This window comes from Carassius auratus, chromosome 28 (genome assembly GCF_003368295.1).
Source record: "Carassius auratus strain Wakin chromosome 28, ASM336829v1, whole genome shotgun sequence".
In the NCBI taxonomy this organism is placed as follows: domain Eukaryota; kingdom Metazoa; phylum Chordata; class Actinopteri; order Cypriniformes; family Cyprinidae; genus Carassius; species Carassius auratus.
This window is the reverse complement of record NC_039270.1, coordinates 13,296,504-13,432,452: the sequence shown is the minus strand read 5'-3', so window position 1 is coordinate 13,432,452 and position 135,949 is coordinate 13,296,504. Positions and strand designations below refer to the sequence as shown.

General features: G+C 37.7%; 1 protein-coding gene and 1 long non-coding RNA gene across 2 annotated transcripts; one reads left to right on the top strand and one right to left on the bottom strand.

Moving 5' to 3' along the window:
- Positions 1-75,193: 75,193 nt before the first annotated feature.
- Positions 75,194-82,829, bottom strand: LOC113047633 (uncharacterized). The gene is made up of 3 exons (XR_003276328.1): positions 82,454-82,829; positions 81,544-81,565; positions 75,194-75,577 (listed from the first exon to the last, which is right to left on the bottom strand). It is a non-coding gene; the product is annotated as an uncharacterized LOC113047633 (long non-coding RNA).
- Positions 82,830-87,113: 4,284 nt separating this feature from the next.
- LOC113046848 (neurexophilin-1) lies at positions 87,114-121,871 on the top strand. The gene is made up of 2 exons (XM_026207904.1): positions 87,114-87,631; positions 117,167-121,871. Exons 1-2 carry the CDS (start codon positions 87,578-87,580, stop codon positions 117,959-117,961), a joined length of 849 nt encoding a protein of 282 aa, XP_026063689.1. The 5' UTR covers positions 87,114-87,577; the 3' UTR covers positions 117,962-121,871.
- Positions 121,872-135,949: the final 14,078 nt, after the last annotated feature.

The following is a 135,949-nucleotide window of genomic DNA, read 5'->3' as shown; positions in this document are numbered from 1 at the left end:
CTTTATTCTGTATGTTCACTTAATCCAACCCCACTCCTAAACTTAACAATGATCTTCCTATTAATAAACAGCAAATTAGGAGTTTATTGAGGGAAAACTCTTAGTCAGTAGTGAATATGTGTTCCCATATCTAAAGTGTTACCAAATGTCTAAAGTGGACTACAGAAATAAAGTGTAACCATAGGTAATTTTACACAGATTTGTCAATGATTATCTTTTATTTCTCTGTCAGTCCAGTTACAACTATGAGCTCTGTGAGATCTTAGCTCTAACAATTCATTGTTCTATTGTAAAGAGGAAGGCTTTTCAGCTCACAGTACAAATCTAGGCTCTGTGATGTCATAAGAGCACCATCAATTATTTGCCATTCATGTAACTGTGGAATATATGACATCATAGACCATAATTTTTAGAGGACTTTTAATTCATATGCACTTCTGAATCAAATAAGAAAAAAAAAAGAAAAACATTATCTTATTAATGATTAAATAATAATAATAATAATAATAATAATAATAATAATAATAATAATAATAATAATAATAATAATAATTTATTCTTCTTATTATTTATTTGTTGATTCTGATCAGACAATTGAAGCCTTGGTGCCCAACAAGTCTGCTTCATTGTTTGTTTTAACAACCTTTTTTAAGTTGTAAAGATGACACTATGTTTTCATGATGTACTCTTGAACTCTTTTTTTCCTATCCAAACTGGTATATAAGAAGTTCTTTGGGACGGGGGAAAGACATTCAGCTCACCACACCCATTAAAGGGGTCATATGACGTTGCTAAAAAGAACATTATTTTGTGTATTTGGTGTAATGAAATGTGTTTAATGCGTAAAAAAAGAGTACAAAAAAAAAGTAAAAAAAGTAAAAAAAAAATCTTTATAATGTACATTATTGTTGCTCCTCTATGCCCCCCGCCTTTCTCAAACGTGTTGATTTTTACATAGTTCATCATTCTGAAAGGCGAGGTGTGTGCTGATTGGCCAACTATCCAGTGCTTTGTGATTGGCTGAATTCCTCAAGCATGTGACTTAAATTTTACGCCCCTTAACATACTGTGTGTCCTGGCGCCATAAGACAAAAACAATAAAACCAATTACAAACTTGCAATTTGTAAAATCCACTTTATAGAAACAGACACCGGCATTGTAGCCTACTCTCACAGGAAACAGTCCCCATTGTCCACAAAATGCGATGCACACATCTGAATATATGGGTTGAACTGTTCTGGAAACTCTGCTTTATAACAAGGTTCAGTAGAAGTGCATCAGATACTTGAAATCGCGTCATATGACCCCTTTAACATCTACAAATCAATATCTTCCATCACACACACATATGTAGACCCCACACCACATACCACCTGCTGCCCCTCAAGAGAAATGAGGCAGGACCACCAACGGCAGAAAGGAGAGAGGAATATGAGACACAATTAGGACAGAATGACAAAAGGAGAAAAATGGACGGACACTCAAATATAAATACTGTAGGAAGTGCTTTACTATTCCACAGTAACACACTCATGCTTAATATCAGCAGAGTCACATACAGACACAAAACCCTGCTTGCTAACACTGTCTTTTTCTTTTTTTGTCTGTCTTTTGACCACACACACACACACACACACACACACACACAGCGGGTTATTACTCTGTCATTGTCTCAATCAGAGCATTCTACTGGCACACTTTAAACAGAGACTGCCATAACATGATTCCACCATCTGTTCATGTGGAGACAACACCCAGCAAATGATGAGCGCACACAAACACATACTGTCCATCTGATTCTCTTCCTGCCTGAACAGACACTGAGGGACTTGGTAAACACTTTACTGTTATAACAGTGCATGAATAGTCATCGAATAATAAATAAATTAACACCAGTTTTATATGAACTAATGTTGAGTTAATGCATGTACTAATCTTGAAAAAAATTACACTGTAAAAAATTAACTTTCTCATTTTCCAGAGTCTCAAATACCAAAAAATGCTATTTTCTTGAAACTACACAAAAATCCTTGTCAGACCAACAAAATTAGCCCAAATGTTGCCCCAAACACAGTTGTCTGAACAATTTCATATTGTTGAAAAGTTAAGGATTTGTGAGTTCCCAAGCATGCATTGCAGCGTGAATAAATTATGCAGTTACTGTTATAGCATCATTGTTTTGCTGTTTGCTGACTTAATTTCAACTTTTTTTTATTATTGTTTTATCATTATTATTTGTTAGTTCTTTCCTGTACTGTGATGTAAAGAGCTCATCTTTTTAACATGTGTTGGTTGTCACTGTTCTTGAGGTTTGTGTGTCTGGTATTGAGGCCTAGAGTATGTTGATCTGGTCAAGTCTATTTTCTGGCTATAAAAGTCTTTAAGTCTTACAAACAAAGGAAATGTTGTCTTCTTATTGGATTATCATATCCTTACACCTTTGTCATTTAAAAATGATCGTACATTTTTATAATGTGGTGATTTCTTAAACATATTTTTTTTATTAGTTTCCATAAAACAGAAAAAAAATGAATTACCTCAACGTCAGTAATTGTTGTTTCAGCTGCTGTGACAATAATTTTTCTATTAGTAAAATATATGGTAATCTGAAATTAAAAATAGTAAACTTTTACAGACTTGAAAGTTCCAGTAACTTGAATTAAAAAAACTTAGCTGTCAGAACTTGAAAAGCTGACGGAACTTAATAATTGTAGTTCTTCAAAACTTAAAAAATGAAGTTGATATCTTCAAATCAAAAATTCTGTGCAGTCAGTTGCCTTGAAAATTTGAGTTGAACTTTTTCTTTTTGACAGTGTATGTGTTCATGTCTAAAAACTTCCCACAAAGTGTTAATACATTAACTAACATTGATCGGTACATGCCTTAACTCATCATTAGTTCATATTAAAATAATCTTTAATTTAGGAAGGAGTACATGATTATTCACATACTGTTATCGTAAAGTATTACTTGAAAGAGTTTGTTCAAAAATAGACTACTAGATCTATAGTACAAACATCATTTAGGATCAATAAAGATAAATACATATAGATATATTTATAGTTTTTTTTTCTAACTCAAACAGTAAGACACTAGCAACACAAGGTCATGCAGGTTTGATTCACTTCAGATAAAAATGCCTGCCAAATCAATAAATGTAAATCCAGATATACAGAACAGTAGGTCTTTCTTTTTAAAATTAAATAAGAAATTTGTAAAGGTGCATTTAATTGATTAAAACTGAGAGTAAAGACATTCATATTGTTAATATAGAACTATAAAGTAATGCTGTTTTTAAAACTTTATATTAATCAACAAATCCTGTAAAAAGTATTACTGTTTCTACAGTTTCTTGATCAGCAAATCAGTACATTAGTATAAATTCTGAAGAATCAAGTAACATTTAAGTCTGGAGTAATGATCACAGGAATAAATTACATTTTAAAGGTCAGGTTTTTCATGTTTTTTGAAGCTTTGATTGTGTTTACAGTTTGCAATGTCATAAAAACCGGATGATGACTTCCTTGTTCTATAAAGTACCTCCTTCAGAAATACATAACGAGTTCTGATTGAGCCAGCGGTTCCTGTGTTGTGATTTGACAGCAGCTGAGTGCGTGCGGCCCTGTGATTGGGCAAGTTTTGGACTAGAAGCAAGTGGCAGGATTTGTTTTGAAAACCTGGCAATCCTGATCTGAACTCACGTGCTGAAGATGTACTTCTAATCACAGAACGCTTTTACTGACGAGATGCGCATGAAAATCGCATTCAATTTTTTGCACAGCCAGATGGTAGGGCTGTTAACAAAGCTAAACAGCGTCTCCCTTTGTAAACAATGTCTTCTCCAGACCAAGAGGGAACTGCTCCATCTTTCAAGAACAATCTTTGTGCGAATACGGCATTAAACTGATTGAGATTGAGGAAGCTGTCCTCAGCAAAATGTGCTGCACATAGTTTTACATGTGGATTATAATTTTCAGGAACTGAGTTAAACATAAATTGTAACCATTGTAACCGATTTCTGTTAAATAAAATATTGAACTTTGAGCTTTAGAATTTTACAGGTATTATTTATACTCTAACAACAACATTACACACTAACTAAAGTTTAAAACAAAATACAATATTTTATTTATTTATATTAAAATATATAAAAATAAAAATTATTTTAATTTGTAATAATACAGTATTTCTCAAAATCTTACCGTCTTACTGTATTTTATTCAAATATATGCAGCCTTGGCGAACATAAAATCTGATCAGACTATTGTAAGCAAACACACATGAATCTTCCTGGATCAGTTTGTTATACAACAAAAACTGTATGAGTACAGTGTATATATGTGTGTGTGTGTGTGTGTGTGTGTGTGTGTGTGTGTACTGCAGTATTGCTGTTGGTTATTGGCTACATGCCACATGAATACCAAACCACTATCAGCTTGAGAGTGAGTCACCATCCTGGTCCCCTGTATGTGTTTGTGTGTGAGAGACTAACAGCAGATGGAGAAAAACTGCAGAGGCATTTCTTCCCAATTCTTGATAAGGTCTGGCTTTTGCAGACCTTTTCTGCATTGCACTCAATGTGTATGGGCAGTCTTGCATAAACTGTTTTGTCCGGATCGAGTTAATCTAGGCACTGCAGACATAATCAATATTTATATGAGATATGCAAATTGATTATTCATGTAATAATACCCTGAACCTAATCACTGCAGCTGTGTGAGGTTCAATGAAATAAGATGGAAGAAAATGGAAGGATGCAAATAATCTATTCTTAAGCTTTATTTGTTTGTTTGATTTTAAAGGGTTTAGAAATTCCATTCACTTCCATTTTGATGAATAGCTTTGGCTGGAGAAATGGAACAACAGATGTTGAATTCACAGCCTCAATCAGGGACAGACACTCACGCTCACACTCACACTAGTACACTTGCACACATATATACAGTATGTGCGCGCACACACACACACACACACACACACGAAACAAAACAAACAGATAGACGGATACCAACCCAGGCATATTGAAAAAAAAAAAAAAAACAGGCCTATGTTGCAAGATTTCTCTTTAAAAGTGAAATGTGCACTAAAAGTTTGTGTGTTAAATTTTATTTGAAACAGATGAATGTCAATCTGGCAAGGATTATTATGCTGGTTGTTGTACAAATTGTGGCAGTTTGTAAATGAAATGTCCTGTGTGGCACTAAGATTGTAGGCTCTATTGTATTTACAATTATTTTTAACCTAAATCCTAAATCTAACCAATAGTGTTAAAAGCAAACATGATATAAAAATGCATTTGCTGAAAAAGCCATACCAGCAAGTCTTTAAACTCTTTTATTAGGATTTGTATATTACAGTACATTTATTTACATTTACATTTATTAATCGTGGCAAATATACACAAAGACTTTTTACAAATTAGTACAAGCTAGACAGGGAGGCATTAAAGAAAGAGAAAGGAAAGTTTCTGGATGGGTGTGGGAAGATCATTCCACCAGCCAGGAACAGTGAATGAAAATTTTCTGGAAAGTAATTTTGTGCCTCTCTGTGATGGTAACATAAGGCGTCGCTCACATGTAGATCTCAGGCTTCTGGGGGGGGGGGGATGTAGATACGTAAAAGTGAATGGAAGTAAGAGGGTGCTGTGTACCCAAGTACTCTGCATTATAAGTGCAGTGCTGTATCAGGTGGGCTACCAAGCAAGTTTACTATATTGTGAAAACTGTACATATGTTTATTTGATGCATACTGTATTGCAAAATTTATCAATGTACAAATCATGCACTATAGTAAAAGTGTTTTTTAGGTCATACAGTTACATAGAATTTTTCCACTGTGCAAAATTAAGTCGACATTCTATAATTGATAATCTGCCAATATAGACATAATTAATGTCAAAAGGAATGAAAGATGTTGACATTTTACTGCCATTAGTTGTAATTTCATATGGAAATGGCAATTAATTTTATTTATTGTGCAGGAAGGCTACATTTTGAAGTTTTGAAAAAATTTGGGTAGAGGCAGCTTTTTCCAATTAGACAGGTATGTAATCTTAAAACTATCATTGTAGCATAGTGCAGATTCATCAAAATTATATTTAGAAAATTAAATTTGCATTTCCTGAAAGAAAAAATGTATAGCACTTGCAATCCTGCAAAATAATAGCATTAAAACTTCTTGGGAAAGTGATCAAAAAAGGAGCTGAAAGCAGAAAAATCTGAGCTGACGTTAGTGGACAAAGTAGATTACATCATCCTTACACACTATGAATACCTAATGATGTAAAAGTGTAAGTAACTGAGAGATTTTAATCTTGGGTAAAATCTTTTAATCTTGAGTATAAAATCAAAAAATACACAGGACAGTTGTAAAAGTAACAGCAGTTTTAGTAAGAATTTTTTTTTGTCCTTTTCGTTTAAAATTGTTTTGGAAACGTGGTTTCTCTCTAATCGATCACAAAATCCTCTCAGTATCTTCTGAGTGCTGGTGTTTTTTGGAGATGAGTGCTCATATCACATGCAGAGCACAGGGAACACAACCACAAACGCAGCTGAAATTAAAATAATGGCGTACTTATGATGATGCACCTTCATTTAAATGTCTGCATTATTTATAGATGACATAAAAAAAAGAAACATGAACAATAAACACAGAGTACCCGTCTGATTCGGCCTCCTTAGAGTGAGGCCACGACCCTGTGAGTGCCATCGAAGTCTATTAAGTGCTTTCTAATTGTCCTGGGCTCAGCGTGTATTGTTTTATGAATAGTTAAAAAGGTGCTCCCTTAGGTCCTTGAGCTCTCACAGAAGACAAAAACATCTCCTTCACTGCGTATGACACAGGGCTCATACAAGATCCGTGACATTTACAAGTGCTATTAAACAAATTTCAAACTCCACGAGCCAGCATATGGAGCCCAAATTGGTGGCACTTCTGATGAGCCACAAGGACAGCTGAATATCAATAGGATGTTTGGAATAAAGTGCATTAGATAATTAAATAAATACCAAGTTCAGATTCAGGAAGAATCATGATTGTGTGTTACAGTTTCAAGCAAGTATTCAACAGGAAATTATTATGTACAGCAAGGGGGAAATAGGAAAATATGACAGGCCATGGCTCCAACACAACAATATGGCTCCAACATGTTATTCCTTGTTTTTTTTAAAGTTTTTTTCTAAATTCAAACCAAAGTCTAACAGTTGTCATCTCTGCCTTTTCTTGACCCTTTTCTTTTCTTTTTTTCCTACCACAAAGGTACAGTTCTGACATGGGTCTTCTGAACTCCTGGCAGGTCACATAATTTTGCAACCTAGGCAGTAATTTACTATAAGTTGTCGCTCATTTCCAATCACTTCACCTGCCTCGCTCCATTCCCATAGCTCTTGGCCCCGCCCCACTCGTCACATAGGGTTAATTTTGTTAATGCATTAGGTGTCATGCAACTACGAAAATTACTTCTACTGATGCTGTAGATTAATGTTAATTTCTATAGTAATATATTTTTTTTTTCAAGTCGTATAAATTAACATTAACATTATTATGAACAAACATGAAATAAACATTAACCTAGATTATGCAATGGTATGAAAATAGTGAACTATTAGTTCATGATACCTAATGCAGTGACTAATGTTAAAAAATAAAACATAAAGTGTTAACTGCAACTCAGAATGCATTATGATAATGGAACACTATAGTTTAAATGAAACATCATAGACCATGGTCTGTCCTAGTAGCCATCATGGAGACTCTAACAAGCAGCCCTGCCCTCTGTCATCAGCTCAGTCTACTGCTAATTAAAGCCACATATGGTTAGTGCAGAAGTCTGCCTATAGCCGAAAATCACACTCCAACCACAACAAGCTTCGAAAAGTTATGTACAGCAGCAATTTCACAAGATGTTGTCTCATTAACAAGTTGTGTTATAAAAGAAATGTAAAGGCAGTTTAGCTTAGGTTAACCTTAATGTTGAACCCCAAGTGAGTCTACTCTTTATTTTGACATTTTAAAACATTCCGAGTCAATACAAGCATAATAATTTAACAATTTGAGTGTGCATTCAATCTAAACATTATTTCACAGATGAGATAAAATGAGCGTTTCTTATAGTGGTGGGAATGTTGATAAACTCCAACCTGGCAACATATCTGCCACTTCAAGATAAAAAGAAAACATCTTGTGCTCTTTTGACTTTCAGCAAAAAGTCTGGTCAACATTATTGCTTATTCTGGCAAAGAACTGCCAGCTTTATCCAAAGCGACTGAATACTATGCATTTTTTTTCATTCTCTAAGTCATGAACCCATGACATTGACATTGCTATTACTATGCTATGCTTATCATCTGAGCGAAAGTGACCAAACACTTTCTGTGCCATTTTACGTGCTGATATTTCATTATTGTTGAAAAAGGTGTTTTTCCCAGTGCATGAATGAGAAGGTAAGAGGTCAAAAGTTAGACAATATAACTATACATGGCTGTCTGTTGTACTCTGAGATTGTGCATACAATCTGCACACCACATGTGCAGTGCGTGTATAAGAAGGAAAAAATAGTAAAACTATAAGAAAAGACAGGTGGCAGGAATATGGTGGGAAAAGAATATCTTGGAAACAATAAGTCCTATTTGAACACTGTAGACAAAAACCAAAGTGAACTTGTAATCTTGGGTATAAAGGTCCCTGAAACCAGGGGGGCTGACTGATTGCCTGATTGGCATTGTACATTTCTGTATAAAATAATATTCCCTTTAAAATGTAATCTTGTCAAACCAAAAACTGAAACTCAAAAACACTGTTTAGAATGTAAAAAAAAAAAAAAAAAAAAAAAATAGTAAATTGGAACACATAAAATATTTGTATCATGCACTTATTGTGTACATACATGTTTTAACATTGTAGTTATATATTTAAAAAAATACCTGCATGTAATTACAACTGTAATTAGATTTATAAATAATCTGTTGATCCATTCCTTACAACTTTACCCTAACCCTTAAATCTACCACCAAACCTGTCCTAACCTTACCCGTAACCCACCTCAACAGCAGCATAATTGTTTTGCAATACAATAAGAACACAATTGCACTTACAGTATAAGACCACCTAATATAAAGTGGGTTTATTAAAAATGCTGAAATTTAAATTCATATATTTTATTTGGACAAAGTCTGTAACCACTGCACATCAAGTAGGATAAACCTGAATGCAAGCAGGATAATAATAATAATAATAGTAGTAGTAGTAATAATAATAATAATAATAATAATAATAATAATAATAATAATAATAATAATAATAATAATAACATTATGGGATAACATATACTGACAGGAGGGTTGAAATAGATGTATTCAGGACAGGGAACCAGGAGACCTGTCTAACAGAACTACAAGTGAGGAGAAGATTAAAAACGTCCTGCAGTGTTTGTCACATTAATTCACTGATGAGGTCATCAATCAGCGCCAGTCTGGGAGGAGGTCTGACAGCTAGCACTACACAGCAAAGTGTGGGAATGAATTAAAACTTCTCTGTATTACTGCATCTGCTACTTCTGACTTTCTGTGTTTGGTTGCCATATTTCTGCTTTCCTTCACTTTGATTATATCTCTCTATCTCTGTATATTATGTTTCTCTCCTGACTCCGTTCACTGATTTTTAAAACCACTTCCTTGTTCTCTCTCTCTCTCTCCCTCCCCTTCTCTGTCTGACTTATGTGAGAGACGTTTCCTCTTTGGCTTACTATCCTTACATCTGTCTGAGAGAGTTACAGGTCTCATCTATTTTCAGCTGCTGTTATGCTAACATGTTACTGGAGCTTAGCGCGTCCACCCCTGAGCGCCCAGGGCTGCTCCTACAACACAGGCCCGTGAAACTAAAGAGCCCCAGCTGGACATAACTTCAGCCTACCCTTCTATGCGATAAATGCAACTGTCAACCAAACCCACACATTTATGAACTACATTAACAAAGCGTGAAAGTTAATGAACTGTTAATATGTTAACAAGGCTCGACAGGGCGTTCTAAGCTCTCTATACAGTTACAAGTAGCCCATGTACTGCAGTAAAATGTGCTTATCTCTGTCTTTCAAAAGACTCTGTTCTGAAACCTAGTAAGCTGCCTTGTGTTCTGCTGCCTATATTATGGCCCTATGATTTCTGAGATGTGGAAAACACGGAATCCAGTTATAAAAATGGAATGTACTGCATATTGTGGAATGTCATGAAATCTGACAAATTCTGGATGGGTAAATCAAAAAGTACGTCAGCACACTTAAATCAAAACATGATATGGACTAGTGTCTGTGTATATTAAGCAGCAAAAATACTATTTAAATATAAATCCTGTTTTTCTGTGAAAGAATTTGGAAATTGGAAAAAACAAAACGTGTTTCATAGCCCTAGTATATAGACAGCTGTCATTTCATTCCTCAAAATGAAGCTCTTATATAATTTGGAACATTCTCAACTCATTCTCATTCAGTCCTTGTTACAGTGTAATTATACATTTAAGTACTGGGTAATATTAATTAAAGTGCCTCATTATGCCATTTTTAAGGTTGCTAATATTATTTCATGAGTTTCCTAAAACAGGTTTACATGCATTAATGGCCATAAAAACACATTAGTTAAAAAAAAAAAAGATTTAATTTTACCTCATTTCTAAATTATTTGTAAACGAAGCAGTTCAAAGAATCGGTCTCTCTAAACCCCTCCTTTCTGTGAACCCTCACTGCTGTGATTGGTCAGATGGTGCAGTCCTTTGTGATTGGTCCAGAGCTGTAGAGAGCTTGGCTCTCGATTGGTCTACTGAGACAGCGCGTGTCGGAAATGAAACGTCCATTGCCAAGATGGAATGACAGTCCTGGAGACTTATCAATACATAGAAAAGATAGAATCAATTGTACCTTACCGATTCGAGCCGGAGTCTGGAATTGAGAATGCTAAACAGGCTTAATCACAAAAATAGTACATGTGAATTGTCTGAAAGACATTTTTGGAATATTGAGTGAGTTTTAATTAAGCCTTATTCAGACTGTCGGTCCAAATCGGATTTTTTAGCATATCTGATTGGAATCCAATCATATTTAGCAAGTGTGAATATCCAAAAATCACATGAAATCTAATTTTTACAATGCCACATTCAAATGTGGTTTAATTTAAAACACTGGGCATCAAACACTTACCGACATTGCAAATATTCACAAAGGAAAAACTGGCCATCAACATGAATGAGGATTACACACTACAAACTCATGCAGAGCTCCTTGTTGCTAGAAGACACGTGACCAATGAAAACAATATGTGTTCTGAATCGGCTGAAATTAGCAAACATGTTTGATCTCCTCCAACTGGATGGAATTAAAGTCTAAAGCTGAAATATCTGAGTCTGTGACCTTCATACACAACAATTGCAGTTATGGTTTGAAAAACCCTTAGAATGCCTACAAATACAGCTCACAATGTTTTGGAACAGAGTCAACATTTGCTTTGGCAAATGCAGTGCTACATAGAATTCAATTGCACAGAAGTGAATTACAGTAGCAAGTATATACTACATGCGTGTACTGTATACAATATGTGTTTGCAATAGAAACTATAATCAAATTGAAAACATGAAATATTTTACATGACTGGTCAAAGATTAGAATACTTGTTTTCCTTCGAGATTATATCTTATATATTCAGCGTCACAGCTTGTCAAGCGTGACCAAACCATTCCGTTTCACCTTAATATATTTGTGTTTATATATTTGTCAGTGAAAACCGTAGAATAAGACATCTGCCAAAGCCACTAAGCTGCAAGATAAGCATCTCTTCACCTCAGGTCATCCTTCCACCCAAACCTCACTGTAATCTTCATACTGTATTGTGCTAACTAATCATTACCTACAGCTTGCTCATAAACATTTAGGTAATTTACCTGCCGTCCCTTCTGCAAGCTGACGATAACAAGAGCTGGACATTATTCAGTTATTACAGAGAGGAAGACGAGAAATAGAGGGAAGGAGAGATGGAGAGCTCTTATGTGTGCAAACTGTCTGCTGCTTAAAGATACTTAAAGATTTTTAAATATATTTTCTGTTGCATTGTTGCATACACATCTAATGGTATTTCCTCTATAATTGTGATTTTTATAATATTGCAGTTTTTCTCAGTTGCTTTCACTCTATTATCCATATTAGCCAAGCATTTGTACAAGTACAAAAACTGAAACAACCTTTTTTAACATACAAATTCAGCATGTTATGACATATGCTCATGAGTCATAAATAAAATAAGGTGATGTTAAATAAGTGTAGCTGAGGAGGGTTGAAAAGAGCTGAAGGTGGAAGACAAAGAGATAGAGGTGATAGAAGTCGAAAGGAAGCAGTGACTGAGGTGGAAAAAGAAGAGATGGATGAGTAAAAGATGCCAGAATTGTCAAGTCTTTTACAGGAATTTTATAAAGTTTGCTATAGTATGTTTATGTTCTGCATAAACGGTTATAGTTTTGACTAATGATTCAAGTTTTAAGAAATGTGTCTTAGCAACTGAGAAAACACAGGGGAAAGATACAAAATATCACTATAATTTGATAATTAACTTTCTTGCACAATGTTTTCCCTAGGTTTTTATGAAAATATCCTTCTTAAAAGTCTAAATTTAGTCTTCTTATAAAAGAAAACATGCAAAAACCACAACCTGTGATGCAGATCACTGCATATTATGAGAAGACAGAGGCATGGAGAGAAACATTTGACACATGAGTGACGTTTGTGTGTTTATAAGGGGAAAAAAGGCTGAAAGAGTAAAAGCTTCCCCTGTACAGTAGACGAGTTTGTCTCTGTGTTGAATTACTGAGAATCAGAACCAGGTTCCTGAAAGAAATACCCTCACTTTAGCACTAATAACAAACTCTTAAATCCAGACACACACGCACACAAAATGCTGTTAACACTCCACACATCACTGTCACTCACAAGCACACGTTTTACAACATATACCAAACCTCATTATAATACCACTGCATACACGCACACAGCACTACGGTAATAGGCATAACAACAAAGCGATTTTGATTTATGCTGCTTTCCAATAAATGATGCCCATATAAAAACCACAATCATCACAAATGTATGTGAGTAATGCGAGAGTCTGTGTGTATTTGCGGCACAATCGGCGTCTCCAGAGTTTTAAAAGTAAAGCTAACCTGAGTCTTTCCAAACCAAGAAAATGAGCCACATTCCCATTAAAGACCACAAGGCAATCAGGAGCGAATACCCAGATGACCTCTTCATCTCTCAGATGAGTACAACAGTGAAAAAGAAATCAGAAACTTTGTCATTTAGATCTTTCAATACAAGATTGAAGCTCAAAGTGCTGTGCAAGTGAAAAGATGTTTAAACTAATTAATTTAAATGCAAAAAGTAACTCAAGAGTTCATTGAAAAATAAGAAGATGAATGATATTTACATTTTCCAGTTTGAAAGCTGACATGAAAAGGTATTAAAATAAAATATACATTAAAAACAGTAAATTGAGCTTGACTGTGTAATAAAACACAGCAATGAGTTTTGTATAGTGGGTCAGTGCTGACAGCTCCCAAGCTTTTGGGGGTTTTTCAGCATGTCTGCTGCATATATTCTGTTTAACTATGTCGGTTTTAAATGTGTTCTTCATAAAACATTCCACTGCCTCAAATACAGCCTGCCGGTGACTTTTCAGATACCAATGAAGTCTAACATCATTTAAACATATTCTGAGGCAGAGCTTTCTCTGATTTTACCAGATAGTGAATATGAATGTTGCTCCAGGAAACTGTCATATCAACCAATGCAATTTTAGGGTTAGACTTAGTGCTGCAGTTGTGGCCTGTCATTTCCATTTGATTCCAAGGGCTCTTAACGGTTAGGGAACGGTAATATTGGACTCGAGGAGTAGGGAGCTTGGAGGACATGAGTGCAACTCCGAAAAAAGGAGTACATGTGAAAGGAACGGAACCAGGAAATAAACAAAACAAAAACACAAACATTGTGCCATTACAGGGGTGCACCTGATGCTCCAATAGATGACTAAATATTTATTCCATTGAAAAAGGGGGACACCACAGCACACCGTGTACCAAACTAAATGAGAGGAGAGACTTGCCTCAGTGCCGACACATTTCAACTAGGAAACAAGGAAAAACCTGTCACCCAGAAAACATCATTTGATAGGCCGAAACAGTAGATGCAGCAGATGTAATTGCTCAGAGAATCAAATGCTTCAGTCTACTGTAATATTCTACAGAGCGGCTGGAGAGAGGCCAGTTTCATGAACTTAGCCTTTATGTTAAGACTGTGTCTTAAGAACTAGTCTGACCAACTAGCAGTTAGCCAAGGGGAAATCAGTCTTATTTTTATGGATTCAACATAAAAAAAAAAGAAAAAAAAAAGAAAGAAGACCAGACAGTTCACCTAAAAGTTAAAGTTCTGTCATTAATTAATCACCCCCTCATGTTGTTCCCAACCCATCAGACCTTCATTCCTCTTTGGAACACAAATTAGGATATTTTTGATGAAATCCAAGAGCTTTCTGATCCTGCATAGACAGCAATGAAGCTACCACATTCAAGGCCAAGAAAGGTAGTAAGGAAATCGATAAAATAGTCAATTTAACATTCAACCATAATTTTAATTTTATGTGAACTTTTGTCCACAAAGAAAACAAAAATAACTTTATTCAACAATTTCTACTCCTCTGTGTCAGTTGATGCACATTCAGGAAAGTAAACACACACTAAATTTATTCATGTGGATTTATAACATTACGGTTGAAGCACTGATGTCACATAAACTATTTTAATAATGTCCTTACTACCTTTCTGTACCTTAAGTTACATGCTTGTGACGAGTGGGGCGGGGCCGAGGGATGTGGGAACGATGTCCATCAGAGGAGATGGAAGGATATAAAACTGGAATGAAGACAGTGAAGGATGAGAGAGGACCAGGCCTGGGCTTTATTTTATGTTTGCTTTTTATTTGTGCGCATCAGTCGTCCGTGAGGGGCTGATGCGCTGTTTTGTGTTTATTTTTGTAATTAAAGGTTCATTTTGATTGTCCGCCGGTTCCCGGCTCCTTGTTCCGGGTAATTAGAAAGTTTTTATTATTACAATCCTGTCTACGCAAGGCCAGAAAACTTCCGGATTTCATCAAAAATATCTTAATTTGTTTAAACGACATAAGGGTTAGTAAATAACGACAGAATGTTGTTTAGGGTAAACTATCCCTTTAAAGAAAAAATGACTAGCTTGGAAGAACTAATCTAATCCTTTTATGCAGCTGGTCTCTGTTCTCATTTAAGCCATATTTTAAGATCAGAGGCCAGTTGCATAAACACAGCCACTATGTTAAGACTGTGTCTTAAGAACTAGACTGACCAACAAGCAGATAGGAAATCAGTCTTACTTTTCAGATTCAAAATTAGCCCAGTTTACCTTTTAATGGTACTGACTTTAAAAGTTAAGACCAGTCTTGAAGAAAAAATTAGATGAGTAACTTTTTAAGACTTATCGAACCTGCTCATGCAACTGGCACCTGGTTTTCTGTAGTGCTGAACTCAAGGAGCAGGAGCCTGAGTGGATCTTAATCCAAATGCAAGACTCCCCAACATACTTACATCCAGACAAGGCCAGCCAAGCAACAAGCAAACAAGAGGATTTGAAATACACAAGGATGAAGGGTTTAACAAACTGATTAATGAGACACACATGGAAAAATAACACAAGAGCAACAGGAATCTACAAAGAGGAAATGATACCTCCGTAATATAAAACATATCATCATTAAAATAAATAAACAAAAGTACTTCAAAACAGAACAATAACCTTAAAGCACCTCACACAAAGACAAAAGCGTAACATTAAGACTATTTGCTCTCTCTTAATTTAATTGCTGCTGCTCAACAGATTTCAAACTTATTTGAAAAGCATTGCATTGTGCCTCATGTGTGCACACTAGCCCTAACACACACACACACACGTATATATATATATATACTGTATTTAGGCCATACTGCTGTGGTTTGTTGAGTCCATGCTCTACGTTTTACTCTTCTTCAACGCTAAGCTTCAAAGCTTACTTCCTGTAAACAGCTGTCCAACTCAATTGCATAAGACAATCATCAGATGTGCAGTAAATATTTACAATGCGTTGCCCTAGCATTGACCTCAAGAGACAAGAGTAAACGGATCAACAGTAAACGAATTGACAACAAAGCAGGGCATCGATTCATTTGTCCAATCAGAGAGCCTGCATTGACTGTTTCTAGTCCGAAGTGGCTTGTGTAATTGCAGAGCCTAATAGACTATTGGAGGCTGTTTCTCATAATGTCAGCTCCCTCAATACAGTTTTTAATTGAATCAAGGGAAATGATCCCTTCTTCAAGGAACATAATATGTCCTTATTGCCTAACTACATTTTAGCCAAGAAACAACAAACTTTGAAGGTATAACTCTTAATATAAACCTTAAAGAGGATGGAAATTTCCCTGTTTAAAAGGATATGTTGTGGTCTGATGATAGAGAATAAAGAGCCCATGTTTCTGAAATTACTCTAATTAGGACATGAAAGACAAAACAGATCCAAGACCTGTAGTGCTACTCTGAGAGGCGTTGTACACACAGTGGAAATCAATACTGCAGTCACTGCGGGCTAAAATTAAACTCTGCGCAGATGTTGCATATTGTACAGTATGTGTAGGTCACAGTCACCTCACAAGAAACAACATACTTATTTCAGCACTGACCGATATCTTTATTTTATGTAAAATTAAGGCAAACACAATATTTTATAACATGATCTGGATTCAAGTCATTTTAGCTGAATAATCACAAAACAATTTCCTCTCGTTCCCCCCCACCACCAAACAAATAGTTTTTTAGACTAGCATCATAACCAGACTTAACCAATAATCCTGGAACTTAGAACTAATAACATGATAATGATATTCATCAACAAACAAGCAAACAAACAATTAAAACAAGGATAAAAAAAAAAAAAAAAAAAAAATTAAAGGCCAAAAAGAAAAGATAATTTTTAAGTGTACAGGTACAGAAGTCAGACTGTAACAAAAAACCATCCTACTGTATAGGTAATTTGGGCAAGCACCTAATTATGACCTATATTTACTTTTTAAAGTTAATTACCCTCTAGTAGGCGTTAAAATAATCATTATCAATCAAAATGTGTGTTTATTTAAATGCAATATGTGGACGTTTTGCCACGGTCCAACACGATCTCATGAAAATTTGCACATATTTTACTAAGGGGCTAATTCTTACGAATTTGTACTACACCTAACCCCGCCCCTAAACCTACTCTCATAGAAATCATGCAGAATTGTGATTTACAGTGCATATGGTCTCATGATCACATGATTGCATATTGTTGTATAACGCAATGCTCTACTAACTGAGCTACACGAATCCCAAATTATTTATATTTATTGTAGATAAATGAGTACAAAACATTGATATGAAAGTGTCCTGTTGCCAATAGGGGCGCAATTGTAGTATACATTTTGATTCATATTTCAGGGATTTTGACAAACGACCTACATATAACATTCTATTAAATAAAGTGAAAAAGGTCATTGTTTTTTTTTTTTTTTTTTTTTTTTTACTTTAAACTGATGCCATAATGTTACATAATTCAATAAATATTAATCCATTTTGAAATCCATTTATGTAATTTATGCTTTATATGCTTTTATCATTCATATGCTTCCACATAGAATGATGGGAAATGTACACACACACAAAAACACACACACACACACACACACACACACACACACACACACACACACACACACACACAAATTGTGTCTATCATAATTCTTAAATGGACATGCCCACAACCTAAAATGGCAAGGTTTAAAAAAAAAAAAAAAAAAAAAAATCTTTCTTCATGGTAATTTTAACTAGGTGGCATTCATGTGCACTCAACTTGAAACATGGCTAAAACCGCTAATGCTAAAACTGGAGCAGCCTGAACTACAAGCTACTTGTAATATACAACTATTTATTTTTACAAACAGAACAATACTTATATGGTACTAAAACAACAAGGTTCTCAATAAAGGTAACAGCATTAGATCTGAATGTACAGTGTTGCCTGGAAATTTGTGAACCCTTCAGACTTTTCTGAAATTCAGAATAAATATTACCCAAAAGATCATCAGATTTTACTGAAAGTCCTGAAAGTTGACAAACAGAATACAATCAAATGAGACAAAAATATATTAGGTATACACTTTAGAATAGGGAACACAAATCACTATTAACTACGACTTTTCCCTCAATAAGCTCCAAATTTGCTGCTTATTAATAGTAAGGTAGTTGTTAAGTTTAGGTATGGGGTCGGATTAAGGGATCTTAAATATGGTCATGCAGAAAAAGGCATTAATATGTGGTTTATAAATACTAATAAACAGCCAACAACCTAGTCATATGCATGCTAATAAGTAACTAGTTAATAGTGAATAGGTCCTTAAAATCAAGTGTTAACGTATATTGACTTTTATTTATTGAGAAAAATGATCCAGTGTTACAAAAGTACGTGAATCTCTAGGATTTTAATTTGAAGGGGAAATTAGAGTCCATCTGTCCAGAGGTGTTTTTCAATCAATGGGAAGACTATTAGGTGTCAGTTCCTGCCCTGTTTTATTTAAACAACAGGGATCTATCAAAGTCTGCCCAGGTTTGTGGAAGTGTAGCATGGCATGTTGTGGCCGGAAAAGGTTACAGAACCATTTTTAAAGAGTTTGGACTTCAAGACCATTATTAACCTCCCCAGGAGTGGTTGATCAACAAAAATCACTCTAAAAGTAAGACAAGTAATAATCTGTGAGATGGCAAAGGGCCCCAGGATAACTAAAGGCCTTACTCACGTTGGCTAATGTTAAGGTTTATGAGCCCATCATCAGGAGAACACTGAACAACCATGGTGTGCATGACACAGTCGCAAAAAGAAAGCCAATCCTCTCCAAAAAAAAAAAAAAAACATAGCTCCCTGCTTGATGAAGATCAAGTGGACAAGCCAGAGGAATACTGGAGAAATGTTTGTGGATGAGAACAAAATAGAGCTTTTTGGTTTAAATGGGCAGCTTATGTTTGGAGAATGAAAAACACTGCATTCCAGCATAAGAATATCTTCCCATCTGTGAAACATGGTGGTGGTAGTATCATGGTTTGGGCCTGGTTTGCTGCATCTGGTCCAGGACGGCTTGCCATCATTGATGGAACAATGAATTCTGAATTATACCAGCAAATTCTGAAGGATTATGTCAGGACATCTGTCCAGTAACTGAGTCTCAAGAGAAAGTGGGTCATGCAGATCCCAAGCACACAAGTCATTCTAGCAAAAATTAGCTAAAGAAGAACAAAGTCCAGACCCTAATCCTATTGAAACGTTGTTGAAAGACCTGAAGCAAATTCATAGGAGAAAACCCAAAATCATCACAGAGTTGAAACAGTTCTGTACTGAGGAATGGGCTAAAACTCCTACAAGATTTTGTGCAGGACTGATTAGTAGTTACAAGAAATATTTAGCTTTGGCTATTTTTGCAAAAGGGTGTCAGACCAAATATTGAAAGCAAAGATTCACATATTTTTGCCACTGACAAATATCTAACATGGAATAAGTTTTCTTAATAAATAAATCACAAAGTATATATATATATATATATATATATATATATATATATATAAAAAATGGCAAAGTAGTCTATATATTTTTTTTTCTTTGTCACTTGATTGATTGGATTTTTTTCTTCAACTTTCAGTACTTGTGTGAAAATCTGATGATCATTTTTTCAAATTTATTTTGAAATATAGAATATTCTGAATGGGGTTCACAGACTTTTCGAGCAGGGCTGTATACAGTACATTCACTCTAAAACAAACAACAACAACAACAACAACAAAAAAACATAGTGATGAACAGTAGCATTAACTGAAACAACACTGATGTAATAAATATTCCACAGTGACTGTGCGTGTATCAGTCAAATGAAGTGGTGAAGAGTTATTTTGAATTGCTTGATTCACAGGAAATGTCCAAATGGATTGATTCACTAAAATGAATGCTACATATGAGAGGGCATTATACAAGAGAATATTTGATTAATGCCTCAGTATGTTTGACTGTATAAAGCTGTTCAAAAAAGCACTTCCCAACACTAGACTGTTTGCTGTCAGCTCAGCTGTTTCCTGGGTTGACCCCAACACTAAAACGAAACATGACACACACTTTTTGCAAAACAGTAACTTATTAACAGTACTGTAACACTTTACTCTACATAATGGCAGCTGCGTGTCAAATAACCAGTTCAACCTTTAGCCTCACTTTATCTTTTGCTGACCAGCCTGAGAGTTATTTTGAAGTCCTGTCCTGTGGTCTGTTCTGAAATCCCACACCTCACAGAGAGCACATCACACTCTTATTCTCTTGCTCAGCTCTTTCGTACACCAAATAAAGGAGTAGTCCTCCGTCTATAACTTAATGCACCAGATGGGCCTTGATGGATCAAAAAAAAACAAAAAAAAACAAACAAAGCATAAAGCTTTGCCTGGTTGTCCAGATAAGTGCCTGACCTAATTATCACGCACAGAGGCCTCCATCTAAGGCCACAGGAGCACTTAAACGTATTCCAGGCTGAATTATTAAAATATGTATACAGAAATATGCATTACGCATAGTATATGATATATAGCCATCAGCTAAAAGCTGTGCAATGTCTTTGAGAAGGACTGATTTTGCTGTAGTATTTCTCCTAATGCAGGCAAACACATATCCTCTATATCTCTGTAAGTGTGTATGTGTGTGTTTTTTTCTTTAATAATGTCAGTGCTTTTTCTAATCCCTTTTCCCTTCCAAATCCTAAACTACAGACTAATCTGTTGCAAATGACTGTAGAGGTGGGTAGAATTACAAATTGCTTTGCATGTCAAAAGACAAATTAAGGTTGCATATATACTTTTGCAAATAAATTGAAATTATAAACAGCAGAGAAAAACACTGCACCCAGAATCAGGATGCATATTCAAAGATTTTTTTATAAATACAAATAAAATCATAATTTGACAGTCCAATCTTCCAAAGAAACCATTCAAAACCGCAAATGATATTACTTACGGGTAATTTTTCAGACTTTAAACAGACTAGGGTCAAATTAAGCACAGCTCAAACAACATGACAACACAAGTGAGTCTCTATTCTGTAAACAAATTTAAAGGAATAGCTCACCCCAAGATCAAAGATCTGTCATCATTTATTCACTCTCATGTTCAAAACCTGTATGAATTTCTTTATTCTGTCAAACACAAAATAAGATATTATTGTTGGTAACCAAACTGTTGCTGGTAGCCATTGATTTCCATAGCATTTTTAATTGTTCATGAGCCAACTGAGCATGTACCATTGGGATGAACGGGAATACTAACAGACAGCTTTCTCTTGGTATTATACTGTAGACCTCCTCGATTTTAAACACATCCTCCAAAATGGTCAACAATGAGGTTTAAATCCTAACCTTACCAATTAAAGTTACGGCTACACAAATGAGCTAAGATTGGTGCCAAAGGGCACCAAATGGCCATCTACTGCAGCAACAACCATAATTTCATTAAGGCCACTTTATCGTCCCCTCCATCTGTTCTCTCTCTAACCCGAAACAACACAGAGCTCAGGGCAAGGGGAAATGTCAAAGCTTTTATTCACCAGCTTATAGTGTGTGTGTGTGTGTGTGTGTCCATCCTTCTTGCCCAGCAAAGAGTCCTATGGCACATCAGTCTCCTAAAGAGACAGTGGCTCTCTTCAATGAAAATGCCCTGTAATTTGTAAGGTCATGAGCGAGGGAGAGAAAGACACAAAGCTGAGAAAGAATGAACAGAAGAAGAGCGTGATTAGAGGGAAGGAGTTTGACGTCATAGCACAAGACTGAAAGCTCATAGGTATTTGATGAGCCCACATTGGAAAGAGTGAGAAAAGAGAGCAAGAGAAATATGAGGTGGAAGGCTGATAGCGTAGGGGGAAAACACAGTTAAAAAGACAGAGAACACACATACGCATACACTCCTCCTTATTCCCTATGGCCCAGTGTAAATCTAACAGAGGTTTTTACAGCCCCCAATCCTGTGGGTGATGTCGGCTCTTAAAAAGACTGATGATTTTGTGTAATATTCCTCTTAGAGCAGGACAGGGCTATTATGACCAGCATTTCACACATAATCAATGCAGACAGGAGGATGTATAGTGCTAAGTGTAGCCAATAAACACACCAGTTTCTCTCTTTCTGCTGCTGTCCATCACAAGACTTTTGCCCCTTCTTTAAAGGCCTGAGTGAAAATGTCTTTCCACAAATTCCCAGTGATAAAAAAAACTCTGAAACACATTAATTGTAAACTTGGGACCTGAACACCAGGCCCAAATGGATCCTGCAGACATTGTTTGATGAAAGGTTTTGCAGAAATAGATTTAAACATGGTAAATGAATCTGAGAGCACAATGTTTTTATTAGCAGCTGAAAAAACAATCAAATTAGTCAAAATATTACACACAAGTCAAGGCTCAATAATGACAATATTACTTTTCTTTGATTGTGTATATGTACACTTTTCCTTTTACTCCAAAAAAAATGATGTTTTATATCGTTGTTGCAAATTCCATTGGTTTGTGACAAAAGAGAATGTAGAAGTTTTTGAAGCAAACTAATCAGTAACTAGGGGTGGAACGATACATGTGTTCATACCAAACCGTCACGGTTACGGACATCTCAGTTCGGTTACAACGCATACAGGCAATTCACCTCCAATCCAGAGGGGGCGCCCACAGCAATGCAACCCTTTTGATAACGGACACCAGTAGAAGAACAGCAAAAGCCATGAGTTGCACACTTGAAAGCAAAGCCCACTAGAGATTGATCATGTGCTGATTCTGAATACGTCTCTCATGGACTAAGTAGGAGTAGGATTATACTACAATCCCGATTCCAAAAAAGTTGGGACTCTGTACAAATTGTGAATAACTACAGAATGCAATGATATGGAAGTTTCAAATTTCAATATTTTATTCAGAATACAACAAAGATGGCATATCAAATGTTTAAACTGAGAAAATATATAATTTTAAGGGAAAAATAAGTTGATTTTAAATTTCATGGCATCAACACATTTAAAAAAATTTGGGACAAGGCCATGTTTACCACTGTCTGTCATCCCCTCTTCTTTTTATAACAGTCTGCAAACGTCTGGGGACTGAGGAAACAAGTTGCTCAAGTTTAGGAATAGGAATGTTGTCCCATTCTTGTCTAATACAGCCTTCTAGTTGCTCAACTGTCTGAGGTCTTCTTTGTCACATCTTCCTCTTTATGATGGCCAAATATTTTCTATGGGGGAAAGATCTGGACTGCCATGATGTTGTAATTGATAAATTATGTGGTCTGGCATTGTCATGTTGGAAAATGCAAGGTCTTCACTGAAAGAGATGACATCTGGATGGGAGCACATGTTGTTCTAGAACTTGGATATACCTTTCAGCATTGATGGTGCCTTTCCAGATGTGTAAGCTGCCCATGCCACACGCACTCATGCAACCCCATACCATCAGAGATGCAGGCTTCTGAACTGAGCGCTGATAACAACTTGAGTTGTCCTTGTCCTCTTTCGTCCGGATGACATGGCATCCCAGTTTTCAAAAAAGAACTTCAAATTTTGATTCGTCTGACAACAGATCAGTTTTCCACTTGGCCACAGTCAATTTTAAATGAGGCTTGTCCCAGAGAAAACACCTGCGCTTCTGGATCATGTTTAGATATGGCTTCTTTTTTGACCAATAGAGTTTTAGCTGGCAACGGTGAATCACTTCAGCTCTTTCCTTATACCATCAGAATCAACTTTAAACACTTATTGTCTTATTAATAATGCATCACTGTATACAAGTCTGCTTTTATTTGTGTTTATTTGTGTCTTCAAATATATTTCAAGAATGTAATGGAAAAAAAATTATATTTAATAAGAAATATGAAAATTTTTAGTTCATACAATTAAATAATAAAACACTTAAAAAAAATTGGTTACACTTTATTTCAAGGTGTCCTTTTTACAGTGTAATTCAAGTACTGAGTAATATTAATTAACTAGATGTACTTACTATATGGTTAGGGTTTGGCTTAGGGTTGCTTGCATGTAATTATGCATAATTAATTGTTTTTATAATAGTAAGTACATGAAACATATGTAACAAGAACACCTTCAAATGAAGTGTAACCAAAAATCCTTATCGTTAAACCTATCAGGAGATTTATAAAACTTTATAAATGATGTGCTTTCCAATCCTGTGGCCTTGCCTTTGACCTAAAACAGTACAGAATTTAGAAATGACTTCTCTGGTTTATTTCTGTGTGCTATAGAAATATGCAGCTTTGATCACCAGGCTGTAAGTTTTACCTTCAGCTGGTCTGGTTCTGAGAGGAGAGGTTTACCTTCATCTTGTTAGCTTTCAGGAAGTTAGTTGTTTGGTCGTGGTTTGAGAAGGATTCATCTGGTTAGGATTACAGCGTATAGCCGAGGGGAAACAAACTTAGATCCAGTTTGATGTGAGTGTGAATATGGCATGCAGCTTGAGCTGAAGAAGACAGGATGAGAAACCTGACCAACATAAAGAGGGACACTCAACACATCTGCAAATCTGCAGTCCCATCTCATAATTTATAGATTACAAACACACACTCTACACCTGCCACCCTACAAAAAGATCAAGGGCGTCTTCATTGTTCAGAGAGGAAGACCAAGACTGAAGGGCAGAGGTTAAAGACAGATGGTGCATGAGTTCCTCTCCAATCTGTGCACACTCTAGTCACACCTGTTATTCACATACACTCACACCCAAACACACAAAGAAAAATGTCACAGTTATCAAAGACTTCAGTCATGAGGCAACAGGTGCAAGGGCTTGACCCCTGATAGACACACACTCACACACACACAAATACTTGATGTCATTAAACAATTTGCAATTTGCAGTTATGTCAATGTGCATAAACAATAAGGTAAAATAAACTATATGCTAAACTGTACATGTAAATACAAATAAAAGGAAACAACTCCCTTAGCTTTGATTATATTCTAAATACATCACAGCTTGAGTGCCTAATTGCTTTTATAAAATGATTACTGCACAGTTTTGGACTTAAATGTTTTTAGTTTCATTAAAACATTAATTGAAGCAAATTCATTAAGTGGCATTAAACTATTTTGTATGGATACTCTATGGATGACACCAATTTTACATCATGTGGCATTATTCAAGTGTCATCACCCCACTAATGTTCACCGGCCAGATGTCATTCTGATTAGTGACCGGACAGTCCAGGGCTTAATTTCATGTCAGTCAGGCAGCTATTCAAACCAATCTTTCAGCAGTTTCTGGAAGATTTTTTTCTTATTCATTTTCACCGAGGGAATTTCAAAAACTTTTATAATATAAATATAAAATAAATTGACTTAAACATCAGCTCTGAGATCAATCATGCATTTGAACCAAAGGAAAAAAAAAAGTACAAAAAAAGTATTTGAAAATAGAATAATACATGAAATACTCATTCCATAAATTGTAATAGAATCAGTAAACATCACTGATTTATGATATAGTACTTCAAGATCAATCTAGTTAATGTGAGCTAATATTACAAAGCTAGAGTGCAAAAAAACAAAACAAAGCTAACAACAGTTTGAAAAAGATTGTATTAAACAGTGTTGGGGAGTAACTAGTTACATGTAACGGCGTTACGTAATTTAATTACAAAATTAATGTAACTGTAATTAGTTATAGTTATACTAAGAAAAAATGAGTAATTAAATTACAGTAACTTATGAATTTTTTAACGATTACAAAGGGGATTACATTTGAATATTTACACACATCCACATACAGATTTAACTGATTTCTTTCCCAAATTGCACTGACTATTCTAAGACATACGCCCTAATAATTTCCGGGATGCGGAAACACAGTCTGGTTCGTAGAATCCAGTCAGAAAAATGGAATGCCTAACGCGGACGGAATATGCCACATTTTGGATGACTAAATCAAAAGTAGGTCAGTACACTTGAATCAAAACATGACATGGACTGGTGTCTGTGAATATCAAGCCCCCAAAATGCAATATATGACTCCTGCACGTTCTGCGTGTCAGTTGAAATCAGGCGCGGACTGGACACCGGGAGAACCGGGACAATTCCCGGTGGCCTGCCAGCTTCCTCAGTCTTCCTCAACTTGTCCCAATATTTTAATATCATTATTGTATAATTGCCTGCCGAATGTACTAAAGCGATCATTTGCGAATCCGCCATTTGATAATTAAATCTCTAATAAATCTGTTAGTCGTGACTCGCGCGCTCTCCGCGCCTCCGCCAAACGGTTTGGATCAGACTCCAAGTAATCAATGCGAAAGAGAGATAAAAGAGTGGAATGTGGAAGCGCACAGCTGGAGCAGAGAAGCAGAACTACTGTTCAGGGTTTCAGGTCAGTTTAATCTGTAAAGATGCTTTTTTGACACAACCCTTGCGAAAATTAACATTTTATTATTTTACTATAAATCCAGTGAAAATGGTTACTATTGTTTAACTGTGGTAACCCAAAATTTAAAATTATTTTACAAATTTATTTATTTAAAAATAAATACGAATCCATTTGCAAAACAAAAAACCATACAAGGTTATTGTACTTTTATATAGGCTAATAAAAGCATGGTAAATTTTTGTAAGGGAAAAACATGACTCGTGTATGTATTAGGATTTTTCTATAAATATATTGTAGTATTGTAGAGTATTGTATTGTAAAGTACAGTTTTGTTCAATCTTGAGTATTAAGATGGATAAGAGGGCAAAATAATGAGACTGAAGAGAAAAACGGAAGTGAAGGTGCCGTTCAGGAGAGAACTTTTAATTATTTGACATGTCCCCATATTAAAAATGTAAACCTTTTTTAATGTCAGGTCCATGTTTGTATGAGTTTGAATTTTCCATTCTGATTAATTTTTTTCCAGTCTGCCCCTCCTGTAAATTAATGGCAAAGACATGCAGTTTCATTTACTACACATAGGCCTACTGAAGCTCGCAGTGTTTTCAACCTCTGCCGTCTCAATATATGAGTACACGAGCACATACACATAATTTCTAGAACTGCTCTGTCACTTCATGCATTACTTATTTTTAGAAAACTATCATCATATCATATATAAAGAGACAGCAGTTTAAAAAAAAAAACACCAATGTTTCAGGAGTTTATTAAACAGCATATGACACATGCTTATTAGATAACTGTATTTGAGTTGATATATATGCTTTTATTTATTATAATGTTCACAAATTTAGAAAAGTAATCAAAAAGTACTCAAAAGTAATTAGTTACATTACTTTAATAAAGTAATTGAAAAAGTTACACTACTATTACATTTTAAACAGTGTAACTTGTAATCTGTAACCTATTACATTTCCAAAGTAACCTTCCCAACAATGGTATTAAACTACCTCAGGATTGAGGTAGCTTAGCACATCACAGCAATACACCACTGCACAACATTGAAGGTCATTGTAAGTCTGTCTTACACTAAAATCAATTTTAAAAGGGACATGTGAAACTCTGCCACTGCAGTCTGTTCAGTTGCGAGTGATGTCCAACAAAAGAGTTCCTGGGCTAAAGCATGTCCCGATTGGCAAGCATTAAATTCAAATAGACTACACAAAAAAGCATGGTTTCTGCGTTTAACACGTGAAACTGTGGCAGCTGAACCATTATGTCCCATAAAAACGGTCTCCTCCTCTCCATCTACCCCAAAAACTGGCTGGACTGTAAATGTTTACAGCTCTCTGGAATGCCATGTCTGGACAGGAATTTTAAATAACTTATTAGGGAACGCTTAATGAAACCTGAGAGATGTGTTTAGTCTATGAGAGCTGCGCTAACGCCTTTCAGTGAGCCAGCAGGTGCGTCTTCTCATCACAACACAGAGACACCTCAGTCAGAATAGTCATTCAAATCAAGATATTCAAAATGCTGCACCAAAATTTCCATTTTGTTCTTACATTCTGCCAAGGTAAAAAAAAAATTAAAGCATGTTTTGAGCTCTTGAGCTCAAGATCGTAAATCAGAAATATAATTAACTACAATGGCCATGAGGCCCTGGGGTCATTATATTTGAGTGCATCTGAGGTCTGCCCTGCTTTCATTCAATTTACAGCAATAAAGTACAGGGAGGGGTCTTTAATCAGCTAACTGCTTGATGAAGTATATGTGTGTGTGTGTGTGTGTGTGTGTGTGTGTGTGTGTGTGTGTGTGTGTGTGTGTGTGTGTGTGTGTGTGTGTGTGTGTGTGTGTGTCAGGATGTGTCAAGGGATATTACAAATGCTCAAGCTTTCTTATTTCACCTTTACTATATATATGTATATCAGAAAAGTACTTCTTTAGTGTCCATAGCTCCATTATTATTCAGATCACCACTGTATTCTCTATGGATATCATATACAGGTAAATAGGCTGTATTTAAAAATCATGCTCACCAATGTCAACGTTCAAAAAAGTAAGTCACACTCATAAATCTTGTGTATTTATACTTATAAAGACGGTGTGTGTGTACTTTTTTCCAAACCATATTTTGGAGACAAATTTGTACTGTGTTAGATCCGACAAAACCTCCCATAACCTCCTTTTAGGGACAATATAATTTGTAAAATAAAAAACTATATATTATTATTTTTTATGCAGAAAGTTGTATTTTAGGGTTGAATTAAAGTATTTCTAACCAGCTCTATATGCAAACTAATAAGGCATTTGAAAACAAGCAGTTTATGTCATGTTCAAGAATATCTGATGATGGTTTAAACCACATTTGTTATATCCATATTGGCAAATGGGGAACATATCTAAAACTACTTGTATACACATAAGCCATGTTTTTTTTTTCTGGTTTGCTTTATCAATATGTTAAACCATCTGAAAATGAGAGCCATAAATCACAGCTCTCATTTCTCCCCCCTCCACAAACTCCGGGAAGCCTCTGCCGAGCAGCGTGTGCTGCCACTTTGCCAACTGCTAACAGCATTAGCGGTGGAAAAAAACAAACGCTGGATACGATCGTAACTACATTAAAGAAAACTCAATCCACCTCCTAAAGGCACTCAAAGGCACTCGCTGTTACATACTCGGTGGTTATCAACTATGAGCGAGCAGTGGGGAGGAGTGGGAAGTGTGTGAGATGGGTTTACATGGTGACTAGCTGGGCAATCTTAGCATTTGACATGAGTGATGAGGAGAAGGAGGGAGTCCAGGTCGCTTTTCATAATGAGGGTGAAATTTATGGCAACACTTAAAGGGATGGGATCAATAGGCCCTCCATACTTCGGCAGAAACACGAGCAATGTGGAAGAAAGGAGCAGAGGAAAGGAAGGGAGAGAAAAGAAAAGAGATGTCTGCACATCAGGGTCAATACAAGTCAGGGCAGATCAGGTTGCAGGACTGTCTGAATGCCCCGTTGCCTCCGAGAGAGAAAAGAAGAGGGGTACAAGAGAAGCTGCATCAGGTCAATAACTGCAGCTTGCTATTATATCACGGCTTAGATCCATTACTGAGACTAAATATATACGTTTTGTGCCTCTGCCAGATGTCTTTGTTACATGTGCGGCAGATCCAGTAGCTGCGATGCCAACTCTCTGCTCTGTGAGAGCCATTCTCTGTCCTTCAGCCTGAGGAGGACATCAGGAAATGAGACACAACTGTAAGGTTTCACAGAAACAAAGTCTAGGCCTCTGAAGGGAAAGATGACACCAAATGTGTAGGATCATTAAAGAGAGAGTTCACCCAGAAATGAAAATTATGTCATTATATATTCACTGTCACATCACTACGAATGTTGTCATGTCGTATGGCTTGTGTGCTTCTGTAAAACACAAAAGGTGAGCTATTAAAGAATCTCCTGGCCACTTTTCTTCAATATAACAAAAGTGTATGAGAACTTAGGCCATCAAGCACCAAAAATGACCACAAAGCACCTTAGAAATACACCCGTAAGGCCTCAGAACACTTGGAATAATAGGCCAAAAATTCTCCATATTTACTTTGAATGCTCCCGACTCATTTCAATGCGAATGCACTGACAAGAAATACCCAATTCAAAATTTCCTTTTTGCATTCCTTGGAAGGAAGAAATCCATAAGGGTTTGGAAAAACACAAGGTTGATAACTTGAATTTGAGTTTTTAGATCAACTATCCCTTTAAGAATAAATGTGATTTTCCTTCTCATTTATTTAACAAACATGGTTTCTTCTCTTTTTTCAGCCTTTAGCTAGTTTTATCACAATTAGTTACACAGTTCAAAGACTTCAGGTTACACGGTTCCAGGGGCATTTTGCAAAGGATCTTAGAAAACATTTGCATTGGAAATTAATCAAGAATATAAGAAACAAAAAGAAAAAGAGAGAGAAATATTATGATATATGCAATGAAATATTCTGTGAAAAAGTTTTCTAAAGTAACACTGTGAAATAATAAAATACTATGGAATATGCTGTGGTTTGTCTGTTCATATTCTTCCGAATGCTATCCCTGCATCTATGGATATATTCATGGTGAGAACCAGAACACAAAGTTAATACCTATGGCTCCTGGCAATATATTGAGGTCTTATGAAGTAAAACATTCAGTCTATGCAAGAAACTACAACAGCATCCTTGATATTCTCAAAAAACGGCCAGCCGCTGACTTGCATTATATAAATCACTATGGAAAAAGTCCCCCCATCTTAAACAGCCTGAATGTGAATAAATTAAAATCAAATTTTCATTTTTGGATGAAATAACCCTTTAATCCTGGGAAAACAAACTGATCATATAAATGGAAAATTAATGGACCCCCCCCCCAATACAAATCCAAATCTGATTCCAAAAATTAGACTCCAAATCTCTAATGTCACCCACACACCACTGCTTTATACATATTACAACTAAATCCAACCTTAGCGATGACCAGTTATTCACCATACACAGATAAGAGTTCAGACCACCCTGAGCAGTACAGTATGCTCTTAGAATGGACAAAGAGATGTAGTTTATATTGACCCAGACAAACCATAATTTAGAATAATTCTCTATTTTCTCAAAAGAATAAAATAGCTTTTTAAATCCATAATTAGTTTTTCTGATTGCTTAATAGGTCTGATCTGAAGCCAGCCGAGCCTGAAGGGAAAGAGATGCATAGAAAGAGACAGATAGAGAGAAACAAAGCAGGAGAGCGAGAGGACGAGAGACATTAATGGAACAAATCTAATTTTTCTCCACGAAAGGGAGTGTCCCTCAGGCGAAAATGCCAATCACATGAGCCTTTCACTTTTTCATTTGTTTGAATGCTGCCTCCATTTGATATTTAAACTAAAAGGCCCCTATATAGTTGCCCCTATCAAGCCCTGCACTGTCCACTAATGCAGTCTAAAGAGAGCGAAGTCTCCGCAAAATGAAATGTTGAATGACATTCCGCCTCCGGCGTGCATGACTCAGTCGTGACAGAGATATCTGGGGTTTGACAGCTTGTAGTCACTCTAATAATAGTCCATCTCCACCCCTCCATTTTACTCATCAGGACCGCAGTGGCCTTCAAGAGCGAATCGGACTCTGGCAGCAGAATAGCCCTCGTTGTGATAAATTGTTTGAGCTTCTCTGATTAAACATGTATAGTGTGTTGGCTGTGACTCTCATCTGAAGTATACAGAAGCGCTGTTGTACTGTTGTGCTCAAAGGGGTCACGTTATGAGGAATCGAACTGTTCTTCATCTTTTGCGATAAGGCAGTTATTGTACTATGAAAACACATTGTAACTTCTAGAACACAAAACATCTTCCCATTTACTGAACACTGAATTAATAACCATTGTGTGTACGATGTGCAACAGGAGTTAAATAAAATGTCAGTCTGTCAAACCTTGCACCGCTCTTGGCGTTTTCTTCTGAAGGATCCCTACATTTGAAATGAGCAGATGAATAAATTGTTTTAAATGAACATTTCAGCAAGAATTGTTTTATGAATCAAACATTGCAATCTGTAATCGAAAGATGTTTAAACCTTTAAAACCCTAAAAAGAAATCTGAATCTGAAAAAAAAAACCACTCATAATTATTGTTTTTACTTCTGGCATCTTTTTCATTTGTGTCTATTTTTTTTTTAACTATTTTACTCACAATGCTATGCTTGTGGTGAAATACATTAATAATAATAAATTAATAATAATAATAATGGCATGAAATAATGTGACACAATGGCCAAATAATTTTATGTTTTTACACCTTTTTTAATATTTCAAACCTAGGCTGCTTCAGGGGATTATTCATACAAGTATTGCACTTTTCACATGCCAAACAAGAAAAAAAAAAAAGAAAAAAAAAAAGGAATAAATGTTGAAATGCAGATGTTAAACTACAAAGAGACCAAACCTTCACACTACAGGTCACTGCTATTCATTTCCTTTGAGTAAAAGCAATAAAACCCCTAATTTAATCCCATTTCCATTGCTCTGTTAACATAGCACTAAGTCTGTGCACATGTAATGTCAACCACACGCCACCCGCGTGAAATATACTGATCTCATGATGATATAAAGTCCCAGCAGGGAATGTGGTGTTGGATACGAGCTCAAATCTCTAAAAACTCCCCCATATGCAACACCTCTGTCTGTTGTAATTACAGGAAACCATTTGAGAAGATCAAGGTGAATAAACTCATTATGGTGGGAAAACTGTGCTCCAGATCACCCACAGTACCATGATGTTGACTTTATTCAAATGTCACCAGCATTTTGAATGGAAACTATTTGGCATCAACCACAAATGAATATGTATTCAAGGAGGCACATGGTGGAGTGTTTTCCCAGGCACTTTTCATGACAACTTGCAGCTCAACTCAAACTCAAAGGATGGCCAGACAGTGTTTATTTCCTGTTCGTTGGTGAGTAAGAAGACACCAATTCAGCTGGATCCAATTGTAAAGGAAAAATGTAAGCACAAATTAAACCCTGTTCTATGGATTATCATTAATTTACATTGTTTCCCCAGAGAGAATTGTCATTAATAGGTATTGTCTGATAAATTATGCAGTCTGAGAACTTGAGTTTAGAGAAATACTAGGACTAAGTTTGGGAGACTTTAGTTTTTTAGTTGCACTGAACTTCCCTCAGACTCACTGAGAGGTCAGTGTTACTTTGGCCCTCTGGATGGATGTAAAGCTCCTTCCTCAAGGACACAATAGCAATAGTTTTAGCAGAATTGTACTGGCTGACATGCATGAATCCAGAGCTAATAACTGAAGTGACAACCCTCAAGAATGTGTCCCAATTTGTTAACAGAGAGGAGACCCTTCAACCAAACAGGGACACATGATCCACACACTATTCTGCCGGTATGTGTGCCTCCTCAACATCTATCAAATATAAGCTCTTCACTTTTCTCCTTTGGTCCATCTATCAAAATTTCTCTCGCTCCTTCTATCTGCAGTGGTGTCCTTTTCCAGTCTGACTGACTGATGAACTATGGGGACGGTAGTGGGTCAAGGAGACAAAGAACATAAGCACAAATCAGATTTGTTGTTGATCAATAGTAATTGGATTTCTTTTCATTGCATTTTGGTCATAAGGGTGAATAGTTAAAGACACGCTAGCAACACCTTCTGGAATATAAGTGCCGGAGAGCAAATGAGAAAGAGGAAGAAATGTGTCATATTGCATCATATTAGGCATTCTATATGTTAATAAAATGTATATTTTATTAATAGCTGCTCTATGTATATGTTCATGTACGCGCACATTAGGGCTGTTTCTTTTAGTTCGAAAATCGATTGCACAATCGATCGGACCAACCAAAAAAAGTTTCGAAAATGAAAATAGGGAATCGATTTTAACCAAATATGTACACTATTAATTTTAAAAGAATTTAACAATAAAAAATATAGATGTAACAAAACTCACAAACAAGCAGAAAAAGAAAATAAAGAATTCTGAAAGTGCAGTATGCGTTGCGCAAGCTAGACAGAAAATAGCAGCAATTTTACGCGCCTATAAGACCCAGTGATGTCAAAAGCGACCTCTTATGCTGCATTCACACCAAACGCGAATAGAGCGTCTGGCGTGAATGATTTCATGAAGTCAATGTAAAGACGCGTGTCTGGAGGTCTTGTGGCGTAGTAGAGGGGCGAATTCGCCTCATTCGCGCATCTAGTTACAGGAGATTCTGAGTTATGAAAAGGACCATTGGAAGCTGAGAGCGACCGGCTTTTGTGGTGGAAAATTGGCAGTAATACCCCCAGCTTGTGCAGCTGTACCTGAGTGTCCCTGGGACATCAGTGCGGTTGAAGTGCGTCCTCTCAACAGCTGGACATATAGTGAATAAAAAACGCTCAGCTCTGGACCCCGAAAATGTTGATCGACTTGTTTTCCTTTCCAATAAATTTGTAATGGCCCTAGCCTTTTTGCGCATTTCATTATGCCTGCCTAGTGCCGCCTAACCTAAGTGTCGGTCACGTTCAATAAAAAAACACACATTGCCTGTTCTCAAGTCCATTTAAAGTTTCATTTTTTGAACAGTTGTTTGAAATGGATTCAATCGTTATTTAAAATAATCTTGGAGATTTTTGAATTGCCTAAATCATAAATGTAGCCATGTTGAAGCCTGCAGGGATGTTTTTCTTTTGTTATGGCAGCCGTCCCCTCTGCATATATATTTTTTCGAGAATGTTGCACTCCTGTTGCTGTTTGTTATTCTGCACGAAACTTCATGGCAATAAATAAGAAATATTGCTGACTTGTGCGATTCCAGCGCTCTTTACGTTCGTCCGTTATTTGAAGTTGAAAAAGGAAACGTCTTTTTTTTAGACATGGAAAATCAATTTTACAATCGATTCAATGAACACTTATGTCTTAAAAATGTAAACATTTTTCAGAAAAAGTGACAGCCCTAGCGCACATACACACACACACACACACACACACGACTGTTTTCTATTTATCAAAAAGTTTGATTTACACTGAAGACTGGAGAATTGATGATGAAATAACAGCTTTGTCACCACAGGAATAAATGACAGTGTAAAATATATTAAAATAGAAAAAATATTAACATTTAACAAAAAATTCACATTACTGTTTTACTGTCCAATAGATGCAGCCTTGGTGAGCATTAAGAGACTTCTTTAGAGGTGCCATAGAATACAAAAATCACTTTTATTAGGTGTTTGAACACAGTTGTGTGGCCGCAGTGTGTAAACAACCAGCCTATAATGGTAAAAATCCACCCACTCATTGTTTTATAAACCTAATAAATCATACATTTTCTCTCTGCACGAGCAGTTCCAAATTTCTCACTAGTATGACGTCATAGTGGGGAAAGTCCCACCCACTTACACTGTCTGTGTTATTAGCATATGTGACCCGTCACGGAAACCAGTGACACAAGTCGGCAGCACAACATTCGAGCAAAATAAGAAAGAAGCGTTTTTTTTATAAAATTGGTGATTTTCTTTTTTTTTTGCAGAATCTGTTAGTTGAGATCACAAAGAAGCCTCTCCGTGTTTGAGATAGCAGTATTGGTATATTTAAAAGCATACATTTTGAGGTTGAAATCAGCTAGTTTGTCGCAGATTCTAGCACGCAGTAGGGGCGTTTCATTGTCTGTCTGTATTTCCATACTGGATAAGCCGGCTTTTGTTTCTTTTGTTATTGCACCCGCCCTCCGAGGGACGCGTGGCTACTTATTATGCAGCGCTCTGGCCGACTCTAGCCGATATCAAAATTCAATGAAGATGTACACCGCAAAGATAATCGCAGACGAGCTGAACCATGGCCGTTACACCGAAAATGCTTTGAAGTACTTCTTCGACAAGCCGGATGCTTATGAACAAGCGCTCACTGATTCTGAAGACGATCTGAGCAACGATGAAAGCGGCATAATAAGACTGTATAATATCCCTAATCTACAACTGAGCGAAGATGATGACGAGGAAGAATGTATTGGACTGGCGTCAGACGAGCTGGACCTTAAGATATCAGAGGCTATATCGATAGTAACATTTGATGGGGATAAAGAAAGAGAAATGGGGAAAATCCGTAACATTTAGAGGCAAACAGACGCACAGTGCAAACTTCGGATATGCAAGAATACTTTTGTTTCTTATGGGGTGAGTTTTCATAAACATCAAAGTTTGTCGTTTTGTGTTCATTCTAAGAACACGTACACGTTATCTCATGTTTAGTCCATGTTTAGACCTTCCCATATCTACCTATTGTTATTAGCTAGCTCATAGCTCATCGGTTATCACAGAATCCTGTTGAAAAAGTCCTAATGCTACACAATGAAATCAATTCACCAAGTTTTATGTAGAAAACCGGCAAATAACAAATAAAATTAGCATCAATATGTACTTTTTGTTTACATAAACATTAAAATAATAACATAAAAAATGATGGCCACATTTTAAAGATTAAAGATTGTTTTATAAAAAGATAAAACTAACATATTTCAGCCTCTAAATCATTTTTATAAAAGTCAAAAAAGATAAATTACTGACATTTACAATGCACATTCTCCTTTATTATTAATAGTATGTGGTCCGATTTTTCCCGTTGTGTCTGTCGTTGCTATGCAGGGGGTATGGCTTATCTAAATGAGATGTAAATGAGCCCCATTGTCACTGGCAGCAGTGAGAACTGCACAATCTTTAAAGGCTATTTTCTGCTTTTTGAGGTTTTTTGAGTGCCTACCTTCAAATGGCCACAACTTCTCCAAATATTATCCGATTTCCATGTGTTACACATCGTTGGAAAGCTTGGAGACTACACTTTCAGAATCTGTGAATAACTCAAAATGTCCCAGAACCGACTTGTGTCCCTACTTTCCGTGATTGGTCACATATGGTGGTCGCCATTACTGTTCTCTTGCTGTAGCTGCTGGAGGTACAATGTTAGCACCAAAGAGCCATTAAAAGGGTTGTGTGTTGGGATGCACGAGCATAGGAGTCTCTATGGTTAAATTTCATTTACAAAGGAAATGTCCCAGAAAAAAAACTGAAAAGTCCTCCACGTTTGTGCTAACATTTTACGCCGGGTCAAATGAGGGTTAGTTCAGCGCTGGAGTTGTGCAAAGATTGCTTCTGAAAGAGGGATCATACCACGTTTGTGCGCAAACGTCCAGACTCCAGACAAAGTAAGCATCACGCCTCACATTTTGTTTTTCAAAAGAGCTTTTTGGCTCTCTATAAAGCTAATGTTGCTAAAGCTACCATTGTCTACCATTTTTTTTGTCTGTGTGTTGTCTTTGTGTACTGGAAGCTTATATTACTAAAACAAATTCCTTGTATGCGCAAGCATACTCGGCAATAAAACTCTTTCTGATTCTGATTTCCAACATTGCGACGTAACAAATTAGCCCCGTACTGTACTGAACCAAATAGATATATTAGGGCTGGGCAATGATTAATTGCATCCTGCTGGGCAATGATTAAACAGCATAATAAGCAACGGGGTTGCAAATTTAGATAAATTTGAAAATATTATAAATGAGACAATGAGACACCAAACTGTATTATATTTATGGAAAGTACCTTCAGAAGCTAGAATGATCTAAACCATGCATGTTTCAGATGAGAAGAGAATGTGTTTTCCCAACTTAAAAGACACAGATCACCTCTACCTCATTTCTCATCATCACAGGGGGATCATAACATTCCCTCAAAACCACACGGCTCTCTGCAGTCTGTGAAGATGTGATGACAGCCGTAACCCATCAGTGGCCACAAGACTGAGATTACTGCAAGAGGGCTCCCTTTTGAAAGTCCATTAGGATGAGTTACGGTGCTTTCTGGAATGAGGCCATTAAAGAAATGGATCGGAATTTCTAAATCCAAATCTTTGTTCATAATATCTATTCAAAGAAAAGTTTCATTTGTGGCACAGAAAAAGACTACTTTTCTAGATTTTTTTACATTCACAGTATGCTAAACAAACAACAAGCATTTATATATTTTTCACAATTAACCTTTTTATTACTAAAACTTTTCCAAAGTTTTAAATAAAACAAGACTAACTGGAGTAAGTTTTACAAGAAAATACTATTGTCTTCCTACTTATTTATACTTATTTCCCCTTATTTGTAATTAATTGTGAAATTTACTAACAATTTCTGAGTGAAAATTCTTTCAGCATTTTAAAAAATTCAGTGTAGCCTTTATGACAACTAGCCCTAATCTGAGACAAATCTGCAACAATTTGAGAGCTAAGGAAGGCTTTGCTAGCCAAATAACAAGTCAACAGTCCCAATTTAGTCAGGAAGAATAAGAGATTTCATCTTACCTCAATCAATGTGCAAAGTTGATTGCATAAGGATGAAATTAAACAGAACTGTAATTTGGCCTTTAGGGTCATTAAGGACTCTGTGCTGTGTGTTGGTAAGCACAATCTGGACCTCAGAGGTACATTTTCCCACCAGTGGAGGCTTGTTCTTTACTGTAAAATCAAACGTGGTTTTGACATTCTGTGAAATTGTACCTGGCACTTCAGGGAATATGGCTCCAACACTGAGTCTAATAGGAGCCAATACAGCTGATATGTTATTATACGGCCAGAGGCAAATACCCCTCCACAAGCAGGCAGGATATTTTTGTAGTGTGTGAATAGGTGAAAAAGAACTTACAAGGTTTAACCCTATAAAAACAAAGAGGTTTTAAGTTACATGTGTATTCTGTAACGTCAGCACTTCTCTGGTAAAATCATTAGTAGGTGTTTGTGAGAGATGCCAGCCATAAAGGTACAGTAAAAGAGAGGGAGAGAAAGATGCAGAGGTAATAAATCTACATATGAGGAACTGATTCACTTCTTTAACCTCATTTATTTTTTTCCAGACATAAACAAATGATATTTTAATTCTGACCATGTTTTTTGCTCTAAAAAATAAATACAATCTTTAGAGGACTAACATAGTTTGGGTTCAGACTCAGGTTGCAGGGGATTTGTAAAATTGGCTTCAACATTAAGAGTCATGTATAGAATTATGGATAACCACATGCTATGTTTTGTTGACCATATACATTTATTTTTATGCCACGCAAGCTTAAACATTTGGTTATGAATTCATAACTGTTCTACAATTGCATTATAACAAAAACAACAGCAACAACAACAACAAAAAATAATTGTTAAATAAATAACAAAATTAAGGAACAACAACAACAATACAATTAGGAAATAACATTATTCAAAGAAAACATAACTTTAAAATAATAAAAAATTAAACAGATTATTGAAAAACTTTAAAGTGAACTGAAACTAAATTAATAACTTTTATAATACACAATTCAAAATCTGAACTACTACTTGACTAGTCAGGGCAGCAGAAAAATCCCTTTTGCTGAGTCCTACCTGAAAGTGAATATTATGTTAAGATTCAGTGTCTTCACTCTCCTGCTAGAATTGATTTGAAAAGAGCTTGAAGTATTAAGACACATCCATTTGGCAGAATTACATAAACTCACTGCTGATCTCTTTGTATGAAATGGTACATTCCTTCTTCTCCTTCCATCTGCATGATTCACCAAACATAATACAGATGATTAGTGTTACATCACAGCATATGTGTGTTTTTTTTTCAACTTCACTGCATGTTTTTTCTCTTTAAAATTACATTTTTAAGAGAATGAATAAAGTTCAGATGTTTTCCCAGTTGTATCCATGGTGTTAAATTGATAGCACTCTTCTATTTTATTTCATTGCATTTCTTGCCTTGCTCTCTCAAGCTGAAATAAAGGCCCTTCTGGTCACCAGCACATGTGTTGATGCTGGCACAAAAAAAAAAAAAAAAAAAAAAAACTGCCTAAACAACATAAAGAGAATCAAAACTGATGCTAGTCTATGCTGGTGGACCTTGCTGAAATCTTGTGACGCTCAATCGTTCAAAGACTGAAAATGATCTCATCTTAATGGCAAACAGGAACAGGTGCTCTGAAAGTGTAGATCAAATAAACACCTTTGTGTAGGGTTTGGATAATTGCTAACTAAGTTGTTGCAGCACTCTGTGGCCTTGTGTGATCCATCTTACAGTAGTGGCATCATTTGCTTGTTTTAATCAAGAATCTATATTCAACAAACAAGGTCTTCCCGAGATCTAATCTCATCACAGATGTTGCTAGAGAAAATAGCCCGAAGGGTGGCCTAATTTAGCAATAATTTGTTTAGCTGACCCTACAACTGGCTGATTGATGTCTAGATTGATAGACTCGGGAGCTAATTATTTGATTGTTGGGGGCGGGACATTTAGGCGTAACACAAACAAACCACTTCCAGTCTGATCCTTCTCAGAAGGAGCCATCCAAATCAAATTCAGGTGAAGAGTCACTGCTTCCTGCTTCCAGCCAAAGACTCACTTTCTGAGCGGATATGCATTTGCTAACCATCCAAAACCGACCTCGCTGACCTCTCTACTAAAAGAGTAAACGGACACCCTCTGTTTTATTTTTTTATTTTTTGAGGGATTCTGGGTGGACGGATAGAAAGAGAATGAACAAGTGGGAAAGAGAGGAAGAATACCATATGCCAAAAACCCTGGATTATGTTGGACTACTGCGTACTTCCTTGAGACAGGAGAGCACTAAGTGTCTAACCGTCTAAGAGAAGATTAAAACCAGACAAGGCACTTCAGGGGTTTCTGAGAGCAGTACTCCTACCGGTTTCAGAGGGACAGACGGTTCAGTGATGCTCTTTCCAATCATACACGCATCATTAGGACTGCGGGATACAGTATCAACATATCCACATTTCCCTTTCAAATCATACGGAAGTGGTTTTATGCTCTCATGCCTCCCAGGAATGGCAAGGGTAAAAGGCCAAGTAAAAAAAATAAAATAAATAGACAGACATATAGAATTGTTTTTGTAAGCCTAGCCCCAGAACAATATTTAAATCCCAGCTGACAGACATGTAAGTGTTCCAGTGGAGACCGTATTTTCTTTAAAATTAAATATCCACAAGACTGTATTTTTACAGAAACCATAACTTGAAATATGTGGGCTGACATATGTAGTTTTTTAAACTCAACTTTTATCAGTGGGATTTAAAACAGTAATATAAATTCATCTATTGACATCCATTTATACTAATGTGTGAGTATAATAATAATAATAAAAATAATAATAATAATTAAAACACATAAACATGTTGTTTCCTAAATTAAATGAATGAGTTTCATTGTTTTATAAGCATATATATATATATATATATATATATATATATATATATATATATATATATATATATATATATATATATATATATATATATATATATATATATTAGGGGTGTAACGGTTCACAAAATTCACGGTTCGGTTCGGTTCAATACACTGATGTCACGGTTCGGTTCGGTACGGTTCGGTACGTTTTAGATACAGCAAAAAGAAAAAATTGGCAGATAAATTTCCTTGATTTTTTTTAAAATGTTTTATTTATTAAAACTAACAAAGTATGTGTTTTTTTTTACATTGAACAATGATGGAGCTATTCTTTACCCATCTTCTATGGTGTTTTCTTAGCAGCATACTGTATAAAACAAAAATAGCTCCTTATAAATTTTTTTTAAAAAATTAAATGTAATATTGTTGTAGTGGTTATGAACAAATACAAAGATGTAACTCTTTTTATATGGAACTCTATAACTCTTTATATTTAGTGTGTTTTTACTCAATTGGTTCTCTATTTGGGCTTATGTTTTTTGGAACAAAGCAGGAATTACGGTCTGTCTGAAATGGGCTCGTGAAGGAATATTGTAATGGGGCTCAATTACATTAAGCATGTTCTTAAAACCTGCGTTTTCCACTACAGAGTAAGGTCTCATATCCGCGGCTATAACGTAAATGCACCATTCGCTGCGGTGATGTCCGTATACGGAGACCGGGACGTCACCTGTAGGAGAAAAAAAAGCAATCCGTCCCCTCAGTTTATAAACCGTACTCACGAATTCATAAACTGTTCACTCGATTTAACAAATCGTGCCCACGGATTAACAAACCGTGCCCACGAATTTCCAATCCGTGCACTTAGATTTTGTAAACCGTACCCTCGGTTTTTGAATCCGTACCCACGAATTCATAATCCGTGCGCACGCTTTCGCAATCCGTTCCCTCGGATTTGTAAACCGTACTCACGGATTCATGCAGCAAACTCCTACGTGTTAACATACAGTTTTATTGAATATTATTATGTGGAATAGGTTTACAGCAAAGTGTCTTAAGTGATTCTCTATCAAGTGTAGTACGAGGTGGAATACAAAGATTTAATAAGAAAGATGCGCATTAAAATCTTGTTCAATTGCTGATAATCTATAATAGCACTTGATTATTATTGTGCAATAAACCTGGCATTGTGACTGACTCTGGAGTAATTTTTTCCTCTTTTGTAAGTTATTTTGGATAAAAGATTCTTATGCATAACCTGTTTAATAATATATAATAATGATACAAATAAAAATAAAGTTATTTTTTATAATTTTAATTTGTAGGCTAAATAAATGAGTACAAGACAGTAAAAATATTTGTCATAAAATAATTTGTGAATTGCTTTATTTTTAAATAACCTTTGGACAGTTTTGGAAATGCTTGTGTACAATTCTTTCTTAACATGAAGACTTATTTTTGTGATTTTATTATACTAAGCTCCACCCACCTCACCCCACCTGCCGGAGTTAGATGCATGTTTCACTGTTAAGTGTAAAATGCGTGTCAGTTTTCAAATCCGAGGGAACGGATTGCGAAAGCGTGCGCACGGATTATGAATTCGTGGGTACGGATTCAAAAACCGAGGGTACGGTTTACACAATCTAAACGCACGGACTGGGAATTCGTGGGCACGGTTTGTTAATCCTGGGTACGATTTGTTAAACCGAGTGAACAGTTTATTAATTCATGAGCACGGTTTATAAACTGAGGGGACGGATTGCAAAACCGTCGCCACGGATTGATGTTTTTTCTCTCCTACAGGTGACGTGCGGGGCTCCGTACCGAGCCTTCAGCGCGTACTGAGTGAGCGAGCGCCTGCTGAGTAGCCTAACATAAACATATAAGTTGGTGTTTTTTTTTCTTCGGGGGTGTCAGGGGCATTGCCTGTTACGTCGTTTGGGTTATTGGGCTACCTTGTTGAACGCATAACATTATATTTCACACACCTTTTTTATTTTCCAAATTTAATTAATTAGTCCAACCGTTCGGTACATAATGCGTACCGCGTACCGAACCGAAAGCCTCGTACCGAACGGTTCAATACGAATACGCGTATCGTTACACCCCTAATATATATATATATATATATATATATATATATATATATATATATATATATATATATATATATATATATATATATATATATATATATATATAATCTTAATCTATAGATTTGTGTTTGTTTTCAAAACATAATATAAATATCAGAGATAAATTTTCAATTTGATATTTGGGTCATATTCTCGCTATTAACAAACCATTAACTATGGGTTTTGCTAAATAAACTCCTAATATGCTGATTATGAATAGTTAGTAAGGTAGTTGTTAAGTTTAGGTATTGGGCAGGATTAGGGATGTAGAATATGCTCATGCTGAATTTGTGCTTTATGCGTGCTAATAAACTAAACAGCCAATATGTTAATAATAGGCATGCTAATAAACAACTTAATAGTGAGAATCGGTCCCTATAATTTTTATAATGGTTCCAAAATAGCTTTACACAAAATAGTCTCATACAACCAGTGCACAATCTAACTGAATGTAAAACTGCCTGGAAAACTACAACAAACTATTTTTGAACATATGTTCCAAGGAAGGAGAGACTATTACATGCATAATGTCAAAATACACTTTGTAAAATTTGATGTTTTGTAATTTTGTAAATGTTAATCTCAAATTTTCCAAAGACTTCCTAAAACCCCTTTTGGTCCTCAGGGTCCATAGACCCCAGTTTGAAAATCTCTGATGTAAAGTCTCTACATTAAATTAAACAACCTCCACTTTGACACCGATTTATGTCTGCTGTCTCCTTACAAATGCTTTTAAAGATTTCATGCTTCAGAGAGTTGAGCAACACAATTTAAATGAAACGGAGGATTGTAAGTGTTTGCACTGACTTTACAAGACCACATGGTGATGAAAAAGCTCATCAGCGCAGAGGTTGTAAGAACATGTCAAACATGTCCTCACCAATCACATGACATGAGTCCAACAACCGTAAGGGAAAGCAACACAGTGGAGATACGGTTACTTGATTGGTTTAGCGGAGGTATGTCAAATCATTTCCTGCATGTCTTTGTGTTTATGTGCACATGTTCATGGGATGCCCAAATAAGAGTTATCGATGTGTTAGAGCACCAGTCCAGAGCCAAAGTAAAGTAACGTTAATTTCTTACCTTACTCAATCAAAAGAAGCTATTAGCAGACCAGATGTGTGTATCTTCATTTACTCAACTCTACTCAACGTACTCTTTCAATCACAATTATTCAATTATCACTCACTGGGTCACCTAATTTGGCTCACCTCACCTTATGCCACTTCCTGTGACCTCAAAGTCGTCTCCATCTGTTATTGGCTGGTGTGTGAAATCAGCTTTGTTCTGCACTTGGGTTTGGCTGCCTAAATGATCCAAATGGAGCATGTCTGATTGGGTTAGAGCAGCTAAGAGGAAACCATATGTACTGAATTTACCCAAAAGCACAACAGAGACAGAGCTTCCAAAGAGAACCTGTAATTAAGACCAACTGAGGTGTTTCCAAAGCAAGCTCAGCCATTCATGTGAAACAACTGTCATCAAAGCTTACATTTAATGTGGCAGTAAATTCACTGGGGCAGTTTCTAGAAGGTGAAACTTACAGTGACTGAACAAACATATCCAGCCTGATTCATCAATATTTCAGTATTTGTAGACTTAATTTTGTGTGTCTGCTAAAAGTCAACACTGAACAGTGCACTAGCATTTAGATGACCTAAAAGCTAACAGACGAGGAATATAAGCCACAAAACTCAAGTATTGATTACATAGGGTCTTTTGGGCCCCCCAACACTTGAAATATGCCAATGATACAGTGACACACACGCACGCACGCACGCACGCACGCACATACACATACACACACACATGTTTGTTTCTGTGAAAAGTGGGGACATCCCATAGGCGTAATGGTTTTTATAATGTACAAACTGTATATTCTGTGGCCCTACACCAACCCTACCCCTAACCCTAACCCTGACAGGAAACTTTGTGCATTTTTACTTTCTCAAAAAAAAAAAAAAAAAAACCTCATTCTGTATGATTTATAAGCGTTTTGAAAAATGGGGACATGGGATATGTCCTCATAAGTCACCCTCTCCTTGTAATACCTCTGTCATACCCATGTCATTATACAGAGATGTGTCCTGATATGTCACAAAAACAAGATCACACACACACACACACACACACACACCCAAACAACTCTTTTTCTATACTTCCTTCAAGATACACAAGAGTATATGGTAAATCTAAATCTTGAAACTCTAACTAACAATAATAAAATGAGAACTAATCATTTGAAAGCACATATTTGAAATAAAACTAATAGTATACTGTGTAATTGTTTTTTTCATTTCAATTTTCTTTATAATCATGTCTAACAAAAATGCGTTAAACATAACCATAGTGTAGATTTTAAAGATCCGGCATTAATCCATACATCGGGTCATGTGTGTGTTTAGTCCATCTGTCTAGGTGTGGCTCTTCATCAGCCTTTAAATTCCTTCTCAAGCATCTGTGAACATTTATGTCCACGAATCATGACATTTATAGCTACCCCCTCATGGCAGGCCACCTCGGTTTAAACTATCCAGTATAACTCAAGACAACGACCACACTCAGGCCAATATAAAACAACTACATAAATAATAGTAATAATAATAAAAAAAAAATAATAATAAAGCAGCACTTGTTTTCTGTTAGTTTTCTGATAGTAACTGAAACTGTTTATTGTTGGAGTGCACACCGCGTCCCAGTAAGACAAATGACTGTTTACGCATTGCTCTTCCAAGCGCTACAATATGAACTACAGGCCACACACTATGAAGCCGCTCTGTTTGCTGTGGGAGCTCTGGGATTACTATCTTTCCTCATATAACTTCTCATAGCCTCTCAATCTGTGTGACTGGGAAAAAAATCGAGTCTTTTGGGACACTTGGGTAAAGACTAGTCACAGGAGTTTACAGAGTTCACGGCACAGAATCTTAGTTAATGACAGACTGATGTGAGAAATAAGATTTAAAGCTGAAAACATGAATTACACCAAGTAGCAACATGCTCAAAATATTTATAAAAATTATCATTTATTTACTTGCATATGAACTGAGGAAGTAAAGGAGAGAGGAGAGAAGACCCCCGGACTCCAGACCACAGGACCATTAGGTGCTTGAGAGACTTCAGGAACATTAACACAAATCTGATATTTCATAGCTACATACAGTTGAGTAAAAGAACAGCGGGAGAGAGTGAAAGAGAATTTATTCTAAATTGCTCCTGTAATAGAGATAGATTGAAAGAAACAGATCAATAGATCTAAATAACCAGCTGCTCTTAGTGTCTGGAGTCTCTTCTTCAACACACACACACACAAACACACACACACACACACACACTGATATCTCTCATCATAAACTTGTCTCAAAACACTCAGCACAGTACGGGTCATGCATATTGCGGAATGTGTGTGAATGCCGGGGGGGTCTGGAAGTATTACAGGAAGTCCCCCCCACCCCCAATCCCATTAATCACTCATTGGCACCCACACCCTAACCTGCAGCCTGCCAGTTGAGAGGATGGACCGGTGTTCTCTTAAAAGCCTCTTATTAAAAATCCACTTTTATGAAATTACCGCCCGGACTACAGTGATGGGAGCAGCTATGAACTTACACTGACAAACCTCAGTGTGTGTGTGTGTGTGTGTGTGTGAAAGCCATTAGGGCCTCCATCGCAGGCACCCCGGCCTCAGAGCGCAGGGAGGGAGATAATGGCCAGGTGTGGTCACCCAAAGTGTGGTTAGTGTCCACCACAGCACAGTCATCAGTGTAGAGTTGCTCTCTGCTGGATACCCGCTCTCATGGACCTGTGACTCACTGGAAATGAATATATGGGAGATCTTGATACATTACAAGCCTTCGCCCCTCTTTTTTTATGAGAGTTAATTTATTTTATGAGAAAAAAATTCATTGTGCTGTGCTCTCCTCACCTCCCTTTCAGTGACTGTACCACACAGTTGGCCACTACTGTGTTTGTTGGTCTCTGCCAGGATTCTCAACTAGCTTAACCAGCAGGACTTGCTTGTTAAATCTGTTTCAACAGAAAGTCCATGCTGATAAAATGAATAGTGCAAGCATTTATTTTAAATAACACACTGCTTTAAAACACTAGGGTCTCTATCTTAAGTTTTTCATTTTCGTCTCAGTATGTGCAAATAATCATAAAGTGATAATTAGGTATTAGGTTTAGTATAGGGACCAATTCTCATTATTAATTTGCTTATTGGTATGCCTATAGTTAATGTTTTGTTAATAGCGAGAATTGGACCTTAAAATAAAGTGTGATCAATAAAATAAATAAATAATATGCTTGATTTCAATTTTGCTATATTTTGTTATATCCTGATGTGATATTACAATGACACTCATTTTAAAAACAGAGATGCAACAATTTTACAATTCGAACCAAAAGAATGTAGGCTGAAAATGATTTTGATGAAAAATGGATATTCATTTTATGATTTGTTAAAGATTACATTTCAGTGTGATTCAATAATAATAATAAAAATCGTTTTAAAGATTACATTTAAAATAATATTTGTCGACAACAACAAAGATAATCTAATCTATTTAAAAACGATCATATTGACTGCTACCAATTAACAACAACAGGAACAACAAAAACTTAAATAACAAATACATTATGCATCCCTAATTAAAAAATATATATATATTTTAACATGTATTTCAAAACACATTGGGTCTAAAGACTTTAAACTGCACCTATGTACTTACTGGATTGTCTTGAGACAATCAATAACTCTTAAATAACAAACACGTGTGCCTATAGCACCCTTGGATCTCTATATCTCGCTGTTAACACTCTCGTTCCCAGCATCTCAAGAGTGAATGACTGTAAACATCTGTGTCACCTTACGAGAGTGTGAAGAACAAGAAACAGGAACGCTTGATTCCTCACGCCGCGCTCATTAATACTGATAAGAAGAGCCCTCCTTACCGCTTATTAAGAGTGTGAGACTCAACACAACTTCCTCTGTCACTCTGTTTACATCACTCCCACTCAACATGCCATTAAATTATCATTAGATTCAGCCTGTGCTGGCAATTACTGGCAGAATTATAGTGGTGTTTTTGTGTTTGTGCAAAGACATCTGCCCTAACTCACAAACAATTAAACAAACAAATAAACATCTGTCTCCTTCTCTCAGACAAGCATATCTGTACTCAAACATGTGTTTCTTTCTGACACATCTGTGTGATATTTTTTCACAGAAAGGACAAACACACATGGTTATATCATCCCAAAAACTTCCTGCATGTCATCTTTGTTTCAGGCATGCACAACATTACACAAACATTTATATAAAGGGTTAGAGTTAGATATATATATAGTACAACCATGTCAAAAAAAAAAAAAAAGAAGATCATCCAGGTAACAACACAGTATTTAGTATCAAACTTAAGTAAAATTTTGCATGAGGTAATTTTTATAAATTTGACTTTTATTTTCTTTTGTGTACTATATGTAAGCGTCTTTTATGTGAAATATCTTATTCAGGTAAGTACATTAAAAACAATATGCATTTTGTATGATCCTGATTCCCTCTTATTTTTGTAAAATAATTAACATTTATGTATGTAAAGTTTTAATACACTACACTGTTCAAAAGTTTTTATTTTTATGCAAAGGTCTCTTATGCTCACCAATGATGCATTTATTTGATCACAAAATACTGTTAAAACAGTAACATCATGACATAAGTACAATTTAAAATACATTTTCTATTTGAATATTTATTAAGTATATATATATATAGTATATATATATATATATATAGTATATATATATACTATATATATATATATATATATATATATATATATATATAGTATATATATATACTATATATATATATATATATAGTATATATATATATAGTATATATATCGCTTTATATAGAACAAATCTTATATTTAAACAATCATTTTATATACAGTGTAAATCAACCATCCCCAAATGTGCCCAAGTAAATGTTTTTGTCAAATATATCTAAGTTTTACACTCTTTGTTGTACTTTTTTGGGGTTTAACAGCCACCATCCACTTTCATTGAAAGTACAAGAGCAACCTTTATGTTCTTCAGGGCAACTCATATAGATTAAGTACTGGATAATTGCACTGAAAAAACAACAACAAAAAAACACCTTATACATGTCTATTATGTGTGAACTATCCCTTTAAGTGCACACGAGCTGTAAGATTCATAATGAGTTACAGAAATCACACAAGGACACGCGCACACATACAGCAGCTAATGCACACTGATGTTGCATTACGGCTGTTATTATGGAAAAGCAGCTGAGCCTGGGTGAGCTCACACCGCTGTTGCCGTCGGTAACTGGCCGTATGCCTGTGTCTCTGTCATGTGGTGATGAAGAGGAACCGGTGCCCACTGTCACAGGATGCCAGCAGCAATATATGACTCACCCCATATTCTGAGACTGGCTCTGTGCCAGCAGCCACCCACCCCTCAATAAGCAAGCATCCTCTAGACATAGAGGAGATGTGAGTCAGAGAGAGAGAGAGAGATGGACTTGTATTGTACCAAATAAGCAAGATGAGAACAGAGCTATGAGAGGAGAGAGAGAGAGAGAGAGAGAAAAACTGAGCATGAAAAGTAGAAAGTGTAAAGCCACATGAGAAATAAGATAAATCAGGGGGGGGGGGGGGGGATGAAAGAATAGCAGAGAAGGAGAGAAAAGGAGGAGGAGGAGGAGAGGCAGGTTTAATAACAGAGTGCTGTCTTCAGTCCCTCAAGGTCAGATTCGTCCTTTAAGGCAGGATCTGATCTCATTTAGTGTTTTTTAATCTCCACCAAGGAATGGGAGATTTTTTTTGTTGCTGTTGCTGACAGGTGTTTCCCCCAGCTATGCCAATTGTTTCAAGCACATCAGAGAAAAGATGAACAGATCAACACTTGAAGAGGAAGAGAGAGATTATGAGAAGGCATGAATATTGAACTTCTGCAAGGCTTTGAGACAAAAGGGTGTCCTCTGACCAAAAAATCACACTAAACCTGCTACAAAAAAAGATCTCACACTTTCCCGTCAAACTCATGTGCAGAAAGACAAGCTGTGTGGTATTTTTCATTACGGATGTGTGGTTTGATGTATAAATATGTAGCTCAATGCACGACAGAGGTGACATATGGATCCATTCACAATTTGCATTGTTTTTACACCATTGTGTACTAATTATTGCACCAATCCACTTAATTTTGTGGAATGGGCAAAAAAAACCTTAACAAGATGATATTGTCACCTTATGTGGTTTTATTAACAAAGTTGGGGAGGAGCACGATCAGATAATCATCCAATTTGGCACAAGTGCATCTCTTTTATCTAATCATCTTAACTAGCACACAAGCGTATACATATCCAGTCTTCCTACCTCCTGTCCCATGACAGTTTTTCGGCATCCCTCCTCCACCCCAACTCCTCACTTCTAATCTATTTATCCCAAATTAGGTATAGGGGGAGTTGGGTTCGGGCTATGCTGCGGGCCTGGACCCCTCCCCCAGGACAGCACGCCAAAATATGCCTACTATTGGCCTTCAGATTAGATGTAAGGGTGAACTCGTGAAACGCTGCCGGAAGGAACATGGAGCTGAGGACAAACAAAATAGTCTTTATTAATCCAACACAGGAGTAAATCCAACAGGGAGGAAGACACATATGGAACTGGTAGACCCGACCAAACTGAACTGAAAGGACCAGGGTTTTTAAAGGCAGGATAATGGGGAAACACAGGTGTATGGAATGAAACCATTAAAATTATTAAGAATAAATTATCTTTTTTACTACAACCACAGGCTGATCGCCTCCATGCCACGCGGCATTGAAGCATTAATTCGTGCAAAATGCATAATTAAACCTGCTTTGGAGATCTTGAACATTTCTGTTTTGTAAATGTTTTTTTTTTCTTTGTTTGTTTTTTTATCTTTGAGAAAATATTCACATTTTTTGAGATACTGATTTTTTTTATTTTCCTAAGCTGTAAGTCATAACCATGAGAAAAAAAACTGAAATATTTCAGTTTGTGTGAATGTCTAATATAAGAATTTTTGCTCGTTTTTATTTTTTTTTTATTAAATAACAAAAATTGATCCTGATATTAAAATTTTCTAAGAGTCACCTGTACACTAACGTTCAAAAGTTTGGGGTCAGTAAGGTGTTTTAATGTTTCAGAAAGAAGTCTCTTTATGCTCACTAAGATTGGATTAATTTGAAGAAAGATACGGAAATATGTGAAATGTTATTACAGTATAAAACTATACTGTACACTTTATTCCTGTGATGGTAAAGCTGAATTTTCAGCAGCTATTATAGTCTTCAGTGTCACATCCTTCAGAAATCATTCTAATATACTGATATTGTGCTCTAGAAACATTTCTTAATATTATCGGTGTTAAAACAGTAGTTCTGCTTCATATTTTGCGGAATCTGATACATTTATTTTCCAGAATTCATTGACATTTTAAAAGAAAAGCATTTATTTTACATGTTTTATAACAATGGAAACATCTTCACTCTCAAATTTGATCAATTCAGTGCATCCTAGCTGAATTTAAATATTTATTTAAAGTTATAGTTGGCATTTTAATACTTTTCCTTATAGTAAAATATTGCTATAATATTTTGTTATTAATAATTTCTTCCTTTCAATTTATGATGAAAAACTGTTAAAAAGGGGAAGTTCCCAGTGAAGCCCCTCTATTTTTTTCTCTGCACACACACACAAACACAAACACAAAGTTCTGTCATAAAACTCTTGATGGCGCAGGCCGCTAGGTTCTAAATCAATCTGATATAATCATGTGATTATTCACATGGCACAGACGATTGGTTCTTCTCGCATCATCAGCCAGTGAGCTTGCTATTCAAATACTTAGCAAGAACTTTGAACTATTTCAGTTTCAGCATTCTTCAGAAGCCCTCCACCCTCCACTTTCAAAAAACAAATGAAGATATTTTTGTTGAAAATGTTTTATGTGACGTCGGTGATTCAACCATAATTTTATAAAGCTACGAGAAAACTTTTTCTGTAAAAATACCTAAAATATCTTTATTTAACATTTTGGAGAGTCTCAGGATGCATTCATTAAGTTAAAACTTGTGAGAAATAGCTCTAGTTCATAATGCATGATCCTATTGTAGCATTTATCTCCACAAAAAAACTGTGTCCCATAGTGTGTGTTATGATCTTTTTTTATGCTTGATAATTGATTAGTCCTATGACAACACCTAGTTAGCTGCCTCACTTCCTAGTTAGCATCTTAACCATCACATGAAAAATAGGTTAAATAGTTTATAGTCTATACACATTTAATCATACAATAATTCAAAAAATCAAATGAATAGTATCAAATTAATTATAAGTTTATTTAAAATCAACACTTTCTTCACCTCACCCATCATCTTGGATTCATCTTTTCAGTGAGTTCATTACAGTGCATTATGGGATTGTCTTTCCACGAAGGATACATGTGATCCTTATGTAACAATGCATTCAAATGCTGCTTCCCTAAGCAGCCCACTAGGTTTTGGATCAGAGCGGTTGATTTCCCTCTTCAACCCAGGTCTCGGCCTCTCTTCCACCTTCACTAAAAAATAAACCAACACTAAATCACCGAACTGCTCTTTCTTTTTCTGCAACCTCACACAACAGGGAGCTCACCGTATTCAGCCAGAATGTCTTTGATGACGAGGCCCTGATGCTAAATGAAGGCCCTGTTTTTTATTGTGAAATTACAGTAAACGTGAATCATACAAATTACAGACAATTGGCAGCACAGAAGAGTACTGTGACAAAAAAAGACACAAAGGCAAGGACACAGTAGAGGAAATTACTGCATTAGGAAAAAAGCATGTCTGTATTCTGCATAAATTAGCAACATTTCCTTTCTAAACGCAGATAATCAATTACAGTAGGAGAAAATACAACCACTGTCATCATGCAAACGAATAATGACCGATCCACATCGAGCTGCTGGTTAACTTTATACTATCATACTGCACGTGATCTTCATCTGTGTCTGAAATGGCTTCATCCACATTAGGATCTGGGAGATTCCTGGGTATTGAGATGTCAGCCTAGTAGTCTGGGCCATACCGACAGGATCTTACTAAAGTTAAACCAAACTAATCCTATACTTCAGCGCATTAGGAGTTGTGAAAGTCTGTCTGCGTGGTTTGATGATTTATATAATAAAGGGGAAGGAAAAGGAAAGAGTGTTAAAAACATAGAAAGCACAGAGAAGAGAGAGAGAGAGAGAGAGAAACCAGGGAAAAGGTTTTCGCAGCCAGACTTTTGGGATCAATCCACTTCAGCCTCATATCCCTAAAGCTGAACCCCAAACATATGGAACCAATCAACAGCTGAAAATCATATCACCGCAACTCTCTCTCTCTCTCTGTCTGTCTGTATTTAATAAAATCATAACATGAGGGTCAGGTGTGATTGGCTCTCCTTTCAATCTCACTAGGCTGCAGAGGGAGCGTGGGTTATGCTAAGCGGCCAGTAAGAATACAGATTCAGCACAGAGGTCAGCCAATTGTGTCGCAGCATTCTTGGGTCAGTTACCTTGTACAGGGAAGGTCAGGAAACATGGTGTCAAACTCTTAAGGCACCAAACCATTAAAAGTGAATAAAAAAACAGAATAGCAAAAAGCCTTTTAGAAAGTGAAGGAAAGGCTACATCATAAAACTATGGACATTTATGAGTAATTTTATTAGCCTTTTCAGAAGAGAGAGCTCACATGCGTTCTAATGGAAATGTTCTATTGCTATACAACGAGTGAAATCCTTCAAACAAGATAACATCCAGAACTCAATTAAACTACATAAACATTTGTTCTAGTTCAGGGATCCACTGAAGACTTTAAGGTCCAGTAAGAGGTCAGGGGATTTTCAGTGTGGTCTTAACTAGAATTAATGTTTTTGTAGCTTCATTTGAGCTTAACTGGATTTAATTTACTATGAGGCCTCACTCAAGTAGTTCTTTCTTTCCCTTTGGATGCTTGACACTGAATAGTGTGTGCGTATGTTTTATTATTATTGCACTGAGAAAGAGAGTATGAATATCCTGCATGTTGGGTGGTTTGTAATTTTTCTCTCTTACATGTACATGTGCGAACATATGTAGATATGCACCCACACAGATGTGTGGGCTAACTTCCTGAGTGACACAACCTTTTTACACTTCTTTTTGTCTTAAAAACATGTTAATGGGGACAACGAGCTGGAGAATTCTCACAGTTCCCTGTTAGATCAAGACTTTGTTACTGAAAACAGACTGATCAGGTTGTTTTTGGCTCTGCTGGTTTCCAAAAAAACAAAAGAAAAAAAAGAAAAGAAAACACCCAAATTTGGCCCCAAATGGCCACCCTCTGTTTTTCTTTGTCTTTTTCTCTTTTATTTCCAAATATCAACCCGGCAGTGTAGGTGTCATTTTAGCACTGGACATGTCTCCCATCCCACTTACAATGTAAAAAACTTTGCCTGTGATTCAAAGATAATCATTTCCAACCATATGAGGTTACATTTCCAAACACTGTGAGAATAAAACAGGAGAACCGTATGTTTTACCAAAACTTGAACACCAAAAGTAAGTCAGAAAACTTCCATAATCACAAAGTGGTTTGCAGTATGTTATTTGTATAAACTGACTTATTTCAAGGATCTTTCATGCTCAATTTCAGTTTCATTCACATTTGAGAAGTCTGGCTGTATTTGCATGTATGGAAGGTGTATAAATGAAATATATATTTTTTACATAATTGCCAGAACATTTGAGTGTCCTGGATTTTGTGTTACACTGTTATATTTATAAATGTATCATGGTTTACACAAAAATATTAAGCAACACAGCTGTTTTCAACATTGATAAATAAGCGACAGGAGAACACGTCATTCACTTCTTCTTCTGAAGCTTGTGTCCGAAGCATGGCAGGGAGCTAGAGGACGCAGTGATTCGTTCCCTACTCAAGGAACCATGGTTACATTCGTAACCTGAGACGTTCCCTTTCAAGGGAACTTAGAACTGCGTCCTCCAGGGGTCGCTATGGGGAACAGCATACCCACGCCGCCATGCTGAGGGGAGTGCAGGCCAGAATCATGGCGAACACTAAGTACCAACTCTACCATTTCCATGGGAGTTGCCCTTGGGACGTTGGACGGCTGTCTGTGACATACCCCTTACAGCCAAAGGACTAGGCTACATACCCAACTTACTTGTTAGGGCCTCGGCCCGGGGGAGAGCTGAAGGCTTAGAATCAAGGAAGATTCTATATACTATTCTATATACTAAGTCTTGCCTGTCACACAGGGGCTACTGCTTGCTCTTGCATAAGTTTGCTGAAGGATCTGTCTCAAAAGATCCCTAGTAGCAACACCCTGTATAGATACATAGGTGGAGGGGCGCCCAAGATGAACGGGGCTTTTACCAACTCAAGAAAGGGCTACAAGCAACCGCACGAAGCCCTCACTATATAGGATTTTAGAAAGAATGCTTATCAAAGTGTGGATTTCAGAAAGTGCTTCACATGCACACTTACCACAACATGGATTTTAAATACTGTTCTAAGGAGGGGGCTCTCGTGGCACTCTGATAGAACAGCTCATTGATGGAATGGTGCATCTCAAAACAATGTGTTTGAGAGTCATCAACTCGATCTGTGGAAATAATGCTGGAGCACTCTGGGGAAAGAACAGAGAACTCAATCTCACATTAGAGGAGAACTCCGAATTCAGAAAAAGAGTGGCGCACTCATAAGTGTCCCTTCTTGGAAAAGGGGAGCTCTGCTAAACTACCACGATAGCCCAAATAGCCCCTCAGAGAAGCGATGCTTGAAGTGTAGAGAAGCAATGCTTGAAGTGTATAAATAAATACACACTGGCTGAGTGGAGCCCAAGGAACCAAGGTCTAAACATCTCAAGAAAGGAAATGGAGCTGAGCGCGTAACCCTTACCATGAAGGATGTCAGAAAGTATGCAGAGTCTTGCGTGCACAATTACCACTTATGTGGTTTTCAGAAAGTACACAGAGCTTAGCGTGTGTACCTAAAGGTTCCTTAGCATCACAGAGGTGCTTAATCGCACAGGAGAGGCAAGCTCAAATTTACAATCCTCTGGTAAGGGGAGCATTACCTAAGATCCCATATACATGAAGACTTGCCACCTCCACTTCGCGCTTGATGTGACAGCAACAACCAAGGGGCCAGGATGCCCCTCAGGGTGACCTGGCCGGACATCCATGAAATTCCTTCTAGTGCCGTGCCAGGCCTGATGATCAAGGAGGCTCCCGCAAAAACCTGTGATCTCGGCTGCCTAATACCGGATACATGAAGCCAGAATCAGGGCTATCAAACCGACTGGACATAATGCCGACGAGTGTTTAGTAAACACTGTAACTGACCACTGCAAAGGAAACTCACAGAGGTTATTAGTACACACATAACCACACCAGGTCCTTCAGCAGATCAGCCTGATAAGCCTGAAGCTCTGCCATTGTGTGCAATAAAGCCACAGCCTGACCTGCTGCTGCATATGCCTTGCCATTTAAGCGGGATGTATCTTGGAGGGGCTTAGATGGCAAGGAGGGAGATTTAAGAGAGGACGCTAGCCAGCATCTCTTCTACAAGGGGCATCCTCTCATAGCCGCTTTTCTGGGTAGAACCCAGCAGAGCACTAACTTCAGTATCAGAAAGTTAAAGATAAAACATCCTCCTCCTGAAGTTCACTCTCGTCTGCCGCCGACAAATGTGAAGGGAAAGTCCCTCTCTAAACTCCTCAGCAAGATCCACCTGTGATCCTGACAAGCTCACTCTCCTCTGTGCATCAGCAGCGGCGGGACCTGCACCACAGGAAGCAGATGGCTGCCCCTCTTTCCTTGAAAAGAGAGACAAACGAGAGCGGAACTTTTTCATAGAAAAACGCTCAAAATTCAGATTGCCCCTTCAAGGACATCGCGTGCATGCTCTTCGCCCAAACAAACGATGTAAAGACTGTGTGTGTCATTGGGTGTCAAATAACGCTCACACGGATGCACACACTGTCTAAATGCCTTGCTAGTGGTTGCCATGATGAACAGAGAAAGATCGCTCTTACCATGTTCATTCAGATGCATGCTTCAAACAAACTCGTCAGTGAAGACGAAGAAGAGAATGATGTGTTCTCCTGGCACCTATTTATCCATAGTCGCGCCGGTAGTGATGTCAGGGGCTGTTGCCGGCCAACTCGTTGGTGTTTTTTCAATGTATGCTTCAGATACGGGTCACAACGAGGTGTTCCCCATAGTGACCCCTAGAGGTAACAGTTCGAAGTTCCCTTGAAAGGCAACTGTAAAATAAATTCAGCCCTGTTAAGCATAAGAGACTTCTTTCAAAACAAAAAAAAAAAAACACTTTTGAAACATATGAAGCGGATGCTATAAGCAGTGTTTGGAAGTAACTAGTTACATATAACAGGGTTATAGTAGTCACTCCGCCCAAGTAAGGTTAGCTGTGCTCCTACGCCTAGTGAGAATATAGTTCCCAGTATTTATACAATTAAAAATGGTCTCTGACTCATATAGCCTTGTTATCTGTACACGCTGTGACTATACAGATCACAACATGTAAATAGGAAAATGTTTGCATTATTTTGTCACTTATTGGGATTACTATGCTAACATTATCCATTTACATCCAGTCTTTGTGCTAAGCTAGGCTAGCGGTGGGTGCATCAAATAACACTTACAGAACGCACAGAAATGAAAAAGGTATGTATGGACTTATCTAACTCTGGGGGATACTGTGAATAAGCTAAAGTCCCAAAAAGTCGGAGTGTTCCTTTAATTACAAAATAAAAGTAACTGCAATCTGTTACAGTTACAGTATTTTCAATAAATGTGTAAAAAATGAGTTACTTATGAAAACAAAGTGGGTTACATCTAAAAATTTCTTAAATTAATATTTACTATTTCTTGTTAAACTTCAAAATATGTATTTAACCTTAACTTAATGATCTCAGTAAAAGAAAAAAGTTGCTAAAGTCTGATTTTATGGTGACTGTGCTTAGGAATTAAATGATTTTAATCCTAATTCAAGATTTTTAAAGTCTGACAGTGATCAGTGTTGAGTACTACTGTAATGTTAACCCTTCGTGCTTTAAATTTTGGAACAGTTGAAAACATTTTATTGAAATTTAGAAAAATAATCAAACGTAATCAGTTACATTAAGAAAGTAATTGAAATAAAAAATTACCTTTTAAATAGGGCAACTTGTTATCTGTAACTTATTACATCATTACATGACTGACTATGGTCCAAACACTGACACCCGCACCAAATCTGCTGGTGCTATGTATCCACTCTAATACTCTCTCAGTCTCTCTAAACACATATGCTTCCTCCTATATTAACGTATCCAACTCTTTTAGTCTTTTCCCCTGGGAAAGACAGATTAGTGTGGGTTGATGGGCAACGGTGGTCTCAATATCATGTGTCAATGCTGTTCAGATCAAACAGGGAACTACTGATGATCTCTGTCCTGCTCTAGGGTGCCTTTTCCCCTTCACAAAGAATCCTGGGCCTCTAGAGACCTCAAGCATCAGTGAGGGGGCTGACAGGACTCCTCAGCCCGATAGCACAGAGGCACAGGGAACAGAGGTACACTCTCAGAAATAAAGGTAGAACAGCTGTCACTGGGGCGGTACCTTTTCAAATGGTACATATTTGTACCTAAATGGTCCATTTTGGTACCTTAAAAGTACATATTAGTATTTAAATTGGACTTAATAGAACCGAATAGGTACAAAAGTGTACCTTTAGAAAAGGTACCGCCCAAGAGCCAGCTGTTGTACCTTTATTTCTGAGAGTGTAGGGTGATGACGAGGATGAAGATGTAAGGAACAAAATTAAAATAAGCACTTTTGTATAATGTATTTTATATCAGTCCAAGGCTACCTCTTAAAGAAGCAGAAAGATAATACAGTATTTCTCTGTTGGTCGCTTGCTGAAATATGACACTTCCCTTGCTTTCATCAACCCTAGGAGCACAATTATTCACTGTAAACATGTTTAAAATGCTCCAGCTTCATTTCAGTGCTTATCTTAGTGGCCTTGGTCTAGGTAGGTTAATCACTGGGGCCTCTAGACCATAAAGAGCCTAAATTTAGACATTAGCAGGGGAGTTTCTCTACTTCACCCAATCAGTCAGTGTTAGATGGTGAAATGGACAGAAATGGGGGAGGGGCTGACTCCTTTATTGTTCTCCTAGGCCACTCAACAGATCAATAAGTTACTTTGATCATTATGAGATGATCAGTTTTTTATGCACTTTAAATCCAAAATCACTAATGGTCCTCTGTCCGGAGAGCTCACTCATGTATATTCCAATACACTGCTGTCATAGAGGCCACTTCAAACATAATTTATTGGGATCTCCTTCCCTTTCTCAAACCAATAGCCATTAATCAAAGGGATCAATAAGGAAGAAATGGTGTGAGCTGAGCCCATGATTTCAATAATCATGGAAGTGAAAGATGCAATCCTCTATTTTTATAATTTTATAGAAGGTATAAAATATGCTTTACACTGACCTTAAAAGTGATAGATTGAAATTTTTGCACATTTTGCAACCAAATTTGAGTAAAAGATAAAAGATATAACAAAAAACACACTGACAGGACATGAAAAAAAAAATAAAATAAACAAAACTAAGGTCAAACATTTAATCATGCACCCTCTTTTCATTAAAATTTGGAGACAGAATGAGTTTGAACTTATCAACATTTGGATCCAGTTTAGCTCTTATTTCTTTCCCGGTTATCCTCTAAGGACACATAAGAAAATGGCAAAGCAAGTCTGGTCTTAATTGTTGCCACTTGATCTTCTATCGTCTCCTCAAACTGATTCCTGACTCAAGCTGATTTGGTAAATATTTGTGGTGTTTATTTGATTCTAAAGAGTTTAGTATTCTTGTCAGTATTAATTGCCCAAAAAAGTAAAATGTCACCGACCGCCACTAATGCAGCTGTACTTCTCTGCCTTTTTAAATGAAAAGACTGAGGTTTAAGTCTCACTAACCAGTTTAAACAAGCCGTCACTGTGAAACGAGACACCCACATCCTCAATCTGCCACAAGCTTTACAGGAAATATGCCACTTTGGCATTCAAAAACAGCACAGGTCTATTAAGGTTAATTAAGGTTAATTAAATCCCAATAAAAAAACCTGTGTGATACTGATGGAAACACTTTACATTTCTAGACTCCAATAATTATATGTTTCCCACTGAAGTCACTGGGCCGTTACATATAACAGTAGGTTATCTGATCAAAAATGCCACTTATAATGTTACCATTTCAAGTTCTCTAAATTACTTCAAGGTCGGTGACATCCAGTCCAAACCATTGTTGGTATAAGTAGATTAGAAAAGAAAATATAGACCCCGTCCACACGGAGACGCGTATCTGTGAATACGCACACATTTTTTATCGGATAGGCGTTTCGTCCACACGTAACCGGCGTTTTCGCAAGGTGAAACCGCTATTTTTTGAAACCGCTATTTTTTGAAACCGGGTCCCAAAGTGGATAAATTTGAAAACACCGTCTTTGCGTTTTCGTCTGGACGGCTAATCCGTATATTTTCTGAAACGATGACGTCATCAGCCCACGTCTCCCCCCTAGTCAGACACCTCTACGTCACGTAACAGCAATGAAAACATGAACAAACACTGAACGATTGTCTTTTTATTAACTAACATTAACACAGATTAATAAATGTATTGTTCCATGTTTGTTTGTGTACCACGTGCAAGGTTTATGAGCATAGTCCAAGTCTTCTTCTATGTTTTTAGTGTATCTCTGTGTCAGAATTACAGCGCCACATACTGGTCTGGCATGTATACTACATCATTTTGCAGTTTCGTGTGGACGCGGATATTTCTTGAGACGAGGAAAAAAAAGATCGGATTGGGGTAAACTCTGTCTCAGTGTGGACAGGGCCATAGAGAGCTGCCTGTGTTGATTGGTGTTACTAAATGTTTTATAAATAACAAATTATTTGTGTTAATAACTACCCAGGCAAAATAAAAGGTAAAACGTTTGTTTGCCAGTCTCATACAGCACAAAAGGTTTGATGGAGCATATAAGGACATGCATATTCAAATTTTTACCTAATATGTAAAAAAAAAAGTTTTTGGATGAATTATTCATGAGTGAATCAAATGACTGTATTTATGAACATATGCTAAGGCATTGGATCATTCACTCAACAGATTTTTCAAGTAAAATGATTATGCTGAACAGTTAATGTTGTTGGAGCAACATGTTAATATTATATTTTCAAATTCAAATTACTTGGGCAAAAATGCCCCTAGTATGAGTTTTTTTTTACATATTTTTATCATATTATATAGATAAGCAATATCACACAAGTGCTGTTTGCACCCTGAATATCATAAGTGCAAATTCGAAAATAATTTTAGACAACAATTCAAGCAGGATTTAAGGATGAATTTGTAATTTATTTAGTTTTGTTTGGTTTCCTTCAACATCAATGCTCCACACTCCACCCCAGTAGGTGGCAGAATCTGCACCAAAAGTGGCTTTGCCAACTGCTATAAAACATAGTATTATTTCCTTAAAAAAGGAAACATTTTTCATATTCCATCCATACTTCCATATACATTTTATTTTATTTCCATAGTAATAAAAAACATGGATAAGTAACCTCAAATGTTTTATTCTGTCATCATTTAATACACTTACTGTCTCTTTTGGTTAACAATGACTTCCATCGTATGGAGAATAAGTAAAAAAAAAAAGACATTTTTTTATATATTATATTATTTTATGTTTCACTGTTTATTTTAGGTTGTTGTAGCCTAAATGTTTTTGTAATAAATTCTATGTTGAATCAAATAATATAATTCTTTCTAATGCTACTTTCTGTAACATCTATTTGATGTGAAGAGGCTTTGGCTTTTATGTTTCTGTGTCTGTCAGCTTGTATTTAAGAGCTTCGAAGTACAAGTAAAAGTAACATGGGAGTGAAGGTCAAACACAATGTATAAGACAGGTATCTCTGTTCTCTGCTCTTCTTCCAAGACAAATTCAGAGTAAAAACCCAGACTGTGAGAAAACTAGAAGATGAAACCATTATTAAAATGCTTTAGCCATCGCTCCTGATCAAAACCAGATGGTCAACATCTATAGGTTCTGCTAAGAGTATTGCTAAGAAATAGCCATAGAAGCTAAACCTCCACAGCCTTTCTGCTTTTAACAACTCAGGCGAGAGAGTTCAAAGGTTAAAGGTCAGAAAAGGGTCTGTGTATGTTTGAAACACTAACATTTCACACGGATAGACAGACAGAAATAGATTTCAACGGGATAAGCTGATGGGATCACAGCTTGACTTAAGAGACCACACAGTCTTAAGCTACCAAAAGCTGACTTTAAAAGGTTAGATCGCCTGACCTTTTCCTTCCTAAAGTCAAACGCTGTTCAGATATGTGCCATCCGAGGGTTTTCAAGTCAATAAGCTTCACGAAAAGCATTTACACTACACTGCTGATGACATTCAGACAGAGTCACCACTGACATAAGCAGTAACCAGGCCCAGTGGGAATCTGCAGACTATTTCTGTCTATTTCTGCAGGTTTAAAGACAATAAAATGTGTCAAACAGAGCTAAGAGTATTATACTCTTATTAGTAGCCGAAATCATGATCAAATTAGGCACAATACTAAATAAGTGAACGCACAAGGGGATCTGTAGGCTAGTATGAATAATGAGAGCTCCAGGTCTGGAGAAATCTACTGAGCTTTCTGTGATTTATAAGATGTTTGATTTAATTTGCACGGTTTATTTTATTTTGCACTGTTTTTCATTGTCTGTCACAACTGCTCGGGTTATGTATTTTGCCAAATTTAACTAAAATGAAACCAAATGTTCTCCTGCTCCTGTTATAAATCCAGGAGCATACACATGAATATTTTATTTAGAGTTCAAAAGGATAAATGAATGTGTACATGTGTACCTGTGCTCCCTATGGCCAATCTAGTACCTCTGAGTGAGAAAAATAATGATAAACATATTATAGTGTGATTAACATTCATCATTATCATAGCTGCATCTGACGTAGAACAAAACTGTGTCACCACGGGAAGTGTGCATCTGTGGATCTGGGTTTTTTTAGCTCTCCTGAGGAAAGAGAATAATAGAAGAGAAAGAAAAGTGAAGGCTGTGGGACACAAGATGTGTCAGTTAAATAGAGAGTACTGTGGCAATGAGTGGAGTAAAGACAGAATAGGACCCTGATCTGAGCCCCAGGAAGGATTATTACAGTCATTACACAGAAAGAAAGAAAGAAAGAAAGAAAAAGAAAGAAAGAAAAAAAGAAAGAAAGAAAGAAAGAAAGAAAGAAAGAAAGAAAGAAAGAGTGTGTTTGGTAACCCAAGCTCTGTGAAAATGTCCCTGATTTCAGCTTGGCAAAAGAACAGCAGGATCTGATGGTAGCTTTTTACAGATAGAGAAGTCACAATGTCAAATTCTGGGGTGGTCTCGAAGAAGACATCGGTGAGTATGCATGCACGTACATGGTCAGTATTTCTGTAATCTGGACTAATCTAATTTGGCCTAATCTACTATATTGTCTTTAGAAAACACACACTAATTAGACAGGGCCACCACATCACTTAAACCACTGCATATCAAACTACAAAATACATTTCATCTTACTGTCACACACACCAAATGACCAACATATGCGCTAACAAACTTCATGTGTGATATGAAAGAACAGAGCTGGAGGAAGCGGGATGCATGTTGTTTTTCATGTCAATGTAGTGTAATGTTTCGATTTGAGACACTATTCAGTTCTTAACAAGCGATGGTTTCTGAAAGATGATAACTCTTTTCTTAACTTATTCATGAGCTGTATGCCATCACTGCCAGAGTCTGACCCACTAACATCTCTTTCAAAGTATGCACTTCCACCCTGATCCAGACTGAATCATCATATTAAACCTTCCTTGATTATGCTTGCAATAAAAACCCAACACAATGTATGATCGTGTAAAAACCCTTTCTGGGACAGTTCATAAGCATATTCAGCAAACCCTTATCAACACCTTGCACTTTTGCCCCTAAACCCTCGATTTCAGTCTGAATGTAAACACCTTTATCATCATTCTGCTTGTTTATTCATTGTGCATGTCAGTTTACATTTTATTGTAATGAATGGAGAAAAAAATCCAGAGAATTTCCAATTACATGTAAACACGTTTTTCTTGCTTATCTGTTTTTTGTAATACATTTTTGTCATTGTATTGACACACCAGTTATCCTCAAGCTGATGGGAAAACCAGCACAGCCACAAATAAACACATCCTTTAATCTATTAGCTCTCGAGTCTCGCTTCAGCATAGAGGGTGACTGGGTTCAGAGCTACAGCTTATGTTGTTCATTATCTGGCGCTTGCTCGGACAGCAGCGGCACGATCTCACTGGCTCTGCGTCGTCTCAGAGAGGCAACACAAACCTGACTTTCAACTGAAGAAGAGGCTGATAATAAAAATTCAATAATACATCTTAAATTGTACTTGTAATGTAAAGTGTATTCTAGCTGCTGGAATGTGATTTTTACTGTGGGACCCCCTCGAAACACTGATAGTTTGGGCAAGTTTTGAATAGCAATTGGGTGGGTTTTGTTGAGAAAACCTGGCAACCCTTTCCGTCAAGCAAGTAACGTTATTATTGCTAACATAGCCACTCATCATTGGATTCATCTGTATTTAAGAGAAAATAATCACTTCATCTGATGTTTAAGTGAATAAAATAGCCTTGACAGCCTTGGAGATTCACAACTATTGACTTTGTTCTCTCTCACCGGACTTGTGTGTGTGTAGGCGATGTAAAAGAGGAAAACAGGCATTTGGGATCAAAGCAAGGTGAGGCAAGGGAGGGGAGACTCAAAATGTTTTTAAACTAAAAACGCATTCTTGTGTTGTCTTACTATTTTCACAATTATTTGATGTATAAAACATTGATATTTACAATACGGAGCGTGGTTTTTAATCATATTTTTGGGCACACAACCCTCAGATTGGGGGGGGGGGGATTTCCGCCTATGCATGGGGATGAGATTAACTCGAGTATGAGTACGCTTCCATGGAGAAATGTTCTCTTGTCCTCCCACACCTGGCCATATAACATGAGCTGCTGACAGCAGGATTTTCACACTCTTTTGTGGTTTGGGTGCTCTACTCACATTTGTGAATGTATGAGTGCATGTTTCCTAAGTCAAATGTGAAAAGCAAGCATACATGTAGATGCTGTTCTATGGGTTGTGTAACTATGCATACTTGAGCTAATGAAAGGTCAAACTACTAGTACACTACTAATTATATAACTAACTACTGTATCTGTTTACTACTTTAAAACACTGGATGCTTTGTATTAAATGTCTACTATTACACTTCAGTCACAAACCATCACAGTCTAGCCTTCTTCTCGCTCACTGTCTCACTGATCTAAGCTACTTAGCTGAAAAGTGAGTGTCCAGATACTCTGAGCTGAACAACTTCTGTGTAATTTTGCAAGATAGTCTCTTAAACTTTATCCCTTTAACTGTCTGCCCGACCAAATGGTTGAGCACATTTTGAGACACTACATTTTATTATGAGGAGTACCTAACTTGACTCAAGCTGATTGAAACATCTCTACCATCTGGTTGATGTATGTTATGCCAAAAAAAACCCCGCTAAATGTGAGAGTGTCAATCAACTGCACTTTGTCACAATCCTTCTTCTAACATGGATGTCAGACACAAGGAAATCACCCCTTCAATGTCAGCCTTTTTTGGTTAAATTTTGCAAGGTAAGCATTACACTGTAAGAGCCCTAGCTTTACAAAATATGTTACTTGGTGCCATGAAAAAACTTTAGTATGATTTTAATAATTTTTCAAAAACGTGCTCAACCAAACGGTTGATTTGTCACTTTATGGTAAACGTAGAAAAGCTGTGCTAATGTTTTCAGATCATCAATTTCTGGAGTCAGAATGTACAATTTGCTGAGAAATAAAGTTCTGATTATTCATAGCTATGAAAATGAAACCGCTCATGTTGTTTCTCCATAACAATACTGAGAAAATTTCTTAAATGTGTTTTTTTTTTTGCCACTTTTGGATATTTTTTTAAAGTAAATATAATTAATTCATATAATTAATGTGTGGAAATCATAATTATCAGAGGCAATTATCAAATGACAAATGCTGACGTACTAACATTACTAAAAATGTAAGATATTGTTATTTATTTGTTTGTTGTTGTTTTTTTACAATTACTCGATGGATTTCAACAGTTTCTATGGTACAAGAATGTCTTGGTTACGTATGCAACCCTCTTTCCCTGAACTTCATGTCGGCTGGACGGACCTGCTCTATCACGTCCTTTGCCAGCTGGATCACAACCTCAGCCTGACAGGGGCATCTTTGTCCACCATCGTCGCGCGGACACCCTGAAACCTGGGGGGATGCTGGGGCGAACTGAATTACGTGGCCGAGCCTGAGTGTCTGGATGAGCCAGTGGGAAGGCCTGGGGAGCTCTAGCCAGGCTCCCAGAAACGGAACCAGCGGGGTCAAGGGGACTACAAGCGTACCCACGGTGGAGCAGCGTGGTGGAGCAGACAGCCCTGGCATGGGAGGTATAGCATCCCTTAGTGGGGGCGGAGTGTGGGCATTCGTCTGACTCCAAGTATCAAAGAGGGCATGAGAAGGCGAATCGTTCTACAGCCGGCTTTGCATGGAAACTGGCAAGGGGAAAGGAGAACGAGAGAGGCGAGGAAGCATGTCGCCAACTGTTCATGGCCTCGTTCAACAGCTCTTTTAGTGAAGGTTTGGGTACCACCAGCCGCAGGGCCAGGGCGGAGGATTCCACTCAAGCCCGATGCTCTCTACTGCCCATCAGACTCGGACAACGCTAGCATTCCTGAGGGAGGCAACGCAGCCGAATCCTCATCTCCTGAGGACTCAAGACCGCCTTGTGATGCGGCAATACGACATGTCAGGAGCCTGAGAGGGTCCAGAAAACTCATCCGGGAACTCGACCGGCTGCCGCGTATGTGAGGGGGGTGTGGCCCAAGGAGGTTCACTCGTCGGGGAAGCCCACATGGTAAGATCACCGCTGAGATCACCCTGGCTACTAGCTGAAGTAGCCCTCTTACTATACTATACTATAATGTAATAAACTTCACCTGTCATATTTCTACAAAAAAAAAAAAAAAACTTTGCTTCATAAAAATATTGTCTGGTCCCTGCTGGTTAAAAAGCTTTAAATAAATAAATACATTTCTTTGAGAAATGTTCTAGCATTATTTGTTTGAGAACTGTTTGAAATTCATACATTTTTAATGTGACTTAAAAAAAATTGGCCCACTAGATATATACTGCCCTTTCAAGCAAAGAAATGAAACTTCTTATGCACCCAAGTGTCTCTCTCTGTGTGTGTGTGTGTAAATTAGTGTCCATCAAAATCTATGCTAATTGTTGTTCACTGCTACTGTCCATTATACTATTATTTACCTCAGTATGTTTTCTTTTCTATCTGAATCATGTGAGCCTTCATAAACAGGTTAGTGCAGACATGATTTTCCTGTGAGAGTGTGTGTCTGGAGATCATCAGGGGACAGCGCAACACCCACACTAACACCAGAAGCAAAGTCAGCACAGCAACTACACAAAATTAGGTCTTAGCACTTCAACAACAGTAGGAAAATACACCTCCTTACTTTCTCTAAACATAAGTCACTTGATGTCCTGTTCCTCTGAAGCCTCCCAGGCCACCCAGCCTCAGCAGCACCATATCAATCTTCACCGGCATGTTTCTCTATTGGTTTTTCTCTTCATTTCTCTTCCGTACAAGCAGGCACCAACTGTGGAGTCAAGGTCTTGTGTTCCCTCCATTTCATGTGCCATAAAAACAAACAGAACTCAAGATGGCCGCCATCGCGATAAAGCAGTAAAATAAACAAATGTGTGAGCATTACCTGCTGGCTCAAGAATCTGCCAGTGGTTTAGATGTTTAATGTTCAGTGCGAGTTGCTTTATTTTACTTTAAAATTGAGTCACCATGTCTTTGAAGCCAGTGAAGGAAATAATGCAATCAGCTGAAGACAGCAGCGTGTGGCTGAACGCTCGTGTGTATATCCAATTATATGATGACTTTACAATGCAATCTAAAGTAACAGATTTCTTCATATTTAAAATGTATGGTTTTTGAAAGCAGCTGCTACAATATATCAGATGCTGAGGACTTAAGAGTTTAATATAAAAAGCAAAAAAATTCTAGGTAAAACTTGTCATTTTTATAAATATTGAAATATCTGACCATTTTTCATATAATTTGAGTCAAAGGATGTGCTCTTAAACTTATGACATAATACCATTTTCACCTTTTTTAGCTACAAATAGATAATTGATTTGAGTATAAGCATTAATCATACTTTTGATTATCAGTTATTTAATTACATTAAGTACATAATTTTTTGTTAGTATATTACAGGTCTCTAAAAAATGTTTACATCACTGTTATTCACAGTTAAAGATAAATTAGGTAACACTTCACTTCCATTATACACTTCTATTATACACATTAATAACCATTCATAATGCATTATTCATAAAGGTTTTAAGTTCATTTACCATGAATTAGTTTATTAATTGTCTGAATAATTTATTACCTTCTTAAGTAACAACTATTCTTTATCAAGTGAGAAATATGTAAAAAAATTTGCAAGCCCATCTCAAAAATGAAAATAAGATTTTACAGCCATTGAGACTTCTAAGTAAAATTATTACAATTGCATAAATACAAATAAAAACAACAATAATTGTATGTTTACAGTATTGATTTAAATTTGGTTGCGTAAATTGGTTATTGGACACATAAACAAAAAAAGAAAAGTACTATTTGTCAATATATAGTTTTATTGATCTATACCGTTAATCAAACTGTATACTGAAACTGACAGGGGGATTTGATGTAATTAATATATCAGAGGTGGAGGGACAAAAAAATCTACATCCATTTTCACTTGAGGGCAAAGGTTGAGAAAGCCTGACCCTCAATTGCCACAGGGGTGGTGGCTAAGCTCAAATCCCAAGCGGATCAAGTAAAAGTGGAGTAAGTTGAGGTGAGGACACCCTCTTAGATCAGTCCATCAGTCTCTCAGACAGACGCCCAAAAGCCCTGTGGGTAACACTAGGAGAAGGGTACTGATTGTGTAGATAAAGTCGCAGTATTCCCACAAGTATACAGATTGGAGAGTATTGCTGCCATCACTCTTCAGACCTCACTCACTTGATGTGCAGTTTGAGGAATGGAAAGACTTGAGACATGGTTTTTAATAACCTTTGGTCACATGAAAGTCTTTAGAGAAGAATAAAACGTTCCATCTTATCATACAGAACAACATAAAATATTTAATAATCCTGTCAGTGGCTTAAAGAGTTTTCTAATTAAAATAAACACTCCCAAACTGAACGGATGTCTCCTATTACTAGCCACAGGAAATGCTGGCTTTGACGGGATGCTTTTGTTTATGTGTCCAAGGTGAACTTCAATTCCCATAATTCAACAAAGCCGGACATGCCTCGACTTCCTCAATATCTGTCACCAATCTGTCACCGCGGTAATAAGTGGCAATCATTGTAATTCTGGTCAGCTAAAGTGCGACTTTGAGGGTGGCACAAGCCTGTATTCAATCACGGGGAACAAAGCTGTGGCCTGCCTTCTATCAAAAAAAAAAAAAAAAAAAAAAAAAAAAAACTATGATCATTCATTTTTTTCTTCTTTTTTTTGCCTGCCTCTAAATTGGATATTCGATACACAGAAAATGCAAGGGGAAGAAAGGATGGATAAATTAAGAAAAATGTCAAGAATTAAAAAGAAAACCTTGAGGCTTAGCACTCCGAAAAGTCTGAACTGTAAATGAAAACAGGGAAGGGCTACATAATGGACCAAGACGACAAAGCTGATCATTTTTCATTATTACAAAAATCTAATTACATCCTCTAATGGTGGAATAAATTAGTGTAATCAACCTGGAATGGGTTGTTCATCATCTGCCCCCTGGGGGATTCTCTGATTAATAGAGGACTGGCTATCATCACTGACATTTTACATGCACGTCACACCTTTTAAAGCCGATACCTACAGCTTCATTTACCAAGCACACGACCAGCAGATGAAGACCAAACTGTCTGGACCAGCGTGAAAGCACAAAAAGTGCTCATCAGTCTTCGTCAGAACACAATGAGTGGAGATAAGTGGAGATGTGAAAATGATGAAGAACCGTCATATGTAATTGGTTAGACAATTTCAGTGATGCCAACTCAATTGTCTATCATCCCCCCCAAAAAAAAGCATAAAGACATTATGATATTGTAAAGAATTGTAAAAAAAAAAAAAAGAGAGAAATAGCTTGAACTTCAGAGGCTATAACACAGAACATCTAACCACTTTCCAAAAAGGAGCAAATGTTTCTGCACATGTTAAAATGTGTCAGGAAATTTGACGATTCTCTATTTTTGAGATTTTAATTCACTCAACGTGAGTGAAGCAAATACCAAACAAACAAACAAAAAATAAACAAAAATAACTGCACAAAAACAATAATCTTTTGGAAAGAGCATATATCCAAAAAGCAACATATGTATAGTCAGAAGTAGCATGTGTAACTCATGGCAAGAGATCTAAGAAAAAGTCAATAGAACAATTAGTCCGTCTCATATCCTGCACAGGATCAACTGTAGACACCCGTCAATAATCCAGCTCTGGAAGTAATGAAGACCTTCTCTCTGAAACCTCTGCTAGACGACCTTGGTTACGGTGGGCTTAGTCAAGCACACTTCTTTAATACCTTGTACTCCTGCTCACATTAATCACACACTGCCTGACAAGTGGAGTGCTTTAGAGTTCAACCCTATGCATGCATAAGAGTTGTGAAAAACTCAATTTCAATGCATCTTTCACCTAGAAAAAAAATGAAATCTCAAGTGTGTTTATGCTGGTATAACGTGTGAGTGATAATACACTGTATCTGACTGTGCCTGGATGACAGAGGCTATCTAAACTCAACAAGCTCACTTCAGTAGATCTCAGTGGGACATGAACAGAGCACACTTTATTATCAGAGCAGTTTTTTAAGTGCAGCTCAAAGGGCGTTTAGAGCAAGCATGAGAGTGAACAGAAAAAGCATGTGATGAGATGAATGCATCAAATTGTCACAGATCATGTCTGCTCATAGATGACTGTACTAGAGGAAATCAAAGACAAACTCAATGGCAAAGCTAGACAGATGTTCAGTGGACATTACATGCACTTAATAACGAGATACTTGAACTAAAACACCAAACCAAACTTCCACATGCTCACTTTGTGTACATCAGCAAGATCAGCATGACCACCCACATGCTTCAGTGCTAAAAACTAGAAACCTTCAGTAGTGTAACAATGACGGAAGACTAATCAGTTACAGATCATTCAGACATTTCAACATGCTTTTTCTCTGTTTAATGCTCTGTCCCAAAGCCTAGTGAGATGCCTATGAAGGCAGCATTTTAAGGCATGCATGTGAAGTCTGTTACAAAAAGTGAGCATCTTGAAACACCTCATAAGATTTATTCATTTTAGCCAAATTTTAAGGCAGCATCACATTGGAACCCTCACAGAGGGAAAAAAATATTTGACAGCTTATTTTCGCATGCAACCAGTCACAACTCTACTGAAATATATCTTTTGCAGTCACACCTTAAAACTCTTTTTCTTGCCCTCCTCTTAGTCTCTATTTAACTACCATTTCAGCTGTCCAGAGTGTATTTTTCATAGAGTTCATACAGCTTGAGCTGTCAAAATCATATCAGAGCCTCATAAATAAATAGCTCCATTGGAACCAAAACAAAGTAATTACACAGATCCTGAAGGCCTAAACCCCTCTTCCTGAACATGAGGACCCCCTAAGGACTCCCTGCCATGGGACTTAGGTATTCCACTCAGTGCCTGGAGAGAAAGACCAAAGTGCAAAGCTGGTTTTGCTTTTTGGTTTTACTTCTTCCTTTACTCTTCACATCTAAGTGATGAAGGTTAACCGTTTCGACACATAGAGCACAGCCAATCATCAGTCAATTCAGTTTTCATAAAAATGTGATCCGGCACTGGATCACTCGACCCCTGAGTAGTCTGCAGACACTCCTGAAGGGGTTTCTGTGCATGATTTCAGCCCTAACTGCCCAGGGGAGTCTTACCTTTCCCATGTCCCCCTTAACTCTAGATCAACCCTTCTCCTTTACAGCATGTGGTGCTGGAGCATGCTGGGCTAGCTGAGATGATCTAGGTGTGCCTTGCATGTTGTGAAAACGTTGTGTACCCCCTGGGAGAACGTTTGGGGTGCTGTTAGTGCTAGTAAAATACTGCAAAATAAGACCTGAGATGGAAGTTTGTCCCCCATGTGTGATCTCTGACCTGGGTCACTGAACAAATCTTTGTTTTCATTTTACAGTAGATGTATGCAACTTTGTGTGTTTGTACATGTGTCTTGTTCATCTGGAAGAAATGAAAAGTCATTTTAAATGTTTTGACAGCTTGAGTGAGTTAGAGTGTCTGTTAATCACAACCACACTGGTCATTTACACTTGATACCCTTTGAATAAACAAGAATATGAATACATATACACATATGGACAACAGGCCATGTAGAATCTCAAATTATGAATGACTGGATACATTTAGCTACAGTGAGATAAGAATACAAATAATTATAAAATAGAGTCATGAAGATGTACATTTTTATTTACACAAGCATTTAAATTTTTTTTTTTTTTTTTTTTTTTTTGAGAAATAAGTCTTTCATGCTCACCAAGCCTACTTTAATTTGATCAAAAGATATAGTAAAACAGTAATATTGTGAAATTCATCATTTAAAAGCTGAATAAATAAACTTTCCATTGGTGTATGGTTTGTTACTGTAGGACAATATTTAGCTGAGATACAACTATTTGAATATCTGGAATCTGAGGGTGCAAAAAATCTAAATATTGAGAAAATGGCCTTTAAAGTTGTCCAAATTAAGTTCTTAGCAATGCAATAGAAAATAGATAATTAAGTTTTCATATATTTACAGGAGTAAATTTACTAAATATCTTCATGGAACATGAGCTTTACTGATGATTATTGGCATAAAATAAAAATTCATAATTTTGACCCATACAATGTATTTTTGGCTATTGATACAAATATACCCCAGCGACTTAAGACTGGTTTTGTGCTCCAGGGTGAAATATTTTTAAATGTAATTGATCCCATTCAGCAAAGCTGAATTTTCAGCAGCCATTACTCCAGTCTTCAGAAATCACTCTAATATGCTGATTTGCTTATCATGAAATATTTATTTTTTATAATAACAGTTGAAAACAATATAGCTGTTTAATCTGTTAGTAAACACCAAGATACATTTTATTATTATTTGTTTTTTAGGATTCCTTAAAGGGGGGTGAAATGCTCGTTTTCACTCAATATCCTGTTAATCTTGAGTACCTATAGAGTAGTACTACATCCTTCATAACTACAAAAAGTCTTTAGTTTTATTATATTCAAAAGAGAAAGATAGTCTGTACCGATTTTTCCCGGAAAAACACGACCGGCTGGAGGCGTGATGTGTGGGCGGAGCTAAAGAATCACGAGCACCAGTAGGCTTTTGCGTTGAGAGCGTTTGGAAGCTGTGACATTACCGTGAGGAAAAAACCAACCAAAACAAACCATGGCTAACAGTCAGATCCAGCGTATATTTATGATCCAGGATCAGATCCAGAGGCTGAAATTTAACAAGAGCAGCATCAGCAACGACGTCTCTATGTGGTATGTACTGAAACTGTATATATTTGCTCAGCGGTTTTGGAAAATGACTAAGTTCCACTTTATGTCGTCTTTTTTTTTTTTTTTTTAAGCTGTACATGTGGAAAGTTCAGTTTGATGACAACATCGTATGTTGTTTACTTGATGTGCTTACGCGCCGATAGCTAAGTTAACAACACAGATATTTGAAGCAGTTTTACTCACCGCATGCGGTTCCAACACACGATCGTGACCCTTTTTCGTTGGGACTGCATCATCCTTAAGAAATAAACGATACGCAAATCCGTCGTCAAACTGGGCCTTGTTTGTAAAACAAGCATTTTCGAAATGCAGGGAACAAACAAAAACACTTGCACAACTCCGTTGATGCTCTGTAAAAATAAACTCCACCCACTGGTCCCTTAATGCTGTTTCTCTTTTGGTAATCTGTGCAGGGTTGTCTTGCCCTGGCAACCAAAAACACACTCCTTTTGTGACATTTCGCGACGCTCTCGCTCTGATCAGTAAATCGCTCTGATCAGTGAAGTCTGTTGTGCTCTCAGTGCTCTGCTATACAGGAGCGCGCGCTCTTCCGGCAGAAGTGCCCTCAGGACCCATATAAGGAAATTCCGCTCCATCTAACGTCACACAGAGCCATACTCGAAAAAAACTTTCCGAAACTTGTGACAAACCGGAAGGAGTATTTTTGGAACAGAAATACTCCTTCAAACGTACAACTTAATTTTTGAAACTTTGTCCATGTTTAGCATGGGAATCCAACTCTTTAACAGTGTAAAAAACTCAGTATGCATGAAATAGCATTTCACCCCCCCTTTAATTAAAAGTTCAAAAGACCGCAATTTATTTAAAATTGAATTCAAGGTGTAACAGCATGTTCTTCCTGTGGTCATTGATGCTTTATAGATTTATTCAGTTCAAAGCTGTCAAACAGTTCAGCAAATTTGTCTTTCACACTCTGGTGTACCACTTTCTATCCATATTTCTAGAAGCTCACAAACTTTTCACTTGGAAAACATAATCAATGCAAATTAAGCACAATACAGAATAAGTGCAAACAGATGTTGTATGAAGGACAGAGAATATCAGATATTCCAGCACAGAATGCAATCGGAACACACAAGACTTCCACAAGAGTCTACAGGTGAGAGCTGCCATCATAAAGAACAGGTCTAGCAGAGGTGCTTCTTGCATTGATGGAGAGAAGAAAAGAGCCATGATCCGCAGCACAGAAGGAGAAAAGAAATCCTGGCCTACATGTAGACTGTTAAAACATTTATGGTATGTGTGTGTGAACAACTATTGGTTGAAATGCATACATGGTTAAGTTATGGTTGCATACATGGCTATGACAAGTCTGATGTCAAAAAGTTTGCACCAATGTCAAAACTTAGAAGGAGATAAAGTAGTAATTCCGTAGCGTTTACTTGTGGAGTAGGTACTGAAAATCAGTGATCTTGATTTAATATAAGGAAGCATCCCACTAGTCTACTTAAAACAACATCTGCTGACTGTTTTTACAGAAATCTTTGTCTCTTCTGTCAGAGGTCTGTCACACTCACCAATTAAGAACAGAGGAGGGATGACGGATTAAAGGACTGCCTCTGAAATTTTTCTCAGACATTCTCTCCCTGTCATGTGATGCAGTACCACATTTTGGCATGCAAATTCATGGAATAACGTTGCACTTTCAAACCAACTATGCAGGAATATGCTATGTATAGTAGGTAACAGTATACATGAATGAGCAACCTTTGGTGCAAAAAGGAGTGAACATTCATTACATAAAAATAATAATCAAAATCATAATTTTAAACTGTAAACTAAATTACACATTGCTATTCATTCATTCATTCATTCATTATTTCATTCATTCATTGCTAATGTAATGTTTCCTGTTTTTCAATAAAATGCTTATAGTGTATCATATCATCAAAGGTTGGCAACAATGTTTATATCCCCTTTAACAAATCAATAGTGGTGCTCTTGAATACAACCTCCTCCTACACGAATGAGGAAAGACCAAAATCTCCAAAACTGAGATTCTGTTTCAATAACATATTTCAAATCAGCAATAAAATCAGACAAAAAATGGCATCATAAATTTTTGCTTTAGCAGGGAATGAGTTCCTGGGGCAGTTAATGCTCCCCCACTGCTGCTGTATAGCGACATCCTCCTGATTCTCTAATGATTTTGCAATTGAGGCTTATGGCTGAAATCTGTCTAGAAATTCAGGTAAGGGGACTTACCTAAGTCTCTGAACATACAGTTGCTTAAACCATCCACTCATCCGCAAATAAACAGTGCCTCTTCATTAGTGGTTTAAAATATTTCTGGCTAATAACATACAAAAGTTTTAACAATTTCTTGCAGTTATACGTATAAAGCACGGAAAGCCACACTTCGCATATGTGGCACTTTCAAATGTTAACTTGGCAACCACAGTATATACCGTATTGTTACAAAAAAAGAACATACAGATTCGCAAACACAGGTGGAGCGTGTGTAATTTATTCACAGTTTGAATAACTGTGGAAAGGAAACGTTATATTATTATTATTCATTTCTAATGTTTTAATTAAATTGTAATAATTGTAAAAAATTCAGTCCCATTAAACATAGTTTATTAGCCTAGATAACACCCTGGCTCTTGCCTAAAAAGACACGATGTTTGTATTTAATAGATTTGGCTGCTTTTAGCCTTACCCTGGAGTTGGTTCATCCTCCGCCTATGCACAAGCACACACAACAACATGCTAAATACAGTGGAAAAAATAAGTATTGAACACGTCACCATTTTTCCCATTAAATATATTTCTAAAGGTGCTGTTGACTTGAAATATTCACCAGATGTTGGTAACAACCCAAGTAATACATACATACAAACAAAACAAAACAAACAAAAGTCCAGAAATTAAGATAGTTTTGTTTGTAAGGATGGATTATTTGGGTTGTTACCGACATCTGGTGAAGATTTCGATTTTTTTTTAAATAATCTGTACTGAATTTGCAGGAAAATCTGCAGAATCCTGTGGAACAGATTTGAATGTGCATTAAATCGGCTTCATTCAGGACGGTGACGAGTCTGCCTACAGACAGGAGAATAAAGAGCTGGCTGTCTGGTGCAGTCTTAACAACCTGGAGCTCAACACGCTCAAAACTGTGGAGATGATTGTGGACTTTAGGAAAAACCCCACTGCTCTCCCCCCACTCACCATCATGAACAGCACTATGACTGCAGTGGAGTCATTCAGGTTCCTGGGCACCACCATCTCTCAGGATCTGAAGTGGGACATTCACATAGACTCCATAGTTAAAAAGGTCCAGCAGAGGTTGTACTTCCTTCGCCAGCTGAGGAAGTTCAACCTGCCACAGGAGCTGCTGAAACAGTTCTACTCTGCCATCATTGAATCTGTCCTCTGCACTTCAATAACTGTCTGGTTCAGCTCAGCTTCTAAATCTGACCTCAGAAGACTACAGAGGGTAGTCCGGACTGCTGGGCGAATCACTGGTACAACCCTCCCATCTATTTAAGAACTGTACTTATCCAGAGTGAAAAAAAGGGCTGGCAAAATCACTCTGGACCCCTCAAATCCAGCACACTTCCACTTTGAACTATTGCTGTCTGGTCAACACTACAGAGGTCTGAGCACCAGATCGACCAGACACAGGAACAGCTTCTTTCCTCAGGCAATCCATCTCGTGAACATTTTACAATCAACATTTCTAACCCTAGTCTACTGTAACCCGGGTTACTAGTGGTTAGTAGCAGAGAGAATAATGAAGCAAATATGAGATTAAATATGTATCTGTGACCTAAATATAATATATTTATAATCATAAATCTTTATAAAAAAATATATATATATATTTATATTAAGGATTATAAACTCATCCAATGAAATTGCATTTTGAATGACGTCATTACGTTTTCCGCTATCGCGGCAAATTAGAACGCAGCGCGCGTTCCAGATCCTTCTTTTTTTTCCGTGAACTTGAGAGGAGAGCAGATGGCTGTCGCTGATCCAAGAGATTTAGTGCTTCAGAATTGAAAATAAATGACGTAAGATCAATTTAATACATCCCTATATCGTTATACATCAATTATATAAAATTTAGTATTTTTGTAACCGCAGAACCAGTTGATTTATCTCGTGTAACGTTCTTAACGCATGTTGGTAGCGCAGTTTTAGCGTTAGCATAATGCTAATGTAAATTATCTTACATACATATTTCTAATGAAGGACTGAGAGAAAAGCAGGGTGTGTCTGAGGGTGATATCTTCTATAACGTGGATCATTGGGAGTTTTCTGGATTTTCCATATACATTTGAATGAGTTTCCTTGGTGAGTTGATGTGGTTTCATTTTATTTCCTTTACAATATGGGTTAAGGTTTTGTTAAAAATGTGTTTCATAAATTAACCATTTATTTGGTGTGGTGTAAATGATGGAAACAGACCTAAGAGTGAAATAGAGACAACAGTAATGGTAATTCCTGTGAAATAGCAATAGTTAATATGCTTAGTGTGTCAAACAAAGAAATTATACAAGTGACTGCATAAAATTAAAGTGCAATGCTTATTGTTAAAAAGAAATACCAAAGAAGGAAAAGAAAAAACTTGTACAAAGAAATTTCATACACAGAAGTATATGAATGTATATTGTTTATTTGAAATTTGTGTTGAATCAGTATATACATTGTAAAGTGATGATTGATTATTTCTTTATTTATTTTTTTTTTTGCCTTGTGTTTTCAAGGCCAGTTTTTTTTTTTTTTCCTCTCTCTTTGCTGTTCCATGTGATGTTCTGTTGATGCTCATCTACTGCATGTGGCCTGTTCTGGATACGGATCAAGTGAAGTGTGAACCTTTTCCTGGATCGTGAACTGTCTCAACTCTCTCCTGTGCGTGTAACGGTGGAGTTTGGACTGGCGAGCCACCCATTGGCTGAAAGTTGAGAACATTCCTGTTTTGAAAGAGCACCGAAGTTGAACTTGTTCATCTTCAAATGGTAGGAGTGGAATTTTAGACTTTAGAGACATTGGATTTCATTACTTCCTGGATTCTTGGACTAAATTTATGAACTGCCTGTTTTTTTTTGTTTTTTTCCTTCTCCAAGAATGATTCTGATTTGTTTGTTGCAAGCAGTGGACTCTTGTTAAATTTTGAGGTGTTCAGACTGAATAAAATTTTGTTTATTGGGTGTTTTAATATCTTTAAGAAACTTTCTTGAGGTTTATGGGTAAATAATCGCTGAACAATTAAACTAAGATTTAAATTTAGGAACAGAACAGTTAAAAAAAGAAAAGGTTGATTATAAATTAATGATAAACTGCTTTAAAATTTAACCTGTTGAATTAGATATCAACGAGGTAGAAAAACGGAAGGGAAACGTCAATTTACTTTCATGAGTTATATTGCTATAAGTCTGTAAGGGAAAAAGAACGTGGTACAAATCCTTATTATTGAATGCAACTAACTGAGGTTATTGTATACTGAGTGTGAGGAAACAAAAATGTTTTTTTTTGTTGTTGTTAATTCACTGTTAAAATATAATCTTTCTTATTCGTACCTCAACCCCCGTGTCTGAGTGGTTCACTGCTGTCGCACATCTCTCTCCTCGGACGAACCTAGACTGCTGAACTTACTGGTCCATTGACAAAATAACTTGAAAGATATTAGGGTGGCACGTGTTACACTACATTTCAGTTTGCACATAATATATCTGTACATACAATTGTTAATTTGTATATTTTTATTCCTTATTTAATTAGTTATATTTTCTTTAAAAAAAAAATATATATATATATATATATATATATATATATAGTTTTTTTTCTGTTACTGTCATTCTGTTACACTGTGGAAGCTTCTGTCACAAAAACTAATTCCTTGTCTATGTAAACATGCCTGGCAATAAAAAGCTCATTCTTAAATGGAGCAAAGTATACTACAACGGCTGTTATAGGTAAACTTATAATTAATTATTTAAAATACTACATAAGTGAACAAACAAGAAGTTCTGCATGCAGATTCTGTTTAGACCTGCATATATACGATGATTGGACAGTTATATCCACTGTCTGTATGTGAGCAAGTGAGTGTGTGTAAAATGGCTTTGCCCTGATCACTCAACCTCAGAGGTCCTCCTTGCACTAAAAGCTTTTTTAATTATGAATTCCATTAGTCTCTCTGTCTCTCTCTTTCTCCACCCTCTACACCCCAGCACCTAAACCCAACTGTGCATACTAACCTGAAACACACAAATACATAAATGCACACAATATAAAATGAAAATAATAAAATACAAAAAAGCTTCTTAATAATAAAGCACCTAAATGACTGTGAAGATGCTCCTGTCCAAAGCATCTATCTTTAAATAAATAAACAAACAAACTGCATCATTTAGAGATAACACCAGAACAGGCTCCATAGCCCTTAACGGCATGAGTCACATCAGATGGAGATAAGTAGCTGGGATTATTGATTTTTATATGAAGTGTATTCACTCGCTTTTAACCAAAGTCTCTTAAAGCCATTTATCCTCATCGACAGACATTAAACATGCATCACTGCTGTATTAATGAGGACTACTATGTCTGGTTCCACATCTTTGACAGTATGACCGAGTCAGAAAATGAAGAACAGAGATGACCTTCATGTTTAAAGGATCTTGGTAAAATTTCCAGAGAAAATTACTGGGGTCTGGACTTTTGGATGTATTTGAACCTATATGTAACCAAACCATCACAAGCCCTGGTTTTTGCTTTCTCCTAGACATATGAAAACACTAATTCAATTGTCAGCTTTTTAAGTTGTGTATACCCTTTTTTAGAAGGTCATGGCTGTTTCAACCTGATCGTGGCAAAAGGGCGATGCGGGACCAATGCACACAAACACTCACATACACAGAAACCTCTCAAATTACACTTCCACGGAGGCCATAGTCTGTGTGTGTGTGTGTATGTCTGTGGCAGGGGTCTGAACTGTTTCAATAGATTCCACATTCACCTTTATCAAAGGATTCTCATCCTCTTTCAACAGAGCGAAGCATGTCTAACGGCTATTCTTCATGTGTGCATCTCTGTCAGCAAAGCAAAACACCTGCGGTCTGCCTCTCTCCCATGAGATCCCATTACTTATGTTAAAAATGCTAACAGAACAAATGCTAGCAGAACATTTTTAACTTCAAGAGATAGCTCATCTAAAAATTTTTATCATTTACTTACCTTAATGTTCTTCAAATCTCTTCTGCAAAACACAAAAGGAGAACATGATTAGCACAATGAATTGGATCTGAAGTGTTTTAAGCATCAAACAGGACACAACAGGACCATAAGGGCATTACAATGCTCCATAATTGTTTATACTCTCTCAAATTTCGATATCAAGAACAAACTTCACTTGAGGAGGACAGATGATAGACATTTATTTCTAGATAACTCAAAGGCTTTTTAAACAAGCACATAATTAAATGGAGAGAATGTAATATATAATTACAATATATACAATACATATAAACAGACAAGTGATGCTGTCAGGCTCAGAATAAGATGGAATAATCTTTAATTAGCGTGCATGAAGTATTATCTACACTTATGAACTGTATAATGAGCAAAAAACCAAGGGAAAGCCAGCGCCAGAGACAGGCAGAAACAGACAGGCAGACACAAATGAAATAAGTATGGCGACGTTGTAGTTTTATCTCTATGTTTTTATGTCTTCTGCGGGCATATGTGGGCTTATATTAAGCATGCTGATGCAGTCTGATGAAGTCCATTTAAGGCTCAGATCAATAGAGGCTGTAGAGGACAGACCTGCTTGCCCCTCTGGCCCCATCTCATCATCAAACCCACAGTCGGATTCGGACTCAAGCAACAGACAGTCATTGGAATAAATGCTGGAGTCTAATGGCTTATTGTCATATTGATTAAGTTGTTTGGTGTTCTTTAAATGACAGCCACCAGAGCGAGTAAAAGAAAGGTAGTTTTGAAGAATAGATGAGAAGAGAGCAAAGAGAAAGATAGTGTGGTGTGAGTGAAAAGGTGAGGAGACTGCTGAGTTGAGAGCTTGGCTTTGACGGTGTCTGGAAACAATTCCTTTAAAATGAAAGAGACAGGGGGAAGACAAAATACACACCCATTCCATGCTGGTCCCCTGTAGCCTCCGCTGGTCAGGTGTCAGATACTTTGTATATTAAAGAGAGAGAAAAAATCAGTTGCATACAACAAAGGACAAAATAAGTAATTCTCAGATCAAAAAGATTTCAGACAGAAGGAGTGTTTGGAAAACCTATGCCACTTGGTTACAATTGCATTGCAATAATTATACACCTAAGCTTTAATTCTAGTAGAAAAGGTCACATCTAGTGGTGTTCATGTGAGTTACTAATAAAAAGATATTTAACAATACCAAATGCATCTTAATCTGGGATTAATGTAGTCTGTTGTGTTTTAAGTAAACGTGAACAGAAGGGGAAAAATAGATTATTGTTCAAAAGACGGTCTATGAGATTTAGTTTTTGAAAGAAGTCTGTTATGCTGCCAAAGGCTTCATTTATTTAATCAAAAAATACACTACAGCTGTAATGTTGTCAAATATTATTACATTTAAAAATAATTTAATCAGACATTTCTACTATTCAGTGTCACGGGATCCTTCAGAAATACACTGATTTGATGCTCAAGAATATATATATATATATATATATATATATATATATATATATATATATATAATCTTTAGTTATCAAACTAACAAGTACAAATATTTCTAAAGCATTAATTAGTTAATGAAATATAAATATTATTTAATGGACCTGAGCTAACTTGAAGTAACAAGGAACAGCTGTATTACAGTTAACATTGACAAAGAATAATAAATACTGTAAAAAATGTTTTGCTCATTGTTAATGTTATTAATGCATTAACAAAAGAGTTATCAACATTTCTTATTATTAGCAGTGTTGAAAACAGTTGTCCTGCTTGCTTAATATTTTTGTGGAAACTCCACATAATTCATTGATGAATAGAAAGTCAAAAAGACTAGCATTTGTATGAAATTATAACAAATAATAATAATAATAATAAAAACTTTTGTAATAATGTAAAAGTCTCTTTTGGCCAATTCAATGTCAGTTTCTTAAATATTATTTTCTTGAAAATATATTAATGCCACAAAACATTTGAACAGTATCTTTTTTGTCAAAATATCAAATTGCATTACAGAGTAAATATAGCCAGACAGCAACCAGGACAAATCATTCCTGCAATAATTACAGTCTGACAATCAGCTCCCTCACACATACACCTGTAATGAGTCTGTCTATTTAAAGCAGCCAAATGGATCAACCTCAGTTAGACTGTTTGTGAAGAGAAAAACTGGATGCTTGCCTTTCTTTTCATTCTGTGCCATCGTTTAGAAAAGGGGCAGCAGATGAAACAAAGAAAAAAAGCATGAATAAGGCACTGATGAAGCCTGATCCTCTAGAGCTCAAAGAGAAGTGAACTCGACCTCTGCAGGCCAGCTCTCTAGTACCTTCTTCCCTGCTCTCCTCTTACTGACGCTGCAGCGCTTTCATCCTTCATCTTCATACCTCTCATGTCTTTCAAGCTGAGGGTTTGATTTGTAATCTTTCTTTGTCCCATCTGTCCCCTTCTTGATGTTATCTACTTCCTTCTTTATACCTCTAAAGTCTTAAACATAATTTAACATTTCACAAACAGTACTCAAGCGGAGTGAATGCTGTTCATGTGGAGAATTGGAGATTGGGGGATTGCATCGTATATTTCTGCATGATTTGTAACAGCTCAAAACAAACACCAATCATATGCATTTTTTTCCTCACTGATTATGTTTACATTTGTGATCTACATTTTTCCTCTCCTCATCTTACACTGTTGAGATTCAGAATGAGTGTGTATCACTGTAGATTTAGTGATGATGTTAAATTGAACTTGCCTGAACAGTAAGAGGCAGCTGTGATTATGTTTCTGAAACTGATGGCAGTTCGGCCACCCTCATTCTCCCAGGCAGGTTGCCTTTCTCCTTTATATCCTGTTTCTCTGTGCTTTGGTGCCTCATTCTCTCGCTTTTTTCAATCTCCGCCCTGAGGAAGAAAAAAAAAAACAGCCATGGGGGACATATCAGTGGGAGTGAAAACATCAAGATCATTTGAGCTGGAATAACTGAGCGAATGTCACTTACAGTTTGATGTCAAACCACCTTTAAAAAGCACATGCTGTGTCAACTGCTGAGAACAGAATTAAACTAAACTTTCAAGCCACTTACACAGTGACATGGAGACTATGGAGAACATATGGAGAACATGCTGGTCTATTTTTCTTAAAGCAATGGTGCCCTCTTCAGTTGCTACAGGTTAAACACACCTTCTAATTTAAAAAGTGAAAAATGTCTCTTCGCAAATAAAACCAAGATAAATGCATGTGCAAATGTGTTGTACTCATAACTAAAATTAAAACAGAAACCAATCCCAAGAAAGAAAAATGGAAGAAGAGAGACATCTGAATATAATGTTCACATAAGATCCTATCTACAGTATTAAGATACCTTCATCTGGATGCTGTTTGAAGGCAGTACAAATATACACAGCCATGTATCTGACAAATCTTAGTCTACTTTTGGTTGAAACTATTAAAATGGCATCTGATAAGAGTTGTGAATTAATCTCTATAGAGATATATGCATAGTATTCATAAAATATTGACTAGTGTCATCTCTTAAGCTCGCTGGCTTTTTATGCAGCCTCAAACCTTTAAGAGTGCTGAGCAGTGAAGCAGTAAGACGGCTGTTGGGTGAAGTAACAAAACTCAACACAAGATGGGGCTAGTGTCCTTTCTAACATGTTCATAACTTGCATTGCACAGTTGTCTCCTCGTTGGATAACCCGCTGTCTCCTACACAGCTCACTCAAATGACATTAGCAGTGTGAAAGAAGATAAAGCCACTAACGCCCTCAGTCCTGATCCCTACACTAATGCAGGCTCATAGACACACACAAACACAACACTATTTCTTTCAATCACTGATACACGCATACACACACTGCATGGTTTGTAACATCATCCTTATGCATAATTACTTTTGAATACTGAGGAAGAGGTTGATTTAGTAACAAAAGAAAAAAACATGTCTAGTTCACATTTCCTCAAAAATCTATTAATAGAGAAGTATAATCTCTATGTAAACTGCGTAGTTTCTACTCCATAAGAAAATTAAGCATGTTTTATGACTAATAAGATGGATAGAAAATGTGACATATCCATGAAGCATGAAGCAAATCTTCCCCTTCAAATTCTCAATACAGTCATGCGTTTAAACGTTTGACTTTTATTTTTTATTTTATTTTTTTGAAACTCACATTATTTTCTGTAGCCTGAATGTAAAGGTGTTTTTATTTTAATCTATAAAGGCAAATACAGCCAATACCACCATGATACAAATAATTGTATTATTTAGTTATGGGGTGAATTATAACCTGGACATGTCAGTCACCCCAAAATATCTCACTGCAAATAGCAATGCAAACATTTTTACGGAAGAAAAGTATGTGTATGTTTTATCACTCTCTATTAAACATAATTTATGAGGAAACATCTGATTAGGGGAAGAAATGGCTTACTAAGTCTGTTGCTATAATATTCTGTGTGTGTACGCTAAGAAACAGCTGGAAAGTGACCTTTGACCCTCTGAGGTCACTGTACATCCCCTGTCAGATATTAATATTGAGCTTTAAAGCAGTGTGTGCGTGAATGATTAAGCGGAAGTGTGTTTTCTTGGTAATGGAATGGCAAGAGGGCTAAGGGTCAAATCCTTTGATTGAAACCCTGGAGATTGTGTCACAAAATGTGAAGATCGAAAAAGTAAAAAAATGGAAAGAAGAAAAAAGACAAAACGAAGGGACAATTAATGATGTTTAACAGAGAGAAATTAACCCCCCCCCCCCCCCCCCAAAAAAAAAAAAACAGGATAAGAAAATAAATTATGGCTCAAAACAAAAGTGTGGCAATCAAGCAAGTGCTCTCAGTTGGCTCTGGTTCACGTGATCTGATTTCATATTAGACTCACATAGTAAGGCAGAGGATATCGGGCTGTTTCCAATCAATAAAGCTAAACAAATCCCATCGCAATAGGCACAGTAGGCCTCTCCTAGGGCCAATTACCAGTTAGGTGGAGGGAGAGCATCTTTGGTGACAAAATGAGAGACAAATAATCCAAAACAGATAACAGAGGTGCACTGATGCAGACAAACCAATAAGAATAGCCCGTACCTTGTGGCAAGGTACCCCTGGCATCAGGTTTAATGACCTGTGACGCTCCAGCCGTCAGCACGCTGCGAGAAGGACATGTTCCTGGAACAAGGTGCATATCAGTCATTTATCAACCCATCATCAATTTACAGAGATATGTTATCCAAAAACATTCAAAATAGCAATTTATTCACCTCAACATCGTTCAAAACCTGTACGTTTATTTAGTTTTTCTGTGAAAAGGCTCAGTAAACATTGACTCTCAGTGGAGGGGGAAATACTGTAATGAAAGCGAATGGTGACTGAGGGCGAAAGAGAGGTTTGAAATGACATGAGGACAACATAAAACAACATTCTTTTAACCTTAACCTATCTACCTATCTACTAGATCTATTCTTGTTTTATGTCTTATATAGACATTATTTGTTCTTTGTTCATGCAATAGTCAATGCTTTGGCAATCCTGTCATGTCAAAAAAAGCAATAAAATAAAATAAGAGAGAGAGTGAGACAGAGACAGAGACAGAGAGAGAGAGAGAGAGAGAGAGAGAGAGAGATAGACTGGGGGTTCTGACGAGGGAGAGAGAAAGAGAGAGGGGGGTTTAAAACGTCATTCCGTGTGGGAGCCCTGATATGTGCGACACTCGAGGAGTTTGCGCTCCGGTCAGGCTCGCGCACTGGGATCCTAACCGTCACCAGCACATAAAAGCGCGGATAACGGAGATGATTCCCCTCACACAGCAACACGACACGGAGCAAAGTGTGCGCAGATGGCAGCGAAGAAGTGTCCTGACAGTTTCCACACACCTCTGGATGTGACGCGCTCCAAGTAGCGGAGTTTACCGTGACAGACCGCAGGTGGGATTCCCATAAGAGAAGAGCTCGGGTTTGACTTTTTGTTGGACATGGGACCGGGTCTCAGCTGTTTTGGATACGGTACCGGAGGAACCGCGTCTTCTTGAACGGAGAGCTGTCGACAGTAGGACACCGACGAGATGCGCTCCGACCACGGCTTCATCCTGCTGCTCCTCAACGGGACAGCCTGCTTGGTGAGCGGCCAGGGGGGTGATGTGAGGTCTAAGGGGTGATGTTAAGTTTCAGTCTTGCGTTTATTGAACCGAACGGCGTCTTTGTCAACGGTTGAGTGGTGCGCTTCAAGTAGCCGTCACCTGCGCGTCAAGGGGTGACCGTTAACGTCTTCCCGCCGTGCGCTCGCGCTTCACACTTGAGGGCGGGAGTTTAGGGTGGACTCGCTCGAGCGCGTATTGACTGTTTTTTGAACGTCACGGTTCGCTTCGCGCGCAAGGGGTCCCATGCCCATTCTGTGTGAGTGTGTGGAGAGAGGAGAAGAGAGGGAAAGAGCAGCTCCGGTGAGAAAAGCGAGAGGCGTCGCGATGCTGATTTTTCGAGGGGGCACGGTGACAGTAGAGGCTCACCTGGAGCCCTAGGTAGACACACAAAGAATGTAACTATTCTAAAAACTTTTTGTGCAAAATACTTTAAAAGCAGCCTATCACATGAGTGAGAGTCCTGATAATAATTTCTACAGCACAATTGTGAGTGTGATAATGCTTTTAAACAACATCTTTAATACGAGTAATTAAAAAAAGCTAGTTTCACCCCAGAAAGACCATAAAAAGTTAGTTGTCTTTTAATAATCAAATCACAGAAGGAAAACTGGCCTGGAACAGTGTGTGTGAGTGGAACAGAGCACCTGAGAGTCTGTAATCACTCCACTCCACAGGTTTTCCATTTTAACAATTTAAACAATCATGTTAAAATAAACAAATAAAAAAACTAGTTATTATAAAAAATTATAAAGACTTATAAAAACGTAACTCCATGACACTCACATACTCTAATCTGCATAGACAAGACCAAAGACAAGTGGTGTGACACAATCTGATATAAACTTGAAGATAAGATTATTAATTATATTAAAAATAATTATGAAGTTGCTGTTCACAGCGCGAGGAGACCAAAGTTAAAATTCCTGACCTTTCCTATATTTTAAATAGACCAAAACAAAAATTTGGCATTTTGTGAAAATGTTTCCATTTCTAAAAATACGATTTTTAGATTATATGTAAAAAAAAATAATCTTCGTTTTAAGTGAACTAAGGCACATAATTAATGGGAGGCCTAACTCTAATTAAAAGTTTTGGGATGTGTGAATGGATGATATCTGAAACATCATTTTACAATTTTTTGGTCACTACAATAAGAAAAGCAATTTTATGAATAATATTACTATAAATATCCATGGCTCTCCTGCATGGCTGTTTTGTGAATAAGACAGATGGTACTCTAACAATCCTATAGACCAAGTTTTGTTGAAGAATGAAGAATGCCTGTAGGAGCAGGATGTCCTCAGTTTCAGTTGTAATCTTGGCACACTGTACAGAGCTTACACTGACCTTGGTGTACCTATAACTGATCTCAATGGGTAAAATATGCCAGAGTATCTGTTAGAGCAAAGGTTGTGTATGGCTGCCTGTTTTTCATGCACCTGCTGTGAGGGTGTTATAGCTTAACACCCGCAGTCTAAATTTAATCCCCCTCTAGCAGTCCCTGTGTTACAATTATCTGCTGTGTAGCTGGAATAATTCATGACTTCTTCTTTGACACGTTTTAATCCTCTTGTATTCTCAAGGGATACGAAATGCTGCCATTAAAGTGGCAAAAAAAGAAGCATATCAGAATTAAAAATCGAAACAACAAACAAGCATTGCTTTATTTGCAGTTAAATTATGCCACATACTGGAACTTTCGGTAGGATGTTGCATTAGTACAAATCCAGCTTCCTGCTCTAAAGCCTCCCATTTGGCTACTAACATTTGTCCATTTCGAAAGGGGGCGGACAACTAATAACCGTGACAAATCTTCCCTAGATTAATTACAAAACACCTACTTGTAATTAACTGAGAAGGGGCTGCCAGTGAGAAGAAATTTAATAAGGTCACATGCCCTTAAATCTCTAAACCAGGTTTGGATTTGGAGGAGGGCAGTCCTGAGAGAAATAAACAGCACACATACCAGGGCATCACCAATCTTCTGGCCTGGCAAATTTTAATAAAGAACAAACATTTATTTATTTATTTTTTTTACAGAAATGTATCACAGCGAAGTTGATATTTTTTTTCCTTAGTGATATATAAAAAAAAAAAACCCTGCCAAGAAAAGAAACAGGAAAAGAGCAGACTCATAAAATTACAGGTGAAGGTTATAAGGAATTTAATTAAAATACCATACACGGTCTGCCTTTTGTAACTTGCAGAATGCTGTCAGTGCATACCTTTAGATATATAACATCAGGAAGACACTAATAATGTAATTATCCAATTTAGCTTACGGCATTAGGTCATTTATCTGCTACATTACTTAAAAACTGAGGGAGAGACAGACGCGAGAAAATGGCTTACGCATTCACACCTCAATTGGGCATCATGGGTAATTCATTTGCTGTGTGACAGTGATAAATTATAGAGCAATCAATAAATTATCCCTTATTAAACACTATTATGCCATTATTATTAATAGACATGTAGAGCTCATTAATAATCAACCTTAATTTTCATCAGCTTTATTGAAACGAAAGGGCCTGCTTTAATAAAGCCTTCAAGCTTTTGCCTAGTTAATCACAGGAGCTTTCATTAAACCTATGGCCTGTGCCATGAGCTGACTGAGTTTAGCATCTAAGAAAATCCACCGATCAACTGATGCTTATGAGGTTAGAAACATCTAAAACCTGGCTGCATACATATTGCAGAGTTAAAGGAGCGAATCCACTAAATTATCATTTCGTGTGTGTACTGAATACAGAAGTTACTCTTGAAACCATAGCAATGTTTTGCCTGTTTTATTTCAGTTTGGTTCTGTACACACTATATAGACTTAAGATGCCAATAAATATAAATTCTAAAAATACAAAAGATCATCATCTTATTAATGTTATTTTGAATGATTCATCCATGCATATGCTTCATTTTTTAAATGTTTTTTAGTCAACTTATTCTTCCTTGAAGTGAAACGACAGATTTCACTCTTTCGCAGTATGTCTGATTTCTCCAATCATTCAGTCTTTTTAAAACCCCCACTTTTAAGCCCCAAGCTCACACTTAAATCTGCCACCATCCAATCAATGACTGAGAGATTGAAAGACAAACTGAAAATAAATAACCAAATTGAACAGATATATGTTGCACACATATATATAAAATAATATATAAATTCATATAAAATATGAAACAGTATAAAATAATAATACATAACAATATAAACTAATACAACATAATACAACAATAATTTGAAATAAAAAATACATACACATTATTAATTGCTTTATTTAATTAATTCCTCTTCTTTAAACACTCACAGAATCAACGGTCATCTTTTGCACCCTCTTTCTCTCCTGATTGTGATGATTTAAGTGATTTCTCTACAGAACAATGTCATACAGTCAAGAGCTTATTGCAGGCAATTACCATGTTAAACGTGTTTATGCTGATGATATTGGCCCAGCATCATTCTCATTATGAGCTCATTAAATTAATACAGTTACAAGATGTAATTTTTCAGAGCAGGCAGTCCACTTTCTACACAGTCATGAGGGAAAATAAACTACACACCGACATTAAAATCAGACAACTCCGGTCCATCTGTCTGGGCGTGTGCAGTAAGCTTTGGTTTTGGCATACACAAAAATGATAAAAAAGACTGTTTGTTAAAGTGTATGCATTTGTTCTGGTGTAAAACACCAATTCAAACACTTTTTATTAAATTCATGCAACCAATATTGATGAAAGTTATTTGTGTTTTCAGGCTCATTCTGATTGGATAGTCATACTTCTTAAGCTAAATCGTGATTTCACCAGGTACAAGATGTTCCTGCAACAACATTCCAATCAACCAATCAGAATTAAGATATAACTTTTCAGGAAATATCTTTTTTATGCTTAAAATCAGGGTTAGGTTCTACACTCTTGTTAATCAGATATCATTTCACACTAATTTTAGGAATAAATTATTTTAGGGTTAGGGATTGGGTTAAGTCTATATTTTCGGACAAAAATGTTGATCCAGGATCATCAAAAGATGTTGATCCAGGAACATGTCTTACTTCACAAAATCACGGCGACCGACAGAATAGACCTGAAGCCATTATGTAAAGTGTTTCAAGTGTGATTGTGTTGCAAGGTTTTAAGCTCTGTTTGCGTGCCATAAACAGTCCGATATTCTCTGATTCACCTGTCCAATGACTCGTCTCTTCTGTCCCTCATGGTCTGCTGCCTTGTCTGGTCAGATTAACTGTAAACTCTCCCCTAGATTGACCCACAGTTCATCTTGAGACAGTAAGAGGGCATGTTAGTCACTCAGGCAAACAAGACAGACAAAGCAAATTACCAAAAGGCACTGTAAAATACATATCTTAAACACTGCTACCTGTGTGGTACGCATTAAATGCTGATGATTTTATGTATTAGCATGGACTGACTGACCCCTGGTGGAGCTCATGTACTGTAGGCTTCCCATCCACCTCATCTTATCCCAGAAATGGGCATCATTGATATGGCAGGGTTTCCCTATTAAAGATAAACTAGAGAAACAACAGGACAACTAAAATAGCACAGCTTCTATGCATACATTATTAAGCCCTACTGTCAACACCTAATAATATCTCAGTTAAATGTCATTATATAAATATTGAAGCACTGCTTAATTGACACTATCTCTGTGCTAGTGAGCATTGTTATATTACACTAAACATAAAAGGCAAGAGGTAGATTTGATTATAAGGCTATGACATTAAGGCCGTAAACACACAACACAGAAAATGCACTGCAAGTTCAAGTGCTCTTGGGTCACTGTGGTGGCAAAAAAAAAAAAAAAAATATATTAATAATAATAAAGCCTCAGTACTCAAGGGGGCGACAGAGTTACCTTTGTCATTTCATGTCTGTGACATTAAACCAGATGTGTTGCTGTTCAGACAGATATATCATGAGAGCAGGTTACCTGACATAGCAAACTGGCTGTTAAAGGTAAAGCCTGATTTACACCCATTGCAACAACACTGAGAATACCACATGTACTTATATAGCAACATTGATTGTTTTGTTTTTAAATGCAGTGATACCTGAAAATGTGTGTGCTCATGTACTCAAATGAGTATCTGGCCTTAATGTTAACCATCTGCTTGAAACAACTAGCATTTCAAATATGAATATCATAGTCAGAAAATCACTGACATTACAATCATATACAGTTTTCAATTTCTATCTGATGTGTTTCCTCATTGATAAACATAACCAGACAGAAATAACACATGTATGACAGGTAGAGAAAGAGAATAAAAGTGTCTGCACACATACAAACATTCATAATTTCAGTAACACTAATGTTCTTTACATTAACATTGGTCTGTGAATTATGAATTATGTGAACTAATTATATGAATCTTATTAACTATCAATGCACCATTTTACAGTAGATTTATTGATTTTCTTTAAATGTTAAATAAGATATTATACTTCAATTAAATGTTAGTTTATTCCAATTTGCTTAGTGTTAATGTTAGTTCAATAATAATAAAAATAAATGTTTAATTGAAAATGCAGTTTACATTTAGAATATTATGAATTAATAAGATTAATAAATGCTATAAATGCATTGTGTTCAACTACAAGAACTTGACAGTTTATAAAATAAAATGTAAATGTTTTTATTTTTTTCATGCATTAAGGAAAATAATTAGATTTGTACATTTTCAGGCTTTTAACGGTATTGCTGATTCAAAAACACCTTCAAATTATGCTTCAGGGTTTACCTCCCGGGTGGATGTTAATCAATACACAGAGCAATCAGTTTTCATCTAAAAGAAATGAACTGCTGGACCAATAATGGACTTGGAAAGCAGGACAGATTTGTTTGTGTCTGAGGAGGTTTTGCACTTCAAATAGTTTCCCCAGGCAGAAACAGACTTGTAGAGAGGGGCAAAGATGAGTTTCTTCATGGACACAGTGCTACATCCAGTTTATTTGAAGCAAGGACATCTGTCACCATCTGTGAGAGTAGACAGATGGTTATTGTAGTAGCAGAGCATTGCAGTGACCTCATCAGGGTGTGACAAAGGCATCTGCTGACATCATTAGGGTGTAACACAGGCATCTGTTTGCGAATCCTTCAAGGCTGGATGAAAACAGTTATATACTGCTTTCTTATTGTTCCTCCATGGTGTCCACTTTGATTTTGATTCTTGAAACCTAAAATCCTTAAGTACTTAGTGAGCTGTCAAGGTTTCGCTCTGAGGCCGCTAACAAAGACAGTTTGAAAATATTAAGACTAGTATTTAATTAAAATGTTAAATATTTTCTAATAGAAATTGCTTAAAATATGTCAGTAGGATTTTGAATAGACATACTGTAGTTCAGAAATAAGTTTAAAATCAGCCTTGACTTTAGCTATTAGATGTGGAGAGCATGGTCTCATTCAGACCTAGAATATAACAGAATGTGGTTGATGTTCTTCAGGCTTCCCTGAGTGGTATAAAATCTTGAAACAGCACTAAAATTATCATGTTCACCATACTTTTCCTTTGAAATGGTATCACTCCTAGAGTCATCCCTTAATACCAGACAGGACTTTTCTTACTAGAGAATTTATCAAAGGAGTCGGTTAAACAATTTCATTCCCCACCCTTCTTTTTCTCCTGCTCTCTGCATCTCTCTCTCCCTCTCTGATTCTCATTGCGTCCCATGAATGATCCTAACAAGTGCAAATGGGGTCAAATAGATGAGATCTAAACTGCCTGTTAGAGCCTGTCCTATAGTGCTATGGAGAATCCCATTACTCTGGGCATCAGCTGTGCTCTCAGCCGTGGAGGAAGGGAGAGAGAACAGATGTAGTTTAGGATGGTGTTTGTGTCGATGACATAGAATCAAACCTCTCCCATTAGACTGTCTTGCACCGCTGCCACACATAGCCTTGTCGGATCTTAGAGGTTCACCCTTTATCACCCAGCCTTCACCCTACTTCACTCACAGGGTCGTTGCTAAAATCCATCGAGTCTAGGACAAAATGTGGTCGCACTTTATTTTACAGTACGTGTACTTACATGTACTTATAGTGTACTTACAGTGCATTTATCTAAGAAAGTTCTGGTAATACAGGGTAACTACATGGGAAGGGTTAGGTTTAGGGGTAGGTTCAAGGTAAGTACCTAGTTATTACATAGTTATTGTAATTACTATAATAGTATGTACATGGGGAACAGGACTGTAAAATAAAGTGCTACCCAAAATGTTTATGGATACAATGAACTGTGCCTCTCAATTAGCTTTGCTTCAAGGATCAGACGGAATGTGCAAAATTAACATAACAGAGTACATATGACAATTTACATATAATTGTTTACCGTTTTGATTGTTTTCATGCTCTTAGCAGACAATGTTTAAATAGCACACAGTCTGTAATTGCAAGTGAACACATTTCATTTAGACAATATTGTCTTTCTTTGCTTCTTTTATGTCTTTTTTTCTGACTTCTAAGGATGCTACAGAACCTGTTTGAGTATAATTAGATGCACAACCTTTGGCATCAAAAACAAAAGATATGGAATGTTTTGTTGTTCACAACCCAATCAAAAAAAGTGTTGCAACCAGCCAACCAATCACCCCGTAAGAAAAGAGCCTAACAATTATGGCACTGCTAACACAAACTATTTCTCTCACCATGCCCAGCCCACTTTACTCTTCCCGGCTCATCTATACCTGCCTCACTTATCACAGACCAGATTGTGCTGATTTGCACCCATACGCACGTTCACTCTGTCAATACGGCATAATGCAAAAATTTGATAGCCAATTCAGGCACCACCATCTAGCCTTGAATACTGAATTAGCCCTCGGTCCACAAGCATCGCTGAACCTGAATCCATCCAAATCCTTTCAGATGGTCAGTTCAAGTGAGACAATCTATGGTAAAAAAAAGGGACAAGGAAGGAAGAGACTGATGTTTGTCCAGTAGCTGGGGCTGAAGTTGTGGGTGGGCGTAAGGTTTTGCTTATTTGGCTCTTGTGACCCCACTGAAGCCAGCATAAATTATTCATTAAGAGTCAAACGGCTTGTTTCTTGTGAAATTACCTTTCTCTCCCCTTTGTGTTCTCTCCCTCCCTTGCGCCTCTTGTCTTGGTGTGGAATAATTAGTTCTAAGGGCAGAGCCGTTTGCAGATTTTAATCATGTAACAGAAGGAAAAATCTCCCAGCGTGAATGGATGAGGTATGTTGCAGAGAGAGAGAAATAAATGTGTCGGTGAACACTGAGTGGGATTTGGGGCCTTTAATTAAAAATTGATGTCATATTAGAGATGGAGATTTCAATCCAACAGCCTGAGGAAACATAGGAGCACACGGCTCTTATTGGGAGACAGTGTGAGAGAGAGAGAGAGAGAGAGAGAGAGAGAGAGAGGTAGTTTTCATTGCGTCCTGTCTGCTTCCCGTCCTCTCCCTCAATTATATGGAGTGATTTAGAAAATGAAAATCTCATCTCATACATATTGTTTTCTGCATAATATTCAAACTTAATTTGACACTCAGGTTAACAGCGCAGTGTGTTTCCACCGGGACATAATACAGTGTGTGCGTGTTTGTCAGTGCGCAGTACCTTGACATTCAGAGGCTCAGAGGAGGTTATCAACTGAATCATAGCACTAAATTAAAGACATATTGTCAGACTTATTGACATACACTTGACAGTTACTTTGATTCATTTTCTACCTTCCTCTTTGGAGATTTGTAAAGAGCATGAGATCTGCCTTGTCAATATCTTTCTTTCTAAGATTCAAAGGCTGTGGCTGGTGTAATTTTCTCTTTCTGGTAGACAGTAGTCCTTAAAGGGGAGGTGTAATGCTATTTCATGCATTCCCATTTACACAGTTAGGGCCCTGTTTTAACGATCTAAACACAAAGTGTAAAGCGCATGGCGCAGGTGCACTCAGAGCATGTCCAAATCCACTGTCCCTATTCTCTTAATGAGTAATGGGTGATTTTGGGGTGTAACGTACAATAAACCAATCATAGTCTCATCTTCCATTCCCTTTAAGAGCCAGTTGCGCTCGTGCCATGACGGATTTGCTATTTACACGCCATATATTTAATTAGCCTACAAAAAATTATTATGGTTTGCAATCCTTTAATTTTTTATATTTGTCATGTTTGCGTGCTGCTGTGCATCCCTGTGTTTAATAAGCAGGGTGTACACATGATGCGGACCCGCCTATACTAACACGCTCTTTAAATAAAAAGAAATAATATTGCGCCAGACTTTAGACCAGGTTTGAGTTGGTCTATGGCGCAGTCTATTTTCAGCTCCTTAAAATAGCATTGCGCTAGCACTGCGCCTGAACACACCTCTTTTTTAGACCAGCACGCCCATGGGTGCACAAATGAGCACAAATGAATGACGTGGGCCTGGACAGGAAAATTCAAACAGCATCGGACTGAAACTAGCAAACACACTTGCGCTGCGCCCTTGCGTCACATTGCGGTGAGTGCATTATAGGGCCCTTAGAGTTGGATTCTCATACTAAGCGTCCAAAGCCACGCCTCCTGAATGCATGAATGCACACACACCAGACGACCAGAGACAACATTACTTCAATATATCTTCAATATATGTGTCATTCACAGTGTGAGAAACCATTAATAAGAGTAGTACAACACCAGGAAGAAAGATCAGGTTGTTGATGTTTGCCTTTCATTCTCGCTCTGTCTGCACAGTGTGTGTGAACGAACTGATAATGTATCCTGTCTGTGCGAACAGGGTGTGCAGAGGTATGCTGATACAGGTGCACATCAATAAATTAGAATGTCGTAGAAAAGTTCATTTCAGTAATTCAACTCAAATTTTGAAACTCGTGAATTAAATAAATTCAGTGCACACAGACAGAAGTAGTTTAAGTCTTTGGTTCTTTTAAGTGTGATGATTTTGATTCACATTTAACAAAACCCCACCAATTCATTATGAATACTTCATAAGACCAATAAACATAAAAAAAAAAACAATTAAAACATTTAGAGAATTATTGGCCTTCTGGAAAGTATGTTAATTTACTGTACATGTACTCAATACTTCATAGGGGCTCCTTTTGCTTTAATTACTGCCTTAATTCAGTGTGACATGAAGGTGATCAGTTTGTGACACTGCCGAGGTGGTGTGGAAGACCAGGTTTCTTTGACAGTGTCCTTCAGCTCATCTGCATTTATTGGTCTCTTGTTTCTCATTTTCCTCTTGACAATACCTCATGGATTCTCTCTGGGGTTCAGGTCTGGTGAGTTTGCTGGCCAGTCAAGCACATCAAAAATATGGTCCTTTAACCAACTTTTAGTGCTTTGGGCAGATGCCAAATCCTGCTGGAAAATGAAGTCAGCATCTTCAAAAAGCTGGTCAGCAGAAGGAAGCATGAAGTGCTCCAAAATTTATTGGTAAACGGGTGCAGTGACTTTGGTTTTCAAATAACACAATGCACAGATGACATTGCACCCCGAATCATCACATAGTGTGAAAACTTAACACTGAACATCAAGCAACTTGGGCTATGAGCTTCTCCACCCTTCTTCCAGACTCTAGGACCTTGGTTTCCAAATAAAATACAAAACTTGCTCTCATCTGAAAAGAGGACTTTGGACCATCACTGGGAAATAGTCCAGTTCTTCTTCTCCTTAGCCCAGGTAAGATGCCTCTGATGCTGTCTAAGGTTTAGCAAATTCCTCTACACGTCTGTGTGTGGTGTCTCTTGATGCCTCGACCCCAGCCTCAGTCCATTGCTTCTGAAGTTCACTCAAATTCTTGAATCAATTTTGCTTGACAATCATCATAAGGCCGCGGTTCTCTCAGTTGGTTGTGTATCTTTTTCTTCCACACTTTTTCCTTCCACTAAACTTTCTGTTAACATGCTTGGATACAGCACTCTGTGAACAGCCAGCTTCTTTAGAAATAAATGTTTGTGGCTTACGCTCCTTGTGAAGGGTGTCAATGATTGTCTTCTGGACAACTGTCAGATCAGCTTCCCCATGAATGTGTAGCCCAGTGAACCAAACTGAGAGACCATTTTGAAGGCTCAGGAAACCTTTGCAGGTGTTTTGAGTTGATTAGTTGATTGGCATGTCACCATATTCAAATTTGTTGAGATCGTGAATTAGTGGGGTTTTGTTAAATGTGAGCAAAAATCATCACACTTAAAAGAACAAAAGTTGAATTATTAAATAAATGGACTTTTCCACGACATTCTAATTTGTCTAATTATGCCTACAGCAGGTTGGAAAGTCAATGAAAATGCTCAGAACGAGTGTTTTGATTGAACGAACATTTCTCGGCCCTTATTTTAAATTAATTGAAAATAATGCAGTCACAAAATAATTACTTTGTTGAGACTTCCACAAAAAGCATTAAAATGTAATGAGGTTACTGATTCTGATATCATAAAGTAAAAAATGTAGGACCACTAGGGGACTGGGTTTAGAAGAAGACAGACTAAAATAGATTTGCAACAAATGTAATTTCCAGAATGCAATGTATTTTTGAATCAAACAAAATGTATACAGATTTATTTCCACTTTAGAAAACCAAAATAAAGTATTACCACAGAACATCACTGGATAAAAAAAAAAAAAAAAAAAAAACGGACGAACCTTGATTTTATCAGTTATGTGACTTTGTTTGTGAAAAGAAAACTATGAAATTACTGATCAGTATTATTCTTCACCAGCACTGGTTACATTAGGAGAAAAATAACATGCTCTGGTACATTGTGCTCTTTAAGACCAGAGGCATTTTTACAGTTAACCTCGATTCCAAGTTGCCTTCTGAAAAAAGTATATAACAAAAGTTGCAAAGCTACTCCTTTATTTTGTCAGTGGACACATGCTCCTTCCTTCAGAAAGGATTACATTAATTGCAGTGCCTGTTTCTTTAAACGACTAGGCAAAAACATGTACCCCTTTTTCCAGTGCTATCAGTCTGAAATTCTGTAATAGTGTATCTGTCTGTTCTACCATTGCCAGGGGAGATGTGATTCAAAGAGCCAGAGCCGGCTACACACTCTCACACACTCGTTATGGAATATTTCAGCCCTCTGAGGCCATAAGGTTGCTGTTTTAAAAGGTTACCCACAGCAGACTGCAATCCTACCTCTGATAGGAGCTTAATTTAAATCCATATTGAAAAATTCACTTCAAAGACGACAAGTTATTATATGCTGGGTGCTTTTTCTCCTCAAACAATCATTTTTCATAACAATATGAAAATAGGCATACACATTTAATTAAAACCTGTTTCAGTATTTCACAATAAAAACTGAAAAAGCATGCAGTATGGAGAAAATTAGACCCTAAAGCATTAAAATATTTAATATTGGAGCAAAAAAAAAAAAAGCTTGTATACATTTAGTCTAAAATGTAATCATATATTTATGTGCTGTGTAAACCAAAATCTAAAAGGTAGGTTTGCTATTTTCTACATTTTACACGCACATTTTTTTTTTCATTCATGACACCCTAGTCTGTGACATATATTCAATTAGAAAGCTATAGTAAACCCCATTACTCAATTGTAAAGCGATTATGAAAGGCATTATCCAACCTTTTCAGACAAGAGCCCAAGGAATACAGATCCTCGTGGCACTGAGAACAGTAACAGATTCTCCTACGGATAAATCAGCAGAATCAGAGATATATTCCCAGATGCAGTTGCTTGAGCTCGGCTGAGTAAAATGGTGCTGTCGTCTCTTTAATTGGCCTCGGTAGAGCACTGTAGCTGTCCCTTTAAGAGACTCAGGTAGAATGTTGTGCCAGTCTGTTTTTAATTGGCTGGGGTGAAACTGTGTACCTGTCTCTTTAAATGCCTGTTTATTGCCTCTGGAGCTGACAGGCCCACACCGGTCATCTCCCTACTCTTCTCTAAACTGCCTGTATTGTTCTCTTTCTCCCAGCTCCCACTCTCTATTCTACACTTGTCTGTCTCATTCTGGCTTTGAATGTCGTCTGCCTGCTCTCCAGATCCCTTCTTCATTATCAGAGATGCTTTACCTCCAGCTCATCCCACCTTCTCTCCACTTGTTTTGCTCCCTCTGGCTATGTTCGGAAGCCACACTATACTGTCTTTGCAGTATGTGTACAGTACACAAATTGTCTGATGTGCAAACTGTGCAGTATAAAACTGGAGTAGACTATTTACAATAACATCACTTTTTATTCACGATATCATTTTTGGATGACCTTTTTCCAGTTTTGCTTTTTAATTTTTACTGTACATTTATTCATGTAACAGAGTATTTAATTTATCCAGAGTGCCTTACAAATGGGGAATACAATGAGTGAAGTGAAGTTACATGTGGCCAAGTATGGTGATCCATACTCAGAATTAGTGCTCTGCATTTATCCCATCGAAAATGCACACACACAGCAGTGAACACACACACACACACCCGGAGCACTGGGGTTCGGTGATTGCACCTCAGTCATGGTACTGAATGTGAGGGAGAGCGCTGTACATTCACTGTCCCGACCTACAAGCCCTGTCTGTACAAAACTTGAACCTGCAACCTTTGGGTTACTAGTCCAACTCTCTAACCATTAGGCCATAACCTGCCCAATGAAGCAATTTATCTACTTTTTATAAGAGGACATTGATAGGAAAAGAAAGATGAGTAAGGGACCAAAAATTACTTCAGAAAGGAAGTATTACATTTATTAAAAATTACAGTAAAGATTTTTACAACGTTACAAAAAATATTTCTTTTTCAAAAATGTACCATCGTTTCACAAAAATATTAAGGAGCACAACTGTTTCAAATATCAAAATAATTTCTCAGGGATAATGTGGCACTGAAGACTAGAGTAAGTTCGTGTTTTATAATGCTGTTTGGGCATAAACAATATTTGTAAAGTTGCGGTCCTTAAAGTTCAATGCAAGCGGAGATATAGAAAAAAAGTTCTGGCAGTTTGATGCCTACAAAAACAGCTTGTAGGGACTACAACAAGCTACTTCCCAGGTTCATTACATCACAAACCCAGATACACCCCACCCCCCGGAAACATGCAGCAAAGGGGGCAAGGCCATGCTTTAAAGAGGAAGGTCCTCAATCTTGTTCCTCGTGTCGCCCTGCTCTGCATCTCTCTGATCTCTGATAAGCATTTGTTTACAATACAACAGGAGCACATGCCACTTGGGTTGAGGGGCAAGACGTTTAGACGCACACTAGGGGTGGTTTAGCCAATCACAACAATCTGGACCAGCTAACCAATCTGAGCCCATTCTGTATTTCTGAGGGAGACTCTTCATAAAAAGAGAAAATGATTAGCGCGTTTATAGGAGAAGGGACAGAGTGGTGTGGAATAAAAAAAAAGTCAACCACCCTTCAAACAATGCAGCCTTGTAGAGCATAAGATACTTATTTCAAAACATTTAAATACTCTTTAAACTTATTTAAACTTTTAAACAATAGTTTACTCACTGTAATATGCAAAACTCTAGTATACCATTCTGTCTATCATTTCATTAGCCTTCAATTCCTTCCCTTATCCCTGCTTCCAAAACATGAAACTATAAAAACCATCTTCTCTTTCTGTTGGCTGGAGAAGCACCTATAAGAGGCTTGTTGTCAATAACTCTAAAAATGAGTCACAATTACCACAATGACAAACCCCCCACCCCATTGCCTCCATCCTCACTGACTCACACGATACACACCAGACGGCAAAAACACAACCAAGTTTCAGCCAACTGGCTCAGTTTTTTTTTTATTATTATTCATATAGTGTGTACCGTAAAGGCCCCATAAAATTGCGTGACAAGTGCAGTCTTCTTTCCAGTTGGGGTGGGACATAGCAAATTGCTCTTTTACAGTAGTTTACGGCTAGTTCATTTACTGTGTAGCACATAGATGACTTCACATTTAACAAACATAGACTTATAGCCACAAAACATCAATTATGATATAGCATCCCTGTAGCTCAAAAAGTAGAGCATTTCACAAGAAAGCAAGAGAAAGCATGAACAGATAAAAATGAAAGCATGCTTTAAATGCATAGTTAGTCGCTTTGGATAAAGGCATCTGCCTTAATGCATATATGTAAAATGTAAATAATTTGTGGAGTCTAATCTTTTCCTTTATTTTGATGTCACACATCACGTCCAGCACTGCTGGCCTGTGTTTGGATTTGTTCTGTGTGATAGGATTCCAAGATGTTTCCTGTCTTGATCTGGCTCTACACTTGTCAACATCATAGCAGATCTTTTCAAACCACAAAACCCACGTGGGCTCACCTCCAAAGAGGCTCTCGCATTCACTCGTTACTTCTCATCCCTCCCATCCATGCCTCCTTATGCAACCTTTAGCTCTATGACTCAGTTGCTAAGTTCCTTCTTTCGTTCATTTTTCCTTTTTCTGCTCAGCTATTTGCCATCTGCTGCCTAATGCAGTGCTCTTGTCCTTTTTTGTTTTATCACCCTGCTAATCATCCATTAGGTCTCCCTAAACACACAGACTGGCCAGACTCTTACATTGCTAACGGCACAAAATAAATACTATGGTGTATTTACAGAATGTACCAGCAGAGGCTAACTGAACAATGATGACCAGCCAAACCCTGACCCCTTCACACAGGCTGCACCTGAAAACTTAGGCAGCTAACTTGCTACCTCGCTGCCGTATTAGTCATTGAACCAGTTCAAAAAGACGATTCATCGGTTTCTGATGCTATCAAACAATCAAACAAAGTCTCTACGCATTTCTTTTCTAACACATGTTATAACAATTAAAAATTCAAATAAGTCATTTGTGTCAACACATACTGAAACAAAACAAAAAAAAATGTATTTGTCAGAAAGCATATTGCTGATTATAACCATATAATTCACTTAAGTTAATGGTGTTTTGGTCAAAGTTTAATTCATGGATCCTTTATGTCAGATACGACTGATTGACCAATATTGACTAGCCTACAACTTTGATAAGATTACTAAAAGTTTCACTTCTACAGCATACATTTCAGACATTGATGCACAAATGCAGATGTGTTCTACATGTCTACAGTATAAAGAATGAAGAAAACAGTCTTATAAACTCCTTAATTTAGCTTAAGCAACTTTTAATATATGCATGCACAATAAACTATTGTAAATTATTTTTTACATCACTCAACAGAAAAAAAATGTGCAGATTTTAATGAAATGTCAATTAAACAGTCATAATAAGCATATTTCCAGTACGCGCCTCAGGCTTGTACAGTATCATCAACTCACTCATCAGAATCTTCAGTAATCTTCGACAGTAACTGACTCAAAAGAATGAGTCGTTCAGAAACCGAACATCACTAACTGAGATAGGACGCCACCTTTACCATAAGTCAGTTCATTAAATTTCATCCCTGCTAGATATTTTATGGTCAACTGTACCTGGTACTGTTTTTGGAGTTTGGTACAGAAGAATTTGACTAGTCCACACAGAACTCAAACCACAAGCCCATCAAATGCTTTTTGAGATGAACTGGAACAAAGTTTGTGAGCCAGGGTTTCTTGTCCAAATTCAGTGCCTGACCTTACAAAATATTCTACTGGATGAATGGGTAAAATCTGTCAAAATTGTTATACAGTAGTTGCACAGGGGGAAAAACGACATTAATGTCTTAGAATGCGATGTTTATTTATAATGCAATGTCATTAAAGCCTAGGGTGGACATACGTGCCATTTTTATGGGTCACGTCCTTACAGGACTTCTGTATTTGGCTCTGTTTTCCTGTTGTCATCCTGCTGTCATTGTACTCTCATATATAACGTTTTGGCATTGTACATACTCGACCAATCGTGGCACATGAGATGGTGGGATCCACGGAGAACAGTCAAAGCGATGCAAATACGTTCACATGTTAGGTGCGTTCATTCTTTCTGTTTTATTTTTAGGCAATACAGAAATCCTGACAAGGACGTGTCATGTAAAAATGGCCCATATGGTCACCCTATTAAAGCCCCTGTTGGTGTAATGGTTAGGTTTCCCAGTACTTTTGTCCATATACAGTATTGCCTCTTACTCATTGTTATACATCACATTTTGTTAAGAAAAGATTGCATTTGGGATCAAATTTTCAAAGGCCATGGCCAGTTTTGCAGTCCACTAATAGCATAAGCACATTCAACATTAAGACATCACACTACGACAAACAATACAGCCATTCGGTGTCCCCCAGCAATGAATTAACAGTGTATGCCCCATTACACAGGCTATAACAGCCTTCTCATTCTGATTGCTGTCTCTAGACCTATTCACTGTTAAAACTATTAAAACTATTTATGTTTCGGTCCCTGAGCGTGTGCGGTAACTATTTTTCAACCCAGTGTCCTCCACTTTTAATCGGTTAGTTTTCAATTTCATAATTCTGTTTTTGCCTTTTTGCTATGTTTAATTCATAGCAATATAAGGAAAAACACGAAATAATTAAAAGGACATGATGCAAGCTGGACTCAAACTCTTTCTGCCCAGATGAGCACCAAAGCTAAATGTGTTATAGCACCAAAACAGTTGAAAACCCTGTCATCATTTACCTTCCCACCTGCCTTTCCAAACTTTTATGCCATTCTTACTCCTGTCAAACACAAACAATTACTTATTTTGAAAAACAATTCTGCGGCTTTGTCCACATGGACATACATACTAAAAATGATGTAGAAGCAATTTTGACTTATGTGTGAATTTTACAAATATTTTTTTAAAAACTGGCAACTAAGACATTTAATTAAATGTGAAATTTTAAAGTAGAAAGACTGAAATGCTATTATCTGGTAAAATATACTCCAATAATCTTTATTTACAACTTCAAACATACATTATTATATTTAACCATGTCCTAACAATACAGCAGCACAATCAATTTGCATTATAAACAGATCTAAATGTACAGTATGCCTCTCTTTTTTCCACGTTGAAGCTTGTTCACTAAGCACCGGGCTCAAGCTATTCTGTTTTTATCTCTTTTCTATTGCTGACATCAGTACTCATTATATGTTAACATTTTTTTCAGTGTTTAAATGTTTGTGCTTTTAGTCCTTGTGCATAACAGTAAAGGTTTTGAGTTCTTAGGAAACAAGTTCTGCAGCTCCAAGCAAGTATCATCGCCATATACTCATTAAAGTCCAAATTTACTTGCGATCCCATAAACAAGTCACTGGTGCGTAAAGAACTCATACAAATTAATACTCTATGAATAAATGGGATTTACTGCGCTCAACCCAGTGTGCTTTTACCACACATTGTTATATTAAAGAGAATCACTCTCCCCTAATTGAGCCTCACTGCACAGCTATTTTTCTTCCTTATTGTCTTGTCTTTCCCCACCTCTGTTTATCACATCTAGCCTTTTCTTCTTTCTCAACCCACTGTAATCCACATGAAAGTTGAGTGTAGGATTAGAGAGCTGGACAGTCTAGACAGCCGTTACACTTACAGTCCTGCGTGTGCGACCACCGCCTCCAGCTGCGTTCCTCCCCTCCCATGAGTGTGTCATCTGGCAGAAAACATATTGTGTTATTCCAGCCGCAGTGTTTAGCATGGCTGGGCTGCCTTGCACCGTTTACTTTAAGTGGTATAAGGAAGCGAATGAAGTCAATACCACATCAAGTCTGCAGGGAGATGAAATGGTTGATTTAGTTACAGATCTTTTTAATGAAAGGCAGAGGGACATCCCTGTCCAGAAGTGAAGAAAAATTACAGTGATATTAAATGTCCTTAATTTCACATGAAGGGCAAAGAAGTTATAAAATCCAACTCATCTCATTCAGAGATGCTTTCTTTTTGTTACTTGATACATAGTGTGGATTATAATATCCCATCAATTCCCTACAGTCCACTCCTTTTTATTTATTTACATAATGCAAATCTGTCAACAGAAACCTTGAAAACTAAAAAGGATCAAGAAAGTCTCCTTCTTAAGCCCTTTTAATACCTGTCTCTTCACTTTTCTGCATTTGATTCCTGTGGACTAATCTAGTCTTCTAAACTTGGGATTGTTTACTGCAAATGTGAAGTCATAATAAGGGATTAATTGTTCCCATTTCACTTTTGTGACATTTCTAAAATCTTTCTGTCTTGTTCAGCTTTCCACTTGCTCTCGGTGAGGTCAAGGCTTGTAAGCTTGTTGGAGAAAACTGGCCACAGATCAATATGCGAAGTCAACCATTTCCCAACATATAGGGAGTAAAGCAGAGACACAGAGAAAGAGAGAGAGATGAAGATTGAAATTGAGGTTATAGGAACGGGGGGTAATGGTGCGGTTGGTCCTCCTCACCCCTCCTCTCTTGAACCCGCTTCACATTCATCCTCTCTTCTGTGAGGAAAATGAGAGTGAAGTCTGAATAGATTAAAATCAATATGTCTACCTGCTTTTTATTTTTGTTCATTATTAATCTGGGGCCAAGATGCTTCTCCAGGGAGATATGGGAGAATGGGATTTTCTTGCGAGCCTCCTGTGTGCCGTTCCTGAAGGTGGTTTTAGCCGAACAAGGGGAAAAAAAAGCACTGAAAAGGATGCAAAGACATGAAAAACTGGGACCTGATTGATTGATTAATTGCTCTTACAGGACATTATGGAATTACTTCTGCCTTCTGGAAGAAAGTGACAACACTTGATTGATCAGAATAGTGTATCCATAATGGAGTGTTTACTCCTCAGAGGAAGATGGGATGCAGAACAAAGCTTTTAGTTGGTGAAAACAACATTGCATCATTCAGCACAGGGACACAGCAAAGAGCGTGCGTGACAGTGAATGTGCATGCCATTTATAAGCAGTGGTTGTTTTTAACCCAATATAGAATTAGATATAAAAAGAGATGAGAGATTTTTAAGCAATTCTTACAAAAGGATCTGAGATGAACTGGAGGCTGTAAACTAGACTGCAATATACACTGGATACACTGCAGTCAAGCAAATGATAAAGCTATCCACAAAACCAATGATTCAACGTGGCATAATGTACAGTCAGCTGGTCATTCAATTTAAATTACATAAAATTAAAAATGAAATAAATGAATTAATAAAGAAAATAAATATATAAAAATTGGCTACAGCTGCCTAGCACAGCAATGTAGGATATCAGTTACCTGGGACATCAGTCAAGTATGCAGTTTAATGGACATTATACAAACATATTGGCAATAATGTAGTATAATATATACAGTAATAATGTCACTTTCATACATTTTTAGTAGAATCTGACATAAAACTTAAATCCCAAACTAATCCCGGAATCTCATCCGACAGTTCTGTATGTGAAATGAATAGAAAGTCATGACAAGACAGGTATTTCTAAGCAGAATAATGCAATTTACTATTTATTCATGCAGGACCTGCTCTGCATAGCTCCTGGGCAGATTAGCAGATCTGCAATGGAGCTAATCAAGAATTACTCAGTCTGTAGAGGTGTTACACACTCGCCAAGGCCAGTTATTAATCCACACGTTCTTTTATAGAGGCACAAAGAAGTCCACGTATGATCCAAGCAAAGCGACTGAGAGCCCAGAGAAAAACCGGCATGACTACAGAAGACCGAATTAACCAGAGCGTGTTGCGCTAATCCGTGCTGCATAAAATGGAGTCTGTCTTATCAAGATTGAAGATAGGCACTTAGAGTAAAGTAAAATGAGTATCAGGCATGAGTAAGCCTGATTAGGCCAGAATAAGCCTGCATAAGATGAGATGAGATGGGCGTGAAGCATCAGAGTGGGCTGAAAGATCAGGGTTGAGACAGGGCAGCATGCATTATGGAGGAGAGAGATCCTTAAGCTCAGTGGATCAGGCCTGCCCTGACAGTGAGAACAGACTTATACACACACACACACACACACACAGCATACACTTACTCACTGTATGAATATACATGCTTATATAGTCTGGCAGGGATCTCTCTCTCACACACAAAGATAGGCAGAATCCTCAAACACTGACTATGACTGCATACATTTACTCTGAGGGTGGACTGGCATATATTGTGGTTGGAATATACGAAATCAAACCGCTGAGAAATAAAGGCGGGTTTCAGATAAGGTCTCTTAAGGCACTACCTTGTTCTCTTCTTTCTCTTTTGCTATGCTTTTCCTTTTCATGCTCTACATTTAAAAATCACCATCATACACTTACTCATGTGAAAAATAAATCACAGATCGCTTTAATATCTCTTTAATATCTCAATCGTTTTAGTAGATGAAAATAATAAAGAGGGTGTATAATAGTAATAAAACTGTAATCCTGAGAACCAAAAAAAAAAAAAGAAAAAAACACACACACCAGTGATTTCTCTAGGGATCTTAACAATAGCCTGTTTCATGGAGGGGTATACTTGGTCAGAGTTTTTGTTGATGTTTACATTTTTGTCAAACGTTCACAATCATACAGCTGCTTTTGGCCCAGAGACATTTTTATAGATACAAAGCGAACTACACAGTGTGGAGTACATGCGTTATCTTTGTCAGAACGTTACGATTGGCCCAGAGAAGACGTCTTATGTCAGTGTGCACATTACCGTAATTTACTGGTGATATTATAACTTCTCATAACGGTACATTACCAGAACAAACTTACCAAGATTTATGTTTTCCACATGACCTCTTAATGGTAATTTACCAGTAAAAACTGTATGTTTGAAGGGGTATAACCGTTTTAAAGTGTGTTCAGATTTTGCCAAAAGCAAGCAAAAAAACCCCCCACACATTTCAATATGAACATTTGGCATCAAAGTTTTTCCAAATCAGATATGCTATCACAACTGTTTTAAAGCTCTACACTAATACTATATATATATATATATATATATATATATATATATATATATATATATATATATATATATATATATATATATATATATATACACACACACCAATACTGTCATTCATGTCTGTCTTTTTAATCATGTATATGATTTAGTAATTTTTAGTAATTACATAAAACTAGAATTCCAATTAACCAATTAACAAGCTAAATAATTCTTTAGAACTAGTTATTTTTTAATAACTCAGATTAATCGATTTGCTAAATAAAAAATAAAAAAATATTCTATGTTGGTGTCACGGACGAGACAGGAGGCAGACAGGATGATCAGTTTGAGAGTTTTATTTGCAGAATGCTCCGAACCAGACGGGAATATCAGAATGAGAGCGAGTATGGACCAATATCGATTTACTGAACGATCTCTAATCACAAGACGTGGAAGTGGGATCACCGAAGGAGGACTGAAGGCAGAAGAAGACGGACCAATCTTTGAGGGTTCTCAGAAGATTCGCGGATTCTCAGGTGAGTGTTGAGACAGAGTCTGTAAGCCATGTAATGACGAGATCAGACGGAGACTGAAGGTTTGAGGCGAGTATATAAGGGTGAGCAGTGATGAAGGATAGCAGGTGACGGTGATGAGGATGAAGAGATGCAGGTGATGACAATTAATATTCAGGGGATGACGAGCGAGTGGGTGGAGGGAGTGATGATGATGGTGGAATCCTGACAGTACCCCCCCCTCCCGAGGCGGCTCTTGACGCTTGAGAAGAGGGGTATTGGCGACGGCGAGGCCTACCACGACCTCTGGGTGCAGGACGATCAGGATGGTCTGCATGAAACTGGGTGAGGAGGGTTGGGTCCAGGATATCTTCGCGGGGTACCCATGAGCGTTCCTCGGGGCCATAATCCTCCCAGTCTACTAGGTATTCTAGCCGGGGGCCTCGTCGCCGCGAATCCATGATGTTGCGGACACGGTAGATAGGCTCCTCTTCTACTGGAACGGGAGGAGGAGGTAAGTCCCCAGGTCCTGGATCTGAGGGAGGAGAAGTGACAGGGTCAATGAAAGGCTTTAACAAGGAGACGTGGAATGAAGGTGAAAACTTGTAATGAGGTGGAAGGTTGAGCCTGTAAGTGACTTCGTTCAGCTGCCTCTGCACGGTAAATGGTCCGATGTATCGGGGACTCAGCTTACGGCAGGGCAGGCGAAGGCGGATGTCACGGGTTGAAAGCCACACCTTCTGACCCGGTTGGTACTGGGGAGGGTCTGTCCGTCGACGATCGGCTTGGGTTTTGTGCCTTCGCACTGCCTGTTGGAGGTGAACGTGAGCTGAGTCCCATACCCTCTCGCTCTGATGGAACCAATAGTCAACGGCTGGAACCTCCGAGGGCTCCCCAGACCAAGGGAATAGAGGAGGTTGAAAACCCAGGATACATTGAAAAGGAGTGAGCCCGGTGGTGGATTGCCTGAGAGAATTCTGGGCGTATTCAGCCCAGGGGAGGAAGCGACTCCAGCTGTCCTGGTACTGGTGGCAATATGACCTGAGGTACCGTCCTATCTCCTGGATCTTCCGCTCAGTCTGGCCGTTCGTCTGAGGGTGGTATCCTGAGGAGAGACTAACAGTCACCCCAAGTAGTCGGAAGAAGGCTTGCCATACTCGAGATATGAACTGCGGACCCCTATCCGATACTATATCTTCGGGAATTCCAAAATTTCTGAAAACATGATGGAACAAAGCCTCCGCGGTCTCAAAGGCGGTAGGGAGTCCAGGTAAGGGGATCAGCTTGCAAGCCTTCGAGAACCGATCCACTGCTACTAGAATACAGGTGAAGTTGTTAGATTTAGGAAGGTCAGTCATGAAGTCTACACCAAGGTGAGACCATGGACGACGGGGAATAGGAAGAGGTACGAGTTTACCCTCCGGGAGTTTTCTGGGCGTGTTAGAGATGGCGCAGACTGAGCACCCTTGGACAAACCGGGAGACATCTTTGGAGATAGATGGCCACCAGTACCGTTGACTGAGGAGCGAGAGGGTACGCCTGCTACCTGGATGTCCAGAGCCCGGAGCTGTATGAGCAGAGTCCAGAAGGGCGGTGCGGAATTGTTGAGGTACAAAGGTAAGCCCCTCTGGACCTCCCGGCGGAGCGGGATGGAGACGGTTTTCCTGGGATATTTGATCGTCTATGTCCCAGAGGATTGGACAGGCGAACACGGCTGGAGGGAGAATGGGTTCGGGGCGGTACTCCTCAGACGAGGAATGATGGAGGCGTGAGAGAGCGTCAGCTTTTCCATTCTTACAGCCGGGTCGGTAGGTAACAACGAAATCAAAACGGGTGAAGAAGAGAGCCCAGCGGGCCTGACGAGGATTGAGCCTCTTGGCTTCTTTGAGGTATTCCAGATTACGATGATCGGTGATTACTTGAAATTGGTGATTGGCTCCCTCCAGCCAATGCCTCCACTCTTCCAAGGCAAGCTTGATTGCAAGCAGTTCCCGATTTCCGATGTCATAGTTTCGCTCCGCCGGGGACAGCTTCTTGGAGAAGAAGGCACATGGATGGAGTCTGGAAGGTTCACCCTGCCGCTGGGAGAGGACTGCTCCTACTCCAGTAGAAGACGCATCAACCTCGACGACGAATGGCAGATCTGGGTTAGGATGGGCGAGGACGGGAGCGGTTGAAAAGGCGTCTTTTAGTTGTTGGAAGGCTTGGATGGCTTCGGAGGAGAAGGATAGAGACTTGGTCTGGCCCTTCAAAGAGGAGGTCAGAGGAGCACTGATAATGCTGTAGTTATGGATGAATCTTCTATAAAAGTTGGCAAATCCGAGGAATCTTTGAAGCTCTTTCACAGTAGTGGGCTGCGGCCAGTTCCGGATGGTATCCACCTTCCTCTGGTCCATTTGCACTCCATGCCGATTTATGATATAGCCCAAAAACTGTACCGACGTGGTGTGAAATTCACATTTCTCCAATTTCAGGAACAACTGATGGGCTCTCAATTTCTGCAGGACCAGAGTGACATGGCGTCTGTGTTCAGGAAGTGATGATGAGTAGATGAGGATATCATCCAAGTAAACTACAACAAATCTATTGAGGTACTCTCGGAACACTTCATTCATGTAATTTTGAAAAATTGCAGGGGCGTTGGATAGGCCGAAAGGCATTACCCTGTATTCATAGTGGCCGGAAGGGGTGACGAAAGCAGTCTTCCACTCGTCACCCCGACGGATACGGATTAAGTTGTATGCACTGCGCAGATCCAACTTGGAGAATATACGGGCCCCACGTAATTGTTCCAGGGCTGCTGGGACCAGAGGAAGGGGGTAACGAAATTTGACCGTTTGGGAGTTCAGATGGCGGTAATCAATACATGGTCTCAAGCCTCCATCCTTCTTAGCCACGAAAAAGAAGCTGGAAGCGGCGGGTGAAACCGATGGACGGATGAACTGCTGCTGAAGGGCTTCTTTCACATACTCCTCCATGGCCTTCTGTTCCGGGATGGAGAGAGGGTAGATACGGCCTTTAGGTAGAGTGGCTCCAGGTAGCAGGTCGATGGCGCAGTCCCATGGCCGATGAGGTGGTAACTTGGTCGCCAACTGCTTGCTGAACACATCCTGGAACCCCCTGTATTCAGCAGGAATCTCTACTTGATGTTGGACCTCTGGACTCTCAACTGAAGTCGAACAAACTGGAAGTTTGGGTTTGAGCACGGAAGACGAAGAAGAGGGGGAAGATAGGGCTTTCGGGTTCCTCTTGACTGGAGCTAGACAGGTATGTGTACAGTTTTCTCCCCAACGAAGAACCTCCCCGGATTTCCAGTCAATGGTGGGCTGATGTTGGATCAACCAGGGGCGTCCCAGGATGAGCTCAGCAGTAGACTCCTCCAGCACCAAGAATGAGATCTCTTCTGCGTGTAAACAGCCAATGCGGAGCATTAATGTGGGAGAGACATGACTGATTCGACCTCGACCTAGCGGCTTTCCTTGGATGGTTTGAACTCTGAGCTCTTGAAGGCTGCGGTGCTTGCGGACATTCAGTTTTTGGAGGAGCTGGGTTGAAATGAAGTTCCCCGCTGAACCGGAGTCGAGGAGGGCTTGCGCTGAGACACAGATATGGGGGGTTAACAGATGAACCATGGTACGGTTTAAAGATTCCACTTTAGGAGGGATCTGAATGGAGCTTACCGCAGAACGTTGAGGTCGAACAGGACAGGAGCAGATGAGATGATTGTCGCTCCCGCAGTACAGACAGAGGTGAAGCTGGATGCGACGCTGGCGCTCAGAAGGAGTGAGATGGGTGGAGTCCACTTGCATAGGTTCAGGTGCTGGAGGAGAGGCAATGGGAATCGAGGACGGAGGACTGACAGCGGTAGATGGATTGTCACAGGCAGATAAACGTTGAGATACTCGAATGGTCTTTTGAATGAGGTTCTCAATCCCCATGGAGTCATCATAAACAACCAATAGCTGACGGATGTTCGGATTCAGGCCGTGGCGGAAAGCGGTAATCAGGGCCGACTCGTTCCAGCCACAGGATGCCGCCAGGGTGCGAAACTGGAGGGCATACGTGCTGACAGAGGAGTTTCCTTGACGGAGATTGTAAAGCTGATCATGGACTGAGAGATCTGAAACTGCCTGGCCAAAGACTTCCTTAAAATGAGATATGAAACCTGACAGGGACTTTAACACTGGGGAATCTGAATTCCAAAGGGATTGTGCCCACTGGAGAGCTCTGCCAGAGAGTAGGGAAATAATAAAGGCCACCCGGGCGGAATCGTCGGTAAACTGATGTGCTTGCATTTGGAAATAGAGTGAAACCTGAAGCAAAAAACCACTGCAATCCTCCGCCTCACCACTGAACGGCGCTGGTCGGGCCATGGGACTCGCAGAGGCAGCCGGCGAAGTAGCGGGTGTTTGCGGAAGTTGGTGTCGGCGTGCAGAGTGCAGGATGGCTTCGGGGATGGTGGAAGGGTTGTCCGGTAAAGATGAGCGGATTGACTGGCATACTGCTCGCACTAGTTCGGCAAACGGGTCTTGAGACGGATTCCCTCCAGGCTCCGTAGGATTCTGCATCTTCGGTCTGATCTTCTGTCACGGACGAGACAGGAGGCAGACAGGATGATCAGTTTGAGAGTTTTATTTGCAGAATGCTCCGAACCAGACGGGAATATCAGAATGAGAGCGAGTATGGACCAATATCGATTTACTGAACGATCTCTAATCACAAGACGTGGAAGTGGGATCACCGAAGGAGGACTGAAGGCAGAAGAAGACGGACCAATCTTTGAGGGTTCTCAGAAGATTCGCGGATTCTCAGGTGAGTGTTGAGACAGAGTCTGTAAGCCATGTAATGACGAGATCAGACGGAGACTGAAGGTTTGAGGCGAGTATATAAGGGTGAGCAGTGATGAAGGATAGCAGGTGACGGTGATGAGGATGAAGAGATGCAGGTGATGACAATTAATATTCAGGGGATGACGAGCGAGTGGGTGGAGGGAGTGATGATGATGGTGGAATCCTGACAGTTGGAGTAAAACAGTGTCAACACACAGTAAGAAAAAAAGGTTCTGCCAGAACATTATCTTTTGGGTTTACAGACATTTCCCAGTAGCACTTTATTTTGATGGTCCACTTTGAAAAGTAACTTTGCAACTTCATAAAACATAAATGCTATTTTATTTGTAGTTTGGCTTTTTTTCCACTGCAAAAATAAATAAATAAATAAATATAAAATAAGTAATGTTAAATAGATGAATAATTTTTCATCAACTGAAAATTCTATATAATGTTGGTTGGCTAAAATGAATCAAACAATATAAAACCAATTCACTATAAAGAATGAAAAAAATAAATAAATAATAAACATGCTAACTAAATCTGTACTCTCTTTGAACTGTCAGAGACATTTGGCTCTCCAGAGGCAAGTCTCAGTTATATTTTTATGCCCTGGAACAGATGGGGGTGAAGACAAGAGGTCACATGACTATAGGTACCGTGAGATGGCATCAGTTGACTTGGAAACCACTGAAAGTGGGAATTAATTTTCTTGGTCGTAGTCCATGTCACCACAACTCGCAAGGTCTCTGCAATCCATAAACCTGGAAGTGAGTTCTGTCTCTGGCGAAGTCAAAGAGCTTCTCTACAGCATGAGACTGTTTCCTAGAAGCTAATGTGTCTTTTGGGGGAGTTTCAGCTTTGAACCTGACCGTGCGGATACAATGCATCTCAGGCCCATGGCTCAGAGAAACAGACCAAACAGAATTTAGAGCTTATCAGATAATAAACAATACATCAAAGCAATCATTGTTCTCTGACACTCTGCAACACACACACACACCAGTGAAGAGTCACATCCAACTGTTTGATCCAAGGTATGAGAGCTCTTGTTGGATTACCTTTATATGAGGTGTTTCAAATAGATCATTAGCATCTAGTAATTACCAGTTACACCCACTCTGCGGCTCTTCACCCATCCATGAGCCCACGTAGAGAGGCATCTCATCCTCCTCCACAGCTCTCTATATACAAAACAATGAGACAAACACACACGATTTTATTGAACTACAGCCTTCTTGCTTTTTGCACTAACTTCATCCATCCCCAGACCTCTCCCTGTGTTGTATGTTTTTTTTTTTATCTGTTCATGTCTAGCAGGTCCTTAATAAATACAATGTTGAAATACATTAAAATTCATCATTTAATATTTGAATAAAAATATTTCTTATTTGAATCTCACAATCTTTCTCACTCTCTCTCTCTTAGTCAAATGAACTCTGGGAGTCCTAGAGATCTTCTGTAAAAAATAGAAAAGCCATAAAGGGATCAAATGATTCCCACGCAATATCTAAAGCAATATTGTGAACCAGTGAGTGTAGAGTACAGGTCAGACCACAGAGATTAATTCCTGTTGACGGGACATTTTAGTGAGGTGTCAATGACGCTTTGCCGTGGGTGAATGTTGATTCAAGTGCTGATGATGTTGTCCTTTTAGCTGGTCCTTTTTCCACCCTTTCAATTCATTCCTTCAAATTATGCTGTATTGCAAGGCGAGCACCGCATTAATATTCCTCTTCTTTTTATCACAGTGCTTACAGTGTTTACAAGCTGTACAGACATTCCTCAAACATCCTTTTTTCTTCATCGATAATTTTACGCAATCAATTCGGCATGAACCATTTAACAGGATTCAGTAATTTGACACCATTCAGACATTGTTTTGTATAGTTTAGCCTTGAGCGTTTTATCCATTTCGGCTTTTATAAATGTAACAATTTTTTTAAATGTAAAATTCATGTTCAGAAGCCTCCCTTTGCAATTCAATATACTAATAACAATTACATCATCGCTGTCCAAGATTTTGAATTTATTTTAATCCATTTGAAAACTCAGACAGCAATGACTTTATTTCATTATTTGCTTACTGAATTGCAAGTGCTCCTGCTTTGTTTGGACAATTAATTGATTCATATTTTTATTCCCACATCTGCAAAAGAAGCACAACAGACATTCACATTCAACAGAAAACAAGGCACATGCCGAACATCATGAGAACAGCAAAGTAATGCAGAAATTAAGTCTAAAACCTAAGCCCACGTAAACTGCAACAATATTCTTTCGCTGCCGTGCAAACACCAGTATTTCCTTCAGGAACTGTAAATGTAGTTCCTATTCAAATTCCTGTCTGTGCAACCTCCTCTCTCTTTAAAGTTCACATTTTTCATCCTCTCTATTATAATTTCACTCACCGGCTCACTCTTCCTCCTGTTTTCTTTCCTCCAGCTGGCTCTAGGACAGGAAGATACCCACTCGTCATCTTCCATCCCCTCATCTACGTCTAAGTCCTCCTCCTCAGCAGACTCTTCCAAAACTCTGGGGGTTCTGGGATCTCAGGGTTCGATTTCACCCTTGAGTCGCTGGGTGATGCACAGCCGCGGCCGTGCCGCCAACACTTCCACTATGGAACTGCCCTATCGTTCGCCAGTGCCCTTTTCCAAACAAGAATTTTGGGAGATGCTGGGCAGTGATCTTTTCAAATCAGACACGGACGCATCGGGGAGCTCACGTGTCAAGCGCCGCCCACCCATCGTCAAAACTGGCAAATTTAAGAAGATGTTCGGCTGGGGCGACTTCTACTCCAACATCAAGACGGTGCGCCTCAACCTGCTCATCACGGGGAAGATCGTGGACCACGGGAATGGAACTTTCAGCGTCTACTTCCGTCACAATTCCACCGGCCAGGGGAACATCTCAGTGAGCCTGGTACCTCCAGTGAAGGCAGTGGAGTTCGACTTGGAGCGCCAGAGCGTGGTGTACCCTAAAGACTCGAAGATCTTCAACTGTCGTGTAGACTATGAGAAGGTGGACCGCAGCAAACGCACCTCGCTGTGCAACTATGACCCCTCCAAGACCTGCTTCCAGGAGCAGACACAAAGCCACGTGTCCTGGATCTGCTCCAAACCCTTCAAGGTCATTTGCATCTACATTTCCTTCTACAGCACAGACTACCGACTGGTGCAGAAGGTCTGTCCAGACTATAACTACCACAATGAGATGCCCTACCTACCCTCAGGCTAGAGCTTCGTGGAGCAATTGTCTGGGGCACGGAGGGCTGGTTAGGGGGAAGGAGTTGGTATACAAAGGAACAGTTCTATTAAGGATGCGAAGATGAATGTGCAATGCTAATATGGGAGGGTTTTTCTTTTATCTAAAGACTCTTCAGAAACGTATCACTGAGCTGATATGGAACAACCCCTCATGATTTGAACACCACAGGTGATTCTCTAAAAGGTGAATGTACAGTATTCGATGTGCTGCAGTTGATGTCTTGAAGAACCTCTTAAGCAACCTGGCGAATATGACCTGCAAAAACACATATATGCAAAACCAAATGGTCAGGCCCAGGTGCTCAGGGTGGAAGTGTCTGCTACATCAGTCCGAGTCCCTGATTGGCTGCGCTCATCAGTTTCCAGTGTTACAGTCTTCTAAAAAACAAATAGGAACAAGAAAACATGCTTGTCACCACAGGCTGTTATTCAGAGGTGGAAGACATGGCTGACTTTGTGTACACTCTTAAAAATAACGGTTTTTTTTTAGAATCTATTGCTCTTTAAATATCCATGGAAGCTTTGCATTGAACAGAAGGTTCTTTAGAGTGGAGGTTCTTTAAATTTTACTTCACTGAAAAGTTCTTCTTGGAACCACAAACTGTGGATCTATGGCATCGCTAAAACCACCCCTTAGAAGAACCTTTACTTTTAAGAGTGTAGCTTGTTTTCCCAAAAACAAACACAGCTAAAGCAACCTAACACAAAATTTACACAGCATGACTCACTGACACTTTTTTCCACATCTGTATATTATACACAAAAACAAAGGATGATACAAGAAGAAGATTAAAAAGGAAGCCAGTGCTGTAAATGCAAAATGCAGGAGAGCAAAATTTACAGATTTCACAAAAAGATAAAAGCCTCCACCTCCCTAATATCAATGAGAAAGAACGAATGCAGTATAGAAAGCACTTTAATTAAAAATACAGCACCGAAAAAGAGATGTTGAGTCTGCATTGAGCCCAATCTCTCTATTGTTCTGACTGTTAGGAAAGAGCAGAAAAGACGTTTTGTTTAGTCAGGATTCCTGACTTTGTGCTGTGATAACTGTTCTGCTGAACGCACGATTGCTTCGTCCTTGTCTGAACATTCCCTTACAGTCAGCCAATTTATCGTTGAGAAAAAAAAAAAAACAAGAAATATTATTGTTCATTTTGCATAATTTAATCGCGCTGCATTGGAGAGCTTGCATTACATTATGAGATTTACCTGGCCGAGACCTTTTCTGGATGTAAAATTACCACATTAGATTAAAGGCATTCAAGCTGACCTTCAATGAACACACTGTTTATTGATAATTGTTGTGAAGGAAAAAGAGTTATATACAATCCAAGTGGATTTAGATAAAAGATGGGCAGACCTTTTATGTTACAGGCCAGGTGAAGTCAGGGAAGAAATGACAGATGGGAAAAGAGAGAGGAAGGATGGAAAGTACAAGACAGCAGTAGGAGTTATGACGTCTGCAGTGACGAGCGGGTGTACGTGACAGAGTGAAGAGGAGAATGAATGAGGATATGAAAGGGGAAAAGGGTGATGCACAACATGAGAAAATGAACAGGAGATGGACCGGGAACAAACAGATGAGAAAGAGACTAAATGAATATAGGGGAGGGGAAGAGGAGAGAATCATGGAAAAAAGACTGAAAAACAAACTCAGGATGCTAAATAGAGTAACATAAAAGCACAATATGGAACATCAAAGTGTCGTCTTACCGAGAGAGTTGGAGGGAAGAAGCTTTTTATGAGCCCACGAAGGGGGGAAAAAAACCCTCTTTGCCTGAAGTTAAATTCAGTACGGTGAATACACCCCTGTGGGTTTCAACGCAATTTAGAGTGTAACAAAGACGGAAATATCCTGCCGGATAGATCAGTTTATCCTTGTTCTTAAAAGACGTACTATTTATCTCCCTCTAATCTCAAATGTATTGTTTTACTTACAGACAAAGCTGCACAACACTTTGACAACAGCCTGTGTTCCACTGTCAGTGTGTGTAGGGTCCTAACTATAACGAAAAGTGCGCAGGGTCCAAAATAATATCACCAGCAATTCATTCGGAAACTTGTAGCATCATATATAGGCTGGTTTAAAAAAAAAAAAAAATGTTAAACAAACACTTTAGATATCACAGATAAAGTTATAATGAAGAAAAGTTATTATCTCAATTCAGCTTAGTAGATGGTATGATTTTACATCACATATATCATTCATACAATCCGACTTAAACCATGTTGCGAATCTTTCTCTGTGTTCATTTTGTGCCCTGTAATTGCTAAAGAGGGTAGAAGAAGAGTCACCTGTGACTGCCAGAACAGGTCTGTGTCTGTTCATTTGATCCAGACTGTGTTGCTTTGATCTGTCTCTGTTGCTTCCTAAACCGCGTGGAGCTGTTTGGCCAGTCTGGTCATATCAAATTTGCCTCAGTCTAATTCTCAGAACAGACACGTGATAAAACACCTCTGTCAGTGCTCCAGGCTTTACCCAGTGCAGCATGTCTGGTCTGCCCTGCTGGTGAACTGAGCACCGGGGCTCACAGCTCTCTGCTCTCTTCTCCCCTCAGGCGCTGGTCTGGACTGAGCTTCCTAATCTCCTGCAGCTTAACTACACTACTGCGTGCACACACACACACACACACACACAGCCGCTCACGTAACGGCATAATTGCTCAAACTGCAGGAATCTTTAATCTTTTTATTATTGGTTCTATTTTGTTCATTCTTTCATTTGTTCACTTCCTTTTATTTGTTTGCTTTTTTTATTCATTTTTGTCTTTTGTGCTTTCTTCTGAGATAATCTTTCTTTTTCCTTCTTTGTTAATTTTTTTGTTCACTTCCTTTAATGTTTGCTTCCTTCATTCATTCTGCCTTTTTTCACTTTCTTCTTCCATTCACTCTTCCTTCCTTCCTTCCTTCCCACCCACTCACTTTCTCTCGCTCTCTTTCTGTCTGATCCTCAAGAAACATCTTCAGCAAACCCCTAGTGGTTCCCTTCACTCTTCTCATGGTCACAGGATGTTTTTGGAGCCCTTCTTTCTAGCGCTCCCACACTTAGCTAACAACAGAACAGTAAGTGTTCCCCTGATGATTTGCTACGAGAGTTTGCTGACTATAGTGTGTCTATATTAAACCACTGAACACGAGCACAAGTGGGCTGCACTAAAACGTACAGTTTAGAAATCAATCCTAATTTGCTTCTAATTGCTTTCAGGTAACAGTAGCACTCTGAATGTTACTTAAATCTGTTTATACCCATACACAACGCAGTCCAGGGGAAATGTCTCCAAAACAACTCAGAATCTCTCTCTGACTGCAGAAGATGGAGAAGGAGACTACACTGTCATGCACTGCTGGGCGTTGCCAAAGCAAGGATAAAAGTTGAAGTGGAGGAACTCTTCAGTTGTCATAGCAACAGGCTCCTTGGCTGGCCTGTTGGACTTGGACGGAGCATCGGACACCTGGTCAGTCCGGAGAACCAGAACTGAGCTAGCAGCCTCTGTAAGCAACAAATTGTACAATGAAATGTGGTACAACATGTACTGAACAGACATATACTGCACATAAATAAATGAATATTTATAAATAGATATATGAAAATATATATATATGAATACAGATATATCCAATAATCCAACTCCCAGGAACTGGATGAAGCTGTATTACATGTCAGACATACAGTGGACTCTTCTCTGGTTCATTTGAGGTTTACCGTTTATTTCTCTATTTTTACATTGTTTATTTTACGTGTGTGTCATATTGATATAGTGTATGGATGACAATGGTGGCATTTATTGTGGTTTTCTGACATCTGACAAAAAAAAATATCTGAATAAATTAGAAGGAAAGCACTGAGTTTGGCTCCCGAGCTCAGAGGGCTAAAGTGACTGTCGTCTCAGGTCTCGTCTTGTTTTGACTGCTGATTGACAGAGGGGATGACATGAGCACCACATGAAAGTCTATGTTATCGCTCTATTTGCATACCTGTATTCAGTGCCCATGGCAAGAAGTGGGGAAAACAGGAGGCAATGGTCCACAGGGACACGGGAGAAAGAGATTACAGAATTACTGAGACAGTGGAACTATACAATAAATTGCACTTAAACCGTGTCAGCGTGAACTCAAAACGTCTACAAAGTTTCTCTTACTTTCTGTTCTTTCTTGGAAATAAGTGGCATTAAATCTGTCCAGCATCACAATTAAACCTGACATTTCATAGCATGCAAATGAGCTTAAATGATGTTGTCATAAAGCAGATTGATTACAATGTGGTATCTGATAGCAACTTCAGCTCCCCCTTCTGTTTATTTTATCTTTATATATGTTATTTCACATCCCTAACTGCCCTCCACTCTCTCCTCTTTTGCTCTCTTTCCTCTCATCTCCCAATCCGGCCTCTTGCACAGCCTGCCTGAGGATAACCTTGGAGAGAGTGATGAAACCGCTCTAATTTGAGCGGTGTGCTCCCGCTCAACCCAACGTTAATAACATAATTCAAAACAAACCAGTGGTGGCGCCCCACAGCACATCACACAGCGAGCGAGAAGAGAACATAAATAAAGACTGACAAAAGGAGCGAAAGATAAGAGGAGATAAACAGATTTAAGAGGGCAGGAGCACAACAAATACAGGAGGTGAATAGAAAAAGAACGTTGTTGAAATATTTGAATATGAAATAAATCTCTACAGTTAATAAATAACAGAGTATCAGACGCTGCTTTGGGTTGTTGTGTTTTCAGAAGACAGCAGGAATATGCTAAGGCCTGCGATCCGCTGAAAGTTAGCCCGTATGACGTTAAATGAATCTGCATGATGATAAGAGAGCAACTGCATGATCAGCCTTCAGAAACTGATTTTGATGCAATTCAATTTTCTGTACAGGCATCATTCATAAACATCCATTGAAGAAACTTGATCAATAAGCTGTTACTCCAATGCAACCATTCATCAAACATTAATTGCCATAAAGGATTCCTAATGCAGAAGCTTTTGTATTATTATTCATTTCTGTCGTATTATTATTATTTTTCTTGAGATTTGATTATAGGATTTTTTTTTTTTTGAGCTTAGCAAACTTTTTGTGGATTTGGCCTCAAGTTGTTACTCCTTACGGTCTAGTTTTTTTCTGGTTCTGGAAGTCACAAAAGCCATTTATAAGTGCTATATAAAAGCTGCTTCATGTCTGTCAGTGATAAACCACTTCAAATTCAGTGTCCGACACTTGAGAAGATGGCTACAACTTTATCATCAAGGACACTAGAGTGACCCTGAACAAGTGGGCAGTTTTACTGCCAGTCAACTCAAGGGACTAAATGGTTTCCAAACGACTAGAAAAACTGGGAGAAAATCCAGATCACAAGAAACAACCTTTGTTATATTGCTATTATAAGAAAAAATATATAATGATAATAATAATAATGCCTCTGAGGACTTGTGTAAACTGTATATGCATTATAATGCATATACTGATTAAATATATTTTTTTCCGAGCAACATATTTCATTAAGCAATTAATATTATTTAGCAAAGATGATATGTTTTATAATAATAACACTAATAAAACTGTCTGCTGTGCAACTGGATAAATGTACCAGGCCTTTAAGAAGTTCATCTAGAAACATTTACAACTTTGACATTTAAATAAATAAAAACACAAACCATAAAAACCCGTCTATGCAGCATGAAGCAAAACAGCAACACTTCTTTGGGGAGTTTTAATAAACGCGCTGTGAGGTGTGAAATCAGGAATAACACTACATCCTCCGGAGTGCACCGAGAGGAAGCCTACAACAACAACAATTACAGGCAGGCCTTATTTATGATACAAGACATGTGTGAGAAGCACTTTCAGACCATCATAACTAAGATGCTCAGTAAACTAAAACATTAGTACTGATTGCAATGCAAAAATAGGTTGATGCAGTTGAGAATAGCACACGGAGGGTGATAATGGTTGGTATGTCCACTACATAATGGAATCTCTAGGGTTAAAAGTTAAGCCCTATTTACCGCATCTGTGGAAAAATGCTGTTAACAACAACAACAAAAAAATGACTTTTTCCTTATATTAATAATAACCTGACTTGTTACAAACATAAATAAACAAGCTAAATAAAGTCATGTTCACAACCAGGATGATAACTATAGTTATAAAATCATTCTGATTGAAAAAGAACAACATAGTCCAAAGCACAGCTATTATGATAACAGTCGGGAATTATATTATTGGAATCACTTTCAAAAAATGTTTTCTTCAGATGATGAATGATAAACACATTGATTGCCAATCAGAATTCATCCTGGTGTAAAGAGCTGGAGCATTTAAAGTGACAGATGACAAAACATAAGCAGAATAAACAGAATGTTGTCATGGATCGTTGTGGACATTAATAATCATTGTTATTGTTATAGCTACTGTCCCTGGTGTAAAGGGTTAAATTACAATTAAAGTAAGCCACTTGGAAGAATACAGACGAGGAAACATTAAAATGCACAGTTTGAAAAGTATAATCACAAGATTAGTATCTAATAACTTTGGCAGGACACAGAATTGCTTACTTCCCTTGAATGTGTGGAACTCTATCCAGTCTTCATTTAGCATTTGATAATGCATAACCACATTTTTCCTTCCACCTTAAAAAAAAAAGTGTAAAGTGCTGCCAACTCAGAAAGTTTGACTCAAACAATGAAATAATTTCAAACAATAAACAGGTTTTAATGAATATTTTTTTAATGAAGCAAGTACAAATATACAAGCTTCACATTTTTGGCCCAGACCATTCTCATTGTGAGAATCTTTCAGTTCAGATCTGTCTACACTCTGGGACACTTTAGCTAGTGTGTAATGTTTGCCGTTAGAGCATAACCAATATCTGTTACGTTCAATGCAAAGTACAATATTTTCTTTAAAGAAATCACTGTTTAAGGACTACAAAAAAGGGTGGTAGGGACTACAATGAGTTTCCTTCCTGGGTTTGTGACATCACTAACCCTGATTTTAAACCCTGCCCCCGGGAACATGCAGCTACCTATAATGGTAAGGGGGCACCACTTTTTGGACAACATGCAGTGGGTGGTTAGAGAACCACAACAACCTGGGCCAGCTAACCAATCTGAGCTAGATGGACATCAGACCATTTTTAGGAGAACGGAAACAGGGGTGTAGAATAAAGTTGAAATGCACCCCCATAAGCACAATCAAGCCTTCGAAATTAGCCAAATTAACCACCTCTTTTAAAGGGCTAGTTCACCTTAACCTCCTCCTGAAGACAAAAGAAGATATTTTGAAGAATGTTAACCAACCAGTTGACAGATTTCAATAGTAATTTCTTACATACTATGGAAATCAATGGCTACTGTAAACTGTTTGAAAGATGTTCAAATACCTTCTTTTGTGTTCAGGAGAAAAAGGAAACTCATACAGCTTTGGGGCAACTTAATAATAAGACCAAGCCAGAAGCTATCAAAGTGCAAATATTCATAATTATTCCAATGAAAATGACAGACTAGTATAGCTTGTTTTGAATTGTGTCCCGATGGAATAGACTGACAAATCTGGCATTGACAACCGGCCTTGAGAACGCAGAATCCAGCACTGGTGGGCTGAGTGCTATGAAACGTTGGCCTGATTTTCATAACGAATCATCAATATTGATGCGCTCTCTCTAGTTTATGATCCAACCTGAAAGATCCACAAAAAGGTTTTCTTGAATACTCAAGGTAAAAAGGCATCAAACGAAAAGCAGTCCAATGCAGAAAATAAAATAAAAAACGGAGAGAGTGAGCATGAGAGACGATGAGTAGGAAGACGAAGACCTCCATGCCTATGAAAACCAATTAGGAGAGCGGTTACCTGGAAACCAAAAGAGTCCAGAGGCTAGTCATTAGCATAGCTCTGCTCATCAAATTCAAATATGTGTGTACATTTTTTTTTCTGTCTTGCTCTTTCTGTAATAACATTTCGCCTCAGAATTGTGAGCAGACATCGGAACCTTGAGCACAAACACTTCGAGAAGGGTTTCCATGTATAGGCATTTTAATAGCTTCTCCAGATCGACGTGACGCCAGGAAAGTATCGAGGCAGGGATAGGTGACTGTGACGTCAACAGTAGAGATTAGCACAGCCTGGGCTTACAAAGATAAAGTCGCTAGCACACAATCCAACTGCTACTCAAAACTCAATATTTACTCTAAAACACACCAGAAGATAGCGAAAGAGAGAGAAGGAACAGGACCGGGCTGTGTTTCAGTTGGCCAGAAAGAGGAATGGAAGGAGAGGAAGACCAAAGACTTGATGAAAAAATATGACTGGACAAAAGAGAGAGAGAGAGAGAGAGAGAGAGAGAGAGATGTGGTGTGAGAAAACAAAATGAAAGAGCATCTGCGAGGCTGTTAGGAATAAAAGAAGAGAAACAGCCCCAGGGGCCAGAATAAGATAACATGAATAAACTAATCATTCTAATTTAATTAGAATAATCTCCCACAGACCTTGAAAAAATTTAATTAATGGCTGGATTATACAGTGCGAGTACAATGTTCCATTGCTCTGAAAACTCGTCCTCTCGATGGATGTAATGGGATGAATCAAATTGTGATGATGAAGATTTTAATCATTCTGTCAAAAGATCTGAAACCACTCTAAACCTAAAAAAGGTGTGAGTCTTTTAACAGATGGTTCGAGCAGCTCATATTAGTTTCTTCCAACAGCCTTGTTAATGGACAATTTCTCATTTTAAATTATTTTAGGGAATTTGGAGGAAATAGTATGTGCAATAATAATCTCATTAGACGTATTCATTAGCATTGTATTAGTCAAAGGACCCAGATTCGTAGATATCGCACTGAAACTGAAACAGTAGCTTGAGATTATATAGCTCATTTGAGAGATGCTTGACTGACTCCTCAAAGGTTTCATTCTTTTTTCCTTACAGCAAATGTGTTTGTCTCCACAGTGTTACACTACCTTTCACCTTGAATCAATGACTTGGTCTTTTTTTAATGATCTGGCTTGACAAAATCTCCTCCAGGGACTACAGAGGAAGCCAACCAAACACATAAAGCCTTGAGCAATTCCTGCATCCAACTCGGAAACTTTCAAATAACTATAGGGCTTGTTTCTGTCTTAGTCCAGATGCTGAAAAGACAACACATGTGAAATCAATTTAGTTATTAAAAAATAATAAGTAAACTAAAACAGCAATGAGGGGCCACACACAGATTACAGTTCATTTACAACAAGGAGGGTGATTCTTTGGCATGATTCACACTGGGGTGCTTAAAAGCCCTAGAATGGTAAAATCATTGTAAATCCCAGCAGTAACGATCAAAAGTAGTTACATGTATTATTATTTTAACTTGAATAATAATAATAATGATATATATTAATCTTTACTGCTGCCAAAATACTTTACAAATCATTTTTTAATTGTCAGGATGTGAATGATCCATTTTTAAGTGTCTCTCCGGACAACATTTACCTATTTTAAAGCAATCCACCTTTATATTCACCTGGACAAGCTTTATATTGTGTCAGACTGAATCTATGGTAGGTTGAGCTGTGATCTCACACCCCACACCTTCATGCCTCCAGACATACAAAGCTAAAACAGCCACCGCGAGTCGATCATTGTGACAGCAGTAGAGATCTCGTTCTCTCTCAGTGGGGCAGCTGTAAAGGACATCTCCACTTCAGAGTGAGGTGCTGTGAATCAGAGGAAGTGATTGAAATTCACTGACGGGACTTTAAATACCAGCCAGGGATCATAGCTGCGCCCTTTGGCAAAGTAATTATTCACTCGACTAAAAGAAGCCTAGGTGTGTGTGTGTGTGTGTGTGAGTGAATGCGTGGAAAGAGACATACTGTGAATTTTTTGTATCTGACTGAAGGGATTTCCATTGAGTGTGTGCTTGTTTATGGGTGGGCTTGTTTATAGGCATAGGTGAGTGTGTATATAGTGCTCCATAATGAATGAATGTTTGTAAGTAAGTGAATCACTCTGTAGTATGTGCAGCCCCTGCAGTATACAGCATGTTGTACTATAGACTTCATTAGACTGAAAAATGGGAAGAAATTCACTACCTATCAAAAGTTTGGTGTCGGGAAGATTTGTTTTAAAAAGAAACCTCTAATGCACACCAAGAATGTATTCATTTGATTAAAAATAATAAATAAATACAAGTTTTATATATAAGAGCAAAGAGCAAAAGCAAAAGAGAACAAATAAATAAAAGCAGGCATGTGAAGAGGGGGTGCTTTGGGGGCCCGAGCCCCTGCTCTCATTCCTTTTTAACCAAAAGTGCATTATTATGACAACATGTACAAAACAGTGACAAATTGATCAAAACTTGGAAAATACCTGTTTATTTTTACTTATATCTGTTATGAGATGTCGTTGCCATTGCTTTGTTATAAATTGTGCATCTTAACAAACCTATATTCCCCATAAAAAGGGAACAGCAAATGATCCTAAACATACAGTCTCAGCTGTAAAGCTTGGTGGAGGTGGTGTCATGGCATGGGCATGCGTGGCTGTTTCTGGAACTGTCCTTCTTAATTTTAAAGGCTGGGAAAAGCATTTCAAAGGATAAGACCAAGAGTGTGGTGATGTCTGTGGGTTGCAGACACACTGCTCTGATTGCAAATAAAGGATCTGCAGCAAAAGAATAGCTTTTAATCTTTTACATCTGCCTTAAAGGGGGGGTGAAATGCTCGTTTTCACTCAATATCCTGTTAATCTTGAGTACCTATAGAGTAGTACTGCATCCTTCATAACTCCAAAAAGTATTTAGTTTTATTATATTCATAAGAGAAAGATAGTCTGTACCGATTTTTCCCGGAAAAACACGACGACTGGAGGCGTGACGTGTGGGCGGAGCTAAAGAATCACGAGCACCAGTAGGCTTTTGCGTTGAGGGCGTTTGGAAGCTGTGACATTACCGTGAGGGGAAAAAAATCCAAAACAAACCATGGCTAACAGTCAGATTCAGCTGTATATTTATGATCCAGAATCAGATCCAGAGGCTGAAACTGAACGAGAGCAGCAGCAGCAACGACTCGCTCCGAGCGGAGCTCGAACCCGGGTCTCCGGCATGGGAGGGGACGCACTAACAAGGAGGCACAGATATTTGAAGCAGTTTTACTCACCGCCTGCGTTTCCAACACACGATCGTGACCCTTTTTCCTTGGGATTGCATCATCCTTAAGAAATAAACGGTACGCAAATCCGTCGTCAAACTGGGCTTTGTTTGTAAAACAAGCATCTTCGAAATGCAGGGAACAAACACAAACACTTGCACAACTCCATTGATGCTCTGTAAAAATAAACTCCGTCCACTGGTCCCTTAATGCTGTTTCTCTTTTGGTAATCTGTGCAGGGTTGTCTTGACCTGGCAAACAAAAACACACTCCTTTTGTGACATTTCGTGACGCTCTCACTCTGATCAGTGAGTCTGTGCTCAGCCTCGCACGCTCTTCCGGCAAACGTGCCCTCAGGACTCATATAAGGAAATTCCGCTCCATCTAACGTCACACAGAGCCATACTCGAAAAAAACTTTCCGAAACTTGACAACTTCACATTGCGCCGGGTGTATGATAGGGCCCTCAGTGTCTCTTTGAATAAACGTCTGCAGAATGACTACACATTCACAGTGACCCTTCTTTCTTTCTCTCATCATCTTCTATCTGTCAGCCACATCCTGTTTCTTTTGTGTTATTTTCTCCCCATCCTCCTCAGGACACTCCCTTTTTTTATTAATCTCTCTTTTGTTTCTCTCTCTCTCTCCTTTATGAAATAAAGCATCATAGTTTTGGTAATAGTCAGAAACAGTGATAGCCCTACTGCCTGATGGGAAGTGACATTTATTGGGAAGCCGTCCTTCAGAGAAACATGTGACAGTTCCTCAGGCCACCGATTCCTCTACTCATGTCTCTCTCTAACTCCTCAAGCTGTTTTTCTCTCCTGTATACGTGGGTACTGATGTATACAACTATACCTACACAGGCAGCACTATTACCTCACAAGCACCTGATTTGAACACTTTGCACAGGCATCAATTCAGCACAAACACCCACACCAGAGACTTTAAAGGAGTTTGACATTAGCACATTGCTAAGCTAACGGCACAATTCTCTAATAAGCATAAAATAGATCATACACATATTGGATGAAATAATCAATTTTTAATTACACTGGAATGTTTGTTCATCAATAGTTTGAAGTATTGAACGAAATGAAGGTTAATTTACAATCGACATTTATCTCGTCTCATCCTTCATTTTGGACTTTTATTTTAACTGAGCTCGTCACAGTCCATAATGGGATTTCCTTCTCCACTAAGGATGCATGCAGTGCTGACTTTGAATTTAGCTAAAATGAGGTATCTTAGAAAAAAGGATAATTAAGCTGCCTACCTTGTTACCATCACAACGGGGACATGATGCCTTATAATGCTGCCTCTGTAGTTTAGGAACAGAGCAAAAATGTCAGGACAAAACAAAAGACAATAGAAGGGAATGCATGAAGAAATAAAAAATGTCTTTTTGTGCGTTTTTAAATGACTAAAGCAAACTTTTCGCATTTATTTTATTACTTACGCGCACAGTAGGGCCCTCAATTATTTCCCCCATAGCTGCTTCAATATGCCGACTCAGCTTCCGCTCTGTCTTTCTCTCCCCTCCTCCTTCTCCTCCTTCTACATCCCTCAATCAATCTTAATTTTCTCCCACTCTGCACATCCCGTCCTCCCTCACCATTTTTCCCCCTCTTTAATGGGCGACCGTCAAAATCCCTCAAGTAAAGCACACCTCGTCTTATCTCTCTCGTCTTTCCCCATTAATTCCCTCCGTTGGTCCTCCTTCCTAATAAACAGGATCTCACATGATACCTTGGGATGCAGGGACGGCTCTGTCTTAATAACCACACAATGCTGTGCAAGAAACAAAAAGGAAGGATAGATTTGAAGATGCATATATATATATATATATACACACACATACACAAATGCTCATGACAGTCTTATGTGTTTTTGTAACTTCTAAAGAAGCTGTTAGAAACCACCAACATGCCAGTCTGCACAAATTTCAGTCCACCACCTGTGATGGGCACAAAAAACTGCAGCACACGCTGAGCTCTGTGATATCAGCGTGGATCAGGATGTCTTGACAATCTCTGAAAGTGACATTACTCATTTTGAGAATAAGGTGAGCTGTCATAGGCTTCAAGTGAAGGTGTGAAATCACATGGACGAGGAGAGACGCGTGTGAATGAGAGAGAGCAACAGAGAACATTTGGGACAGCAAAAGACAGCGGGAAAGAATCAAAGAGCACATTGAAGGTGGTTTTACAAAGCCGCTGTTCACCCTGCCCTGACACAGAAAATGAGAAGAGATACTGAAAAATTAATAAAATAAAATAAAATAAAAATAAATAATTTTGACGGACAGGGTTGAAGGATTCCGTCATGATCTATTATTACTTGTCATTTTCATTTTCAGATTTTAATTATAACATATTTAATAATAAAATGAAATAAAAATAAATAATTTTGACAGGGTCGAAAAATTCCGTCATGATCTATTATTACTCGTCATTTTAATTTATTATAATGAACCTACAGGAAGGGCATATATGCATTTATTTATTTATGATGAGAACAGATGAACAGAGACTGTGCGTCACTTTTCATGTTCAACACCACACCCTGCAGTGACAGCAGAGGCCAATAAAAACATTTTTCGTCCTTTATGGAATTATCTGAAGGCCGTACTTCACTTTGACCAAGAAAGTGGCAAGTTTCAAACATTCACATAGCATCTTTAGGTTATAATAACATAAAAAATTCAAATCCAGATTTTGATTTTCAAAGATTTATTGTAAAAACTTTAATTTAAACTTATAACTTATATATTATTTTTCCCCTCAAAAAGCAATAAATCTATTAAATCAATTTGAATGTTATTTTTCGTATTGAAATGGTTGAATATACTAAACAAAGTTGATCCACATAGGACAGCCTCTGAACTTGGTCAATATAATCTTATTAATAGCTTACGTTTCTTCCCCACCACAGAAACCACCAAAGGTTCATCGATGCCATTAAAATTATTATTATTTATTTTTTTTAGGGCTGCACGATAAATCGCATGTGATCGTAATGCGCATCTGGTCAGTAAAGCTGGTTCTGTGATTAGTAGTAACTTTTAGTAGTAACTTGGTCCCACTTTATATACCTGTCCATAGTACCTAAATGTGCAAGTAGTATATAACCATACATACATAGCATCTACAGCTGTAATATTTCGGTAGCACTTTATTTTACAGTCCTGTTCCTCATGTACATACTATGTACTTATTATAGTAATTACAATAACTATGTAATAACTAGGTACTAACCCTGAACCTATCCCTAAACCTAACCCTACCCCATGTAGTTACCTTGTATTACAGAACATTCTTAGATAATTACACTGTAAGTACACTATAAGTACATGTTAGTACACATACTGTAAAATAAAGTGCAACATATATTTCTATAACTGCACACATGTAACAACCCTAATGAAGGTTTGTGTAAAAACAAATGTATAACAGGAAAAATATAACTACATTTTGTAACAACATTATGTGTAAGATAAATTGGAACCATTTGGAGATCGATAGGTTTAGGGATATGTAAAGTGGGAGGAGTTGGATCTCGAGTTAGAGTGGGTGCACCCCTGTAATACCAGTGTACTTACATTGTAACTCCTCAGGAACTGTCCACTACATATAAATTGAAACATTCTGGACATCAAACACAATTTATTTGTAAAGCTTAACTTACTGGCCGCTGCTGTTTAATCAGAGTAATTACATGATAAATCTAATATAAAGTGTAACACTTTCTTTCCCAAAAAGTGCTGTTAGTCCTGTTAAACGTTTGTACTTGCACATACTGTACCATTCAGTGGATTATTACAGGTGTGTGGTTACACAAACATTAAAGCTGTAGATACTATGTACCAATATGCACTTACACTGTGGTTACATACTACTGTATGTACACATTAGTACACAGTTATTAGGTAAACTATATAAAGTGGGACCGAAAACTTTGATGAACTTTTTTGATCCACTTCAAAAGTTGACTACTGTATATCAGACATGTTCACAAGTCTCGGAGGACCAAGTCAAGTCTCAAGTCTTTGAGGTCCAGTCTCAAGTCTCCAAAGTGGAGTCCAAGTCACATCTCAAGTCTTTGTTCTATTTTTAGCAATAGATGTTTCAGCTAGTTATTGTAATTAACAGTGTGTGAGGCTAAATCAGTTTTGAAATAGTAAAACTAATTCTACTGAATGTCTTGTACATTTATTCAAAACTGTCTAATAAACACACAAACTTTTATTGAAATCATCAGCGAATTTTATACATAACATTTTTAAACATTTTATTTTATTTACTGGTGTTTTATATTATTTCAGAATGTAGCAATAAAATGTGACTTGTATGTGATCTTGTGTGTGTGAGCTTGTTTATGTGGTTAACGAGGACACAAATTTGTATAATGACATAGGTATGACACAGGTATTACAATGAGGAGGTGGTTTATGAGGACATTTTTAGTGTTCCCGTAATTCAAAACGCTTCTAAATCATACAGAATTAGTTATTTTGAAAATCCAAAAATGCAAAAAGTTTCCTCTGAGGGTTAGGTTTAGGTGTAGGGTTGGGGTAGGGCAATAGAAAATACAGTTTGTACAGAATAAAACCCATTACACATACGGAGAGTCCCCATAAACCACATATACCAACGTGTGTGTGTGTATATGTGTGTGTGTGTGTATATATATATATATATATATATATATATATATATATATTAATCGGTATATATACTTAACTCCTTATTTATTGTTAATTTATTCAAAAGCAATTTTTTTTGGAAAAACTAATTTTAAAATTATGTTTTTCAACAGTTATATTCATATTTTCATTTACAATTCAATCTTCAATTAATCGAGAAAATGAACTGATAAAGTTGCACTTGTGGGTAAATTACAATTTCCAATCAGTGTCACGCGTGAATATAATAATGCTGGCTTGGTGTGTTTAGAAATGTATTGTTTTGACATTCGCTAATGCAGGACATATTGATAAGGAATGAATGGATTAGGACCGAATAGTAAAATGTGGAGTATGATGCTGTCATGTGGAGCATTAAAGGGGCAGCGGTGGCCTAATGGTTAGAAAGCCGGACTAGTTACCAGAAGGTCGCCAGTTCGAGTCTCGGTGTTGGTGGGAGTGAATGAACATTGAGCAAGGCACTGAACCCCGAGTTGCTCCCCGGGTGCTGGATCTATAGCTGCCCACTGCTCCGGGTGTGTGTTCACAGTGTGTGCACTTGGATGGGTTAAATGCAGAGCACCAATTCTGAGTATGGGTTACCATACTTGGCAAATGTCACGACTTTCACCTTTTTTCACCTTCACCAAAGGGAATGGAATGTCAAACCAATCGATTCACTTGAGAAAGCCTTTATAAACCCCACTAGAGTCACGTGGAGCACTTATTATAATGGATATACACTTTTTGGGGCATTAAGATCTCAACCCCTATTCACTGGCATTATAAAGCTTGGAAGAGCCAGGCTAAATTCACGGTTGATTTCTGATGATGATTCCTGTTTATTTACTTAACACCTGTGAAGATTTCAGACGATGCCAACACTTGCACAGACTTTGGACTGACATTCAGATCTATCCTTATAATGTAATCATTACAAGCACAGGTTATAATTGATGCCTAACAAGTTGTGTCTGCTTAATTAAATAAATTATGTTAAATAACCACAGAAAATGTTATATTACGGTTGTAAATCAATGCCATATACAGTAGACATTACTTTGAAACAATACTTATTGGAAAAGTGGTACACAAATAAACTGAATTAAATTGAATTATCACTAAACTATAGAATTCTGTGAGAATAATGATAAAGCATGTTAAAATGTCATAGATGTTGGCATGTTTTTACTTTAAACTCAAAGACAGCAGGGAAGGAGATGTTGGTCATACAATACCCCGAAGACATGCTTTTATTTTTTTGTGACTCACTAAAATAAACCTGCTTCATCCCTCTATTCCATCATCCTCAGTGCACACAATCCCATGAGTCACAGCTCTTATCAGCATCAGCTTTTTAGCATGCAGCCATTATTAAAGTATTATGTGTGGAGTGTCACATCGGACGTGGAGGATCAAGTATAATAGATCCACAGAGATATATAGATTCTGGTGGAAAACCCAGATTTTCCACTTTATCCAATAAGATTTGAAAATGAAAACGAACCAAAGGTAACTAAAGACATTAAAGGCAAATGCAACAAGGACAGAAGGACAGAGCAGAGAGGAAGAGGACAGGATAAGAGAAAGAGGTGAAGAAAGATTGAGTGTAATTATATTCACAGTGATATGAAGCATACATCCATTTACTGTAGACTCCACACACACACACACACACACATATACAGTAGCGCTCATGCATTATAAATCCCTCATACACTCGCAGACTGGTGATCTGAAACAGAAACACTTGGGTTTTAGGGATTAATAGTGAGCTCACTGATTCACATCAAATAATGCACTCCTTCACAGTACATGCAAACACACACACAGACTTCGACAGCACACACTTTTCATTTATTTTGCATTACTTTTGCACACAGAATGGTTACACTGGAAGTTGAATATCTGAATAAAATACAAAATTCTATTCTATTAATATATTATTTGTATTATTGAATATGTATAATATTTATACCATGTATATGTATGTAATATTATGTAGTTAAGTATGTATATTATTTACACTTTTTCACATTCTTCAAGGCTCTGACTCGTCACTAATCAAAGAAAATGAGTGATCATGATTCCACTGAAGCTCGAGCTGTTCGTAGAACATCAGATCATCAAATTTAACTAGGACATGT

Bases quoted from the DNA above. Each gene is read 5' to 3' on its own strand.
- LOC113046848 (XM_026207904.1), top strand. From the start codon at position 87,578: ATGCGCTCCGACCACGGCTTCATCCTGCTGCTCCTCAACGGGACAGCC. The intron at 87,632-117,166 runs GTGAGCGGCCAG...TCTTTCCTCCAG, and splicing joins TCAACGGGACAGCCTGCTTG to CTGGCTCTAGGACAGGAAGA.